The following is a 144,179-nucleotide window of genomic DNA, read 5'->3' as shown; positions in this document are numbered from 1 at the left end:
CAAGAAAACCCTCTTTTAAAATATGGTCCCTTCTTTTAAAAGCTCTTTATCTTAAACTTACATGGGAGCTCCCCCATCTTTTCCAATTTTGTCCCCCACTGCTTGAAGAAGGTAGGCTGATTTATCCGGCTCGAGTTTACATAAATTTCTAATTGAAAGAAAATGATTCGCATATTGGAATTTATTGCACATTGTACTTGATGGAAATATAATTTTGAAAACCGATCAATAGCGTGAATCGGGACAGTTTTTTGAGTATATTCCTGATTTTCTGTATTATGAGCACTTCCTGCCCCTGATTAGCTTTAGATGATGTAATTTTTAAGTTAAAAAAAATAAGATATCGAAATTTGAAAAAAAAAACGATGAAAAGGATTTTTCATAAACATTATCAAACAGCTTTTTTCACCAACCTCGCCCTTCGAAGCAGTTTAAATATCTATCCTTTTGCGTCAAAATTATGTTAAAAAAATGTATCGCCATATGCCAAACTCGTGCACATGAGACATTATAGCTTGAAGTTTTCCCAAAAAACACTTATCATGGTATGAAAATTATCGATTTCATACAGTGTAATTTTTTTCTTTTTAGTTAATTTATTAAAGCAAAAAATATCAGTTGCATCACTAAATAAATTCTCCGCGGTTTTTTTATTTTCTCTTTGAAAGTCAAATATACAAAAAAAATTGGCAAAAACAAATTTCTAAGTTAACGTTGTCCCGTATATTGGGGCAAGTGTAGATGCAAAGCTTATTTTCAGATGCGTCAGAGTAATGGCTTTAAAATGGATTGATTACGTTTATCTGTTTGATTGTTTAATCAAGTTTCATTTATATATCTGCAGTATTCTAGCAGTATAAATTTATGTTTGTTATTCCACTTTTAACGAATGCTGTTCAAAGAAAATGACTTTCATTTACAAAGACATTTAAGAATTTTAAATATCCGCTTCAGTTTCAACTTTCGGAATACCCCTTCTGGTCTTTTCAACATATTGAATCATTTTAAAGATGAATTTCTTAAAAGTTCGACGTTTGCCCTTGCCCCATCGTGTAAGTTGACAGGAGGGGATATTGTTTTGAACACTTTCAAAGTATACTTAAAATTTCTCATAAAAAATTTGCTTCCAGTTGAATATGAGTTTTAAAGTCTCACTTTTCAAAAAAGAAGCGGACCAAAAGTCTCTTTTATGCAGCCATGTAACACAAAAACACTTTTCATGTTAAGTACGTACTTAAATTGGTATGTAAGCAAAAAGTACGAACAGAGAAAATTTGAACCTTTGAAAATGCTCTAGTGCTACTTTAATGAAAATTCTTTCGAAAAATGAATTCCTTCACTTTTGGTCAATAAAAATCAGTTTATTTCACTGATACCTTTCACTTATGAACACGTCAGTCCTATCTTATCTGATTTTAAGAAAAGGCTCTTGATCAGTTCATGTGTCGGATCAGATTTTTTTTATCTTATTTTTCAGTTAAGTACATTTTTACATGATCAACAAAATGTTTCCGATCTACCTATGTAGACAGCTTATTCATATTTCTGTTTTCAATTTGATTCAAAAATAACCTTGGGTTAAAAAATTGTATGTAAATTCTTTTAATTCAGTGTTTTTTTTTTTTTTCAATTGTCCGCAAAGTGTCATACCATTATTTCATTAGCATCAGAACTAAATATATATTTTTTATTTCCACGTGCTGTGTACAATTAGGCAAGAAAAGCACATCTAGGTTGCATATCGCCCCCACGTGCATAAGAAATATAGATTTGGTTGAGAAACAGGCGCCTAATTGTTCAATTTTTCCAGCGATCAACGAACAGCTTTGGTTACTTTCCACTTGCGACGACATTTTGCTTGACCATAGAGACGAAAAACAAACCCTTCAAAGAAAAGAAAATCTCTAAAAATGGATGCCATGACTTTTCAATTTCAGATTTTGGCAAAAAAATGTGTATGTTTTATTCGATCGGCAAAATGTCAATCAGGATAACGTCTAGGCGTCATTCATAATCATGTGCTGTACAAATGAGCTAGGAATCAAGTAGAAAAAAAATCACATCAAGGCTTCATATCGCCACCCCTTGCATTGAAAAAATGCTTGGTTGAGAAATACGCGCCAAAATATTCCCACTGATCAGTATGCTATGCCATGGTTACTATCCTCTCGCGACGTTGGATCGCGACGCCTCGACCATGGAGACGAAAAACAAACCGCCCAAAGGAAAAAAAAAGCCTTGAGAAAATGGATGTCATGACTTTAATTTGTTTCGAAAAACTACATGTTTTGTATGGAAGCCCCCTCTCCCTTAAGTCGGAGCGGTTTGTAACTATCATAGAAACCATCCCCGGCATCAAAAACCCTTAGATGCCAAGTTTCACGATGATCGGTTCAGTAGTTTCCGAGTCTATAGGTAACAGATAGACAGACAAACATTCATTTTTATATATATAGATAACGAAATATTTTGCAAGTCTTTCTATAATTCCTTGAAAAAAATTGAACCGTTTTCTGAAAAAATGTTTTTTTATTTGAACCGATGCAATGTTATTTTGTCATCACATCCATTTTTAAGTTTAATGAAGCTTAACCATGGAATTTTTTTTCTGTGTCCATTTTCGAAAGAAAACTCGTGAAACTTCAATTTTTCTTCTATACACGGTTGTGGACACCACTGCAATAGAGCTGGGCTCGTTTTGTTATGTGGTGGGCCTAAATTGGCGGATATTCGAAAAATATGTCAAAACAAAAATATTAACGGATGATAGTATAGAACAAAATAGTAAAAATCAAAATCAAGCGGAAACGCACAACGTGTTCTACCTAGTTAACTGAACAGTATCTAAAATTTGTAAATTAAGAGCCCATATTTAATAATTTCTATTGAAGTTTGTGAAAATCGGGAAACGTAAGCATCTGAAATAATAATTGAATTGTTGATAGATAAAACTAGAAATTTCTTACAGAAAAAAGTGGAAGTTAAGGGAAACAAATTTGAAGCTAAAAGGTGAAAAGTTAAAATTGATTGAGCCCAACGGGAATATTTATTATTTATTTAAGAGCTATTGAAAAAATGTAAGATATTATTATTGTTAAAATCCCGATGAAGTTACAACACGAGTTTATTACAGAGAATAATTTACACAAGGTTGTGAACCAAGCAGAAATAAGCAGATAGTTCAGGATCGTATTTGACTGGAACTACTAATGTAAGTCTACCGATACAAATTTGAAACACATAATAATTTAAAATAAAATTTACAGTTTTGAGCTGCATTGTAAGAATCTGCTACAAAAGGTGGTTTCTTGATTCGATCCGAACATACTCAAAAATTAGTATGGCTCAACCTAACCTCACTCTCGGAGTTGGAAATAAGTCCAACTATGTATGTGCATCTTGTGACAATGAAGAACCTAACGAATCGAAAATTATATTTTGTGACCACTGCCAACAATGGTTCCACCTTTCCTGCCAACAAGAAACAGAAAATGCGAAAGAACAAGCGGATTGGATGTGCAAGGATTGTCACAAAGGAAATCGAACTTCCGTAACTTTTGTTGACCCAGTGGATCTAGAGCTGGAAAAGGCAGAAAAGGCAATTATCAAGGAAAGAGAACGTTACCAAGATCGGCTTAAAAAACAAATGCTTATCACTAAAGCTAAATTGCAATTGGAAAAGGAAAGGCGTGAAATGCAATGGGCGTTAGATAAAAATGAAATGGAAATGCGGATCGCCGCAGAAGAGGAATTTAACGTGAGAATGCAAACTGAAAAAAGGGAGCTTCAACTCAGGCTGGAGGCTTTGATGATCGAACGAACAAAAATTGAAATGAAACCTGTTGATGAAAAACAATTGAAAAGTTCTCAGTTGATTCCATCAACTGCGTCGAGCTCTAAAGATTCACCTAGTTGCACTTTTCCCGCGGAATTTGAAAAGGGATTCACCAGCAGCTCCACGCCTACTTGTACCAAAGCGGTCCAAGGTACTTCCAAGACTGTTCAAGGTGTTTCCGACAGAAGGCATAAGTCGCGTCTACACGACAAGGTAACAGAAATCTACGAAGAAGAGTCCGAAGATTCGGCAGATGAGTTACCTAAATCAGAAGAATTCGATATCACTCCTACAAGAGCTCAGCTATCTGCTCGACAATTTCTCGCTACCCGTCTTCCAGTATTTTCAGGAAAGCCGGAGGAATGGATCATTTTCATCAGTACATATGAAACGACCACTCGAGCTTGTGGTTTTTCCAATTTGGAAAACTTAGCTCGTTTACAGGAATGCCTCAAAGGTCCCGCTCGAGAAATGGTTTACACTCATCTCTTCTTGCCAAAATCCGTGCCTAAAATTATTGAGGAATTACGTGAACAGTTTGGTCAACCGGAACAAATTTTGGACACAATTATGGTGAAAATTAATGAATTAGAATCACCAAAGCAAGACAGACCAGCAACGTTCATTAAATTCGGTCGTCTCATACAACAAATGTGTGATCATATAGAGGCTACAAATTTAGAGGATCATCTTCAAAACCCTATCCTTCTTAGAGAGCTGGCTAAAAAACTTCCTTATAATACTAAGACCGATTGGATTCGATTTATGAGACAGCAAAAAGAAAAAAACTGCCAAATCAACCTTCGAACTATGTCTAATTTTTTATCGGATGTAGTTTCGGTAGCGAACGAAGCTATTAAAATCGACGGGTTAAGAGATTCAAGTTCAAGGAACAGAAGAACAAATGAACAGGATGGGTTCATTCATGCTCACATGATAGATGACAGTGTAGTGCAAAACAATTCAACACAAACGGGAACTACACAGCTGCTAAAAAAAACATGTTTGATGTGTTCAGAAACAAATCACAGGCTTCGTAACTGCCCAAAGTTTCTAGAATTAGATATCGATCAGCGCGCAAAGGCAGTGGATGAATGGGAATTATGTAGAATGTGTCTTAATGCTCATGGAAATGCAAGATGTAGATTGAATATTCGTTGTAGAGTCGAAAATTGTAGAGGTAGACACAACACGGTTTTGCACGATCATCGACTTAATGCAAACTGTCACATTCATCGAGACTCAGACGAACAACCGATTTTATTCCGGATTGTGCCAGTAATGCTGCACAATGGTCCGAAATCTATTCGTGTTTCCGCATTTTTAGATGAAGGATCGTCCTATACCTTTATTGAAGATTCGCTGGCTCGGGTTTTGAAATGTTCTGGTGTTTTCCAACCATTAAAAATAACTTGGACTGCTGGAATGTCACGATCAGAAAACGATTCTCGGAAAATAAATCTTTCGATTTCTGATACGCACTTGACGGAAATTTTTCCTTTAGCTGAAGTGCACACAGTTGATGACTTGATGCTGCCTATCCAAAGACTAGAAACAAACGAGATGTCGAAACGCTACCCACATTTGATCGGATTGCCGATCATGAGTTACCCAAACGATCCCCCGAGAATTCTCATCGGTCTTCAGCACCTACACCTGTTCGCGCCACTCGAATCCAAAATTGGGAACCCAGGTGAACCCATTGCTGTAAAGTGTAAATTAGGCTGGACTGTGTATGGGCCCAGGAAAGGCTCCAAAACAGGTCAAGGGTTCATGGGATACCACAACCACAGCAACGTATCCAACGAAGATATTTACGAACTGATACGATCGCAGTACACTATTGAAGAGTCCGGAGTTGCTGTTGACGTTCTGTCAGAATCACGAGAGGAAAAAAGAGCTCGCGAAATATTGGAAACAACAACAGTTCGAGTTGGCCTCCGATACCAAACTGGCCTATTATGGAAGGAAGATGATGTTATCCTACCGGATAGTTTTCCTATGGCTGTTCGACGAGAAAAGGCGTTAGAAAAACGGTTAATTAAAAATCCTAAATTATTCCAATCTGTAAAAATGCAAATTGAGGATTACTTGCATAAAGGGTATTGCCATAAAGCATCAAACGACGACTTAAACCAAACAGAGCAACGCAATGTTTGGTACTTGCCTCTCAATGTGGTACTCAACCCTAGGAAACCCAACAAAATTCGGCTGGTTTGGGATGCGGCTGCGGCGGTAAACGGGGTCTCGCTGAACTCAGTGCTCTTAAAAGGGCCCGATCTGCTTTCTTCGTTACCATCGGTCATTTGCAAGTTCAGAGAGCACAAAATTGCCTACGGCGGTGACATCAAAGAGATGTTTCACCAACTTCTCATCCGTCCCGAGGATCGCCAAGCTCAGCGATTTCTTTTTGCCGGAGAAACATACGTCATGGATTGTGCTATTTTCGGAGCCACTTGCTCTCCAAGCCAGGCTCAGTTTGTAAAGAACTTGAACGCTGAACAATTCCATGAGAAGTTTCCCGATGCCTCCGATGCGGTCATCAACAAACACTACGTTGATGACTACTTCGATAGTACATCGACAGTGGAACAAGCAGTTAAACGCGCAAAGGAAGTGATTGAAATTCACAAACATGCTGGGTTTGAAATCCGAAATTGGGTTTCAAATTCCTCTGAATTCCTTTCCCAACTCGGCGAAGCCAAAAATTCCGACTCCTTCCATCTTTTTCCTGACAAAGAATCCGGCAATCAACGCGTATTAGGTGTTGTTTGGAACACAGAAAAGGACATATTCATGTTTTCCATTCATGTCCGAGATGATCAACGGCCGTTCCTATTTCAAGGAAAAAGACCAACAAAAAGAGCCGTTTTGAGCTGTGTAATGAGCCTTTTCGACCCTTTAGGCTTGATTTCGTCGTACACAATTTATGGCAGGATATTGGTTCAAGATTTATGGCGTTCTGGTTGCAACTGGGACGATTTAATCGACGACAAAGCCTTTGAAAAATGGACAAATTGGACAAAATATTTGCCGCAAATTGAAGCTGTTGAAATCCCGAGGTTCTATTTTTCTGGAGGTGCTCAAGTGGATATCGATTCACTTCAGCTGCACATATTCAATGACGCAAGTGAAATAGCGTATGGATGCGTTGCCTATTTCCGTATTTTGATTGATGGCAATCCGAGGTGTTCGTTAATACAATCCAAGACCAAAGTGGCACCATTGAAACATCAGTCTGTCCCTAGACTTGAACTGATGGCAGCGTTACTGGGTGCACAAATGAAAGACAACATTCTTCACAACCACAGTTTGGCAATCACAAGTGTAACGCTTTGGACAGATTCAAGAACTGTTCACTCTTGGATTACTTCAGATCAACGCAAGTACAAACAATTTGTAGCCCACCGTGTAACGGAAATATTGAGTCGTACATCAGCAGTAAGCTGGCGATGGATTCCAACAAACCAAAATGTGGCGGATCTTGCGACAAAATGGAAAAATGGGCCTCAACTGACAACCGACAGTACGTGGATTAGGGGTCCAAGATTTCTGTACGATTCCGAAGACAAATGGCCAAAGCGGAAGGAGATTACCCAAGATACGGTGGAGGAAATGCGAGCAACTTTTTTGTATCATCGTGTTGATATTCAATCACCGTTAATCGAAGTGTCCAGAATAGCTAGGTGGAATGTTTTAGTGCGTACTCAAGCTTGCGTATTCAGATTTATTTCTAATTTACGAAAGATAAAAAACAAGGAAAATGTGGAGTTGTTGCCCGCTTTACCGTATTCTAGAAGTCGATTCACACTACCAGGTAATTCATCTTTAGTTCCTTTGAACAGAAATGAACTTCAAGAAGCTGAACGAGTATTGTGGAAAATAGCACAGTCGGAAGCCTTCCCGGATGAAATTCACGTATTGCGACGCTATAATCAACAAAAAAATCTTGTTAATGCTGGATTGGATAAAAATAGTGCTTTATACAAACTCTCGCCCATTTTGGATGAATTTAACGTTTTGAGAGTTGATGGAAGAATCCAGAACACAGAGTTTATTCCCTTTGAGATGCGTTTTCCAGTGATACTTCCAAAAAATCACCCAATCACAAAAAAAATATTGCAATACTATCATGAATTGTTCGGACATGCGAATAGAGAAACAGTGGCAAATGAAATAAGACAACGGTATTTCATTACGAATCTGCGGGCACAGATAAAACAGGTAGTTAGAGATTGTGTATGGTGTGGCGTCTACAAGTGCAAACCCTCAGCTCCTAAGATGGCCCCACTTCCTAAGCAAAGGACAACTCCGTTCTTACGACCCTTTAGTTTCGCAGGAGTCGATTTTTTTGGCCCGATTTCGGTAACAGTTGGCAGACGAAGCGAGAAACATTGGTGCGTATTATTCACATGTCTTACTACGAGAGCGATTCATTTGGAGGTAGCAAGAAGTTTATCCACCCCTTCATGTTTGATGGCCATCCGTCGTTTCATTTGTCGTCGTGGTCCACCATTGGAGTTTTTTTCGGACAATGGCACCAATTTTGTTGGTGCGAGTAAAGAGGTCGTATGCAAGATCCAAGCAGATTGTAACGAAGCTTGTACAAGTTCCCGAACTAGATGGAGTTTTAACCCCCCATTAGCTCCACACATGGGAGGAGTGTGGGAGCGGATGGTGCGTTCTGTCAAAATGGCACTGGCAGGATTGAATGATGGAAGGACCTTGAATGATGAAGTTTTAGAAACGGTTTTAGCAGAAGCAGAGGATATGGTAAACACTAGACCGTTGACCTACGTGCCAAACGACGCTGCAAACAAGGAAGCTTTGACGCCAAACCATTTTATTCGAGGCTATCCTTCGACAGGCGGTGAATGTTTTTTACCTGGAACTAATGAAGCCGAATCGTTGCGAAATCAATTCAAAAGGTCGCAATTTCTGGCAGATCAACTGTGGAAACGCTGGATAAAAGAATATCTTCCAACCATCAACTTGCGCTCAAAGTGGCATGAGGAACGTGAACAAATCCAGCTGGGAGAATTGGTCTTCATGGTGGACGAAGAAAACCGGAAACGCTGGGTACGAGGAAAAGTGGAAGATATTATACGAAGTGGTGACGGACGGATCCGCCAGGTGATCATACTGGCAAATGGGAAAAAATATCGACGAGCGGTTACTCAGGTTGCAGTGCCTGAAATAAGGATGAGTAAATCTTAGTCATCAATGGATTCCGGAAGAATTACGGGGAGGACTGTGGACACCACTGCAATAGAGCTGGGCTCGTTTTGTTATGTGGTGGGCCTAAATTGGCGGATATTCGAAAAATATGTCAAAACAAAAATATTAACGGATGATAGTATAGAACAAAATAGTAAAAATCAAAATCAAGCGGAAACGCACAACGTGTTCTACCTAGTTAACTGAACAGTATCTAAAATTTGTAAATTAAGAGCCCATATTTAATAATTTCTATTGAAGTTTGTGAAAATCGGGAAACGTAAGCATCTGAAATAATAATTGAATTGTTGATAGATAAAACTAGAAATTTCTTACAGAAAAAAGTGGAAGTTAAGGGAAACAAATTTGAAGCTAAAAGGTGAAAAGTTAAAATTGATTGAGCCCAACGGGAATATTTATTATTTATTTAAGAGCTATTGAAAAAATGTAAGATATTATTATTGTTAAAATCCCGATGAAGTTACAACACGAGTTTATTACAGAGAATAATTTACACAAGGTTGTGAACCAAGCAGAAATAAGCAGATAGTTCAGGATCGTATTTGACTGGAACTACTAATGTAAGTCTACCGATACAAATTTGAAACACATAATAATTTAAAATAAAATTTACAGTTTTGAGCTGCATTGTAAGAATCTGCTACAAAAGGTGGTTTCTTGATTCGATCCGAACAACGGTGTTTTTTTATATTTAAAGTTCCGTATGAAATCATTGCATTGAGATGTTGAGCATGGTGAAAAATTCATAATTTCATAGATTTTTAACCAGATTTGTCAAAGTAACAATTTACATTTTTGATTTTGGAAAATTTTTACAGATTTTATAAATTTTATCAACTTAATTAATATGATAAGCTTTCTACGGATTGATCATGAAAATCTTATTATTTTGATAAAGAAGATTGCTAATTTTGAAGTGAAATTATTCAATTTAATCAATGTTTTGCATAATTTGCCTATGCAATTTCTGAAAATAGCATCATACATAACACAAGGAAACAAAATTTACATTTTTACATGGTGCAAGGAATCATCACTGATTTTGACTTATTCAGAGGCGATGAGTCCTAATATTCAATTAGTTTTTTGTTCGCCCAAGTTCTCGAGATAACTTTTAGAAATAGGTCATTCAATTTGTGTACTTTTTGACAACAGTATAAAACACAAATATTTATTGACTCAATGATCAACTTTTCCTAAGACTGCAAGTTATATTGAATTCTTAGAAAAAAGTTATGGAAGTTTTCTTTTTGTAATTTTTTTTCAAACCTGCAATAAAAAACGGCAATTTTGACGAAATTTAAAAGAAAAATGAAACTAAGTTGAATCTTTGATATTTGAAAAAACCGAACGTAAAATCATTTCGCAGTCTTCAACAAAGTTTTTAAATGAGTTAAAATCTTTAGATCCAATATTCAATTCTTTGATGATGTCAGAAGTTCAGAAGAAGTTTAATATTTTTTAGAATTTATATTGATTGTAGAATTCAATTTTTTGAATGCTTTGTATATCTGATACAACAATATCTTGGTTATATCTGAGTCCTTGGTTGAATGAAAAGAAGTTAACTGATTGAAAATCAGCTTTCGGTTTTTATGTTGGTTTATTGGTTGATCAGTTATAAAAGATCGATTGTACCAAAACTGATCAATTTAATAATATCCACCCGCCATATCACCGAAACTTGAAGTGATAGACTAACTCTGTGAAATGTTTGGAAATTTACAAAATCAGATATTGAAACATAGGCATCGAAAATGCTGTTACCCTGTGTAATCTTTACAAACTTTTTTGGTTGAACTACAGAATTACAGATGTTGTTTTCGTCGAGAGATCAGAATTTCGCTGAGTCATGCCGATAAGAAATCTATAATCGTTTACCCAGTCTTTAATATAAAACTTTCCTTATTTCCAGCATTAATCAAGAGCAAACATATTTTACTTCATCATACAATTTTATCTTAGCTTAAAATGAAAAATAACAGAATATTCCTTTTTTTTTTTCAATGAATATTATTGCATCTGTGCCTTTAAAGGAACTCATTGAAAAGTTTATATTCTACAGAAAAGTTAACAATCTGGATAATTATGGGACAAATGCAAATGCAAACAAGTAACGTGCAGATCAAGTTATTGGTATATCATTTTCGGTTTTGTAGGGATTGCTATTTTATGATAATCAACAATCTAGCGTAGAGAAAAATCATCACATGAATTTAATTTCAGATAAGCTTCGCGAGTTGCACAAACATGTCTCGAGGGCCGCGGGTCGCTCATCCCTAGTCCAGAGTATTTGTTTCATTTTAAGATTCGAAGGGCTTGAACTTAATTCTTATGCGAAATTCAGGTATAGCTAAGCTTCAAAATGGCAATCCAGATCTGAAAACTCCGAACCAGATCTTCATTCGAAACTCAAATCTAAATTCAGATTCACAAGTCGGTTGAAAAAAAAAAAAAGAAATATTGATCGAAACCTTAACTTGAAAATTTTAATTGTAGATCTTTGATCGAGTGCTCTGAAACATATTTCACTAACATTTTTGTTCCTTTTTAAATTCTGATTTGGAATAGAGATTGAGCAAACGAATTGGAATTTTGAAACATATTCAAAATTCAATTTTTCAGAATTCAGAATTCAAGTTTAATATGAATAAAAAACTGATTTCTTATTATGAAGAATGCATCCACAGGATTGAAATTTTGAAAATGATTTAATATGAAGAATGTTTGCCGATTAAGAAACATGTAATCTTCACGTAAAAAAATCTGCTGTTTTGGATAGTAAAATTTCGAACTAAAATTTTGAATATCGATTTGCAAGAAACAGACTTGAAAAGCTAAATTCTGATAGTTTGCTTTCACTTATGATAATTTGATCCATCGATGGTTGAAATTTTTTAAATAAGCTCAAGAGTTAAGTTGGTTCAGCCTATTTGATTTGAGAATAGGTTTAATTTTTTTAGAAATATTTCCCTAAAAAAACTCATTTCATGTTCAAATAAAAAATTGCCAAATCTGCTAGCATATTGAGTGAATCAAAGATTTTGAACATCGTTGAAAGTTATTTCGGTAATATGCTACCAACTTATACAAATTTTTACAATAAAAGTTTTAATGATTATAAGACGTTTTAAAAAAGAAAAGTTAAAATTCAAAACGAAAAACTTCTTGAGTAGAAGAACTAAGCAATAATCAAAACGAACAAAAAATCTATATTTTATTTTTTCCATAAATTTTTCGGTAAAAATATCTAAGAAAAAAAAAACAGTTATGAAATAAAATAAAAAAACAGTAACTGTTAAAAATTTTAAAACTTGGCTTCAAAAACTGCTATTAAGCCAATTGGTCCTTTCCGCTTGCTCCTACAGAGCATGCAATTTTAAAATTCTTTTTTTGAACAATGAAAATTGTGAGTTAGATCACAAGACTCAAGACTCAACTATTTCTTTAACACGATTTCAAAAATATTTTGATCAAATATAATGTTAGCACAGTCAACTGAAGAGCCGCAGCTTTAAATCAAAAGAGCCGCAGGTTGCCAACCCATGCCATAGAGAATTTGAAATATTTCTCTTATGAAACTATTTCCGAACTCTATGCGAACATTCAATGTTCTAACAGGAAGTTATAAACACTTGAAATTTTCATAAGCTTCTGTCAAATTGGAAGTTAGCTTCATCCAAAGAAACAATTATTCAGCTTTCAAGTTCCGTACTACATCAATTGGAAACTTTATTGCACCTTGGGCGATGCAAATGCTGCTTTTGAATTTTGACAATTTTTTTGTGTTTATTTTTTGGAACTGAAGAATAGAATGGAATAAGTACACATAAATTTTCGGAGCCTAAACATTAAAAAATCTGAATGAGAGAGTGACTTCGTTGCAGCAGTGTTTAACTTTCAATTTGAAGGAGCGTGTTTCCAATATTCAAGTAAGTTGACCACTGGTCATGTGAATGGTTTTTCGTAAAGTGTGTGTCTTCTCGATACTGTAAAAAATTGACGTTATAGAAATCCAAATTCAACAAATCAGTGTAAAAAAGTTTTGAATTTGTATTTTGTTCATAAGTTCATTGAAGAGCCGAAATGGTGTCTAAGGTAACCAGTATTTTAGCACAACAATTTCTCATGAGTTGAAACAATATATTAACAGTTGATATGTGCAAAAAGGTGTACTTGGCATCTTAAAACGAACATTTGTAGAAATAATAAAAGCCGAGATAACCCAAGCATACATTTTTGTAGCTATATTCTTATGATGATTTGATAAACGTTCCATAAACATTACAGAATGATCGTATGAAAGCTGAAAAATCTGCATTTACCTCCCAAAGGGGAGTCAATACACATACATAAATTTCATTTCCTTCTAAACGACGAAAATAACACCAATTGGGCATTATCCGACATCTTATTCGAACCTATCGGAAGAATGCAAGAAAGCGCAAGATTTTGCTCTCATAGCCTTCAAATCGTTGCCAGCGACAATATTTTCGAGTTCTCTCATTGGCCAATATCATTCAATTCTCATCTGATTTTAAGCCATCAGGATGCACTGCTGGCTGCAGAGATTACATGACTATGATTCTCTTACTTGAAGCCCGCCGGGAGCAAAATCATTTCAAAATTTACAAACATTGTGGACTTTCTATAATTTCCGATTTAAACTGACATTAGACGACATTGTATACGAATTTTTCACTAAACAGTTGGAATTGCGATTCTTAACATCACTTAAGTTATCATTTCCGATACGATTTCATGTTTGCTGGGACTTCATGAAAGTCTCATCTAGTCAATGCTTCGTTCATGTCGTGATTTTACGAATCTCAATTCAGAGATTCACTCAGACACGTCACTCGCTCTCAAAATTTGATCAACTACCAACCTTGTTTTGTTTGTATGCCTAGTGTTGTCAACATAACAAACGTTGCCAAAGGAATTTATTTTGTTTTGTTTATCTTCAGTGTTGCCGAATACAACTATTAGATACTTAATTTTATTTTTATTCAATTTCATTTATTTTCTGCCTAAATATCCTTCATCTCATCTCTACACATCCAACGCATGATGATCGCGTCCGGTGGTTCTAAAAATCTGCTTATATAAAAAGGCATGTACTTTTTGAAAATCAAATCTGAATCAATTTGATTAACACGTTCGTCGCCACGCTCATTTTGGTAGTTTTACTAACCGTGCTCAAAGACATTTTCGAAGAGAGAAAGCAAAGAGGGAGAACTCCCATATTTGAAACGTGTGGCGAAGCTGAGCGGTAAACTCAAGTAAGAGAGCGTCACACGCTTTTTGATGTGACGGGGCCCCCCAGGAAAAACACCCGTCATCCGAATATGGATGTCGTGGCGACGAACGTGTTAAACGTTTCAAGACTATTAAATCAGAATTCTGAAAGTTTTCTAGAAAAGCGTATATATTGAAACTTAATTGAAAGCAGCGCATGGAAAGAGAACATCCAAAAAAGATATTTTTCGGTAGCTGAACATCACTACAAATTTCCACCACAAAGCTCAACCAGAAGGGAAACTATAGGGTGTGGACAATTTGCCCAGCAAACATTCAAGAGGGTATATCGCAGGAACAACAGAATTAATCAAACCAATATACCAGATGAAAAGATTGTATAAAACTTACCAAAATAGCATATAGCTATAAAAGTGGAGGCGATATATCTACAATGACAAGATTTTAACGATTCGATTTCCCCACAAAATGTAAAATATACGATTTGCAGTAATTTGAGTAAAACTAAAAAAAAAAATATTCCCGACCGAGATTTGAACTCCAGCCTCCGAGTTGTCTGTCCGGTATCTTACCACTAAGCCAACTCATAAGATGAAATGATTTGCGCTATAGCTCTATATGTGAGATTTTCTGTTCACGAACCGGTCAAAGGAAGAAAGAAGGAAGGATCGCCTATTTATCGTAAATCAGTTTACTCAAATCGTAAATGTTGAATTAGCGTATTCTCAACTATTTGGTGACATATTTACGAATTGACTAAACTGCTATCCGATTCAACTTTTTTTGGGCAAAGCTTCTCGTAAATGAATGATAGAAAATCACTCAATACCAGCTTGTTTACGATGGTTATTGAAAATGTCTTAATATTCGATTTGGATTATCGTTTCTATTACGATTTCATGTTAGCTGGGTGTGGTTTTGGACCACCATCTCGCGCACACACTTCTCAGTATCGCGTATCTTAATAATAATTCAAAGTTGTAGGTACGCGCAGCTGTTTTGTAAATCGTTGTCGATTGGAGTTCCAAGACGATGGACGGACGGACGGACGAAAGAAGTTGTGTGGAGAGTTCTTATTCGGCGGGGAGTTTGGGGGGCTCACAGGACTGGCGTGTGATGAGAATGAATGGTAATTTATGTGCCTTCACCCCCTCTCTTGCTACATCCGAGGATCACCTCCTTCACATACACGTACTTACTTAGAAAAGAACGACGGCGCGTATGGATCCGTATGGACGTCATTCATGTGCAGTGCAACGGCGAAGGCACTTGTAATGGGTAATAATGGTGCCCCATAGACTTATCGGCGAAGCCGATCACGAATTGGATTTGTGGTGTGTTGCGGGCGCGCATTTACGACGACTCCTTTAGCACACGTTACGTAAGCCGGAGTGCCACAAGTGTAAATATTTTATTATTATAATTACGAGCCCTCCCGCCGGTTCTAGCTCTATGTAGATGGGACATTTAGCAACCTGGCCACAGCTGCGCGAATCTACGCTAGAATGATTGAAAAACTTCTAAGGGACGTGTTATCTAACTCCGTGAAGCAGGACTATCCGTGTTTAAGCCTCTTATAGGTCGTCTCTCATCGCCGGACCATTCACGATTATTATTTGACTTAACAAATCCCCTTCGACCTACGGTGCTGATCCGTTAAAAGCTAAGCTGACCTGTCGTTAAGCTCATCAGCTCGTTTGTTGTTGTTTTCATCGTTGTTAACCAATGTTTGTCCCTTTCCTTTGGGGAGGGGATCACGACTTGGATGTGACGATCGATTGGTCTGTAGAATGTTTTCGTTCGTTACATTTGACATTGCTTTGTTGCGGATGGATAGGCATTGGGCACTGATCAGAGTTAGCGCAGGAAGGATTAAACCCCGGAAGCCCGGATGGTGCCTGACGATTGACACATCTCCGTTTGTCAGCCCCTGATTTTTTGATTTTATCGGCTCATGATCGACACGATTTTGACTTAACCATGGATGGTTGTAGCATACGGGAGCAAAGGACAGTATTTTTATAACAATTTCGTTATAAGAGAAGAGCAAAAGGAGGATAAAGGTTTGTCCTTGTTGACTGGAAACAAATCTGTACTGATTTTGTCATGTCTATTTTTATTAACACTAGGTTTACGGAGCCCGATTAGATGAAAAAAAAACTAAAATATATCAAAATGAGATACTTTGATATTCAATTTTTTCATATCAAAATGAGATATAATTTAGAACTCCTAGGATGTTAAAATATCTCAAATTATATCACAAAATCCATGCAAGAATAACACAATTATATCACCCTGTGATGGCATTAAAACAAGTTTATTACTCAATCAGGAGGATATCGACCTCCAAAAAAGACAAAAAATTTAGTTTTTTTTATACAAGCAATGCTTGTTTGGACTCAAGTACTTCTATATATGGTTGCATTGGCTCCTGCCTTAGACTCAAACATTTATGTATTGTTTCATAGTACGAACTTGAATAACTCTTGAAAAGTTTGGGTATAAGCCAGGAGATTCGAACCTTGACCTGCCGATTTATTCATTTATTCAGATCATCTTTGGTCGGAATACCGTACCGACTATAAATTAACTTTAACCAAAAAAAAAGTAAGAAATATTACTTAATCCTAATTTGAATCTTCGTTTACACGTATCAAAATTAATATGATGGTATGTACACTGAGTTGAAACGTTCACAACATTTATCTATGGGATGGTTTCGGCCATATGCAGTACGGTGAAAAGGTATCCAGAGGAACTGACTTAATCGTAGTATCCTCGTTGGTATGTAAAGGTTGACGCGTTCCAGTACATAAACAGAGTCACTACGATTAGTTAAGACATCAAAAATAAATGCTTGTTGTAGCTCGGAACGACGTTTTGCGAGAGAAGCAATGCTTATCAGAGCACACCTTCGCTCGTACGGTGGAAGTCGAAGTGGATCGTTCCAAGGAAGGCGCCGGAGAGCGTATCGAACGAAGCTTCGCTGGACACGTTCAAGTCGGTAGCAGTGTGTACTCTGAACAGGGAATCCAAAAATCGTTATCTTCCGATAGAATGTGCCGATCATAACACCCGTGAGAGAGATTTTCATCCGCAAGAACACTATACCAGCGCATATCAATTTCAAATTTGCTCTCAATAAGTTGTGCATTGCGATCAGAGATGCCAATATGACTGATTTTTCAGGATTTGCCTGATTTTTCGAGACTCTGCCTGATAACCTGATAAGCCAAAATACGCCTGATTTTGCCTGATTTTTGAAAATTTGATGAAAAATGGGTAGTAAGGAACTGGATTAGATACCATTGCTGAAGTTAAAAAGTGAAAATGTGGTTGAAACTAAGAAATTGAAAGATATCCCGTAATTCTAATTTAAAAAAGGGAATTTTTCGATTACTTTGATTCAGTACAATTATTCACCAAGTAGGTTCACAACATATATGTAAAAATATGGAATGGTGACCAAAAAAAAAAGGTCATCACTCTGAGCGAAATTTCTGTTATTTTAACGCAGCCTGATTTTGCCTGATTTTGCCTGATTTTTATCTCACCAATTCCCTGATTTTTGAAAAATAATATCGGTAACCCTGATTGCGATTCAAATTTATCGTCTCTTATAACTTTAAGGATAAATTCTCGCTGCCGGCCGAGAGAAAATTCTCTTTGCATGAAGCTAAGCGCGCGGAGAGTCAGAATGGACGCAAGTAGATGGAAAAGCACTCTCTGTACGTTTGTTCTCTTGCTCGCTTCTAGTTTTATCGGAGAAAATTCTCAGAACTAGAACTGACTGAGAAAAAATATTTTCGGACGAGCTATATTGATCGTCAATGAAAACGGATGAGAAGTCATCGTGTTCTCAAATTTATCGCTAAGTGTTACACAAGTGATATACGGGGATTTTTTTTTATTATCTGACAATTTGCGCCGGGGGTCTTCAGATTTTCCCCAAAATTGAAAATTTGGTTCATTTTTGCGACTTAAAAACACATGTATTTTTTCAGATTTCTAACATTTTTATTTTTTGAGTTAGCTTCGGTTATATTTTTTTGTAAATAAAAAATAACCATTTTTCAAAGCTACATAACTCTGTTGTTTCTCAACGGAAATTATAAAATAGCACATCAAAATGCATTGAAATTTTATCAGCTTTCCAAATAAAATAGTTGAAAAAAATTTAATAATGACCTTCAACATGAAAAGTTGTAAATAAACTTTAAATGGCGTCTAAAAGTACCGTCTGCACCACCGAATATTTGGCAAAAAATACCATTGTATAGCTCAATTTATGATGCAACTTTCATCTGAAGACACCAAAGTGGGCCATCAACTCCTTGAAGAGTTATGAAATAAATAATGACAATAAATCTCTTTTTTTGCATCGAAAACAAACAATGGTGGAACAACTGCACTCACATATGGAGATAGCAAGCACTTTTAACAACATGGAAACAAAAGTACTTACCAAATCAGGTAAAAAACACTACTTTTTCGTGCTTTGTAGAGTGTTTGCAGCAAAACTGACTTTAAATTTTAACCAAAATTCTGAGTATCGTATTGTTTAAGTGATATAACTAATAATGGGAATGTTGCTTTTACAACCTGGTCATATACTATATAGCTTATTAATTTTTCGATCAAAGATCATTGTGAAGCATAATCAATGCCAATAGTAGAAGGTTCAGTCCCTGTTTTTGGGATCACAAAAATGTGATTAAAAAAATGAAATATATACGTGCTTTACATAGTTTTTATATCGGGAGCTAAGCACTGGACACCAGTGGGAAATCATTTCCCATTGATCAAAAATAAACTGAGAAAGTGGCACAAATGTTGTAGAATTAATCAAAGAGCTCAGTATGGCCAGGCCAGACTGTAAAATGATGAAAATATGATATTTTTACCGTATTCGTTTTCTACATTCGCCAAGTTTTGAGGTTTAACATACTAGAACGAACATAATTCGTCGTCAGTGTTTTGCTACCTCGATCGCTCACACACGAATCTTCAGTGTTCCACCGTCCATTTCAAATCAAATCTGGGGAATTACGGATGCAAAACTTAGCGCATAAACTTCTACAAATGACAGTAAAATGTGCATAACTTGTTGTGACCTGGTGCAAAACTGGGTATATACGAATACGTTATTAGATTTTTGGATATAACATGAAGTCAGTTAAGCTGCAACAATCTACCGCCCCTTCTTTCATAACAGTCGCATATACAAAAATAAGCAAGCGAGACAATCAGCTTTTTCTGTTTTGGAATATATTTTTGAATTGTGACCACCACTTTCAGCATAAACGAAAATCGTTTCTAGGTTATCATAATAAATCGTTAGGCCTGAAATGTTCGAAATTGGGTTATTGGTAAGGTCGAGAGCACTATTTTTATTCATTATGGGACCGTTAATCGACCATATTTGAAACCTTTTTCGAATCTACTAGCATAACAGTCCCATACAAAATATATTTTTCTCACCAAGCTACTTTCTAAGACTTAAATTTGATCATTTTTGAACTTCTAAATGCAATTGTCAGAAAAAGAAACATACTTTTGCAAAAAAATATATCATGAATTCCACATTGTAAGTTGAATCTTTTTACGATTTTTGATTGCATCCGATAGTTTTTCGCTCAGGAAGTCATTCCTTAGAAAGTCAGACCTGCCTTCGAAAACTAGTGTGCATCATTCGACATCAAGTGAGTTAAAAAAATGTTTAAATGATTCAAAGCAATCAACCAAAGACTATTTCGCCGAAAGAAACATTGAAAAGTAACCAAATCCGTGGTATTTCACATATGGGACTGTTATTCAGGTATATTTCATATAGGACAGCCACGAATTGATATTTTTTTCGAAATTTCTAAAACAAAACCTCTTTTTTTAGTCTTTTATGCGTGTAAGGGCAGCCTGAAAAGGAAAAATAGTGTTTTTTAACAGCTTTGATAAGTTCTTTTGTTCCCATGTTGTTAGAAGTGCTTGCTATCTCCATATGTGAGTGCAGTTGTTCGACCATTGTTTGTTTTCGATGCAAAAAAAGAGATTTATTGTCATTATTTATTTCATAACTCTTCAAGGTGTTAATGGCCCACTTTGGTGTCTTCAGATGAAAGTTGCATCATGAATCGAGCTATACAATGGTATTTTTTGCAAAATATTCGGTGGTGCAGACGGTACTTTTAGACGCCATTTAAAGATCATTTACAACTTTTCATGTTGAAGGTCATTACTAAATTTTTTTCAACTATTCTGTTTGGAAAGCTGATAAAATTTCAATGCATTTTGATGTGCTATTTTATAATTTCCGTTGAGAAACAACAGAGTTATGTAGCTTTGAAAAATGGTTATTTTTTATTTACAAAAAAATCTAACCGAAGCTAACTCAATAAATAGAAATGTTAGAAATCTGAAAAAATACATGTGTTTTTAAGTCGCAAAAATGAACCGAATTTTCAATTTTGGGGAAAATCTGAAGACCCCCGGCGCAAACCCGTCAGATAATAAAAAAAAATCCCCATACCAGTTATCATTATCAGTTCTGCTCGATTTACTTCCCTGACTCTGAGTAGGAGCCCATACTTGAGCGGCGTAGGGGAAAGGTTTCCTAAATGGGCCTATCGGGTTAAATGACCCTACGGCTGTTCGATGAAATGGCTGACTAGACAGCTTATCTGACCAATGCATTTTGAGGGTGATACGCTTAGAACATAAGGCAAGAAAGAATTTAATGAATTTACAAACTCAAAAAAATGTAAAAAATCGTACAAGGTTTTGAAACATTTTGATGTAATATTTCGACTTTTAAAAATTATACGTAAAAAAGTTTAAAACAAAAACTAGGATGGTTTTTGTTTCTTACTCAAATGAACATAAGAAATTAAACATATTTCAGCTTTTGTGGAAGTTTAATAATGATTATATAGTGGAATAATAGAGTGTTTTTGTATGCCCCAATCCTGTTTGAAAAATGCCTTCATCCTGAAATAACAGGTTAAATAGAATAAATAAATGATTTTTATCATTGAAACTTCAAATCTAAGCTCCGAATAACATCTTAAGAGAGAATTGACGATCTAAAAACAGATTTGATAAAGTTTATCTCATGGATAAACTGCCTCCATAGTATAGCAACCCTAACTTTTGTTTTATTCCATAAAATTATAATATACATAGATTATTGTGAAACTTCAGCTTTGTCGTACGGAAGTTATTACTTTCTAGCAGTTTCTATGAAATTATACGGAAATATTGCCAAAAAAACAGAAATTTTGTCAAAACAAAAATAGGCGCATTTAGCCCGCACGGTTTGTGGTTCGGCATTTTAGACAACACTTATAATAAAATCGATTTCTTGGAAACAGAAGAAAATTTTAACATAAAAATTACTCCATTGTATAGAAAACAGATGCCTGCACACGTGTATATAGTTTTTGTACACATATTCGATGTGATATTTGATTAAATCAGTGTTCTGCTTAATAGGCGCATATAGCCCGCTCCTCCCCTATTCCATAATGCTACGAACCGAAGAGCAGTACACTGCTTGCAGAGCATAGACGTCGTCGGAGTCTTTCGTGATACGATGCAAAATTTCTAATGCAGCAAATCCTTTCGCAGACGTGAACGCGATGTGTTCAGCGAATGTTAGGGGAAAGTGTTCCTAAATGCGCCTAGTGGGTTAAATGCGCCTACGGCCGTTTGACGAAATCACCTTTTGATGTACTATTTTGACTTTTAAAAATAAAAAGTGAAACATATTTAAGCTTTTATGGAGGTTTAAAAATGATTATATAGTGGAAAAAGAGAGTGTTTTCGTATGCCCCTATCATATTTGTAAAATGCCTCCATCCTAAAATAACATTTTATATAGAATAAATGATTGATTTTCATCATCGAAACTTCAAATCTAAGCTCTGATTAACATCATGAGAGAGAATTGAAGATCTGAAAACTGATTTGAAAAAGTTTTTCTTATAGATGAACTGCCAAAACAAAAAAAAGGCTCATTTAGCCCGCACGGTTTGAGGCTCGGCATTTTAGACAACAGTTATTATAAAATCGTTTTTTCGAAAACGGAAGGAAATTTTAACACAAAAATTACTCCAATGTTTTTAAATGTAGATACGGATAGAATTGCATCTACCACCACACATTAGTAGGCCAAGGTGGTTCGCCTCACAAGCGGAAAACTTACAGTGCTAACGAACAAAAAGATTATATGTGATCGCTCAGATAAGCTCCCTTTAACTCAGAAACGTATGTATCTATCGATGTATAGTCTTCTCAGTTTGTTATCATCGCGTTCGTTACAGCCGGGATAGTCTGATCTGATAGTGACCTACCTCCGATGCTATGATGTCGTGTTTTTTTATTTCTTTTAGCCAAAGTTATTTAATTTTATGAAGAGAATAATCAGAGAAAATCTTCCCCGATAAGGCCGATAAATTAAAGTAGCAAACATAAATTACGGTGATTAATCTGTTCATAAAATAATTGAGTTTTTCCAAATGTTTAGTTATTTTATATGAGAGCTTCGTTTACGCCTTGAAATATTTGAGATTATTTTGTATTTTTCTAACAAATTATTTTAGTAACATGGTGTTCCGTCTCACGACACAACCTGATGAACTATATTCCTCCAATTCATTCGGTCCTTGGCAACCTTTCTCCAACTTCTCAGGCATCCCTCATTCGCCAGATTTTTTCAACATAGATGTGATTAAATATAATTAAAAAAAATAATATGGGACCCTCCCTCCTTCCTCCCATTTTAACAATGGCAGAATTTTCAATAAAATAAATCATCTGAATATGTCAAAACTTGTCAATAACCAAACATATTATAATCAACATTGGTAACTCTCAGCTTGCTTCACATACTTCAGCAAAGACATTTATATCAGCACCACCTCCTGGAGAAAGTTCTTACTAGAAGGAAATTTCAAGCATTGAGGTACTGAGGAAACTCTGAACATTCTTTCCATCAACCGTGGGTTCACGTCTTAACTACAAAAGTTCGTGTTTCAACTTGCATTTCTATGACCACGCAGAAAATTTTGTTTATGTTTTATTTTCAACATAGGAATTTCAGCCTACTCCAACTTTTCTTCGTGTAGTGAAGTATGTTGCTATGGTTCTCAATTTGTGCTGTTTTCTGCTGAATGGAAAAAAGGTCCCGACTGACGGAGTATGCTAATAAATCTACAATTTGAGATTCTAATGTCATTTGAATTGGAACAATCATTGATGGAAATTTAACTTTTTATACAATACTGAATATTTCATAAAAGAAATCATAAAAAGGCAACAATTTACTAAGTAAATTGACCTTAAAATGTACTCTACAATATTATTTGAGATTTGTTGATGACCACATCCTCAATATTATTATTATCATTATTATTATCGAGAGCACGTTTTGTAAATGGAAATCAGCATTTCTCTAAAATGAATAAATTGGTGAAGGAAAAAATTCTTCGTGTATTTAGTATAATTGTCAAATCGGGATACAAAGTTTTGGTGATAATGAGCTTAACAGTTTTCGCCAGGAGCTTTCGAAATTTAGTCTAAGGCAACTTAGGTCTTCTCGATAGCATTTATTCATGTTCGAAAGAACTTTCCTCACCGGGAGGCGCGTTTCATGTAGGCTTGCCAGATAATTTCTGAAAAAAGCGGGACATTTCACGACAAAAAAGCGGGAGAGAGCATAAAAAAACGGGACATTTAAGAAATTCTTTAAAAAAAGCTTTATTGTATTGCCATACTTATACGTATACCACCAGCCAAGTTTATTTAAAGAAAGTTCACTAAGATATTTTTGAACACGGATTGATTTTGCTCAGGTTTTCTAACATGACTTCTATTTACAAGGTTTTTTGCCATAAACACGGTTATTTTTCACGGCTCTCGCTTATTAACACCAAGGTTTTCAAAAAAAAAATCTGTGTTTAACTATGGAAAAACCTGACGTTCTAAGATTTTATTCAAAAATACTGTGATGGTTTTCTGTGGCGCTTTTTCAATAATTTCAAAGTCATGTCAATTTGTGTCTTTTTTACATTTTACTTGAAAAGAATCAAAGAACATTACTAATATTATAATATTTTAATGTTCATACATAAAAATTCAAAATGTGTAACGACGTTAAATTTTGAAAAAAAAACGTATGCAATTTAAAAATTTTGTGGAATCTGTGAATATTTAAAATTCTATGTTCTATGGCAAAGATTTTGAATTTTTTTTTTTTAAATTATAGATTTATCTGTGATTTCGGCAACCTATATTAACACGTTATTTGAGAAAAATAGTTCATGTCCTACATGTAAACAGCGAAATTAATATTGTGTAAAAAACCTTTGTGCATTAACAAACATATTTCAAATTTGTTTCAAAAATTTGAGACTCAAGAATATTTCCATCATTGTATACTTGACTAATTAAGTTGAAAAATATGGTGTGTTAACGGCAATTTAACTTAGATTCTGTCGATTAGGTTTAATAATAATTTAGAAGCAACTCAAGTAATATTTCAATCATAAATACAAAAGTTATATCATTGGTTGAACGTGCTCCAAGAACGGATTAATTGATCCGAATGAATTGAATTTTATTGTAACCTCAGGGCTTTTTTAGTATTGCCTTATGTAAACTCTGGAAAAATTGATGCTTATTTTGAGAAAATTTCCTATTTTTTTTTTTTTGTGTTGTGTTGCTTAATTTGAGAAAAAAAAACTAACCCTAAAGATAAACAAGTTTGATTTTTTACAGTGTTAGTTTGTGAATTTTTTAAAAGTTTTCCTTTCAACAAAATGCGGGACATGTCCCGCTTTTGCGGGACGGATGGCAACCCTAGTTTCATGTCCATGAGCTTTACATAAGGTGCGGAGATATTTTGATGCTGTCACAAATATATCAGTATCTTCAGACTGGTGTGCGTGCAATGCGGTCTGATTCGCATCAATGACGTCATAAGAGTTGTTTGGGTTGCAATTACGGAAGAGTTTTTGATTTAGATAACTTTTGTTTAATAAAAAAAATTACCAAGTGCTGCACAAAATCCTGCAAAATTTCGCAGGTCGACGCTAAGAAGCAAAATAGAGCAGTGAGTTTTCTTCAACTACCGAAGGAACCCGCGGTACGCAAAAAAATGACTCGCGTTCTGTGGCCGTAAGGATGGATCCAGCATATACGTGTGCTCCCAGCATTTCGAATTGACGGAGTTTGTCAATGTTTATATGGAAAACGCAAGGAGGGTTCTTATAAAATCTGGCAAGTATTTCTAACTTGGGCCATTGTCGCAATATTCTTTATGTTTCGTTTTTTTCTCTCAGCTTTGCCATCCGTTCGTTGCCCTCCAACTGAGTCTGCTCGATCCATCAGAGCAAAACTGAGGAACCGGAAGCAAGTGGTCGAAGAATTTCTACAGAGAAATGCAAACTAGGGGATCAGTTGAAGTCATCGCCCTCGATTACAATAAAGGATCTACTAAGATGGTTATTCCACGACGACGGAACAATCCACGGTAAAAAAAACGAGTTCTGTAACAACCGAATCACGCTGAAAAAAGCCATTCAATACTCATTTTGAGATGGGAAATTCACTCAACAAGGATATATGTTTCACCTTTTATACGAGCGTTCACTATTTTCAGTATTAAAGTACTTTAATCATGTTAATTTTACCAACTTTTCTAGTAAACTGTATTACGCACTGCAACTCCCATGATGTTATGACGTCACAATGTTTACGTTTTATCGATCACCTATACCACGTCAAACCGAGTTCATCCACACCTCTACATCTAGCTCATGGGTTTCATGAGTCCTTCAAGTTTCTAGGGAGTGAGGAATATTCCTAATATTATTATATTTGCAATAACTCAACATCAATGATGTAGAAATTTGTTTTAGTAGAAGATTTGAAGGAAAGTGCTTCAAAATTTTATGGGTTGGGCCATACTTTGTGTTATTTTTGTATGGGAGCCTTCTTTCTTTTGAGTGGAAACGGTATTCAACTCTGAAGGAAACAGACAGGCAGGCAAACAACATTATATATACATATATTGACAACAAATTTGTGACAAAAGTGTGGGTGCAAATAAAAGTTTCGAAATTATGAAATTTAATTCTGACAGTCTTTTTATTGCAGCTATGGTTGCCTTTATTTTCCTTGACATTGATTTTACACCTCCTCGACACCGTACAAGACTGAACTCCAAGGAAAGTCGTTTCATTTTGGGATCGCCCATAAATTGCATCAGATTCATATTTGAGGTAAATTGTTGCGGTGAGGAAGAGGCCTAGTGTTCAAGCCATTAGCACAGATATAAACCCGACCGCAAAACTATTACTCGTAGATACCACCGTTGAAATCCCTTCGAAATCGAAGATCGCAAACCGGTTCTTCCGAATGCATGGGGCAGAGCATCTGGGGACAAGGGGTTGCCACGATTGATTGTTTGTACTATTCTTGAAGCAGCTCATCAAATCCTCCAACACACACACGTTCCTGGAGCAGCACATCGAAAGGAATATACCTTACAGATCTTCACCCCACGATTCGCGTTTGGCGAGGCCAAATGTGCTGCACCATTTGGCTGCATGCGGAACGGAAACTTTGTTTACAAACATTGCATCCCCCCTTCTCGTTCCAAGTTGAACCTTTGCAGGCAGCAAGTAACACCCGTTTGGACGTTCTAGGGGGGAACTCTAGGAGGAGGTACGAATGGAGTTGAGGACGCCCAGGGGATCACTCTCTTGCGCACACGTTACTGAATCTGTTAGCGTGTGGCGCACGTTCTGCGCGCGTCAAATCGTGAACTTATAGCATTATCGCAGAACTGTTATGATCTAACCCTCGCCTCGGTTAAAGCCTACCAGTATAGGACGTGGGATGCGGGTGGCTAACTGGTTGTTTGGAGTCATTCTGAGGGCAAGTAGCGTTAAACGACGACGGAACAAAGAGCCTCGGGTGTTCCTGCAACCGATCGCTTGATTCTAGCAGAAGCTGGGTATGTACTAGTTGGCCCAAACAGTATATCACTACTGAGTTGGATATTTGAAGGTTCACAGATAATTAACGTACCATTTAAATACTAAGCTAAATCTAGCTCAACCAAAATAAGCATTCTTAATTTTTAATTCAATTTGAAAATTATTCCAATTTTTCAAGTAACACTGCGAGATGGTAGAGCGTGACAACATCTTGACACTAGATTTAACCGCACAGCTGAGCCAACAACAGCCGATTCAAAAATGCATCGGCAAATCGTGACAGCTATCTACAGTTACCATACCACAAACTGTTTCATGCTGCCCGTAATAATCCTCTTTTCGAAATGGACGATTTGACACCTTTTGGTCATGATCAAGGCGTGCTATGAGCATTATGTTGAACTTGAGTCACCTGTGTTGCAAATGAAAAATAAATTAGCTTGGTTGATGCACTTTAAAGACTCTACTTTCAAGGACATGTTTGTGCAACATAACCTGATTTAAAATTTTAAAAAATTTGGACAATTTTGAAAATTTTGATAATTTTGATAATTTTGATAATTTTATCAATTTTTACAATTTTGACAATTTTGATAATTTTGACAATTTTGACAATTTTGACAATATTGACAATTTTGACAATTTTGACGATTTTGTCAATTTTGTCAATTTTGTCAATTGTGTCAATTTTGTCAATTTTGTAAATTTTGCCAATTTTGTCAATTTTGTCAATTTTGCCAATTTTGTCAATTTTGTCAATTTTGTCAATTTTGTCAATTTTGTCAATTTTGTCAATTTTGTCAATTTTGTCAATTTTGTCAATTTTGTCAATTTTGTCAATTTTGTCAATTTTGTCAATTTTGTCCATTTTGTCAATTTTGTCAATTTTGTCAATTTTGTCAATTTTGTCAATTTTGTCAATTTTGTCAATTTTGTCAATTTTGTCAATTTTGTCAATTTTGTCAATTTTGTCAATTTTGTCAATTTTGTCAATTTTGTCAATTTTGTCAATTTTGTCAATTTTGTCAATTTTGTCAATTTTGTCAATTATGTCAATTTTGTCAATTTTGTCAATTTTGTCAATTTTGTCAATTTTGTCAATTTTGTCAATTTTGTCAATTTTGTCAATTTTGTCAATTTTGTCAATTTTGTCAATTTTGTCAATTTTGTCAATTTTGTCAATTTTGTCAATTTTGTCAATTTTGTCAATTTTGTCAATTTTGTCAATTTTGTCAATTTTGTCAATTTTGTCAATTTTGTCAATTTTGTCAATTTTGTCAATTTTGTCAATTTTGTCAATTTTGTCAATTTTGTCAATTTTGTCAATTTTGTCAATTTTGTCAATTTTGTCAATTTTGTCAATTTTGTCAATTTTGTCAATTTTGTCAATTTTGTCAATTTTGTCAATTTGGTCAATTTTGTCAATTTTGTCAATTTTGTCAATTTTGTCAATTTTGTCAATTTTGTCAATTTTGTCAATTTTGTCAATTCGGTCAATTTTGTCAATTTTGTCAATTTCATCAATTTTGTCAATTTTATCAATTTTGTCAATTTTGTCAATTTTGTCAATTTTGTCAATTTTGTCAATTTTTTCAATTTTGTAAATTTTGTCAATTTTGTCAATTTTGTCAATTTTGTCAATTTTGTCAATTTTGTCAATTTTGTCAATTTTGTCAATTTTGTCAATTTTGTCAATTTTGTCAATTTTGTCAATTTTGTCAATTTTGTCAATTTTGTCAATTTTGTCAATTTTGTCAATTTTGTCAATTTTGTCAATTTTGTCAATTTTGTCAATTTTGTCAATTTTGTCAATTTTGTCAATTTTGTCAATTTTGTCAATTTTGTCAATTTTGTCAATTTTGTCAATTTTGTCAATTTTGTCAATTTTGTCAATTTTGTCAATTTTGTCAATTTTGTCAATTTTGTCAATTTTGTCAATTTTGTCAATTTTGTCAATTTTGTCAATTTTGTCAATTTTGTCAATTTTGTCAATTTTGTCAATTTTGTCAATTTTGTCAATTTTGTCAATTTTGTCAATTTTGTCAATTTTGTCAATTTTGTCAATTTTGTCAATTTTGTCAATTTTGTCAATTTTGTCAATTTTGTCAATTTTGTCAATTTTGTCAATTTTGTCAATTTTGTCAATTTTGTCAATTTTGTCAATTTTGTCAATTTTATCAATTTTGTCAATTTTTTCAATTTTGTCAATTTTGTCAATTTTGTCAATTTTGTCAATTTTGTCAATTTTGTCAATTTTGTCAATTTTGTCAATTTTGTCAATTTTGTCAATTTTGTCAATTTTGTCAATTTTGTCGGTTTTGTTCATTTTGTCAATTTTGTCAATTTTGTTCATTTTGTCAATTTTGTCAATTCCGTTAATTTTTTAAATTTTGTCAATTTTGTCAATTTTGTCAATTTTGTCAATTTTGTCAATTTTGTCAATTTTGTCAATTTTGTCAATTTTGTCAATTTTGTCAATTTTGTCAATTTTGTCAATTTTGTCAATTTTGTCAATTTTGTCAATTTTGTCAATTTTGTCAATTTTGTCAATTTTGTCAATTTTGCCAATTTTGTTAATTTTGTCAATTTTATTAATTTTGTCAGTTTTTTCAATTTGGTCAATTTTGTCAATTTTCGTCAATTTTGTCAAATTTTCCAATTTTGTTATTTTTATCAATTTTGTCAATTTTGGCAATTATTTCAAATTTTGCCATTTAGTCAGTTGTGTCAATGTTGTCAATTTTGTCATTTTTTCAATTTTTTTCATTTTGTCTTTCTTTGTTAGTTTGATCAATTCAGTCAATTTTGCCAACTTTGATAAAACTGAAAATATATACAATTCTGAAATTTTTGAAAATTGCAAAAATTGTTAAAATTGTCAAATTTGTCAAAATTGTCAAAATTGCCAAAATTCACAAAATTGTCAAAATTGTCAAAAGTGTCAAAATTGTCAAAAATGTCAAAATTGTCAAAATTGTCAAAATTGTCAAAATTGTCAAAATTGTCAAAATTGTCAAAATTGTCAAAATTGTCAAAATTGTCAAAATTGTCAAAATTGTCAAAATTGTCAAAATTGTCAAAATTGTCAAATTTGTCAAAATTGTCAAAATTGTCAAAATTGTCAAAATTGTCAAAATTATCAAAATTGTCAAAATTTTCAAAATGTCAAAATTGTCAAAATTGTCAAAATTGTAAAAATTGTCAAAATTGTCAAAATTGTCAAAATTTTCAAAATTGTCAAATTTGTCAAAATTGTCAAAATTGTCAAAATTGTCAAAATTGTCAAAATTGTCAAAATTGTCAAAATTGTCAAAATTGTCAAAATTGTCAAAATTGTCAAAATTGTCAAAATTGTCAAAATTGTCAAAATTGTCAAAATTGTCAAAATTGTCAAACTTGTCAAAACTTTCAAAATTGACAAAATTGTCAAAATTGTCAAAATTGTCAAAATTTTAGAAATGGTCAAATTTTCAAAGTTTATTTACAGTAATAATTGTATTTTGAGGGCTTAGTTCACAATATTGTTTTAAATGTGAATCGATTTTTTTTCGATTGCATCATAGAAACTCGCGGATATCACGAAGTGTTGCATTTCTTCGACAGTTCCATACTGGCGGTGCCCCACAAAATCGTAACGAGTTAATCTGGTTGGCCTGAACCCGAAGGCCAAATCAATTATAATCGCTTGTTTAGTTATTAAAACTATAGTAATAACAAAAGCCGCACCAGTAACTTTAGCTTCTCGATTCAAGCGCCTGGTTGACTGGCTGACTAGAATTATTTAAGCATTATGGTCTCTCCAGTTAATGTTCTGTTCTGGTGTAGGAGGAGGGCTGCCCCGGATCACACTCTACAGAATCGTCCCTGAACATTAGGCCCGCCGGAGAACACGTGCGATTTCCTCATCCGGCCTCTTTCTTCCCTAGAACATTTGGTATCAAATCCCTCGATTCTAAAGCCACGACACAACTCTGTTGCAGATGTAAGTATGTGACATGAGCCAGAGCCAGGGCTTCAGAACCAAATGGGGATTTGCAATTCGTTCCCGTTTTTTTTTTCTCGCGTTGCTGATGCAAGTTCTGGGCAGAATCAACGAACGGGTCAGCTCACAAACAGTCGCTCGGTTGCATGTCCAACCTTAAAAACAAAGCTTGGGAGATTAAAATCATGCTGTCCGTGTGCTTTCCTGGTTTGATGGTGACCTCTTGGCACAAACTGTTCTAGCCCTTAAGTCCTCGCCCTATGAAGTTGATAGAACCACTAGCTGGTTATCGGGGTTTGGATCTGTCCAAGACCCTCTCCCGCAATGACTCAGACTCAGACTCAGTTAGTCCCCAGGAACAACCTCACCAGAACATGACCAACCAGGCGTAGACAAGGACCGACTCTAAATAGTCTGAGGCAGCAGCAGTCTTTAGCACTAAGTAATTGGACACTTAGTTCTTTCATTATTCTTCTTAACTGGTAACAATTACTTTCAACTCTCATGCGCAGAGACAATTATTGTAATGGCGTGTGCTCTGCAAAAATTATGGTAGCAAACGGAAAATAACAATAAAGAAGGGAGAACAAATAAAAAAAAATCAAGCTCAGCGCCAGACAACCGGCCAGCAAAGGCGAGTGTGAAAAGTGTTCTCTTTGATTAATTAATCAAGTTTTGCCCCATTCAGCGAACAACATGTCAGTTAGCTTGCTTGTGGGTTTTCTTAATCGTTCCAGTACAACACACTCGTGGCGATTTGCACTATCGAAAGAACCAATCTACTGACTAAGGTTCAAGCCCAAGTGCTGAGCCCTCAACTTGTAAGAAGGTCCTATCGAGGTAGTTTAGTAATTAATCTAATTGTCGGTTTAATTTATAAAGTAATCAGTCGCATATACACCCGTTTATGGTGGGGCTACTTGCTGTAGGATGCAGGAAACTAGTTTGCTACTTTCTTGGAGTTGATAGGCATCGATGGTTTAAGATAATTTCTTATTTTAATTAACAATGTTACGTACCCTACCTGAGGGTCCAGCGCCGATCCTCCGACACATAGAACCGAGATAAATGATCTCGATTGCTAACGATTCGGAGCCAGCGTCTTCACATCACGCCTTCCAAGGTTCTCGTAAACTGTGTGTATTTCTGCCACAAGCTTCTAGACCTGCCCAGATGGATTCCAGTCAAACGCATCTCTGCAAATCTCGTTCCTATCTCTTCGCAGCGTGTGCCCAATTCATCTCCACTTACGCTCCCAAATCTCGATTTATAGCGTCTTTTGATGACACCGGCGATGTAGTTTCATGTTTGAGATCTACCTTAATGTTCCCGCGCCGATCCTCCGGTGCATAGGGCCGTGGTAAAAGACCTCCACTGTTGTCGATCAAGAGCCAGCGTCTTCACTTGTTCCCAGTCAAGATTCTCGCCGACAATTCGGATTTCGGCAGCACGAGTACAGATAAAATGCCACAGGCAGTGATTCACGAATACTAGTACTTTTTGCGTCGTCACCGCATATATGCACCAAGTTTCGCACCCGTAATACGGATTTCACGTTTGAGTTGAAGATTCGGATTTTAGTTCGTAGAGAGATCTGGCGTGACCGCCAGATGTTTCGGAGCCTCACAAACGTAAATCGAGCCTTCCTGATCTGGGTTTTGATGTCTTTCTTGGTACCACCATCAGGCGTTATCTGGCAACCAAGATACTGGAAGAACTCCACTTTCTCTACCTGTAGCCCAGCTACCACGAAATTGGAAGGATTTTCTGTGTTGATTTCCATCGACTTGGTCTTTCCGACATTGACTTTGAGACCTGCTGCCTTGGAGCTCTCGATAAGGTCGTCGAGTTTGCTCTGCATATCCGGTTGTGTTTGGGCGAGCAAAACAATATCGTCTGCCAGGTCAAGGTCGTTCAGTTGCTCCATTGTTGAAGAATTCTACGACCATCCTCGGTTCGGAGCACAGTCGATCGATCCAGTCAGAATCTCATCCATTACGATAAGAAACCGTCGTGCAAGGTCTTGCACGATAATGCATCGTACTGTGCTTCGATGAGACGGATTAGTTTCTCTGGGACTCCTCGTCGCCTTAGAGCCGCCCAGATGTTTTCGTGGTTAAGTCGGTCGAATGCTTTTTCGAAAAAGTAGCGTTGTGATTTGGTCCACACATGATCGTACGGATCGGAATCCAGCTTGTTGCCGTCGGAGTGTAGCGTCGATTTTCTCCTGGATCCTGTTCAGGATCACTTTGAAGAGTTCTTCGAGAGTTGTACAGATCAACGTTATGCCTCACCAGTTACCGCTCTCGGCCAGGTCTCCTTTCTTCGGGACATGTGAAGTTTACCAGCCGGGAATCCTGAGCGTCTACCTCCAATGAAAGCAACGAAGTCACGTGCTCATCAAATTTGTAAATTCTCAGGCTGGAGCAGTGGACAACAGTGTTCAGACTAATCCAACTGCTAATAAAATGTTAATTAATAAAAACAAAAACAATACAATGCTGGGTTTGTTTTACAGTAAAACATTTTTTTATAATGATTCCTAGTTTGCACCAAAAATGTTCATTCTCAACACTAAAAAGGCCCCCAAATTTAATATAGGGGAGATAAGGGCATAATGAGCACCCAGGGCATAATAAGCACTCCTTTTTTTTTTTTTTCAAAAGTACGTATTTTCTTAAACAAATTTTTATGAGGATTTGTTTCATACTTCATACCTATAGTATTAATTTTTCACCTTAAAAGAAATATCTTTATCATCTTTAAAGAAATATTAAATTATAACCAGCTAGTTTCTCAAGTGACGAAAATATTAGAACTTTTATAAGCTTTAATGACCTTTTAATCATCTTTATCTGAAATGTATGCACTGCAACATGATTACACATTATTTCTCAATTTTCATCATTATAAAATTTTTGATTTTCCACTTTAATCAATTTTAAAACGCGTTTTTACTAAACCTGGGGCGAACAGAGCACTATCAATCAGGGCAAGATGAGCGTTTTCTGCCGTATAACCTAGCAGCGAATTAAATTCGATGAAGTCAACTGAATAATAGAGCTACAGCTTGCCTTGTTTCACCTGTCGATTTGGCCTATTGGTAGGGTATCGGAGAGGTAATCAGTAGACTCGAGTTCGATTCCTGTTCGAGGGGATTTTTTTTATACACCATTCATGATTAATTTTTTTTTATTGTTACATTATACGGCTAGTAGCAGCATCCGTCAAACAAAACACCAGAAACATAATGTATGTGCATGTTTTAATTCTTTGAATTTTGTTACTGCTTTGTTTAATGAATCTACGCCTCACCGTTTAGTGCAAAATGCATCGATCATGAGTGATAAATGAAAAAAAAAATCACCTTGACCAGGAATTGAACTCGAGTCTACTGATTACCTCTTCGATACCTTACCAATAGGTCAAATCGACAACCCAGATAACCAGAAATCGTAAAGTAGTGTTCATTATAGATTGTATAAGCATCCAGTTTAGTTTGGAATTGTATAAACATCATGTTGTGGCTAAACCAAGCTATATTTTATCGTTTATGGTTTGTATAGTTCATTATATACGATAACATTTTGTTAATCGTATAGAAAGATCAATAAAGTTGTTGTGAATCGATGTATTTAACCTTCCAAAGCCGTTCGCTAAATATCCGTTTCGGGTAAATTTGAGTTGTGGTTTGATTTCGTTCTCCTGGCTGTAAATGTAAACCGATTTTGATGATATTATATTCATTGTGTAGGCAATTTATTCTAATTACTCAACATTTCAAAATAAGGTTGAAATGTATTACCAGGTTATCAGAAACTGGGTAAGAAAGTAAAAAGTCCGAAAAATCAATTTTATTTTTGAAATACTCATAACTTTTGACAGCTTTTCTGCATTTAAGTGTTTCATTGATGTTTGAAATCGTCTAGAATCCATCTATCCGACAATATATAGATATTTTGGGGTGCAATGAAAGTTTTTACCGCTATCTCAGATCTTCCGGCACAAAAAAAATGTTACTTAAAAAAAACGACATTCAATTTTGGCTTTGCTTAGCTGTATTTCATTTCCCAATGAACCGATTTTCAAATCTCAAATTTTAGTTCTTTGTCGTTAATTTGATCATTATTTTCATAGAACATACTTGGTCTGTCAAAATTCCCAGTTCTTCAGTATATTGGAATGATGATAAAGATGTTTGAAATGTGCGCTTCGGGTCATATTGACCCGAACAGCTTTGGAGGGTTAATGTCGATCGATGTAATATTTAATCCCACAGTACAATCAAGCAATCTTTCATGCTTGCGATCTATGATGACATATTATTTCCATGAAAGGTCGTACAGAAATTGTAAGAACATCGTATAATGGAATTCAAACAATCTATTCGTACTTGTCATTCAAAGTCGCTTATTGAGAAAAACTTAATCGGTAAATAATTGGTCATAATGCAATTCCAATGCTAAGTAATATCGTAATCATCTTATGTCAACAAATGCAAAAATTGGAAATCCTTGACAAATTTTGTTGAAAAAATGAAGGCAGTTTTAATTAAGAAAATAAAAATGAAAAAAGTGGCACATACAGTCAGCGTTTGCAAAAACACAGGCGACGCTTCAAAAAATCCGGTTCAGTTATAAACGATTCCTTAAAATCAGATTCCGCTTCTAAGACATCTCCGACAGAAAAAGATTCACTGTTGTCCCACTAAGTGTCCTATGGCATCTATGTATTGCAGATTGTCGAATCGTTTAACAGTATAGTAAATAGCTAGCTAAGATCGCACAGCACTGAATGCAATTATTGATTGTAATAGAATCGTCTATGAGATAGGTTAAAGTTGTATATCAAAAAACGCCATCTATAAATAGATTTGGAGTCCGAAATTATGCAGTCAGTGGTATTTTATACGATCAACTGATTTTTAAGCGGAACTCTCAACTGTACATGAACAAATTTGCTTGTTTGTATCAACATGAAATGGCGCCGAGGAAGCATCGAAGGACAGGGATTGGAACGTTGTGAGTTCGAGACTGAAGAAAAAGAGACACATAAAGTTGTGTATGGTTCAATTTTTTTTCGCAGTAAACATTAAATTCTATTGTATTTATGTTCACAGCGATTCATAGAAAAATCGTAATAAGGGAAAAATATAATTGCTTTGGGATACAGTAAAAATAAATTGTAGGTATTAAATGGTGAAGAAAGTTGTACAAACCTCAGGCTACCTGCAAAAGGAAATTGTAATCAAATTGTAAGACAGGCAATAGAAAGTTGTAAGTTGTACAATCCTAAGATTTTGTGCTAAGCAAAGTTGCTATCAAATTGTTCAAAACGCAATACAAAGTTTTATATTTTCAAGGTGAGCAAAATTTGGTCGAATTTGATACAATAAATTTAAAATAACTTTCACAAATTTTGATGAAAGTTTACTGAATTTTGATGGAATGTTTGATGGTAGTTGGTCAACATAACAGAATAATACAATTGGGCATTGAGTGCTTGGAGCGCCACACAACGGTAAATCGGAGAACTTTTTTTCACAATCGAATCTTTTCAAAGGAAATCCTTTTCCATTGAGATTCTTATCGTAATCTATTTCAATTAAATCATACATTTCCTTGCATTACGTCATAAATTTTTGTGTTCTCAGCATGATAAGAGTTTGTTTGTGTTTAAGTTTCATTTGTCTTGCTACCAGACGTGCTGAGAACAGTAGCGTCCATTACCTGGAGGGTCAAATGAGTTTTTCAGTGGTGAGCCGCTACAAAAAAAATCTTCATAATTTTGCTTTTCAAATCATTAGATAATTTTATAATGACCAACACACTTCTGCACATCAAAAATCCACTAAAACTCATTGTTTTAAATGTATATTGCAAACAAATCCAAAAGCGAGCGCAAATTTTATATCTTGTTTGAAATATAGAGCTTTGAATTTCACCAGTCATTTTGACTGGTCTCGGTCCGAGTATCCATGGCGAAATTTATTTCGCTTATTAAAAGAGCTAGTGAAATAAAAAAATATATAGATTTGTAGAGATTCAAAATTCAAGAAAAGTCGTATTTTTGTGATTTTTTTAAATGAAGTAAATAAAAGATATCCAACAAACAAAGTGGCAAACCTGTCATTTTGATTGGTGCGGTCTTTCAGTGTTATAATTAAAAACGAAAAAAATTATTATTGTTTGTATAAGAAATGAGCCATGCGAAAGTTGTTCTGAAATCAAAATACGATTAAAATTGCGGAAAAATACTTTTCATGAATCATGTACAGCAAATGTGAATGCCATTTTGATATACATCTTTGAATGTATTTTCGGGGAACACAAATATAAAATATAAATAAAATTAAATTGAACTTCTCTATGAGTATCAGAAATGAAATTTTAATTTCCTAGATATTTTGAAAAATTATCAAAAAAGTCGAGAACTGCTATTAAATTTTTTTGCTTATTTTTTTTCCTTCTAAGTTTTTTGCACGACAAGTTTATAAACGTCCGTTTTTGAAATAGGTGTTCGTAGAAGTTTTTTCCTACAGATTTGTTTGATGGGCTGAAAATATAAAATTTCTGTTAGTGTTCATCAGGAAAAATTCTAGATTTATGGTTCATTTTGTACATATCTTATCTGAATCATCTAGATAAACCTCACGAGGCAAACAATCGTGTTTCGACTTCTTACAAATATGTTTTTCCATAATATTCAGGGTGTTCTGTGTTTAATTGAGCAACACTTTCCCAATTTGGACTTGAGACAGTTATACTCTAAAGACGGACCATTGTTTGGACTTTTTTCTCCGTTAATAAAATCGAACACTGTGAATTAATTTAATATTTGCCGGTTCCATGATACAAGTTATACCATGTCCAATCGCTGTTCTCGACTGTAACTAACAGGTGGGTACTTCTACTCACTGGCAACATAAAATTACCATCCCATTTGCATTTTACACACACATCGGTTAAAGCGCCCAGTACCCATCATGAGAAAAGATGTCCCGGGAACTTGATTCGCATATAAATCGCCTTCATCATCGTCAGCGTCGATCGGTGCCTTACCCGTTCGTCTTTCTTAATCGACTACCCAAATCACATATGCAGCAGTAACTCCTGACTTAGTTCAACTCCAGTGTGGGGTTGGGAGAAGCTCGACTTCTAGTAATAAACACGGCACCTCTCTCAATTTTTCGTTCTTCAATGTGGCCGGTAAGAAGCTTTGAGGCTTTAGCTTAGTACCACAAACAATACGCCCGCCTCAAATTGCTCAAACTAATTGACCGGGTGCTGAGGTTCCTACCGGTGAATAATTGTTTGTTCTAACCTGTAAGATCAGCACACGACAAGACTTGTGGCGTAGCGCTAACGCCAAACAAAACGACGTTCGTTATTAAAATGTCAAAGGGTGCCTGCCTTTATACCATCAATGTGGAGGGAATTAAGCTGGGCTAGGCCAGGGTGATCCATGGCAATCGCGAGATCGTTCCGAGAGGATGTGGATAAAATTCGCGATGGCTGTGGTGAGATTTGCTCCAGGCTGATAAAGTTGTATGTCCAGAATACTTGATGGTACGTCGTTGTGGACCTCTCTTATGACACTGCTTACAGATTACAGATGATTTTCTACTCATTAGATTATGTGGTCAGTACCTGATTAAGAATATTTTTTCATTGTAAGTCCAACTGAAATTTAACGGCTACAATTAAATGCAATATTTCAGTGTCAGAGGAACATACGCGTTCCATTAGCGGGCAACACCCTCCAGAGTCGTTTGATCTTTTCCGCACAGTAAGTGATCCGTAATGCAAAAGACCCATCATACAAGTTGCTAAAGATATCCTGAACATGACGAGCCTATCCTCAGGGGCTGCATCCGTTCAGTTTAATTCTCGTATTGATTCATAAATTCTAGCCTCATAGCCCTACTTGTGAAGGCCAATAAAAGATCTAAGTACCTCCATAATGTCGCATTACCGGGCTGATGTTCTGTGCCGGCTTCTGGCTGCAGGGCTCAGAACGAACTCCTGCACAAAATATGCAAGCACTTAGCTTCATCCGGTGCAGCGACATTCAGGGGAGCATATGTGCGAGGGATCGCCACACGTGCAACTTCTTCATTGATTCAAGTTGTTCATTTAGTGCTGATGCTACCACTGAAATAGTTCTTACCCATTCGATTCGCGGTGGTGCCAGTTTTACTAGAATGCAAATAATGCAACCCTCATCATCATCATCATCACCGTCGTCGTTTTAGATCGATGATACCTCCTCACCTACATGCATATGTGGGATCAAGATCTCACGGTCATGTCCTTAGGTTGTCTGCCAAGTGCCATGTAGGCCAGGTTTGATGTGCCCCATAAAGTAAACATGATGCTGCATCATTTTTTATTTATTTATTTCGTTCTAATAGGATTGACAAGTCGCTTTGTGCTAAAGATACCCGTTGTGAGATAAATACTAATGACATGGAACTGTTCATTAAAATCAGTTGGTTAGAAATTTTCAAACTTATGATTTTTTTTTGTGTTTGCCCGGAGCTATGGTCGTCAATTTGAAATCGAATGCTCGGTTTTTGCAGGTTTTTATATAAAAATTGCCCGGTTTGTCCGGCCCGGATACGTGCTGAAAAAATTCTGGAAACCTTAATTTAAAGGCAATCTTACGGTTGCTTTGGTTCAGTAAAACAAAATAGTTTGATTTTTTTTTCATAGTTTGTAAATAAAATGATCAATCTAAAAAACGTGTCCATTTGGCTTACTAGCAATATCCAACAAACACTAATCAAGATTATCAAAAATATGACGTCATCAATCGAGGTGAGAGTCTTCTACAAAATGACAAAGTTGTCAAAATTGCAATTAAGCACTTTTGTTTTCATTTGGTCTGTATTCCCGTTCAGCTTTTAGCCGGACTGTATTCCAAAATTTGCGGCTGGTGCCCTGTTTCATAATAAAATGAATTGGATTGCATCAAGGAGTATAACCCAAGGTTGCCGAAAAAAAAATTCTGTGTTTTGACGAAAAAAAAATCTGACTTTCTCTAATTTTTCCCAAAAACTCTGTGACGATTTTCTGTGATGCTTTTTCCATTAATTTCATTGAAAAGTCATATCAAATTGCGTCTTGTTTATATTTTACTAAAGGAAAATCGATCAACATTACCAATTTTTTGATACTTCTCCAATTCAAAGATAATTATCTAAAATTAATATTAACATAACAAATTTAGGGACTTAGGAACTTGATTCTCACTTCATATGCTACGATAGCGATTGTTAGTTCTATCCTTCGTTCAGCGTTATAATCGTAAACACAGATTGCTCTGAGAAAGGAAAAACGACACGGGGACGTGGACGATGCACACCATCTTATCTTCTTACATACCGTTCGTGATGCACGTGTTTATTTTGAATAATTATTGAGCAAAATTTTTTTCACTGAGAAGGTGCTTGCAAGATACACCGACCGTAAAATATTTAATTTTTTACAAAATTATATTAAAAATGTGCAACCAGTTCTTACATAAGACCAGGCAACTCAGAAGAGCTTTTTCATAAAAGGAATACGTTACTTGAATAAATTTATAAAAATCAAAATATATTTTAAAATATTTTTCCAGTATAATAAACAGCTCAAACATTCGGTTGATTCCAGACGAAACCATCAAATTTATTGCATTAGTTAACAGAAAACAGGCGTGTTTTAAATGAAAAGAGCCAGTTTTTGAAATTCAATGTACTGCTTAACAGTTTTAAAAAAGTTTTCAATTTTTTTTTAAATTCCAGAAGAAGACCCAAAACTGATTCTACTTGCTTTTTGCGAGATCTCTGGATGAAAAAGCCATAGTTCGATAAAATTTAAATTCATCGAAAATTTTCACATATTTTTTAACAATTTATCGTTAAAACAAAACCTCAACGATTCTTCTAGCATCCCGAATCGAGCATTGCTTGATAATATGTAGGCTAAGGGTGCCAGATTGCCCGGTTTTATCCGGGTTTGCCCGGATATTTAATATAAAATTTAGGAAATGTCCGCCTAGTTGCTCGGATTTCACAGAAAACAGTTCCGATTTGCCCGAATTTATTCACTTTATTTATCAAAACAAACAGAAAATAATCAATTGTATTACTTTTTTTTTTATTTATGCGTCCAAATCGAAATATTCTGAGGATTTGTCAAAGAAATATTTTTGAAAAATTTATTGGAAGCCTTAAATACAATATTGAATGAACTGATAAATTTTGATAAACAATAATTTAATTCAAGTTTTTTTTTCTTGATTTTTGTTGAATAATTCCAAATTTTGAACAAATTTGCCCGGATATTGCCCGGTTTTTTTGTCGACAATTTCGAAAACAAATGTCCGGATATTGCTAGAATTAATCCGGCCCGTGAAGGTGCTGAGAAAATTCTGGCAACCTTAATTTAGGCCCAAGCATGGTTCACTCAATTGTAAAATGTTGGACTGAGAATTAATCACCTCAAAAATTGAAGATATTTTTTCTAACATGAGAGATTTACAAAATTAAGAAAAACGACGACACAGTTGAAAAAAATTACAAAATTGTCAAAAATACCAAATTCACAAAATTGTAAAAACGAAAAAATTACCAAAAACTTTAAAAATCTCAAAAAAAAAAAAACAAAAATAACAAAAATGACAAAAATGAAAAAATGTTAAAAAAAATTAAAAAAATGACAAAACTGACACAATGACAAAAATGACAAAAATGACAAAAATGACAAAAATGACAAAAATGACAAAAATGACAAAAATGAAAAAAATTAAAAAAATGACAAAAATGACTAAAATGACTAAAATGACAAAAATGACAAAAATGACAAAAATGACAAAAATGACAAAAATGACAAAAATGACAAAGTGACAAAAATGACAAAAATGACAAAAATGACAAAAATGACAAAAATGACAAAAATGACAAAAATGACAAAAATGACAAAAATGACAAAAATGACAAAAATGACAAAAATGACAAAAATGACAAAAATGACAAAAATGACAAAAATGACAAAAATGACAAAAATGACAAAAATGACAAAAATGACAAAAATGACAAAAATGACAAAAATGACAAAAATGACAAAAATGACAAAAATGACAAAAATGACAAAAATGACAAAAATGACAAAAATGACAAAAATGACAAAAATGACAAAAATGACAAAAATGACAAAAATGACAAAAATGACAAAAATGACAAAAATGACAAAAATGACAAAAATGACAAAAATGACAAAAATGACAAAAATGACAAAAATGACAAAAATGACAAAAATGACAAAAATGACAAAAATGACAAAAATGACAAAAATGACAAAAATGACAAAAATGACAAAAATGACAAAAATGACAAAAATGACAAAAATGACAAAAATGACAAAATTGACAAAAATGACAAAAATGACAAAAATGACAAAAATGACAAAAATGACAAAAATGACAAAAATGACAAAAATGACAAAAATGACAAAAATGACAAAAATGACAAAAATGACAAAAATGACAAAAATGACAAAAATGACAAAAATGACAAAATTGACAAAAATGACAAAAATGACAAAAATGACAAAAATGACAAAAATGACAAAAATGACAAAAATGACAAAAATGACAAAAATGACAAAAATGACAAAAATGACAAAAATGACAAAAATGACAAAAATGACAAAAATGACAAAAATGACAAAAATGACAAAAATGACAAAAATGACAAAAATGACAAAAATGACAAAAATGACAAAAATGACAAAAATGACAAAAATGACAAAAATGACAAAAATGACAAAAATGACAAAAATGACAAAAATGACAAAAATGACAAAAATGACAAAAATGACAAAAATGACAAAAATTACAAAAATTACAAAAATGACAAAAATGACAAAAATGACAAAAATGACAAAAATGACAAAAATGACAAAAATGACAAAAATGACAAAAATGACAAAAATGACAAAAATGACAAAAATGACAAAAATGACAAAAATGACAAAAATGACAAAAATGACAAAAATGACAAAAATGACAAAAATGACAAAAATGACAAAAATGACAAAAATGACAAAAATGACAAAAATGACAAAAATGACAAAAATGACAAAAATGACAAAAATGGCAAAAATGACAAAAATGACAAAAATGACAAAAATGACAAAAATGACAAAACTGACAAAAATGACAAAAATGACAAAAATGACAAAAATGACAAAAATGACAAAAATGACAAAAATGACAAAAATGACAAAAATGACAAAAATGACAAAAATGACAAAAATGACAAAAATGACAAAAATGACAAAAATGACAAAAATGACAAAAATGACAAAAATGACAAAAATGACAAAAATGACAAAAATGACAAAAATGACAAAAATGACAAAAATGACAAAAATGACAAAAATGACAAAAATGACAAAAACGACAAAAATGACAAAAATGACAAAAATGATAAAAATGACAAAAATGACAAAAATGACAAAAATGACAAAAATGACAAAAATGACAAAAATGACAAAAATGACAAAAATGACAAAAATGACAAAAATGACAAAAATGACAAAAATGACAAAAATGACAAAAATGACAAAAATGACAAAAATGACAAAAATGACAAAAATGACAAAAATGACAAAAATGACAAAAATGACAAAAATGACAAAAATGACAAAAATGACAAAAATGACAAAAATGACAAAAATGACAAAAATGACAAAAATGACAAAAATGACAAAAATGACAAAAATGACAAAAATGACAAAAATGACAAAAATGACGAAAATGACGAAAATGACGAAAATGACGAAAATGACAAAAATGACAAAAATGACAAAAATGTCAAAAATGACAAAAATGACAAAAATGTTGAAAATGACAAAAATGACAAAAATAACAAAAATGACAAAAATGACAAAAATGACAAAAATGACAAAAATGACAAAAATGACAAAAATGACAAAAATGACAAAAATGACAAAAATGACAAAAATGACAAAAATGACAAAAATGACAAAAATGACAAAAATGACAAAAATGACAAAAATGACAAAAATGACAAAAATGACAAAAATGACAAAAATGACAAAAATGACAAAAATGACAAAAATGACAAAAATGACAAAAATGACAAAAATGACAAAAATGACAAAAATGACAAAAATGACAAAAATGACAAAAAATGATGAAAATGACAAAAATGACAAAAATGACAAAAATGACAAAAATGACAAAAATGACAAAAATGACAATAATGACAAAAATGACAAAAATGACAAAAATGACAAAAATGACAAAAATGACAAAAATGACAAAAATGACAAAAATGACAGAAATGACAAAAATGACAAAAATGACAAAAATGACAAAAATGACAAAAATGACAAAAATGACAAAAATGACAAAAATGACAAAAATGACAAAAATGACAAAAATGACAAAAATGACAAAAATGACAAAAATGACAAAAATGACAAAAATGACAAAAATGACAAAAATGACAAAAATGACAAAAATGACAAAAATGACAAAAATGACAAAAATGACAAAAATGACAAAAATGACAAAAATGACAAAAATGACAAAAATGACAAAAATGACAAAAATGACAAAAATGACAAAAATGACAAAAATGACAAAAATGACAAAAATGACAAAAATGACAAAAATGACAAAAATGACAAAAATGACAAAAATGAAGAAGAAATTCAAAAATGATAAAAATGGATTTTGTTAGTTCATTTCTAAGTACTCGTGTGTTAGTTTTTGAAATTAAAGACTTTCGTTTAAGTTTGATTTCTCAGTTTGCCTTAAAGAATTCAGGAGCGTACTGCCCATTCAATATTAAACATATTAAGGGGGGGGTAGGGTCTAACGGGTATAAAAAAACACCATTTTCACGATTTTTTTCTAGAGCTATCGTTCAAACAAATGTATTCAAATTTTTTGCATTATACAAAGCATTGTTAAAAGAACATTTAGTAATTTTTTCGTAGAAAAATATTGAAAAATGAGCCGGTGACGGAGCACTTTCGAGGATGCCTTTTAGAAAACAGGATTTGCGGTGGACACTGTATCTCAGCACAGAATCATCTGAAGTCAAAAAATCGGAGCAAAATATTTTTAATAGATGTTTTTCTGGACCCCAACGTTTTTATTTAACTTAAAAATATTTTTATGAAATTTTTGTGGCTGTTTGAAGTAAAAACTACAATTTTTCACGAAAAAATCCGCCATTTTCACCTGTAAAATCTCTCCAAAGTAAAAAAATCAAAAAAGAAAAACGTTGGGGTCTGGTATTTTATATGTAGAAAATATGTTCCAAATTTGAAAAGAATCGGATAAGTAGTTTTCAAATGACGATGTCCACGGACTTTAAAAATGTGCTTTCGAGAAAAACGCGTTTGAAGTTTCTGCTCTTGCTTTCTTGCAGTATTAGATAGGAGGAGATAAAGGCCTATAACTTCTACAGTTTTGCTTCAATTGACTTGAAAATTTGACACAACATTCTTGAAATGTTTTACAATAAGAAAATAAAAAAATAAAAAAATCGATTTTTTGAAAGTGTTAGACCCTACCCCCCCCTTAAGTGAGACTATGAAAAGATTTTTTCATTCGATGAAATGGTATTAAGGTTTTGACTCACAAAATATTGTAACAAATTTTGGGATTTTTTCATCAAACTCATTTATTAATTATCAGATTAAGTAAAACCCCTATTATAAAGGAAAAACACTTGTTTGAGAATGCTCTTATCTCCACCCAAGGTGTTACAATCAATGTTTCCCGAAATTGATAGTAATCAATGTAGGTATCACTAGATGGAATTCACCGGCCGCAATTGTTTTTTTAGCCTCCTGTACAAATCATATCCTACCGTTTTAATTCAAGCCACGCGAATGCAACCCAGAATGTATCAATAAGCAGCATACAGTCAGAGAGCAAACATTTCGCGTCTTTTTTGTCAACTGCTGCTCTGTTACTCATTCCGATTCCGGAGTAGTGTTTTTGTTGAGCACCGGTTGAGGTGCCGTACTGTCTAGCTCAGTCGTGCCTTAATGCTGATGCTGCTGGGTGGCCGAGTGACTGTCCTATTTGCATTAGTGAATGGCACACGCCCTCTAGAGTCTGAATCACCGGGCCATCTGGATGTCTAAGGGAGCAACAATGCAATAGATCCCTCATATTTGCCTAGTTACAGAACAATGCAACATAGTTGGAATATGTGCAATTATTGCTAGTCGAGGTCCGTATGTTTGCTGAGTAGGTGAGCTAAAAAAAAAGAAATCCCACTCATTCCTGCCACCACTTTTAAGTAATTAGATTTTCTATGCAACTCCAACATGAGTGCAGATTCCAATAATGCACCGACCAGCTGCAGTTCGATTCAACACTTTTGTTTTCCATTGATGACGACTACGTCAAGTGATGCGCCGCGATGATGATACTGCAGTGATAATTGCGCACGCGAGTGAAGTGCGGTTCGAAGCATTTAACATTGTACCTACAGGGTTAGAGATCCCGATCTTATCTGGGGTGTTAAGTTGAATTGCGTTTTGTCATTCTAGAATCGAGATGCAAATACTAGCTATTTAGAATAGGGGAGAGCCTGTCGGGAAGGCCATAAGTCAACTGGTGGAGAAGCATTTCCCTACACCTGATCGGGGGTGGTTGCAGCTTGAGAGAAGTACAATTCCCGATATTCAAATTGATATGGTTTATTGCGATGGTTGTGATTGTTAGTTGTTGTTTGCTGCAAGGGGATTTCAAATGTCAGATCATATAGCCTTGCCTATGATAGCAACGCATATTCTTTCCCGACTTCAGATTGACATGCATCTGCCCTTGCTAATGCAAGGGTAGCTCGCATATTAGTTTATTTAAAATGCAGTTGCAGTTGAATTCTCTTTGTTTCTAAGCGTTCGTTTTGGTTGATTTGTATATTTTTTCAATGCTTTTTTCTAACAAGTTGTTGATAGTTCTATCATTGTGACGATTGTTTCAGCCGAACCACAACCGACCGACTCGAAAAAGTATCCCTGATCGACATCAGGGTTTAATAACATTTGGCCTTGATAGAAACTGAAAAAAGCCGAATGATCTTGATTTCCAGCTAAGATGAATTTTCAAATTATAGGTCTCCAAACGTACTATTTCTCCCAGCTATTAACCCGATTTATTTTTACATTTGACACATACGCCTTTCTGAAAAATCGTTCAAAACGGCACTCAACTCTAGTTTACCATTTTTTCCTATTTCCATTTAATAATCCTGGATCTCATACATTTGCTCTAATAATGAAAAGATTGTTTTTGTGAAAAATCTATGTTTAATTTAGCTTAAGTTTTTACTAAACAAATAAACTCGCTGCCAATCGTGCCCTAAAGAATAACGTTCAAGTCTTCTAAGCCAGCGGTCATGATCGAATTTCACACTTTGGTTATAGCATTTGTAAGTGATGCTAGTCTTTATACCCTTGAAAGATGTTCGCCATAATTTTTAGTTAATTAAATTTCTTCAAAGAAACATGAGGTTTCAAAAGATCCTAAATGTGTGTGATGAACTACATTTGAAGTGGTGTTATTTATTAAAAAGTTTATTCAAAATTTAGAACATCATCAAATTAGGAAAAAGGTTACATTATCATTCACTGAACCTCAAAAATACCTAAACTTGAGATCTTCCCCCACAAACCCGAATGAAACTTCATCCTTTCAGGTTTGGCTATTGACGGCTTAGTCCAAAGGAATGCTCTTTTATGAGAACTCATCCACCAAAATCTGATACTGCAATAAAATGGGAACCAAAACAAAAAAAATCACTGCAGGTACGGGAATCAAACCAAAACCTGCAGTGGCACTGCGATTACCATCTCAGGATGCTAACCGTTCGACCAGTATTTTTGTAAAAATGAAACCATTGGAAGAGTTGTTGGAAGAGGCAGAAACATCATAGTAAATGCGAGACTTTCTGCGAATTAAGCGGGAATAAAAGTTATACCCCAACAAAACAGTTCTCCGCTTCGAACTTACCCCCCAAACCTAAATCTACCACGATGGAGGTAAAAGAATCAGATTTCCTTACCCTCTTAAACTCTCCTAAAAAAAAAAAAACCAAAAGAAAAAAAAAAATCAGTTCTCTGCTTGTAGGTCAAGTTTGGTGTTTTGACAAGCTGTGATTGTTTCACAAACTTGAGTTATCAATATCGAACTCAGGTTTGGAGGGTGGGAGTTCTCAAATTTGGTTACTTCGATTTTCAGTGTTGCGTTTCAGTTTTCTTTGCCTGATTGTAAAAGAAATAACTCAAAAATTAAAAAAAAAAGATCTTTCCTTGTCAAAAATGTTGTTTTTACCGACATTAGTACTGCCGTTGGAAGCATAATTGTCACATGTTACAAAAAGGCAAAGCGAGAAAAACGCAATTAAAGTTTTACCAAAACATGTTGCTGTTATCGCACAGTTTCGCAACTTTTGTTGACTTCAATGACGTAAATCTCTAAAGTACATTCCTATCATATGAGCCTCGATCAAATTTTTCGAAAATGAACTGTTTTTACAATGAAAATCCTTGTGTGACATTTATGCCGCGAAATTCTATGAATAGTCGAAAAATGGACGCATATTTGTCACACCACGAACATTTTCTCAGTAGTTGTTTGGTTTGGTATTTCGTGCGTGGCTCTTGTGTTTTATTCGTAGATGGAAGCTTAAATTGAAAAAATCAGGTCTGAGTCAGATTATTCGAAAGCGTACATTATTTGGTGACAAACATGAAGTGTTTAACGGATTCGATCAATAAAACGGCACGGGGAGCCATTTGCGGCAGCTCACTTACTGTACAGGAAGCAACATTTCTTCAACAAACTGTCAGCTGCCGTGCTGAAAATGCCGCAACCGCGAGAGAAGCGATACCAGAAGAGGACAATCAATCCGTTTGAAGTGAATACGGTCCTGGAACAAGTTCCGGATGAAGTAACTCTGGCGGCATATTTCGTAAACATTAAAAAAACAGACATCTCCGGTATTTTGCGAGGTGCGCCAAAATAAAAACACAAAGCAAAACCAAAGAAGAAATGGTCTGCTAAAACCACCGACAATCACTTATGGCCATCCTGGACAATTTTGGATTACAGTTCCACGGCGCCGGAAGAGTAATATTTGACTAATGTTGTGAAAAGGGTTTCGTTTGCATTCACTCTTCCAAGCGCCAGCAACGAACCCGAAGCAGTTTGCAGAGTTTTTATGGCACATACTGGGATGTCGCGAAAACAGTGACCCTTCCCCCTTTTTATATTTCCATGATCCCCTCGCGACTATCAAGAACACGTATGCCAAGTTTGGTGAAAATTTATTTAGACGTTCCGAAGTTATAATACATTCATTTATTAGTTGTGACAAATATGCGTCCAATCGTCTCAGTGTGACAGTTATGCGTCCATTTTTCCCAGTGTGACAAATTGGCTTTGAATTTTTCTCGAAATTTCTAGAATAAGCTTTATGTTTCGACAAAGAATTTCAATAATACGTATCAAATTATCACGATTGGCATCAAAAAGTCAAAAACGTCGAAATGTCACATGTGACAATTATGCGTCCAACGGCAGAGTTGGACTGTCAAATTTTCAATTTCCAAAATGCCCGGTTCTAATAGTAGAAAAACCTGTATTTTCAATGATTTTTTTCGTTATCCTGAAAACTTAGTAACAGTTTAAATGATTACATATCAGAGAGATATGAAAAACAAGAACTTTTTCATATAGAAATTGACATATTCCTTTTTTCCAAGATTAAACCTTAAGATCAGTTCAAATAGTAAGTCATGTGCTCAGTGTTCAAACTATGTTGGATTTCTCATTTATCGATTGATTTAATTAACCAGAGCAAAGATGATTTCGCATTATAATTGAAGTTTATTTTATAAAATTCACAAAAACATATCACGTTCCGGGTGCGCCATCAGGAGGAATTCGATTTGAAAGTCGAAAAACTACGACATTTTTCAGACGAATCCGACTTATAAACACAATATTGAAACATCATCTAGTGCCATTTTAGCTATTAGTCGATACAGACCAAAAGAACGCACTGAAATTGTAGCACAGAGAACAGACGTACAAGCTAGGCCACGAAAGTTGTGTAAAATTTCCAACCATCATTTTGAACCAATTTTTGTTTTTTTGGCTGGACCACCAGATGTTTCCAAATACACCAAAAAGAACCAAACTAAGAAAAAACTGGGTCAGTTTTGAATGTCGTAAGAGTTTTTTGGCATGATTCGAGAAAATTCCTGTTAAAGTTTCGTAACACTTTCGCCCGGTTGCATAATGGAAAAATATCATTTAAACTACAAGTGCTTAATCAGTTCTGATGGGTAAAACTGATCGTCAATAATGTTCTTCAATGAGTGGATATAGCCGTTTCGTCCTCTGACGATAACCGTTAAAAAAGTGCAAAAGTTGTTTCACTTACCGAAAAAATTCAATATGTAAAAATCGTATAAAAAACGGAAGTGAAATTCTGTCCAGTCAAAAGAAACTCTTAATGCAATTATCTAGCAACTAGCAGATCCCATACGAACTCCGTTTTGCTTTCAATTTAGTAAATGTCATGAACAGTTTGAATGAATGTTATTTGCCAGGCATTTTCCAGATGCATTTCTGAATGCATTGTTAAGCAATAATTGCAAAAATGTGGAACACTTCATTTTTTTGATAACTTTTTCTGTAGTTTGCTACTAAATTTGAAATCAGGCCAACCCTTGACCCAAAATTAGATAATTGGAAACAATTGTTCGTCCCTTATAATTCCTATGTACATATTTTCATCTCAATCCGATGTATAATAACGTCAATATCACAAAAAATTGAAAATGTTATATGGGTGACCCCTTTTCCGGTCCCTTACACTGAATTTGAAACCTGAAATCGATTACACGTCATTCAAAATTCTCGTGTACCAATTGAATATGTACGAACGTATATGTACGTGTATGAACAGTGAATATGGACGACCCCTAGGCTGGCCTCTTACAAAAATTTTGACAGCGGCAATCTATTGCACATTCCTAAAACATTCGAGCTCAAACTTTCATCTCAATCTGATGTACACTAACGTCAATATCACAAAAATATAGAAAATTTAATATGGACGACCCCTTTTGCCAACCCCTGACCCAAAATCCAATACCTGAAATCGTTTTCTCATCTTTCAAAACACCCATTTTCAAATTTTCAACACGATCCGACGAAAAATAACGTTAACAACGTGAAAACAATATTTGTCTTGTATGGACGACCCCCTTCAGAAGAACTCATCCGAAATTCTGAAAACATTTTTCATTATTCCTGGGTAACCATGCCAAATTTCAGCTCTCTAGCTCTCAAGACGGCTGAGCCTATATAGGAAAAACAAACAAACAAACAAACCCACAGAAATTGCTATTTATACGGCTAGCAGTATTATTGGTATGATTTGCAATTAAATCGGAAGTTGAGATGAGTAGGAATTTTTGGCGGTTGTACATTTTTGTGCTGGTGATTATTTTTCAAATCCGGAAAAGCATTCTGCAATGTGAACTTCCACAAAACCGTGATGGGAAAATACCTCAAAATGATAAATATGGGCCTAAATAAACCTGGAAAATCAATATTGAGACTAAATTTGGTTTTAACTGCGAGATAGTGCTGCCGTCTACCACTTGAAACTGGAAAAAGTGTGGTTTACTGAACAAAATCAAAGTTGTTGATCTCCAACCTATTTTTTTCTGATTCAAAGTGATTCCCGAATGTTTGTTTCATCATTTCACGTCATTTTAATGAAGACAGTAAGTAGTTTGGTAAAGAATTACAGTTCAAATATCAAATTCCTTTAAGCTAGAGGAGCATATCTTAAAACCCCCTTTTAAAACCTTTGAAAACCTTTGGAATTCTGGAAAATTCCTAAAAGGCATTTATCTATTCAAATAATTCGTAGAAGTTATTCATTTTTACACAGTAAATTTTTTAAAATAATCTTGTTTTTGTTGAAAAACTCAAGTGATGCTATTCTTATTTCGCACCCCTTTTTTCACATTTTTGGTCCTCAACGCCAATTACTTTGTCGAAAAAAGTAAACTTATGCTTGATTTATCAGTTAAGCAATTCAGAACAAACAGTGGAAGAGAATTTTCGTAATTTTCAATCATTCATATTTAACAAGCAAAACACGTAGTGGTGCAATTCTTATTTCGCTCACTGTATATATGGATAAATTGAACCAGTCTATTTTAGAGCAGTACTTGTTTAATTATTGGTGAGTTCATATACGACCACGCCTCTTCGAAGTTTGGCCTTACTTACTTTACTTAATGATCCCGCGCCGATCCTCCGGTGCATAGGGCCGTGGTAAAAGACCTCCACTGTTGACGATCCGGAGCCAGCGACTTCACCTGGTCCCAGTCAAGATTCTCGTCGACAGTTCGGATTTCAGCGGCTAGGCTTCGCCGCCACGAGTTTCTGGGCCTGCCTCTTCTTCGATGACCTTCTGGATTCCAGTCAAGCGCCTCTCTGCAAATCTCGTTTTCATCTCTTCGCAGCGTGTGCCCAATCCATCTCCACTTACGTTCCCGAATCTCGATTTCTAGCGCCCTTTGATGACACCGGCGATGTAGTTCCTCATTCGAGATCCAGTTGCCAGGCCACCAAGCGCGGATGATGTTCCGCAGGCAGCGGTTTACAAATACTTGCAGTTTTCGCGTCGTCACCGCATATGTGCACCAAGTTTCGCACCCGTACAGCAATACGGATTTGACGTTTGAGTTGAAATTCGGATTTTTGTTCGTAGAGAGATCTGGTGTGACCGCCAGATGTTTCGGAGACTCGCAAACGCAAATGCTTTCAACCGACGCCGTCATCTTGCTTGACGACCGTCATTTGAAAAATAACATGCGTCACGTGAACAGAAATCCATGACGATAGTCAAGCTTTTCCAGTCCCTTGAAGCATGACTGGCAGCCAAATGAGGTCTAAAACGTGATGGTGAAGGAAAATCAGCAACCACGTCAACTATGATGTTTGAAAAATTGATGCTCTGTTTTCATGATTAAGTCGGTCGAATGCTTTTTCGAAATCAACGAACACCAGCAGAAGAGAGTCCTGGAATTCGTTGATTTGTTCCAGTATGATTCGTAGCGTTGTGATGTGGTCCACACATGATCGTCGAGATCGGAATCCAGCTTGTTGCCGTCGGAGTGTAGCGTCGATTTTCTCCTGGATCCTGTTCAGGTTCACTTTGCAGAGTACTTTGAGAGATGTACAGATCAACGTTATGCCTCGCCAGTTACCGCACTCTGTCAGGTCTCCTTTCTTCGGGACCTTTACGAGGATACCCTGCATCCAGTCGGCCGGGAATGTTGCAGTATCCCAGATGTCAGCGAAAAGACGGTGCAACATTTGTGCTGACAGGGCAGGGTCGGCTTTCAGCATTTCAGCAGGGATGCAATCGATCCCAGGTGCTTTGTTGGATTTCATGTTTTTGATTGCCGCTTCTATTTCAGCCAGCGAGGGCGCTTCCGAGTTGACGCCATTTATGCGACTTACTGTTGGCGCTTCAAGCTGCGGGTTCTGTTGGCCATCGCTATTCGTGACTCGTAAGAGTTGTTCGAAGTGCTCAGTCCATCGTTTGAGCTGATCTGTTCGATCGGTCAATAACTGACCTGCTCGGTCTTTCAGCGGCATTCTTGCATTAGTCCTTGCACCACTGAGGCGGCGAGAAATGTCATAAAGTAATCGGATATCTCCATTGGCGGCGGCTCTTTCCCCCTCTTCGGCTAGGGAGTTTGTCCAGGCTCTCTTGTCTCGTCTACAAGCTCGTTTAACTGCCTTTTCCAGCTCCGCATATCGTAAGCGGGCGGCTGCTTTGGCTGACCCGGTACATGCCTGCTCAATTCCGACTTTCGCCTTTCTCCGATCATCGACCATCCTCCAAGTTTCATCCGACATCCATTCACTTCTTCTTCCACAAACTTTACCGAGAGTACCATGGCTCGTCGTGATAAAGGCATTCTTGATTCCACACCACTGTTCTTCGACTGTTCCGTCTGTCGGCAGCTCCGAGGCTCGGGATTCTAGCTGTTCAACGTATGCCCTTTTCACCTCTGGATTCTCCAACCGGTGGACGTCGTATCGACACCCGACTTTCTCCTCGCGCCGTTGGACACGCGCAACTCTCAGTCGTATCTCGCCGAGGACGAGGTGATGGTCAGATGCAATGTCTGCGCTTCGCTTGTTGCGGACATCAAAAAGGCTCCTTCTCCATTTTCGGCTGATGCAGATGTGGTCAATTTGATTTTCTGTTCGGCCATCTCGGGATACCCAAGTGACCTTATGTGCTGGTCGATGGGGGAAGAGCGATCCGCCGATCACCATGTTGTTGTTGCCACAAAATTCTACAAACAGCTCTCCGTTTTCGCTCATCTGTCCTAGGCCATGGCGCCCCATGATGCGCTCAAGGTCCTGATTGTCGGAGCCAATCTTTGCGTTGAAGTCGCCCAAATGGATTTGAATGTCACCCTTCGGAATTCTCTCAACCACGCTGTTCAGTTGACTGTAAAACTGCTCTTTCTCCTGCAAGTCGGCAACGTCAGTTGGCGCATAACACTGGACCATTGTAAGGTTTCTAACCCGTGTTCTAAATCTGGCTACGATTATTCTTTCGTTTATCGGTTCCCATCTAATGAGGGCCGCGTAGGCCTGCGGGCTTAACAGGAAACCAACTCCTCGTTCCCGAGTAGCATGTTCTCCTCGTATGCCAGAGTAAAGCAGGACTTGCCCGGATTGTGTCTTGTGTTCTCCAGTATTAGGCCAACGGACTTCGCTCAGTCCCAGAATTTCAAGCTTGAGGCGGCTAGCCTCTCTAGCAAGTTGTTCCAGTTTGCCTTGTTGGGCAAGGGTTAAAACATTCCAAGTTCCAATTCGTGTCCTTGTTTTCATGCTAAAAGTCGTCGCCAAAGTTCCAGGTCGGTCATTTCTTTCGGATTCCGTAACAAGTTATGAATCGGGAGCAGTAGGTTGTTAGCCTAAAGTCCCTATCCCGCGATGGAGATGCCAAAGTTTGGCCGAAGTTTGGCCACTTGAAAATTTTATTTGTAACTTTTGAACAGTGCAATACATAGCACTGTTTCAAGTCAATTTTCAACGTATTTTTTTAAATGTCAACATTTGAAATTTTACAAACTTTTTTGAAGATTTTCTGTTCGAGCTTGTACGTCTGTTCTCTGTGATCTACATCGAAAACAATCGTTCAGTTGTAAAAGAACTGTGCGTGTGTACCGTAAAAATCTTTTTTTTTTTTTCAAAAATGATGATTTGAACTGTCTTCCTCGTTGTTAGAATTTCAAGGTACCACTCTTTGTTTCTTAAAGATCATATTTCTAAAAAAAATTAATGCCAGCAAATAAGCATTATACAGTCCGAAATTATGGCCAATTGTATGTAGAGTTTTTTTTTTTCGATTATAGTCGTTTTACCATATTTATGGCATCCGCGACTTTATCAGCGTTGCAGTTGGCGAATAGTTATTGATAAACTTATCCGGTACAACTGTGTTCGATGTTTACTCTTGAGCTCGAACTCGCGGACATCGGCTCAGGAGGCAAAAGACTTGCCAACTGAGGTATATCACAAGTCCAATTGTATGTAGAGTGCTGGCAAGCGAACTGCTTTTTGCTTTTCAATTGAGGTGATCATTCCTAATTTTTAATATAAAAGATTTTCATTTTAATACTGATATTTTATCGAACGGAGAAAAATTTACCCTAACGGAAGACTTTTGTTACTTTTTTCTTAGCAGTAAACATTATTCGTGGTCTTCGAAAAAGTTGATTATTGTTTGAAAACCTTCGATTGATTATCAGAGTAGCCTGCTATATTCCTGTCAAAAAGTAAACATATTTTTTAAATAGATTTTTTCCTATTTTCTCCAAGTTATCCCTCAAATTAAAAAAAACTAGACCTGAGAGTAAAATAAACTACAAATTCATCAACATCAGCAACATTTTTTAGGTTAGATTTTTTTTTTATTTTATTTATTTACATAGTATTCCGTCTCACGACATAACTTGACGAACATAATTCCTTAAATTCACTCGGTCCATGGCAACCGTTCTCCAATTTTAGGTTAGATGTAAACATTAACTCCGGTTTTGTTAGTTCATTCCTATATTGAAGTCTTTAAAGGAAAGATTTTTCACTCGTAAATACTGAAATTGAACTTGAAGTAAGAAATGTTTTAGTTAGAAAAATTATTTTTATTTCCAACCCCTATAATTTTCGACTTCATACATATTTTGACACAACGGATTTTGTTTAAAGGTTTAGTTAAAAGCTACCAGAAATTTATTTAAAATGTGCTTTATTTCAAGCTACATTTATTAGTATAAAACAAATAGTACCAATGTAGATGTTTTTGTTAATTTCTGACTATCGAAGGAACAAGCAATTCGGACATAAATTATTTTTCCACCAATACTAGTAACTACTAGCACACTAGCATCGATTTTTGTCATGTAAAAGTAACCCTTTTTTACGCAAGGGTTGCATTCATTATTTTTTGTACCGTATCGGTGGTAGGTCTAAAAATGATGATTGCTATACCTTTACAAAAACTGCTGTTATTTTTAAGCTCAACCATCTCAAATATCAACTACTTTCGACAAAGTAGAAACTTGCAATATTTTTGTTACGTGCAAAATTAAATAGTCCGTAGTTCATTTAATTAAAAAGTCACAATATAAAATTTTGAAAAAAAAATTTTCAAATCAAAAATTTTGTTTGAAAAAAAACATGAAGACGCACAAACAAATATATTGGATTTCATGTTTGATTAAAAAACTGAGTGAATTTCATATACATACCCATATATTAGAATGGCAATGGATATATGGGAAAATTTCATAATCGAATTTTGAAATCAGACCCTACAAATTTTGTGGTTTGACACAAAAATCAGACTTGTGCAAAAATTTAGCTGAATTGAACTTGATTAATGGGTGCTTCAAAACGCTTTATGTTTCGGATTTGTGACCCCCAATAATCACCAAAGGGAGGAGGTCAAAAAATGCATAAAATAATAAAATCTGGTGTTATTTCTAAAGAGTTTGTTGTAAATAATCGAATTTAGAATTTCAAAATCACGTAAGGGGGTGCCAAAGGAAATCCGGATGATTGAAATTTTAATTTTAAGGCCAAATGACTTATAAAGGCATGAAACGGAGTTGTCTCAAAAAAACAATTTTGGCCAAAAACCGACTTTCTGGGATGGCCGGTTTTCCGAAAAACGTCCCAAGAAGTTGATTTTCCACCAATTATTTATTTCCAAATAACACCTGATCCCGACTTTCCATGCAATTTAAAGTCATTTAGCATGAAAATCAAATGTTCAATTTTTCCGATTTTCTTTGGTCCCTTCTGTGGTGATTTTTACGGGTCAAAGAACCGGAAACTATGAGCGCTTTGAGGCACCCTTTAATTTTTCAATGGTCAATTTTTTTGGGCCAATTTTCAAAATGTATGTGGTAGTTTTGCGAATTTTGACATGACAGTAACAATTCTATGTTTGTTAATATTCATATATCTGAAACTTCATGAACCATGCAATGATCGCTTTTAGTTGCTGTAATATTGTAATATTGTAAATTTCATTTTTGAATCACTGTGCAATGAGCAAAAATAACAACAAAAGATCCATAATCCATTGAACATTTGAAAATATCATGAAAATTATTTCAAAATTTGGGAACTCAGTTGTTTGTGATTGAATGCAATAAACTGATTTTGAGCCTATATACTTAGTATAATACTTTGTTATATTTCGAGCGATCTAGTTTTTTCAATCCTGTTATTGACATTAATTTGTTATTGTTGTTTCAATGACAGTCGTTTTACCATCTTTGTGGCATTCGCTACTTTATATAAACATAACAGTTGGCATAGAGTTATTGAAAGATTTAGCCAGTACAACTGTGTTCGATGTTTACTCTGTGGTTCGAACTCACTGACATCGAATACTTTGTTCTAAATTTTAACTTAGATTCGTTGAAATTGAAAAAGAAACGTTTGTACGTTTCAAATTCAGCAAAACACTGTGTTCAATAAGTTGTTCCATTTCATTAGCTTTCCGATTGCAGCTCGCTCAACTCAACCCACTCGCCACGATTTTTACAAACTTTTGTTTTGATTCGATTTTACTGCATGCTGAGCTGAATTCCCTATTTACAACTTCACAACTGGAAAGCAATCGACTGCTGCAAGCTTCTTTTACTTTTTTTCACCCTACATTTTATTCCCTGAGTCCTTATTCTTATTTTCTCGCCAATCATCATCTTCTCCTTCCCATTGAATACATAAAAGGTTCCTTTCAGCTGGATGGCTGGCTGACTGGCTCAAGTTGTTGTGTTGTAAAGAGTTCTACACAGAAGGTCTTCTCTCTTTTCAATTTTCCTCGTTTCTTCGTTTTCGTGTTCTTCGTGTTCCTATCGATTCTCGTCTTCGTCCCTTCACCCACTCACTTACTATACAAAACAACAACAATAACAGCCCCGAACCGAACATACGACGAGCGCTCGATGGATCGGTTCGTCGATGTTTACGTTTTCCATTTGCGTGCTGCACGAACGAATGGCACAAGTGTCTGGCTGGCTTGAGTAGTATTCTTCCCTTTTTTTGTTTTCTTCCTTTTTTACAATTTCTTCCCAGCTTTTAGGACCTACTCTTTACGGGTAAGATGAAAAAAAGAAGTTTCTGTGTTTTTTTTTCTCTCTACTTTCCCTGGTTCCACTCCCGATAAGTTAGACGATGATAATGACAGTTGATGATGCTTATTCTTTTAATGATTGCTTCTACTGATGACGATGACTACGGATGAAAACAAGTTTCTCGTTTTCTGGCTCCCTTTTGGAATAAGACTTGTCTGGTCTTCGATCGTGCATCTTTTGAGGCTCTCCAGTTCGGGCCCTTCAGAACGTAGAAAGTGATGGGGCTTTCAAGAAGGCTCTTGGATAGTTAGATGATGGTCTGACTGAGCCGTGGAAAGTACAACGAACTTGCACGTGTGTTTCGCTCGCTCGGCTGTCTGTTATTATACATATTTTTTTCCTTTTTTCGACTGCCCATAATCCTCCGGGAGAAATGGATAACCGTAATCCACACACAGCCGTGTAGAAGCTGAGCTCATCCATTAGGGAACAGAAAAGCATAACACAATAAAAAATTTTAATTTACCATATTGGTTTTTCTTATTGAAAATTTTATGGAAGTTACAAACTACGAACTAAGCAATGTGTAGAAGAGTTTAAGATGAAGACCAACTAGCAAATATTATTACCTAAGGATTTATTTTTTGAATTTTCGCTTAACATTTATCAGTTTTCGTCTTCTGTAGAATTGGGTCATAAAGTATTTCTTGACTGTAAAATATTTTTGACTTTATCGACTGTCTTGATTTATTGATTTTCTAGACTTTCTAGATTTTGTTGAATTTGTTGACTTTTTGAACTTTCTTGACTTTCTTGACTTTCTTGACTTTCTCTTGACTTTCTTGACTTTCTTGACTTTCTTGACTTTCTTGCGTTTCTAAACTTTCTTGACTTTCTTGACTTTCTTGACTTTCTTGCATTTCTAAACTTTCTTGACTTTCTTGAATTTCTTGACTTTCTTGACTTTCTTGACTTTCTTGACTTTCTTGACTTTCTTGACTTTCTTGACTTTCTTGACTTTCTTGACTTTCTTGACTTTCTTGACTTTCTTGACTTTCTTGACTTTCTTGACTTTCTTGACTTTCTTGACTTTCTTGACTTTCTTAACATTCTTGACTTTCTTGAATTTCTTGACTTTCTTGACTTTCTCGACTTTTTTTTTACTTTCTTGACTTTCTTGACTTTCTTGACATTCTTGACATTCTTGACATTCTTGACTTTCTTGACTTTCTTGACTTTCTTGACTTTCTTGACTTTCTTGACATTCATGACTTCCTTGACTTCCTTGATTTTCTTGACTTTCTTAACTTTCTTGATTTTCTTGATTTTCTTGACTTTTTTGACTTTCTTGACTTTCTTGACTTTCTCGACTTTCTTGATTTTTTTGACTTTCTTGACTTTCTTGACTTTCTTGACTTTATTGACTTTCTTGTCTTTCTTGACTTTCTTGACTTTCTTGACTTTCTTGACTTTCTTGACTTTCTTGACTTTCTTGACTTTCGTGACTTTCTTGTCTTTCTTGACTTTCTTGATTTTCTTGACTTTCTTGACTTTCTTGACTTTCTTGACTTTCTTGACTTTCTTGACTTTCTTGACTTTCTTGACTTTCTTGACTTTCTTGACTTTCTTGACTTTCTTGACTTTCATGACCTTTTTGGCTTTCTTGGCTTTCTTGACTTTCTTGACTTTCTTGACTTTCTTGACTTTCTTGACTTTCTCGACTTTTTTTTACTTTCTTGACTTTCTTGACTTTCTTGACTTTCTTGACTTTCTTGACTTTCTTGACTTTCTTGACTTTCTAGACTTTCTTGACTTTCTTGACTTTCTTGACTTTCTTGTCTTTCTTGACGTTCATGACTTCCTTGACTTCCTTGATTTTCTTGACTTTCTTTACTTTCTTGATTTTCTTGATTTTCTTGACTTTCTTGACTTTCTTGACTTTCTTGACTTTCTTAACTTTCTTGACTTTCTTGACTTTCTTGACTTTCTTGACTTTCTTGACTTTCTTGACTTTCTTTACTTTCTTGATTTTCTTGATTTTATTGACTTTTTATTGTAAGATTTTCTTGACTTTTTTTTTATTTTTTGACTTTCTTGACTTTTTTGACTTTCTTGACTTTCCTGACTTTCTTTACATTTGTCACTTTCTTGAGTTCTTTGACTTTTTTGACATTCTTCACTTTCTACATTTTAGACTTTCATGACTTTCTTGATTCCCTTTACTTTCTTGACTTTCTTGACTATCTTTACTTTTTGACTGTCTTGACTTCCTCGACTCTCTTGATTTTTGTCATATTTCTTGACGTTTGACTTTGTCAATTTTTTTACTTTATTGGTTTTTTCGACTTACTTTATACCGTAATGAGTCTTTTATTCACTTTAGATGTACTTGTACGGTAAAACAAATCCCTTATATCTTTTTGAAAAATGACTTATTTTTTACTGTCACCCAGTCCCTGTTAACACGACTGTTGCACCTAAAGAGCTCACGCGAGAACTTTTACGATCTTCTCCCCTCCTCATCTTCCGCCTAAGAAGTAAGGGCAGAAGCTTATGCTTCATCTCTCCAACTAAGGGTTCTGTGGTTTTTGTGTAAGACTGGTTTTGGCGGGAAAGTGGTCACTTCTGCCGCTGTGTTGGTAGGAAGGCTTGAGGTCCCGGGTTGTGGCCGTCCATCCATGTCACGCGAGTTCAAGCTTCTGGAAGATGCGGGTCAAAGCCCATCAACCGGGTTCCGAACTTGATGCTGCACCAAGCAAACAAATCTCCTCCAGCCTGGCATAAGCTGAGGATTGAGCAGATTCAACTCGGTAGCATTTGCCTGGGTGTTAAATTCGTTAGTGTATAGTACTTTTTCTAATATTCAATCACGTAGGATGATGACAGGCTGGTTTTTTTTTTTCTTCAATCTTCAGCAGCGGTCAACCCGAGATGGATAAGTAGAAGAACAACGAAGAAGCGTTATCAAACGTTGGAGACTTTTGTACGGGTTCTCCTGAAGTTTCTCGGTTGGGTCCTCCTGCAAGGGAAAAGTGGGCCAATCGAAACAGGTTTTTGGGCTGTTTATTTGCTTTTATTTTGGTTTTCTTTATTTTGATTATTCTTCCTGCCCTCAAGAACTGTTGGCGGGAAAAGGCGTTGAACCCGATGGTGGGTTTATAGGGGCTTAAAGTTTCTCGAATCGAAGCTTTCGTCTTCACTTACTTCACTTATTATCGAATCAATCAACCTGGGTTGGGCGCAGAATTGCGTCTTTAAACCTTGTATTAATTTCTTCGTTTGTTTAAAATCCTTTTAAAATCGCAGTTTTTTTAACTTACATACATTAACATACAACTTCTGTTAACAATCTTCCTCGACTTTATCCTGAAACTCTACATCAACAAATAGTAAATCCTTTTTTTCGCTTATTTACAATAAGTCAGAACCGTCCTCAATCAACTAGTGGCAGTTCACTTTTAGTGATTGATTGAGCTCACGTTAGCTGCTGCAACAGAGCGCACAAGGCATTGCAACAAACGACTCGTATAAATGCAATTAAAATTCTCATCTGTCAATCCTGGAAACGACATCAGCTCAATTGGCCGCCGATGCATGCTGATTTGTTAGAGCTGTCAAGTGGGCAGTGAAATTTCTCTATGAGATATGTTGTTATTGTTGTCTGAAACAAATTTTTTTAGCTTTTCAAGATTTTATGAAATAAAAATGAATTCATTAATTATGTTCTTTAGGGTGAAATTCTTACCTTTTATTCAATACTTAGTTCAAAATTCTAGAAAAAAAGAAATCGAAAATATATCTCCAAACTAAGTATTGGAGCAATAAGCAGAAAAGAGAATAGAGAATAGAGAAAAGAGAATAGAGAATAGAGAATACAGAATAGAGAATAGAGAATAGAGAATAGAGAATAGAGAATAGAGAATATAGAATAGGGAATAGAGAATAGAGAATAGAGAATAGAGAATAGAGGATAGAGAATAGAGAATAGAGAATAGAGAATAGAGAATAGAGAATAGAGAATAGAGAATAGAGAATAGAGAATAGAGAATAGAGAATAGAGAATAGAGAATAGAGAATAGAGAATAGAGAATAGAGAATAGAGAATAGAGAATAGAGAATAGAGAATAGAGAAAAGAGAATAGAGAATAGAGAATACAGAATAGAGAATAAAGAATAGAGAATAGAGAATAGAGAATAGAGAATAGAGAATAGAGAATAGAGAATAGAGAATAGAGAATAGAGAATAGAGAATAGAGAATAGAGAATAGAGAATAATAGAATTCAGTGTAGCCAATTTAGGCTTACAGACTGAATAAAAGTGTACAACTAAAGGTTAACATTTATCAGATATATTTTACAGATAAACTCAGTACACGCCCTTAAATTGTTAATAAAAAAAATGAATTCTTTGAATAGAATTTGAGAGTTCATCAATTTTTTTAAAGAAAAGTGTTTACTGTTCTTTTTTTAAATAAAAATAAAGATTGATAATTCTGATCCTGAACAATATCAAATAGTTCTTTTCCTAATGTTGACAGTTATGCACATTCTATTTGAATCTGAGTTGACATTTGACGATCTGAAACATTCAGAATCCTTGCTTTTTGAAATTTAGAATCGGATTCAAAAAGTTTCTTATATTACAAAATACCATGTACCTGACTTTAAACCGAAACCTTGTTAAAATAAATTTATTTTTTAAACTTAGAAAGTTGAACAATTTTTGTTGTGTGTAATTTCGTTTCTTCTATTTTCTTATGCCAATATTTTTATTCTTTCAAAAGTATTTTCTGGCTGAAATTTGTTCTAGTACATATTTTATAACTGTGTTGGATAAGATTTTGTTTTTTTTCAATATTTTGTTAAATTGATACAATATTTCTTACAAAGAATTGCAAAGTAAAAAAAAAATTCCTTAAAATTATCCATAAATACTTTGAAAATTATGAATATTTTTCATGCTTAAATAAAAAAAACAAATTTTCTAACATTCATAAATTTTTTGGAACTTTTTTTAAAACCTTTATGAAATTTTGGAACTTTTTTATGAAAACTTATTTGATGGTATTTTTCTAATTTTTTTTAATTATTAAAACTGGATTTATCTGACTTGGATTTTGAAAACTGATTTTTATAAAAGATAATAACAATGATAAAAAAAATTGAGTTGTGTTGAGTTGGAACAAAAAAAACATCAATTAAAAATAATTTTTCATCAGAACTTTCAAATTTGTTTAGTATTGCCTGAATGATATATTTATACATTTAAGAACAAATCTCCAATAGCAAAAAATTTAAATCGGAATTATTCAAAAATAGAACAAATCGTCATAAAAATTACAATAGAAATCAAGATTAAAAAAAAGTATTTTTCTTAACAAAATCTAATAATTCGAAGTTTTTGAAAATAATACAAACCCGATTTAATATTCTTTAATAGGATTATTAAAAGGATAAAAGTTTTTTTTTAATTATTATAATTTTACGAAAATTTGAAAACAGTTAAAAATTCTCGAATGGCTAGCTCCTAGAATTTCCTATTTGATCCCGTTTTTATGTTTTTTTTTCGAAAACTTGTATAATATTTATGTTTTTTTTTAACTACTGCATATGGTTACTTAAAAATTAAAGAAATATAAAAATCCATAAAACAATATTAAAAAACCTGATCATGTTTTCAAATAATTCAGCGAAAAAACCGAGGATATTGAAAAAATAATTACGCAAAATTACAATCGCTTTAGTAAAATTCGATGCGGTATTGTAGGGTTCAAAATCAGTCGAATAAACGATTGATTTAGTTAATTATGCAAATTTAAACATTTTTTGACAGTATTTTCGAAATTTTCTTTCTGTCTTTTTTGTCATTTTTGTCAGTTTTATTTACATTTATATTTTGTAATTTTCATCAATTTTGCCAATGTTATCAATAAATATTTCAATTTTATAAAATGCATCAATCATTTGTTAAAATTGACAAAATTGACAAAATTTCAAACAATAAGAACAATACGAAGTGGAGAAGTTTTAATAATAAACCAACAAAATAGATGGAAAATGGATAAAATTTAAAAAAACATCCAAATTGACCGAATAAGCTCGAAGACAAAATTGACTTTTCAATTCAGTCAAATAAACATAAATTAAAAAAAACTAATGAAATCGACCAAAATTACAAAAGGATCAAAATTACCAAAGTGGACAAAAATTGTGCTAATTATGAAAAAAAAAAAACACAACATACAAATTTTACAAAATGAACAAAACAAACAAAAATTTAAAATAATCCAAAATGATAAATCGACTAAAAATGATGAAAATTTTAAAGGAAAAGGACAAAGTTGAAAAACTTGTCGAAAATAATCAAATAAGCAAACATGTCAAAAATAACAAAATTTCAAAAAAAAAATTAAATGCTATTATATTTATAAAATTAACATGTCTTGAAATTGACAAAACAAAACAAACTGACGAAATCGACAAAAGTGACGAAACTGTCTCAAGATTTGGAATTATTATCAATTTTGTGAATTCTGTCAATTTATTCAATTTTGGAAATTTTGGAAATTTTGTCAATTTTGTCAATTTTGTAAATTTAGTGAATTTTGTAAATTTTGGAAATTTTGTAAATTTTGTAAATTTTGTAAATTTTGTAAATTTTGTAAATTTTGTAAATTTTGTAAATTTTGTAAATTTTGTAAATTTTGTAAATTTTGTATATTTTGTAAATTTTGTAAATTCTGAAAATTTTGTAAATTTTGTAAATTTTGTAAATTTTGTAAATTTTGTTAATTTTGTAAATCATGTTAATTTTGTAAATTTTGTAAACTTTGTATATTTTGTAAATTTTGTAAATTTTGTAAATTTTGTCAATTTTGTAAATTTTTTAAATTTTGTAAATTTTGTAAATTTTGTGAATTATGTAAATTTTGTAATTTTTTTTAATTTTGAAAATTTTGTAAATTTTGCAAATTTTGTAAATATTGTAAATTTTGTTAATTTTGTAAATTTTGTTAATTTTGTCAATTTTGTAAATTTTGTAAATTTTGTAAATTTTGTAAATTTTGTAAATTTTGTAAATTTTGTAAATTTTGTAAATTTTGTCAATTTTTTCAATTTTTTAAATTTTTAAATTTTTTCAATTTTGTCAATTTTATCAATTTTGTCAATTTCGTCAATTTTGTCAATTTTGTCAATTTTGTCAATTTTGTCTATTTTGTCAATTTTGTCAATTTTGTCAATTTTGTCAATTTTGTCAATTTTGTCAATTTTGTCAATTTTGTCAATTTTGTCAATTTTGTCAATTTTGTCAATTTTGTCAATTTTGTCAATTTTGTCAATTTTGTCAATTTTGTCAATTTTGTCAATTTTGTCAATTTTGTCAATTTTGTCAATTTTGTCAATTTTGTCAATTTTGTCAATTTTGTCAATTTTGTCAATTTTGTCAATTTTGTCAATTTTGTCAATTTTGTCAATTTTGTCAATTTTGTCAATTTTGTCAATTTTGTCAATTTTGTCAATTTTGTCAATTTTGTCAATTTTGTCAATTTTGTCAATTTTGTCAATTTTGTAAATTTTGTCAATTTAGTCAATTTTGTCAATTTGTCAATGTTGTAAATTTTGTCAATTTTGTAAATTTTGTCAATTTTGTCAATTTTGTCAATTTTGTCAATTTTGTCATTTTTGTCAATTTTGTCAATTTTGTCAATTTTGTCAATTTTGTCAATTTTGTCAATTTTGTCAATTTTGTCAATTTTGTCAATTTTGTCAATTTTGTCAATTTTGTCAATTTTGTCAATTTTGTCAATTTTGCCAATTTTGTCAATTTTGTCAATTTTGTCTATTTTGACAATTTTGTCAATTTTGTCAATTTCGTCAATTTTGTCAATTTTGTCAATTTTGTCAATTTTGTCAATTTTGTCAATTTTGTCAATTTTGTCAATTTTGTCAATTTTGTCAATTTTGTCAATTTTGTCAATTTTGTCAATTTTGTCAATTTTGTCAATTTTGTCAATTTTGTCAATTTTGTCAATTTTGTCAATTTTGTCAATTTTGTCAATTTTGTCAATTTTGTCAATTTTGTCAATTTTGTCAATTTTGTCAATTTTGTCAATTTTGTCAATTTTGTCAATTTTGTCAATTTTGTCAATTTTGTCAATTTTGTCAATTTTGTCAATTTTGTCAATTTTGTCAATTTTGTCAATTTTGTCAATTTTGTAAACTTTGTCAATTTTGTCAATTTTGTCAATTTGTCAATTTTGTAAATTTAGTCAATTTTGTCAATTTTGTCAATTTTGTAAATTTTGTCAATTTTGTCAATTTTGTCCATTTTGTCAATTTTGTCAATTTTGTCAATTTTTTCAATTTTGCCAATTTTGTCAATTTTGTCAATTTTGTCAATTTTGTCAATTTTGTCAATTTTGTCAATTTTGTCAATTTTGTCAATTTTGTCAATTTTGTCAATTTTGTCAATTTTGTCAATTTTGTCAATTTTGTCAATTTTGTCAATTTTGTCAATTTTGTCAATTTTGTCAATTTTGTCAATTTTGTCAATTTTGTCAATTTTGTCAATTTTGTCAATTTTGTCAATTTTGTCAATTTTGTCAATTTTGTCAATTTTGTCAATTTTGTCAATTTTGTCAATTTTGTCAATTTTGTCAATTTTGTCAATTTTGTCAATTTTGTCAATTTTGTCAATTTTGTCAATTTTGTCAATTTTGTCAATTTTGTCAATTTTGTCATTTTGTCAATTTTGTCAATTTTGTTAATTTTGTCAATTTTGTCAATTTTGTCAATTTTGTCAATTTTGTCAATTTTGTAATTTTTGTAATTTTTGTCATTTTTGTCATTTTTGTCATTTTTTGTCATTTTTTGTCATTTTTTGTCATTTTTTGTCATTTTTTGTCATTTTTGTAGTTTTTGTCAATTTTGTCATTTTTGTCATTTTTGTCATTTTTGTCATTTTTGTCATTTTTGTCATTTTTGTCATTTTTGTCATTTTTGTCATTTTTGTCATTTTTGTCATTTTTGTCATTTTTGTCATTTTTGTCATTTTTGTCATTTTTGTCATTTTTGTCATTTTTGTCATTTTTGTCATTTTTGTCATTTTTGTCATTTTTGTCATTTTTGTCATTTTTGTCATTTTTGTCATTTTTGTCATTTTTGTCATTTTTGTCATTTTTGTCATTTTTGTCATTTTGGTCATTTTTGTCATTTTTGTCATTTTTGTCATTTTTGTCATTTTTGTCATTTTTGTCATTTTTGTCATTATTGTCATTTTTGTCATTTTTGTCATTTTTGTCATTTTTGTCATTTTTGTCATTTTTGTCATTTTTGTCATTTTTGTCATTTTTGTCATTTTTGTCATTTTTGTCATTTTTGTCATTTTTGTCATTTTTGTCATTTTTGTGATTTTTGTCATTTTTGTCTTTTTTGTCATTTTTGTAATTTTTGTCATTTTTGTCATTTTTGTCATTTTTGTCATTTTTGTCATTTGTGCATTTTTGTCAATTTTGTCATTTTTGTCATTTTTGTCATTTTTATCGTTTTTGTCATTTTTGTCATTTTTGACATTTTTGTGGTTTTTGTCATTTTTGTCATTTTGTCTTTTTAACAAAATTTTGTAATTTTTACCTACTTTTTCATTTGAAGAAAAAATACATTTTTTCAATTAAGTCTATTTTGTTTGTTTTGTCAATTTTACCAATATTTTTAATTTTCTTTTTTGTCATTTTTTGTCATTTTTATCACTCTGTCAGAACTCGATTGATACATATAAAGGTATGTCTAAGACTTGTTTTTATCTTTTATGAATTCTTTCTGTAAGAAAGGCAGAAGTTTATATACATTTCTTTTCTTAATTTAAAAATTCTACACCGTTAAATAATATTGATGGGACTTTTGATTCGATGTTTACAACAAATCAATCAAATTTGTTGGTTGGCTCTTTCATCATTCAAAGTCATATAACTTGATGCACATGAATGAAAATACACAATACATTTGATTTCCACTTATTTTAATTTATTTTTTTACTGAACACCAATATACTAAAACACTCTGGAGCTGACCTTGGAGAAAAGCATTCTCGTAAGCAACGATACATTTATCACAGGAAAGTGAATAACACTCATCAAAGCCATATTGACCGCATGCCGCTAATGGTTATCTCGTGATAATCAAAGGTATTACAAGCAAGATTGGCTGGATCCTCCCAGTTCAACGGCTGTAAAATCATTGATTAAGTAAATAGTAAGCAAGAAGATAATAAAACACATCTCTAGCTAGTGGAATATTACACAGCCTCCGGGACCATACCATTAGTATTCGATTAGAGCGCTGACGACGATGACGATGATATGTGTTTCAAGGATATTTGCTTCGATACTTCACCGATTGAGTGTAATGTAGGGTAGGTGGCCGTAGAGTAGATTATCTCGAGCCCTCCGACGGTGATTATGATGATGTTCCCTCCTGGTATTGCTCCAGTAGCCTTGTAGCTGTGTAATCACTTTATGGCACCTGGTGGCTGCAAGCTCTAGCGCGATTGTTTTGCACCATTCATGCGCCATACAGGGTACTGCTAATATTCTCACTCGTGCGATCCCAACGTTATAATTATTATCAACATCGAGGTACCTTTGAGAGGAGCGAAGGAATTGGATTATTCGCTTCTACTAGACCCACTTGTGGTTTGCTACTAGAATCTTTGACATTTCGAAATTATAGATCGACATTGATTAGCACCCCAGCTATGACGTGAGCTGCAGTCAGAAATGACGTGAAGAATCATCGAGTACAGGTGATTATACAAAATCGGTTTCCCTGTTAACAGCCTCATGTGGTTTCTGGAACAAAAAACTGACAACGACATTTGCCCTAGGAATTCAGTCCTCACAGGCATTACCCAACAGCTGTGACGAAATTCCTCACAGGATTCCTGTCAACTCCTTGTACGTAGTCTACGGAGACTGATCTCCGATTGGACCACCTGAACATCTCGTTAGCCCATACGGAATGTTGCACTTATTAACGGATGATGACAAAGCCGATCTCGGGGGCGAACTTTTTTCCTCGGATCTGGACTGTCGTTGCGATCCCTCAGAGAACAAAAAGACTTCTAACCCAACTACACATATGTGACCGAATGACTCACCTACGAAGTTCTAACCTTTTGTCTTCTCTCTCTTTCTCGTTTCTTTACAGATACTCCCTCGACACCGATCTCTCAGTCGCCGCAAAGTTCGTCCTGTAGTCCATTCACCACCGGCTACTACAATGGTGCAGGAATTTCGGGATCAGCTCCACCAATCAGCAGCAGCCAGGGGCAAGTGTTTTTTCCGCAGACTCCTACCGGATTGGGTCCTCCGACGACTCCACTCGGTGTGGGTGGCGGAAACTATCGAGGTCGAGTGTTCTTCGGCCAACCTACGCCCAGTCCCTCGGGAAGTAGCAGCTACAGCAGCCAGCACAGTGGCAACAGTCCCGCAGATTCGAACCCGTCCTGCTCCTCGGCGGCACCGATTTAGTGAGTAGTTTTTTTCTCGATTCGTAGTTACTGTCCCATGAAGGTTTTCATTGACCACCATTTTTTTTGGCATAATCTGAAAAATAAAGCTAGTTCATTTAGAAATTGGACACTTTCTTTTGCTGATTACTATTTTCCTAGATTTCGGACATACAAAATTTTTCAGGATTTTTCTGCCTAGATCTCTCAATCTGGCGTATATAAACAAGTTAATTTAATTAAATAAACAGCAATTTTTGCTTAATTTGACATAAAATACGTAAAATTGAAAATAAATATATTCAAATCATTATTTCAAAGGCCAAGCCGTTCACTCTAACTCACGTATTTTAGAACTTTTGTTTTTGTTTTTTATTAGCTGTAGACTTAAAAAAGAGTAACTTTTATTGAACTGTAGGGGAGGAGCGGGCTATATGCGCCTATTAAGCAGAACACTGATTTAATCAAATATCACATCGAATATGTGTACAAAAACTATATACACGTGTGCAGGCATCTGTTTACTATACATTTAAGTAATTTTTATGTTAAAATTTTCTTCTGTTTCCAAGAAAACGATTTTATTATAAGTGTTGTCTAAAATGCCGAACCTCAAACCGTGCGGGCTAAATGCGCCTATTTATATTTTGAACAAAATTTTTGTTTTATGGGCAATATTTCCGTATAATTTCATTGATAATGCTAGAAATTAATAATTTCCGTACGACAAAGCTGAAGTTTTATAAAAATCTATGTATATTATATTTTTATGGAATAAAACAAAAGTTAGGGTTGCCATACTATGGAGGCAGTTCAGCCATGAGAAAAACTTTATCAAATCTGTTTTTATATCTTCAATTCTCTCTTAAGATGTTATTCAGAGCTTAGATTTGAAGCTTCATGCTTATATATATATGCTTATGATACATACACAGCCAGATCTTGTCAGCATCCCGGTGAGTAGTAAAAATACATTTACTACCCATCTTAACTTGGCCGGGCCCACTGTGCAGTATTGGACGCAGAGACAACTGGAACACAGGGAGGAAGAAACGTGGACAACAGTACCATACGTTTCCATGATTATAAGTGAGATTTTAACGTTGGGAGCATATATGCTAAATGTCTATGCTCCTTGATGGTGGTCCGTGTGATTTCGTCCTTCTGTGGATGGAAATGATATTTTTCTGTACAGAAATCCAAAACCCTATGGTATAATTAATGATCTTACGAATTTTCTTATTTCCATTATTTAATAATGTACGATTTCAGATATCAGATTGCATTTTTTTAATGTTAATAAAAATTAAGAGTTTCGGATTTCGATGCACTATCATTTCTGGTCTTTGACCTTGGATATAGCGCCTTTGCTCGCTCTTGAAAAGAAACATTGAAAGAACAAAAAATATAATTAGTGTAAGCATCCCCCCCTCCCCTCTAAAAAAAAAAAAAAAAAAAAAAAAAAAAAAAAAAAAAAAAAAAAAAAAAAAAAAAAAAAAAAAATAAAAAAAAAGGACACCATGTGTCTCAATAGTTCAGGATGAAAAAATTAACACAGCTCCTGTCCCACAATGAAGAAGGTTTAACTTAAAACTCCCTGATAGCTGGCTAAATATGAATATGATTCAAAACGTTGCTTCTTGATCTTATGATTTGAAGTAAAAAAAACATTTTTTTTAACAATTTTCGTATCTCGATCAAAAACCAACTACGCTATTACCAAATACCTGAATAAAACGCTCCTTCCGACCAAGCGCAACAGAGGTAAGCAATCCATCCAAGTACTCATTGAATAATTTCGCAGTAAACTCGAGCACGCACCCACACTTACAAGAATTTTCTACATGAACACCACACTTTCCTGTGCTTTCCTCCCGCTTGACAATGCAACCGTTCTGGCAAATTCATACCTTAAGCGTCACTAGACTATGCCAAAAAAAATTCCAAATTATGTTTTAATTTTTTTAAGTTTAACCAATATCTAAAAGATAGTTGTGCTGTGAGATTATGCACCCAGAGTTTTTATGATAACAACTGAAAACTTCCATCTGTTGTTAATAGAATTAAAGTAATAGTTTTCAGTACATTTCCGCTACAGTGAAAAATGTAAATATCAAAAATAATACTTAGCTGTGATTTGTATGCTGCAGATATACGTGCTAGTACTTCCTCCATTTGATGATGATGATTGTCATAGAGGGTCTAGTTAAGCTTCCTTCGTGTGTATTTTCACTTGCATAGATATCATCTCACACTCACACAAACACACTCGATCTAACCACTGCCCGTTTTCTCTCAGCCCCCAGCACCAACAATTGAATTATTTGAACAGATAATTTAACACATTATTTCACGGGCTGGTTGCTCAATCCAAAGGTATTATAAAGGATTCACATTCGATCAACGTTAACATTCATAAGGCTAGCCGAAACACGTCAATTTTACCCCGTACCCCGGAGAAATCAAATCTTCAAAACTCTGACTGCCATATGTAAAATTTCAATTTTTATAATATTTTCGATCAATTAGACATTTTGCACTCTTAACTTCTCGTTTTTTCTCAATCTCATTTACACAGTTTTTGTATCCGTTTGATCGTATAGTTTTTCTCACAAAACACAACAAGCACCGAGGGGAAAAATGAACGAGTCACGATTAAAACCGACCGCACACGACCACTTCTCGGTCGCTTCTCGCAACTGGATTCAACTTTCTTCTTTGAATTGTTGACAAGCACAACTTGTCCCCGAATACTTGAAACATTGTTTTTGGACAATTTAATATAATTTTCACTTGAAAAAACATTATTTTTCCGAAATTTTTATTCAGCGCAGAAAAAACACGTGCGTTCGAAACGAGTCGTCGCCTACTCCTCTCTCAGAGCTTAGATTTGAAGCTTCAATGATAAAAATCATTTATTTATTCTAATTAACCTGTTATTTTAGGAAGGAGGCATTTTACAAACACTATGGGGGCATACAAAAACACTGTATTATTCCACTATATAATCATTATTGAACCTCCACAAAAGCTGAAATATGTTTTATTTCTTAATTTCATTTGAGTAAGAAACAAAAACATCCTTGTTTTTGTTTTAAGCTTCTTTACGTATAATTTTTAAAAGTCGAAATATTACTTCAAAATGTATCGAAACCTTGTATGATTTTTTAAATTTTTTTGAGTTTGAAAATTCATAAAATTCTTTCTTGCCTCATGTTCTAAGCATATAACCCTCAAAATGCACTGGTCAGATAAGCTGTCTAGTCAGCCATTTCATCAAACAGCCGTAGGGTCATTTAACCCGATAGGCCCATTTAGGAAACCTTTCCCCTAAGTATTATAATCACAGCTTTGAAATATCAAATGCCATTTTCGTTTTTTAGAGCAGGATGTGAACAAGTGAAGAATCTTATAACAATCGGGAGAATTTGGGACCGAAACATTCTCGCGATGTGCGAGCAAAATTTTGATACGCTGCTCTTCTTCCTTGGACGGCATTTTGCCAAGTGAAGAGTGAATTCCAAAATCAAAATAGGAGCAACATTTCACACACACATACACACACACACACACACACACACACACACACACACACACACACCTTTAACAATCGGCAGAATTTGGAACCGAAACATTCTATACGCCTGAGTAAGCCCTGCTGAAGATCCGTAACAACCGAAGAACGAAACATTCTCCAAAACAAATCTTTGAACTTCCCATTTTCATCTAGACCACTATAGAATGGTCAATAAGGGAGGAAATGATCAATTTACTGTCCTTATTGGTCGACTGCTAGGAAGAAAGGGTAGATCATAATAAAAAAATGTGTAAAAAAGGAAACAGTTTACAAAAAAAAACGTGATTTGACAATTACTTTTATATTTTGAACGAAATAGTAGGTCTATCTCGATTCCCAATCAGACAAAGTTATTACTTTCGTTTTCTCTTTTCAATGATTTTTTTTTTCAAACCTTCTTAAATTGCGGGGAATAGAAAAATGATTTCATCGGATATTTGTTATTGACTGACAAAATTCTCCACTTCAGAGATGTCCAACAGAGAATGCCCGTCGTCCCGCCAGTCGAGATAACATTTGAAAATTATGTGTGTCAACGTAAACCAAACGCTTCTTTCGTTCTATTGAAAAATCAATAAAATGCTTCAAAAATTGGAATTATTTTTTTCAAACTTCAATTTAAAAAAAATAAATAAACTGTTTGAAGTGTGTAGTTTCCGTGTGTAGCTGTTTCCGCTTGAAAGGGAAAATTTGGTAATCTCTTTATTTAATTTTATTAGGTGAATAAACCCTCTTCACATGTTTTCGATTTCAGCCGGCTACAAAAGCTGGGAAGCCAGGCCATTGGAATGGTTTATTAATTGGCTGTAAACTTTTTTTTGAATTTCAAATGGAAGAAATTTCTTCATATAACTTAACTTTTTTTTTGGGAATTATTTTCCTTCCAACAAGTTTCTAAGTACTCAAAGCAATCAAACAACTATTAAGATTTTGATAATTTGTTTTCAAGTTTTCTGTTTTATCAACCTAATGAGATTTCGTAACCTTGAGTGAAGCACATGATCGGCAACTACGGTTTAAGTTTATCTGGGAAGTCATGGCTCATACCAGAATTTTTCATTTTTAATAAGCGAAAAACTAAGTGTAGATTGCTGAAGAGTTGCCTAGCTACATATGACCGTTTCAACCTATTCTCAAACAACAAATCTTTACTTGTTCCAGAGCTTGTAAGCTGTATAGGCTATACCGAGGCAATGAGATAGATTTTTTCTGATGGACTACAAAACTTATGAAAAACCGTATTTCAAACTAAATCTAGCGGTCTAACCTGTAACATGTCTGATTGTAAAATATACAATGATTTGACACAAGACAACACAAGACGACACAAGACTTTGTTCCTGTGAAAAAACAACAATTTCCAAAATAAAAACTTTGTTATTCTCAGTTTCTAAAAGCTTAAAAATAATACTCTTGAATTTGAATTTTGCTACATGCGATCTTAACTAACCAATTTTATTTTAAGTTCAATCTCATGATGGTATTGCTTCGTTTTTGTCAGATTTTACCAGCTGACATTCTAGTAAAAACGTTGATTAGAGGCACAAAAATATTCAAGTTTTGTTAACTTCGACACAGCTGAATCCACCAAATTGCCCTCAGCGAGAAGTAATGGACGAAAAAGTTGAGGAAATTGAAGGAGGAGGATGCAGCCACCTAAAATACAGATTTGACGAAGTATAAATGGGAAAATCTGATCAATATCATGACTGAAAAAAGTGTACCCCGATCGAATGGGAGATACCAGAAATAACGTAGAAATTTTTCTCACAAACAACGATTGATAACACTAGTCTACAAAATTTCAAAAAAAATCGTGAACTTGATTGACTGACCAATATTTTTAATGTGAAATCCTGCGCTGAATCCGAAAATGAAATTTAAAAAAATCCCAGCAGAACCGTTTTCTAGTTATGCTCCAAATATGAAATTTCGGAAAAATAAAAAAAAGTGTTTGTACTTAGATTAAAATATCTCGGACGGCATAACAGTAGTTTGAAATCCCTCTTTTGAATATTGAAGGTGAATGAATTTTCTATCGATCATCGATCATTGTTTTTGCGTATGATCAACAGTATTGTTGATTGCAGTTGCAGTTTTGTTGCAATTTTCGGGTGAAATATTTGTCTCAACTTAGGCTTTATGAAAACCAACCATAAAAAACAATCGGCTGGTGATGAAAAAAGTTATTAATGAAAAACCAGTATTTTTGTTTCTCCCGGGCAGAATACCTTAAAATTTTATTTACGTTTAAGACTCAAGCTACCCCTCCCTATGGTCAGATCTTACTGAAATTTGACATGTGATCTTCTGGTTAGCTAATGAATAATTTTGACTTGGAGTGAGTGAGATTTATCATGTTTCATTCTTCCTATACTATGATAGATAAGTGTAGGGGAAAAGTTCATATAACGCCCCATGTGGCTAATACGCGCCTACCTTGTTTTGAAGAATCAGAAACATTTAAAGCCTGCAAAATATTACCAATTTGTTTTAAATGCTGTGATTGGTCATGGCAAGTATGAATTTATCCTTAAAATGCCCCTGTGTCGTGATAATTTCACAATTTAGGTTTTTCTTCATTTCGATCTAAATTTTAAAACACTTTCAATAAGGTGTCACCAAGCAAAGAAAAACGAATAAGACAATATTTTCTGAAACGTCGATAGAGGAGAATCTAAACTATGATTTTATGCTAAAAATCATTATGAATTCGCTAAGGTATGCTTTTTATGGGTATGTTCTATCACGGCCCATGTGCTCGTTATAACGCGCCAATCGTAGTAGGCTGAAAATAGCATTAATTTTTCAAAAAGGCCAATTTTCATTGAAAATTAACAAAAAGTCGAAAACCATATTTTGATCGTTAATTGAGCCCAAAAAATCTACTTATAATTTTTTTCAAATTTTGATTTGTCCATTTTGATTTTCTTTTCAGTCAAAGTGTCTGTAAGTATTGGTGTGTTTTCGGTCTTCGGCTGCTTTCGGGTGGGTTCGGCTGCTAGGCGCATATTGAATACACAGCGGCGCGGATTTGCAACACAGTTTTGTTCTGCGGCTTTGAATGTGGTTTTTAAAAATCAAGTTTTTGAAGCAATTATAGCAATTTGAGTAATAAAAAATCATAGGCATTTGTAGAAAACACTTTTCTTCAATAATTACACCCATTTTTAACACAATTTGTAAGTGGAATACATAGAAAATCAGCGATTCGCTTAGGTGGCGCATAATAGGGCATGTTCCCCTACTGCGGTTCGTAAAATTATTAAAAACTACAAATAAACTGTTACGGTAAAGTAGCCATAACTTCTTCAATTTTCAACCGATTTTGATAAATAACCACTTGAAATCTTTGTTTCAAACTGAGATTTAAGCACAGAGAATCAGATTTTTAAATGTTTCCAACGAGTCTAAAACTTTCGCTGAAACAAAATTTTCTCTAAGAAAATCCGATTTTATAATTTTTTCTGTCATAAAGTCACTAACATCAACAATACTGTTGATCATACGCAAAAACAATGTTCAGATGATCGATAGAAAATTCATTCATCTTCAATATGCAAGAGAGGGATTTCAAATTACTGTTATGCTGTCCGAGATATTTTACTCTAATTACAAGAACTTTTTTTATTTATCGAAAATTTTATATTTGGAGCATAACTCAAAAACGGTTCTACTGAGATTTTTTTAAATTTCATTTTCAGATTCAGCGCCCAATTTCACATGAAAAATGACCTTCAGTTTACTAAGTTCAAAAATGCTGTAAACTAGTGTAATTTTTTCCCCATTTTTTCATGAATTATTATAAAATAACTATTAGTAGCCACAATTTTTCCGGCGCGTATCCGGATCAAACAAATCTGGGCGTTTTTATCTAAAATCATGGCAAAATCCGGCATTTGATTTTTAAATCTATGCAATATCTAGGCAAATTTGGTCAAAACCACAGAACTATTCAATGAAAATCAAGAAGAAAACACTCACGATATTTTATTTTTCATCACAACACATTCATGATTATTTAGTCAAAACTAGCTCGAGCTAATTCGTTCGCGGACGCAAAAAGAAAATTAGTAATAACTCAATTTTAGTTTTTTTTTGTCAACTTTTGTAAATAATTCTGAGCAAAATCCAGGCTTTTTTACAAAATCCGGAGGCCCGGCAGTCTGGACTTTTCCAAAATTTTATGTCAAATATCCAGCAAGCCCGGATGAGTTCAGGCGATCTGGCAAGCTTACTTTATTTGCTTCGTATAAAGTATTTTCAAAAATTATTCAAAAATTATTTCCTGTAAAATTACGCAAATGTCCTGTAACAAAAAGGAGCAGGTCATTTGCCATAATTTTACAGGTCGAAAACATGTCATGTGACATTTTATTTTTGGTGTACATCTTTTTTACAGGACATTTACTGTAATAATAAGGCCGGAACAAATATCATTTTCTTCTTTTGTCACACCCCCCCCCCCCCTTGAAATTCCCAAAAATTCCGAAGGGGGGAATAAATAAAGTTTTTAAATATAATATGGAAATTTCGTAAAAAAAATCAAATAACCGAAAGATTACAAGAGCAAAAAACAAATTGTGGCTGATGGTAGTTTTATAACCATTTGTTTTCTTGATTTTATTGAATTTTTCGTTGAAAAATTACTTGATTAATAGGTTTTATGCAATTATATAGTATGCAATTTTGTTGCATACAAGATTTCGTGCAATTTATTCCAATTTATCAGTTTTTTGCCTTATATTTTAATGTCCCCCCCCTCACAATGTTCCAACTCCGCGTGACAAAAGAAGGATTTGAAATTTGTTCCGGCCTAAATGAATTTTCGTTAACTTTCATGGAAAACAATTTAAAATTACAGGTTTTGTTAATTACAGGTCATTTATTTTAAAGGTTGCAGTTTTCAGTGATACGTAATTGTCAAAAAAAATTTCTGTATAGGTGTTACCTACAACCAATTCGCAAAACGGTTCAAAGTACACCACAAAAGCCTTAAGAATATCATCGACAAATATGGCAACGAGTCGATGAGTAATCGTGTAATCTGGCTAAAAAGTTCAAAACAAGCAATGTGATGATTCAGAGAATCAAGGCCAGGAACTGCTTAGTGACTTACAAGAAGCGGAAGGTACCTAAAAAATCAGTAGAGCGACAATTTCGAGCAAAAACAAGGGCACGAAAACTTTGAGAACGGATTCTGGACAACAGCAAAAGATCTGAATGGACGACGAAACCTACGTCAAACAGGATTCAGGAACGCTTCCCGGGCCACAACACAAAAAATTTGTGCCGAAGTTTCTGGTATGGCAAGCTATTTGTACTTGTGGTCTGCGTAGTATTTTATTCCCAAAAGGTACAATAATTGCTCAAGTTTACAAAGATGAAAGCTTATTATTAGCTGTCCAGAAGGGCCAGCTACAACAGCCCTCGAATCCCTGGTCAAGCCACGGGGACTCTGGTGAGGGTGTGCCTCATGCGGCCTCTTTTGGTTGGCTCAGCGGAGCAGAGGTTGCGAAGAACCTCGGGTCGGCTTTGACAAGGTGGTGACACTAGTCAAGAATTCCAAAACACCGGTCTTTAGTCTTTTAACGTTTTATTTGTCCTACTTACAGTTTTGTTGCTCTGTGTTTAGTGTAGTGTGTTCTCGATGATGTGGCCGGCCAACGGGAACTGCTGCTGCGGGATGTCTTGGGTTTCGGGGATCGCACGTGGTGAAACGGGCGGCAATGACGGTACCGAACCTTCGGTTCCGGACCTCGTGAAACATTGACGGGTACCAAATGCTGGTGAGCGTTTGCTATGGCTCGCAAGGAGGGTGTTGTTGGTTGCTAGCTGTTGTCGCAAACCCTTTCACGCGCCAGTCAACCCCCGGTAAGTGATAGAGAAGTGGTTGTGGCAACTTACGGAATTGTTGGCTGCAGGTTGACGGTGACGGTCGGGTTTATTGCGCGACGCAGATTATCCAGGCTAGCTTCGGACCTTGGCAAAACTGCCTAATAATAAAAATAATGGGTCCTAATAGACCAAGGGAAACGTCAGGGTGATGATCGAACTACCGGGAATACGATTCTAGGTTACCTGATCTCGTGTTGCAGAAGATACACGGCTCTTTTCCACTAACGGGCTCCGATGTGTATCGTACGGAAGTCGGATGGAAAAGACCTTAGGCTTCCCGGTAGTCGATTTCCTTCGTTCCCTTTTTAACGATATTTTCCCTTTTGCCGTTTATCGTTAGCGATTTTCCCTTTAGCGTGCTGTCTTTTTCTTTCTTCATCCCTTTTTCCCGTTAAGTGTTATGTGTGGTAAGTGTTTTGTGGAGCATGTGTTCAATGTGACCGTTAGGAGTTCCCTATCTTATCTTTTTATTTATTTATTATACAATATTATTTAAAGTTTTAATCTAGATTTTTATTAATGTTTATTTATTCTACTTTACTGTACGGGACATGCAACATAAAACAAATAAACATTCAGGCGTTTAAATAGGAAAATGAGTACTCTTCGTGAGTGGCATAGGGTAACTGACTCGAATGGTAACACTACCCTATCTCCCCGGAGAAAAATAAATATGATAAATATTTATTTTTCAAATACATAACACAAAACAATAAAAACTAATCTTTTTGCTACCCAGGGTTGAGTTGCATCTTTCATGCTCTCGAAATTCACAAGAACAAGTTTCTAAGCGTAAATATCCTCAATGAATCATATCATTAGTCAATGTTAGACCATTTATCTACGCATTTACTCTACTTTGAGCGATTTGATGAGCCTTTTATCTCCTTCCTGAATCTCAACAAATTCTGAGTTGAGAGAAAGAGTTCCAACTCTTCTTCAAATGACTTTGTGAACTCTACTCGATGAAGTTGCCTCCCAATGGCAATCCGATTGTCTGTCGGTGCAGTAAGGTGTGCTTATAGTGGCTCAACGACACTTCCTTCAATTTCGCGTGGGATTTTTTTTTAACTCCAATTACAGATATTAATAGGATAGCGGTGGCCTGGATAAACGATGTGGTCGCGTGTAATGTCGAAAAGATCTTTAAGAAACCGAACTTCGCTCAATTCGAAAATGTGTACTACCGGTGTCTTTGTCATTTGTCAGTGATATTTCGAAAAGGCTATTACCGCGGCGCACAATTGTTGATTCAAAGACCTCAGACATGTTGGACTAATTTGACCTTGGACAGCTATTAACACTTGGACTTACACTGGGACTTACATCGAATTCACGAATGCTTTGACGATTTTTATTAAATAACGTAGATGACGAAGATTTTACTAACGTGAGGACAAATATTTCTGTGACTTTGACTGTTTTAACTTGACTGGAACAAAATTTCTTAAATTTTAACAAATTAAAACTACGCATGCAAAAATAGAATAATTTAAAATGAAGTTTTACAATCAGCTGTTTCCATCGATTCCTGGTTTGAGATCGGCAGCTGAGAAAATGCCTAAGTTTTTTCCATGCTCATCCTGTAGTTCGTAAGAGTTTGTGCCACGTCTCGCAATTACCATGCATGGCACGTAAGCAGGACCTAATTTTGCATTGAAATAAGCAGGAGCGGACGATAATGTGAAATTTCGTTTGTAAACTTTTTGTCCTATTTCATACACAGGGGATTCTTTACGTCCTCGAAGATTGTAATTATGTGCACTTTTCTCATGTGCCTTTTTGAGATTTTTCACAACTATATCGTGAATGACTTTGTCAACGCGAATTTTCTCGTTCTGCCTATCGACGTACGATTGATCTTTTGTAACGCGGTCTAATCTGTGTTGCTCTCCTGACGAAACTATGTCGTGTCCAAATAGCACACGATATGGCGAAAAACCTGTTGAAGCGTGGGTGGTAGTATTTATGGTACTTTCTATCTGGGATATTTTGGTATCCCATGCCCGTTGATCCTGTTTGACATAGGTTCTTATGCATGCATTTATGCTTCTGTTAAGGCGCTCCACTGGGTTGGCCTGGCTGTGATGCCGAGCATTTGTCCAGTGAGCAACCTTGTAGCTATCTAGGAAATTTTTAAAATTTTTACTCAGAAAAACCGAAGCATTATCGCTAATCAAAATTTCAGGAACGGAGTAGCGACGGTACCAAAGCTCTTCAATAGCCTTGATCACTAGATCCGTAGAAATTTTCTTCATGGGCACTAATACAGTCCATTTCGAAAAAACATCTAATAAAACAAGAAGATGGCAGTTTCCTGCTCGACTTCGGGGCAATGACTGTATGAAGTCTAGGGCAAGCATCTGAAATGGACGGGTAGTAACTCGCTGTTTACCCATAGCTGGGTGTTGAGAGGTGTATGCTGGCTTACACTCTTTACACACTGTACATTGGCCGACAATTTTGCGTACCGTATTCATCATTTTCGGCCAATGGTAGTGCTGCTTAAGTTTAGCCAACAACTTCTCACATCCAATATGGAGCGACGATTCGTGTTCTGTTTTAGTTAGTTTTTCTCGGGCACTTTCAGGGACACAGATTTTCCACTCGAATCTGTAGTCAAGCGTTTCGCATTTCGAAGGAATAAATTTGTATAAATTATTGTTTTCTATCTTATAATCGACGAAATTTTCAGGTGATTCAGAGACGGACTGAAACAGGGACGTATACCATAGATCTTGATCTACATCTATCGACTCCACCGCGCGGGACAATGCATCCGGCACTATATTGTCGCGGCCCCGTCGGTGTCGAATGTCGAAATCGTAGCTTTGGAGCTCAATGCTCCAACGGCTGAGCCTGGATGAGGTACGCCACTTACCCTTCATGATATAGGTGAGTGCCGAGGCGTCGGTGGTCACAAGAAAATGGGTACCTTCAATGTATGGGCGGAATCGATTAATAGCTGACAATACCGCGAGACCCTCTTTCTCTGTGGCTGCATATGCCTGTTGGGCGGGAGAGAGCTTTTGGGAAAAGTACGCCACAACTTTTTCCCCCTCTGGGTGCTCTTGAGTCAGGACTGCAGCAATCGCAGTATCGCTGGCATCGGACTGTATATTAAAAGGCAATTCAAAGTTAGGGTTAGACAATACCGGTGCTGAAATGAGACGTTCTTTAATTTTTTTAAAAGAAATTTCTGCTTGCTCTGACCATTTGATGTATTTTGGCTTCTTTTTCAGTAAATTTGAAAGTGGCGCGGTTATTTCGCTAAACTTGGGGATGAAGCGCCTGTAATAGTTCGCCATCCCCAAAAAGCGGCGTAGCGAACGAATCGATTTGGGTCTTTCGAAATTTACTATCGGCTCAACTCTTTCAGGGTTTGGTCTTAGACCTTCTTGAGAAATAATATAGCCTAGGTACGGCACTGACTGAACGCAAAATTTGGATTTGCTGAGATTTATCGAGAGGTTGGCTAGTTGTAGTCGTCTTGCGACTTCACGGAGATATTGGATATGGGAGTCGAATGTATCGCTCACCACAACGATATCGTCTAGGTAGACGAATACATTCGGCTCCAATTCCCCGTATCCGAGAACGATATCCATTGTTCTTGAAAGAACTCCCGGGCTATTTACCAGACCATATGGCAACCTACAAAACCAAAAAAGTCCACGTCCCAACACCGAGAAGGCCGTATACTTGCGAGATTCGGGATCGAGCGGGATTTGTAGAAATGCCTTAGAAAGATCTATTGTCGACAAATACCTGCTCGGCCCTAATCTGCTCAATATACGGTCTTGGTGTGGGAGCGGATAGGCATCTCTCTTTATTCGGACATTAAGCCGGCGTGCATCTAAGCACAGCCTGACTTCACCATTTGGTTTTAGAATCGGAACAGTTGCAAGTGACCAATCAGTTTGGCAAGGTTCGATTACTTGTTGGGCTAGCATATTATCAATTTCCGTGTTAATTTTCCTCTGCATGACCGGTGATGTCGGATAAGGGTTTAGCCTGATTGGTGGCGCGTTTTTGAACTCATCGGCTAGTTCAATTTTGTGCGAGAACAACGAAGTGGTTCCGAGCACTTCACCCTCCCCCATGACTTTAAATAACCCCTTCACCTCTTCTAGAATCGACGCTTGTTCTGGACTAAGTTGTTCATCTGATTGCATTAATGCATTTTCTTCATTTGTAACTATTTCGAAGACTTCATTTGAATTTTGCAAATTTGGGCATATATTGAAAACTTTCCAGAAATCTTCAAATCCGAGGATTAGTGTTCTGTTAAGTTTTGGAGCAACTAGTGTAGTGATGATGTGAGTTTCCTGATTAAAAGTGATGGGGAGGTTTACACAACCAATTATCGGAATCGATGCACCTGATGCTGTTTTTGCTTTGGTACTGGACGGAAACAGTTTCAATTTTAAATCTTTAATTAATTTTTCAGACCCCAGCCCAAGCATAGTTCTTTGCGCTCCACTGTCTAGCAATCCCACAAGTTTTCTCCCAAGTACATCGACACTCACAAAAGGCCGTGCATCCCCCTCAATTTTAATCAGGAGTTCCTCCACCTCTTCACTCCCCTCTGTGTCATAAGCGTTACTTTCTACTTCCTCAAATCCATTTTCTGAGAACGAATCGAAATCATTAAGAGGGTTTTTGATATTCAGTTCAACTTCCCTCCTTGAGCTGAACTGTTGCCGTTTTTTCGACACCAAGGGCAAATTTTCGACAAAGTGTTCTGAAAGCTACACATTCTACAAAATTTGACTAAAATGTCTGGACATTCTTTGTAGTGATGGCCTCGATTCCTGCAGTTGTAGCAAACACCTATGGGCGGTCTTTTATATTGTTCAACTAATTTGTTCAAAGTGCTATTTGTAGATCCTTCCATTGGTTCTTGTGCATTGAGTGTATAGTGTTTTTCGTTATTTGTAAATCCACGTCTTGCTTCTTCTTGTTTCCCATTCCCAATCCTCTTCATGTTATTTGCATTTACTTTGTCTGGTTTTTTGTAATATTTGTGAAACGTTTCGTCTGCATAAATTTCACTGACCTGATTGAAACTAGGTTTACCGAAACTATTGGTGGGTTTGGTAAAACTACAGCCCATATTCTCATCAATAGTTCGACCATATCGTTTCAATCGGGACAGTGTTCTTATGTTTGCTCCCGTAAGCGCATTTTTGTAGTCGTATCTCAAATTTCGCCAAATAATATGGAATTTTCTTTTTTCAGGTATTGGGTGTTTCATCGATTGAAACAACTTCAGCATGTCATGAAAATAATCGCTGAATTTTTCTCCTCTAGCATGACGACGGTTTGATGCTTGAATTTCAAGTTGATAATCAAGATCTGGGGGGAGAAATTCGCGCTTCAATTCAGATTTTAACTCACGCCAAGAACGAAAATCTTTGTTTTCTAAACCTTCCATCAGCCAATCTTTGGCCCTGCCAGAAAATAGATGTATGGCACTTCGAAACAGCTCTTTATCGTCGATATCCTCAGCATGACTTCGAATTTTAACCTCTTTCAAAAATTCTGCAAGTTTTCTACCATTATCTTTTCCTTCGTATTTCAGTTTCCAATCTGCCACTGGAATACGTCGAATATTTCTAATTTTCTTGTATTTGCGTTTTTTGTGTTTTTCATCGTTGTTCTCGGAAGAAGAGTCAGTTGAGCTACCCGAACACGAGTTTTCATTCGAGCTCGAGAATTCATCTGAAAATTCTTCCGAAACTTCTGATGAGAAACTAATTTTTCTGTTGCGTTTATTTTTATTCTTATTGTGTTCCTGTTTCTTTACTTTTTTCATTTGTTTTTTCTTCTCAGAATTGTATTTGTCCGACGAAATATCTGAATCACTGTTTGATTCTGATTCATAATAATTATTTTTTGATTTTTCGTGCTTTTTTGTTGTATGTTTCATTTCTTTTCTATTTCCTTGTTTCTCTAGTTTTTCCTTTTTCAACTTTTCTAAAATCATTCTTTTTGTTATTTCTTCTTCACTTCCACTGTCTGTTTCAAAATTTTCCACCTCTTCTGTTTTCTCCAAGGTGGGAAGGTTAGAAGCGCCTTCTGGTTCCGTAATTTCGTTCTTCAAATATTTCTTTAAATTTTCATTCAAATTAATTAAAACTTTTTCCATTCTTTTCTTTCTTTCCAAATTTTCCTTGGCTTCTTCCATTCTTAGCCTTTCCTCTTTAATTTTCTTTTCTCTCATTTCTTTTCGCTGTAAAAAAGTAGATATTACGAATTGTTTAAGAGCTGGAATTAGGTCTCTGATATTATTATCATCCCCTTTCTCAAGATCTGACAATTTATTGACTATTTCCTCTGATACTTGAATGGACAATTTCATTTCTTCTTCATTAAACCCAATTGCCTCATCTTCTAATTCTTCAACATTTTCTACTAAACCTTGAGTGGTTTCATTCAAAATTTCTATTTCAGATCGAACATTTTCCAATACTTCGTTCAAGTCACTTTTAAGCATTCTGTTTTCCTGAGCTCTTAGAATATGAACCGAAAAATCTTTGAAGTGTTTTTGGAACAAAAGTGTAACCTGATCGCCAAGTTCCATGATTTCGTCCAAGTGTTTTCTAGCATCTATCATTTTAGAAAGCGAGACTATTCTCATGCGATAATGTATTAAACGAGTTTTAAGTTTTTCCTTTTCATTTGTATGAATTTTCAAGTTTTTTAAAGTTTCGCTGATTAACGCGATTCGAAATTTAATCGTCGAAATTTCCTCGGTTATCAATTTCCACGGCATGGCGTAAACAACGTTTTCTTTTTCTCTCTCGTCTTTCATCACGATTTTAAGATTTCTCCTCTTTTTGCTCTCGTGATCTTCCGGATCATATAAAATGTTGCGAATTAGCAATTCATGCTCTACTTCATCAACGGCGAGATGAGCTACATTCATGTATCGGTACAATGAAAGAAGATCCATTGTGAAAAAATTAATTGAATGAAAACTAAATAAAAAATTGGAAAAACTAGATAGCCTAATTAAAATCGAAATAAATAACAAAAAAGACGATGAACTACGCGAAAATAAATATTTGCACGCTGACAAAATAAATAATTAAAATAAGCCAATAAATAAATTAAGTTAAAATAAGCACAGAAATATCCACAGAAAATTATGTTCACAATGATTTTACAAAAATTTTCAACGAGAATCAAGACCCATTAAACCAATCACAATTTGTCCCTCCTTTTTTTTTTGGAACAGTACTTAAAAAGAAAACCCGAATTTATTGAAGATATTTAAATCAGAGAAAGCTGCTTTTGTGAGCGTACGCGCACTAGTAGATAGCAAGAAGATGAGCTATGGGATACTAGATCCAATTTTTAAATTTACACTTTCCCCAATTAGTATTACCACTTTTGCCAATTACTCTATAACCAAACTCTAGAGTACTTCGCCTTTTGGAAAACCCTAAATTTCCCTATCTTTGACACTCCTGTGATTAAAGTTTTGGATCCTTGACCAGCTTTGTCTTATTAAGTTGGGCGCCAATTATTATTAGCTGTCCAGAAGGGCCAGCTACAACAGCCCTCGAATCCCTGGTCAAGCCACGGGGACTCTGGTGAGGGTGTGCCTCATGCGGCCTCTTTTGGTTGGCTCAGCGGAGCAGAGGTTGCGAAGAACCTCGGGTCGGCTTTGACAAGGTGGTGACACTAGTCAAGAATTCCAAAACACCGGTCTTTAGTCTTTTAACGTTTTATTTGTCCTACTTACAGTTTTGTTGCTCTGTGTTTAGTGTAGTGTGTTCTCGATGATGTGGCCGGCCAACGGGAACTGCTGCTGCGGGATGTCTTGGGTTTCGGGGATCGCACGTGGTGAAACGGGCGGCAATGACGGTACCGAACCTTCGGTTCCGGACCTCGTGAAACATTGACGGGTACCAAATGCTGGTGAGCGTTTGCTATGGCTCGCAAGGAGGGTGTTGTTGGTTGCTAGCTGTTGTCGCAAACCCTTTCACGCGCCAGTCAACCCCCGGTAAGTGATAGAGAAGTGGTTGTGGCAACTTACGGAATTGTTGGCTGCAGGTTGACGGTGACGGTCGGGTTTATTGCGCGACGCAGATTATCCAGGCTAGCTTCGGACCTTGGCAAAACTGCCTAATAATAAAAATAATGGGTCCTAATAGACCAAGGGAAACGTCAGGGTGATGATCGAACTACCGGGAATACGATTCTAGGTTACCTGATCTCGTGTTGCAGAAGATACACGGCTCTTTTCCACTAACGGGCTCCGATGTGTATCGTACGGAAGTCGGATGGAAAAGACCTTAGGCTTCCCGGTAGTCGATTTCCTTCGTTCCCTTTTTAACGATATTTTCCCTTTTGCCGTTTATCGTTAGCGATTTTCCCTTTAGCGTGCTGTCTTTTTCTTTCTTCATCCCTTTTTCCCGTTAAGTGTTATGTGTGGTAAGTGTTTTGTGGAGCATGTGTTCAATGTGACCGTTAGGAGTTCCCTATCTTATCTTTTTATTTATTTATTATACAATATTATTTAAAGTTTTAATCTAGATTTTTATTAATGTTTATTTATTCTACTTTACTGTACGGGACATGCAACATAAAACAAATAAACATTCAGGCGTTTAAATAGGAAAATGAGTACTCTTCGTGAGTGGCATAGGGTAACTGACTCGAATGGTAACAAGCTTGAAAAAAGATTGCTTTCCCTCTATGAAAAGCATCAGTATCCCCGTCTCTACTGACCGGATTTGGCATTTGCCCATTACGCCAAGCCTTTACTGCAGTGGCTTTCAGACAATAACATCCAACTCGTCGAGAAAAACATCAATTTACCAAATTGTCTAAATCTCCGACCAATTGAGCGATACTGAGCGATTGTGAAGAGGATCTTTAGGAAGGAGGGGCCAGTTGCTGAAAGCATGGAAGAATTCGAGAAAAATTTGAAGGCTGCATCCAGGAAATGCACAAAAGCTACTGTGCATAACCTGGTGGAAGTCATTTCATCAAAAGTGCGATCATTCTTAACAACATAATTGATTGACTAGCTAACTGCTGACTAACCATGATATTGATTCTAATCAAAGTGATCTTCAATCAAACTGAATAGGAAAGATTAAAACAATATACTAATTTAATTTTCATTCACAGAAAAATGTTGCTTAAGATCATTCGATACAGCCCTTACAACGATGCTCATTATAATAATGCATTCATGGTTAATTTTAACTAATAAAAGATATTCGAGTAAAATACGCACACATTTGAATTCCAGCAGTAAAAGTTTTAGTAAAATTAGGATATTTTACATTTTCTAAGGTGATACAAAGTATTAGAAAAACATGAGATATCAAAGAAAGAAAGAACATGAGCCCATCGTGAAAGAGTTTTCAAAAGTTTCTGATTCTAATAAAAACATTTAAAAAATGGAGCAATAAATGTAGAAATTTTTACATTTTTTGATGCCGTAAAAAACTTTACCCAGTATGACGGATTGGCTTAATGATATCATTTACAAACTTTATATTGCTTTCATTATCTTTTACCAACACTGTTGGTGTAAACATATTTTCCGGACAATCACCAATTTTTTTTAAATAAATATTTTTATAATTCACTTACCTGTCTGGGGCGAAATGCAACAAAATGAAAATCAGAACTAAACTTCATAAATTTCGTTTCCATAAGCTGGGAAATGATTGTTTTGTATAATGCGTTTGTTAACATTCAAATTTCATCCATCCTATGATTCATTTTCATGATTTAAGCTAATAGAATATTTAAAGTATTTTTTTACCCGTAAATGTATGCAGCACATTTACACTTTTTCCTAAAACACATGTTTGATAGAAAAATGTAGAATTTAATTCGAACAAAACTAAAAATTACTGCAATTGGTGCTTTATGCGTTATGTCATCACAAATGTATCAAAAACTATATATTTTCAAATATTTTCGTTGGATTTTTCATTAATAACAGAGTATGTTTCAACTTACCCCTTTTTAAACGTAGGGTGAAAATCGCATGTTTCTGACAATTTAAAAATAACTGGTAAAACCAATAATTTTTCTGACTACGTCAATTTGGTGTCCCATCAACCTCAAAACGTTTGATGTACACGAGGTATGATTATATGTAGGCATTAAGATTTTAGAAGCCATTGAAGTTGAAAAGTGTTGCATGTTGCCCCAGTTCACGGTACTTAAATATCTTATACTTATCTTATACTTAAAATTTCAAAAGAACTGCCAGTCCAAAGATCCATGATTATTACCACACACTTTCACGTGTAGACTATAGCATGAAATAGTCGCTTAAGATGCAGAGTAACAACCTATCTACCTTGACGTTAAACTGTATAGGTACACCTATTTTGTTTGATTTTATATTTTTAACTTTTATGGGTTTATCGGTCTTGAATTTATTATTACTTTCTTTTAAATTGGAGATCTGAACATGCTTAATATTAATTTTGAATATCTACCAGAAAATTTGCACAAAAAAGCTTAATAATTGTTCTAAAAAATCTAAAAATTTAATTTGTTTTCATTTTTAGTCACCATTTCCCAACGACGTTCTCATCTCCGGCCAGTGGAACAAACAGCAGCAGCAGCAACAGCAACAACATCACAACGACATCCCCAAGTATGACAACAACCATCGGAGCGGTAGCAGGAACCTCCGGAGGCACCGTTGTAACCTGGAGCAGTGGAGACGATGGCAACGAGTCGAGCAGCAGCAGTAGCAGCAGCAGTGATTCCTCTTCCGCTGGAGGAGCAACCGGAGGCTGCAGTCCCCTCTGCCTTGGACATCAAGTGATGCACAACCACCACATGCAGCATCTGCAGCACCCTCAGCAACACCTGGACAGTATAGGTGGCTCACTGATGGGTGCGGCCGGGGGAGGAGTAGGAACAGTAGGAGTAGGATCAAGCGGCTCAGGGTTCATTCCACCTCATTTGGACTACATGGCCGGTCGTGAACAGCTCCAGGAGTTCACCGGCAAGATTCCGCAGCGAAAGAAGAAATCCAAACCGAACAAATCCAAGAAAACGAGAGTAAGTACACTTACAATGTAGGTCCTACATACAGTGAGGGGCAAAATAAAGTGTCCAAATTATTTTTTTTCAATTTCTTTTATTTTTCTGGTTAAAATTCAACGAAAACACATCGTAATCATTTTTAAAATATTGTTGATTATGTTCTTTTCAATTTTTGTTAATGTTGCGCTGGAAAAAAAAGAAAGTTTTTCTGATAGATAAAAAACAGTTAATATTCCAAAAAAAAACAGGGGCAAAATAAAGTGTCCAGATCAGTACAGCTTCAAATAATTCAAACTGAAGGCAAACAAGAACGATTTAATAATGGGTATGGCCTCCTTCAGCCTTCAACACCTCCTGCAAGCGCTTCGGCACACTTTCAACAAGGTTGTGCAAGTGTTGTTGGTCGAGTTCCTCCCACGCATGCTCCAGGGCATCAAAATAAGTACTTTTATTTGTCACACCAGTCTTATCAATCAGAGGTTCGAGGATGGCCAACAGATTTTCGATGGGGTTCAGATCAGGACTTTGTGAAGGCCATTCAAGGGGTTTGATGTGGCAGGAACGGGAAAATGACGTCATCAGATTGGCCGTATGCTTCGGATCGTTATTCTGCTGTAAAACGAAGCGCTCTCCGAGGCCCGTCTTGATGAGGGATACCTCGAGGTTTTCCGGCAGGACATTGCAATATGACTCAGCTGTCATGATTCCATCAATTTTTACCAAATTTTTACCACCCCACCCCAAGAAAAGCACCCCCACACCATCACGTTACTTCCTCCGTGCTTGACTGTTCCTTGGATATGGCGGTCTTGGAGCTCCTCACCCGACTTGCGCCACATATGATCCCGCTTCTTCCGGTTGAATAGCTCAAATTTGGATTCGTCGGCCCACAACAATGTTTTCCTCTGAATCAAAGCAATCGAAAGATTCCTTTTAATTTAACCACGGTAAATGAAAAGTTCAGATACCGATATTTCGATAGCAACTTACTATCTTCTTCAGTAAGCGTTTTCGATTGGTATCGAGCACGGAGCAACGGAGGAAGTAACGTGATGGTGTGGGGGTGCTTTTCTTGGGGTGGGGTGAGCAATTTGGTAAAAATTGACGGAATCATGACAGCTGAGTCATATTGCAATATCCTGCCGGAAAACCTCGAGGTATCCCTCATCAAGACGGGCCTCGGAGAGCGCTTCGTTTTACAGCAGAATAACGATCCGAAGCATACGGCCAATCTGATGACGTCATTTTCCCGTTCCTGCCACATCAAACCCCTTGAATGGCCTTCACAAAGTCCTGATCTGAACCCCATCGAAAATCTGTGGGCCATCCTCGATGCTCTGATTGATAAGACTGGTGTGACAAATTAAAAATACTTATTTTGATGCCATGGAGCATGCGTGGGAGGAACTCGACCCACAACACTTGCACAACCTTGTTGAAAGTGTGCCGAAGCGCTTGCAGGAGGTGTTGAAGGCTGAAGGAGGCCATACCCATTATTAAATCGTTCTTGTTGCCTTCAGTTTGAATTATTTGAAGCTGTACTGATCTGGACACTTTATTTTGCCCCTGTTTTTATTTGGAATATTTACTGTTTTTTATCTATCAGAAAAACTTTCTTTTTTTTCAGCACAACATTAACAAAAATTGAAAAGAACATAATAAACAATATTTTAAAAATGATTACGATGTGTTTTCGTTGAATTTTAACCAGAAAAATAAAAGAAATTGAAAAAAAATAATTTGGACACTTTATTTTGCCCCTCACTGTAGATATAAAGTCGTTATACTTTTCCTACCTTTGTAGGTATCTGAAAGCGCCGGAAGCAATTGACCAATCATTATGGTAGCTAAAGATAAGCAAACAAATCTTTAAGTAATTTAACTCGCCATACATGTACTCACGATTTGAACTCAAGGCGAGCTTGGAGTAGATTTTGTGGAAAGGGTTTCTTTTTTCGGTAATCTAGAATCGTGAAAACGATTGTATTGAAATGATCTTACTATTGGTGCAACTCCGAAGCAATTTGCCAAACTCATTCTAAAGCGTGCTGAGCATTAATAAAAATGTAATAAAAATAAAAATATAATTACATAACCCCAAGAGGAAAGTTCTAGCTCGCCAAGAACCCCCTATCAGTTTATATCCCAATTGCAAAAACAAAATAATCACTAGGCAAATACATACCCTCATTACCCTACTTCGGCCAAGCTTTGGAGCAGCAGAGCAACGAATATAAGTGCTCTAGAGGCCCATTTTGACTCGCAGAAAATGGTGACTAACGTCTATAATTATTTTCTGCGGCGCTTTCGTATGTTCTTATTAAATCGGGCCACGACGTTGCTACTGGATCGTTGGTGCGCACAGTGTCCTCTTATTTATTTTCAATCCTGCAAAAGAGAAAGAAGGTGCTGACTGCTGCTGAAGTGTATCTTAATCTGTTTGCTCGGCTGTACTTACCTAGCTACTTAGCTGTAAAAAGTCTAGCAAGGCTCGAGGGAGAGATGCAGAGCAGGGCAAATCGCGAGATAAACATATTTCTTCACACCACCAGCATCAGAATTGCATTTCATGGTATGGTTTACGCGAAAAAACGTCGGCTCCCTAAGTCAGTTGCATTTATTATTGCTCTACTGGGAGGTGTCGATTTTTGCGGAAATGAATAATTTATTCTTCGCATCACCGAAAATGAAACTTGAGGGGGATGTGGGGTATCGTGGGCCTCCTACATATAAGTGTTTTTATACACATTCATGGCTTAAAATAAATTTTTTTTGTCTATGAATTTTTCGGATGCCAAATGAATATTTATGAATAATATTCTTTCATTTTCCAGAGACAATGCTAATGGCTAAGGTTGCCAGATTGTCCGGTCTTATCCGGTTTTCCCGGATATTCAATACAAAACTTGGGAACAGTCCGGCTCGGCCTGGTTGCCCGAATTTAATCAAAAAATGTCTGGATTTTTCACGGATTTATTCTTTTTATTTGGCTCATAAAAAAAATGAAAGTAATTGTGTTAGAAGAAAGGTTTTTTGAAAACCTTAAATATGATTTCAAATCTGTCGATAAGTTTTGATGAAAAAAATATTTTTTCAATGTTTTTACTTGATTTTTGTTGAGTAATTTCTAGGATTTGAGAAAATTCCCCCGGATATTGCCCGGATTTTTTGTCGCCAATTTTAAAATAAAATGCCCGGGTTTTGCCAGGATTTAAAATAAAATTGCTTGGATTTGTCCGGCCATGATATACGTGCTGAAAAAATTTTGGCAACCTTATCCATGGCTCACAATATCTCACTCTCCCCTACCAATATGCTGAATCAGTGGTTTCCCAAAAGATCCCCAGCGCTCCCTGAGGTCATTAAGAACTCTCAGGAGGGGGCGTCGAACGCAGTTTTCAATTTTAATAACTAACTTCTTCTGTGTTTAACCTCTTCGCTTATCAACTTAAAAGTAGCATCCCATGTTGATTTCTAAACAACCATCAATTTCATTCTTAAGATCTTCAAAAAAAAAAAATGAATTAAGTCATATTCCGCATATGATTGAATCATATTGCTGTTTGCCAATCAAATTTTCAAAGTTAAAAGTTTTAAAGTAGAACAATTATTCAATGAATATGTTCGGTTTTTTATTTTCACTTATTTCGTGTGGAGCCCCGTTTTTTCAGTAAAAATAGAGAATTTTACGAATCATTTAATCTGAATTGAGATTCATGTGAATCGTAAAATCATGACAATAGCGTGGTTGGTAGAATAAGCACAAGAAGCGCAGATTTCTAGGCTGCTGCAAAGATTGTTTGTTTGTGATTTGGCCACCGGTAAAAAGACGGTTTGGCAAAGGGAGCGCCGATTTGCAAGGCTGCTGCTACGATTGTTACACAATGTAACGATGCTACGATTGTTTACGCAAAAACGGAGCGTTTCTTCATGACATTTTACCTACATGTTAAGTTCTTTAAAATGCGCTTTTGATAAAAATGATTCAATTACCCCAATTGCAGTGAATGGCAATGGCATAGATTTTTTTTTTCAATTTTGATTTCAGATTAATTATGTCTTTGACAAGTTTTTAGATTGTAAAAAAATGTTAGAATTTTGTTGAAGACCTCAACATCGTAGAAGCTCACCCAAAAAAGAGTTTTGAGTCACTCAAAATGGAATAGTTTTGTGGAGCACATTTAATAAGAATACTCAGACTGAACTCATCCGAACTAGAAAGATACATGTGTTCGAAAACAGCTCTTTTTTCATAGTTTTCCAAATATATCTCGTATTTTTATTAAGTGTAATCCACAAAACTATTCCATTTTAAGTGACTCAAACAAAACTCTTTCAAACATACTGTGCTTGAATAAGCTCGGCCTGAACAGATATCGTTAAAATAACTGAAACTTTTGAGTGAAAATATTTTTTTTTTTATTTTGAACCCCTCTAACTTTTTTTGGGTAAGCTTCTACGATGTTGATGTCTTCAACAAAATTGCTACATTTTTTACAATCTAAAAACTTGTCAAAGACATAAATGCTCTAAAATGAAAATTGGAAAAAAATAATTTTTCTATCTCACTGCTAGGTGATTGAAACATTTGAATCAAATCATAGGAATCATTATGAGAACAGAGGTGAGAAGGAATGTGGGGTGGAAAATATAAGAATATAAAAGTGGAATTCGGCAACACTGAAGAAAAGAAATAAAATAAAATTCTATGGCAATATATAATTTTTTCGCAACACTAGGCAAAACAAACAACACAAAGTCAGTCATTGATCAATTATTGTAAGCGACAGAGTGAATATCTAAAATATCTTGAACTGATATTCGTGAGAATAGTTAAATCACGACAATCGGCTTGTGAGTCAAATTTGACAAAAAATCTTTTGAATATGGTTCATGTTATTTTGAATTTCATATCGCTTTACATGGAAAGCTCTCTTTTTTAACAGAAATCCGCCTAATCAAATGAATTATCATGTTTTGTCATGTTTTTCTTTTTCTCAGTTTTTAATTGAACATAACTTGAAAATTACTCGAGACGTGTCGAGTTTTATTAACCTACATTTTATTTATATATAAAAAATGAGAAGTCTTCCTTATATCATGCACACACAACACATGAAAATTGTATGAGTTCTGTCATTTTTTCTTTGAATATTGTATAGGAGTCCCCAATTCTAAAAGCGAGAGAAATCGTTTGGCATATTCAATAAACTTCTAGCATCAATTCGAGATTGTAAATAAATGTCTATGGAAACTATTATTCTAGTTGTATCATATTTTAAAATAGTTCAGTGGCTTGTTTCACTACCTCCCCCCCACCCCCGGGTTTTTTTTTCAAACTGATGAACAAACCATCCTTGGCCCAAAAAACTCTTCCAAATTGTACTCATGTTCACCGGTTTAAAGAGTCAAAATGAAACAGCTTCCATTTTATAAATAAGGGGCCGTTCAAACATTACTTAACACAATTTTTGATAATTTCTACTCTCACTCCTTTCTACGTAATTTATTCTTATCAGATTCTCTATCCAAAATTCACAAAGCGTAACTAGCTGCTACACCCCCTCCACCGCCTAAACACGTTACGTAATATTTGAATGATCCCTAAAAATAAGAATGTGTATGGAACTCCCACAACCCTCCCCCTTTCCTAAAAAAATGGTTTCAAATAATCTGAAATTATAGCTTTCTCAATAAAGTTGTTTCTTTTTTTTCATAAAAATTTATAATGATGGCCATTTTCGAACCGTTATAAGATTATTTCTAAACGGAATGACTAGATAAGACTAGAACTTATAAACTCTTCGTTCAATGATTTTTAAACCTTTTGGAAGAACTAGGAAGAAATACATGGCTTTTTTAGTAAAAGAAGGGAACATTGTGATTACCTCACAAAACTAGCTGTTATTTTATCAAATTTTGGGTATTCATCTTAACATTTGGTGAGATAATGTATAAAAGTACATTAAAATTTGTGGCCAAATTTGATTGAAATCGAGCTACGCGATCAATAGTTTCAGTAGTTTGAATATGAGGTTGGTTTCGGGGTAACAGGCGATTTCATTCCTATGTACGGATGTATAATTGCATACATCCATAGATACAATCTTTAGGAAAAAATACACAAGTCCATCAATATCATCTTAGATCATTGTAAAATTCAAATTTTCTTAAATTTCAAGGTGCTTAATTATTCGGGAAAGTCGGGTAATGTGTGAAAAGGTTGGGATCAGAAATCTATTGGAAAAAATCGAGAAAAAGTCGGGAATTTCTTCAAGAATTCGGGAATTTATGGCTCAGCTGCACAGTTAATATATTTTAGTGCCTCCAATGCTCCAGATTACTTAAAAATTGGGAAATTTACACTCAAACCACACTATTTAAAAAATGAAATTCGAAACTTCGCAACTCAAAAATGATAAAATTGTAAGCTTCAGTCCAGTTGTTACCGAGAACTACCTTGTAGAATTATAAGACTTTTCCGTTTATATTTCTTTGCAGCCTTTAATATTTAAACTTCCGTTTAATTTTCATCTTCATTCTTGTTTCAGTAAGGTTTAAGTCTTAGCGAAAAGATCGAATATCAACTAACTAAGCATATCATTTAATTTGTTAGTGACACATATTAAATTAAATCTGGAACTCCGATTACGGGTCGATTCCAATTTTAATTAATTGGAGAGATTTCTTAAATCGAATAATCTTTAAATATTGAAAAGATTCAGTTAAAAAAAGAATTTTCTGGTTACTGGTAGAAAAAATGTTGCTCGTCTAAATGTTATAAATAAATTATAGTTTCGTAAGGAGCTAGGAAGTTGATTCCAGATATTCATGCCCTTGACAAATATGATTCGACTTTGAGATTCCGTTTGGTGATGAGGGAAAATAAAATCACAGATAACATAAAATTACCGACCCGAGAGCTTCCAGATCTAGTAAGTTGTTCATAAAGATAAGAAAGCTTTCCCGTTAGTACAATTTGGGCAAGAACCTATAAACACAATATTTGTTTAAAAAATACTTTAAAAAGGCAACCCAGCAGCTGTTGTTGATGATGGCTATAAAACCGGTTCAAATTTAAAATACAACATTCGCAACACTTCAAAGCTATACGAAGACGACTCATTTAAACCTGGAAATGCGTTACGAGTTTTGGGGCTTATCTTCTTATTTATGCTAGAATTTAATAAATCAAACCTTTAGTGAACTTTTTATCGAATTATTGGTTCGGTTTGTCCAGACCAAACTTAGGGCCATCTGTCTGAGAAAATTTTAAAATAACATAATTTGAATCTCATAGACAAAACCAAAAAAGGGAATATGATTGACGAAAATTACTGATTCTGGTCCATACAATACAATACGCTTTTAGGAATGATTTGCACATTCAACTGAAGTTTCTCGAACAAATATTGATGATGTTTAGTTTGGTCTGATCAAATTCCGACAATTCGTCCTCAGGTTAAAAAAATAAAAGCTAGGAAAATATATTCAGATGATGAAATATTAAGGAGTAATAAATGTAAATTTCGATATTATTATTGGAAAAAATTAACGAGAAACCATCAGATGATTTCGGACCTAAACTCACACAGTGAAATCAACTCAGTTTTTAAACTAAAAAAAATCTTAAAAATCATTATATTTTCTTGAAAAGCATAGGGTTTTACAAAGTTTATATAATGCATTCAACGAGGCTTTGAAAAATATTATGATTGCTCACCAGATTCAAATATTTACTTTGTTCAGACTAGAGATGTACCGAATAGTGGTATTCGGCGAACGGCGAACCGAATATTGACCTTTTGAACTATTCGGCCAAACGAATATTCGGTCGAATATTCTATGAGTTTTGAATGAAAAAACAAAAGCAATTATTTCAATTTCCTGTTATTCCTTTCATTTTAATGCCCCTCATGTTTTTGAATTCATTATTTTCAACCGGATGATATACCTATTAAAATCTTTTTCAAGTAGGGGTCTCTCTGATTTTTTAAATGTCTTTGTTTATCATCAAAGAGATTGGGTTCCTGTGAAATCTGGGACAAAACATGTAGAAACAGGTGCTAAGCAATTTGGAATTGCTTGTTTGATTTCGAATTAAATGAAGATCGGATTTGAGCAAGGTATCTTCAACAAGTTTGTTAATAACAACAATGAACTTTCACCTTAAATATCTCATGCTTTCTATCAAACGTAACCAAAAAGCAAATCTGAACAAAATCTGAGCATTATTGTAAAATATATAAGAGAAAAATGAGAGAAAAGTACTTGAAATATTAGGTTCTCGTTAAATCACAGCAGCAGTGTAAAAATTGTATCTAAGAAACAAATAAAAATAAGTGTTAATTTTTAAATTGTTCAAAAGTTGTTTTTGAAAACAATATCTAAAAATTATCAAAGAGGATTTTAAGTTTATTATTTAATATTTTTAAACTGTGACCCAGAGGGTCTTGACTCAAACATTCAGTCAGCGAAACTTTTTTGTACGGAAATGAATCCAACTGTCAGTCGAAATTGCAGGGACTAGACTAGATGAAAATTAATGTTGAAAAACATACGAAAAAAATTCGCCTTGTCTCCCGGTAGGACTTGAACCCATCCGGCGAAAGATGTTGGTTCAAGATGTGGGTTCAAGTCCTACCGGGAGACAAGGCGAATTTTTTCGCATGCTTTTCAACATTAATTTTCATCTAGTCTAGTCCCTGAAATTTCGACTTACAGTTGGATTCATTTCTTACAAAAAAAAATTATTATTTAATTTAGTTAATAGTCTGAATACCCCTGGGCAAAATCCGGGAACTTTAAGACAATACATAGGCATCCCAGCCAGATTTGACTTACCTTGAATTCTTTATTGGATTAACTGAAAAGCCCGTATCAACAAAATCTGGAAAACCGATAATCAATGTATAAAGCGATACTTGTTAGAATTCTTCTGTACGATCTACAATGAAAGATACACGGATACACCTTAGATATTATACTAAAACCATAAGTTTTTGATGATTGTGTAGATTTTACAACATTATTTTATAAATTATCCATAATCATTTGAAAAATTTGACAAGTTTGTTAAAGTTTGTTGAATATTCGGCCTATTTGGCCTATTTGGCCGAATACTTAGCTCAATTATTCGGTGGGCCGAATATTCGGCTTAACGGTTTTTTGGCGGTATTCGGCGACGAATATTCGGCCGACCGAATATTCGGTACATCTCTAGTTCAGACTTAAATTTTTATTTGCGACTATTTTGAATCATTTTTACGAAATGTGCCATTTGTTAGAAATGAGTTTTACTTCAATACGCAAATGTTTATCATATTCTTACTCTAAGTACAGAATATGAATTAAAATCTTTCCCTTTTGTTTTTAATACCTCTATTCTTCAAAAAGCAATAAGTTTCAGATGGCAAGTTAGTTATTTCATCTAACATCATCCCGTCTTTCAAAAAACTTCATAAATTACTCAAATCGGTGCGATATTTGTTTAGTTCCAAACTATGCGCACTTTCTCATTGAGCTTAGGTTTTTTTCTAAAAGTTATTGTTGATTTTACAATTGGTTTCTTGATAGCTATATCGATATAGAAAAATGCGCAGAGTTAGGACTGGTTACAATAAAAATTGAAATCTTCCTAAAAATGTAATTATTTTTAGGGTTTTGTAAAAAAAAGGATTAAATCACTTCAAAAGTAAAAAAAAAACTTATGAGATGGATTTTTCCGTTATTGAGAATCGGAAATTCTTGCGACCATGCGAGAAAAAATCGGGAAAAATGCGGGAAACGAAAAAATTATGTTGAGTAGCCACCCTGGAATTTAAAGCTACCTACGAATCCATTCCCTTGAACGTCTCATCCAGCAGTTATTAACCGGATATATGGTAACTTACGGTGACTTGTTGATGAAGCCTAAGCCACAACTGCGGTACAACCGTGCACCCAAAGTGGCTACCATACATACATACAAACATAGTAGCCACCCTGGAATTTAAAGCATTTTGAAAATAAAATAACTCTAACTGCGAAAAAGAGAACACAAAAACATCCAATAAGCATCAATTTTTGATCGCATTGGTCGATTTTGATTAAAATTGACCACATACTAGAATGTTCTCCAAAATGCAATTCAAAAGTATGGAGAGGAAAGCAGCGTCGTGGACAACATCAAATATGGGCGAAAACCGAATCCGGTGGACAAAATTTAGGACCAGAAATTCATACGTGCTTGCGCCAGTAAGAAGAATGCCTCAGTTCGGAATGGGGCCAAAAAAGAAAGAAGCAAAAAAGCCAGAGCGGAGTCAAAAATAAGCTGCTTTTTCCAAACCAAGAGCTCGTAAATTATATGATCAATTGCTATGTGGGAAATCCACGATGTGCGAAATTCAAAACCTTTGAAATGGTATGCGCTGCAGGCTAAAATTGATCCTAGGCCTAGTGCACGATCTCATGCCAAATTTGGGCCGGATCAGATCGCGGAAAAGGTACGCTCAATGAGCCTCAGTTTGAATGGGATTTTAAGACATGTTCGGGAGAAACATGAAAAAACTTTTGTTCCCTTTGGTTGATTTCTTTTGAATATGGTTTTTGTTCAAGCCCAAATTAAAACAAATATTTCATCCGAAGACTGGATTTCGATTAGAGTTAAGATAAAGAAGTTATCAGGCTTCATAAATTTGCTAACATTGTGAGGGTGATGTTCTCTCTGATCGACCGCTCGACTCATTAATAGAGATGAATAAGGCTATGATCATTTAGTATCCGGGCAGTTACAAACATGTGTATTTTTAAAACTATTCATTTGATCGAAAAATTTTCTATGGAGGAAATGAAGGTGTTAATATGACATTTAATGTAAAAATATTTAAAAAAATATTTATCAATGATTTCAAGAAAAACACTTACTTTTTCATAAAATCTCTTTTTTATTATTGCACATTTTTTTAAGTCATGTATTGATCTATTATTTTCCCCACAGAAGCAAAACCTTTGCAAAATCATCATATTTTACACACACTCACCTGGAAAAAAGCAATTGGAATCTGGCTGGAACCTTTTCATGAGTAGGCATCTCGAAGAATTTGATCTATAAAATCCGGTTTTAACAAAAATGTCTTCGTCCATCAGAACACATCTGTCATATTGCGCAAAAATCGATTGCACAGATTGCGATCAATTGAACTGCTCACTATTAGTTATTTACACGGTGTCTTCTATAGTAGACTAAAGTCAGGCATCACTTTTAGCCTGCCAAAAATGGATTAATTGCATTATTTAAGGGGTCTACATTCAGTTATCCCCAATAACCATAGTTTTCTTACCCATATTTGAGATCAAGGGTCTCACTCCGATGCTTAGTTTGAGTTCCGTGAGCATCCTAGAGTGGCTCCTTATACTTCTTAACCATTTGATCAAAAAAAAAATTAGAAAAAATCAACAGTTCATGAGTTTTCAAGTCAACAATGAAGAATTTTCGAGGCCCAAAATGCGCAAAAGGCGCAAATTTGTGCAAAATTATTTTTACCATATCTTTTTGCATCGTTAATATCTCAAACACACGTTAACTTAAAAATCAGGCAAAATAGACAAGATAGTCCTTTTCATAACCAACTCAACGCTGCTAAAGTTTTGCATATTCTATATCTCGTAATGTAGCTCTCACCGAAACAAAGTTCCCGGATACTAAATGATCATAGCTTTATCACCCTTAAAAATGTTAGCCCATTTTTGTTAGCAATTTTTTCTCGACCAAATCGTATTTGAACATTTAAAAAAGTCTTGTTTCGACGAAAACAACAAAGCTTTACATAACGGAACCTGAGTATTTTTTTTTAATTTGCAATTAATGTAAATTTACTCGAACAATTATCGTCGACACGTTCCATTTTGGCACACGCCAAATCGGCCGTTCGATTTGCAACTCTTTTCCTAGCATAAAACCAAACCGAAACCTCATTGCCTCCAGCCTCAGGCTGATATTATATGCTTCCACACTTTGCACGTCACTTGTTGTTTTGGTTTGCAAGTGTAGTGTGGTGTGCTGAGGTGTTTTTTGTTTTGCTTTTCTTCGTCGTTCTTCGAATGTTTTCATTTAACGCGCTCTTTCCCCCTTTTCATGTTTAATGTTTCCGTAAATAAACGCACCGTTTTCCTTCTGGGCATTTTCCAGCCTCCTGTTGCCTCTTCTCTCTGGCTTCTTTTCTGCCCATCTGGTTGGGTTTGGGATTTGATTTTCCAGCTAATCCTAATGGGGAATAATTTTCCTCATCTCATGAAAATGGGGGGTTTTCTTTATTTCACTTTTTATTACACAGCAAAAAAAGTGTTGCGATATTACATCAAAAACGTGCACATAACTCGAGTCGCTAAAGGTATCTAATATTACATTGTTTTGATGTACCAAGTAACTGCACGTTTTGGATGTAGAAAAATACACTGAATATATGTAACGCAGTAGACATGATCAAGCACAGAGATAAAATACATCTCGTGATAAAATCACTAACCATCATCATTTTTAAAATTTGAATAATTTCTGATATGTTAAAATAATTCGACAATTCAAATTGAAGATTCATAATTTAGGCCTCTACTTATGTATGTATGTAGGATGGGTTCAGAAAATTTTATCAGAGTAAATCAAACCATTAAAAACTAAAGAGATAATTTTATTCCATGAATAATATGACAAACTAACAAATGAAGGATGGAAGCATTAAAATGGATTCAATCACTTGTGCGTCGGTGGACCTTTGGTAATCCTGTTGAAATCATATCCTTACTTTAAAAGGAAACTGTAAAGGGGGCATTCGACCTTCAGCCAGACATTTACACGCGAAAAAAACACTGATTGGCAAGGTTCCGTATCCGTTTTATCTGTCCCTTTGAAGGCAATTTGTCATACACTTTCGCGTTTCCAAACGTTAACAATCCATTTCTGTAAACATTGAATGAAAAAGTTTACAGGGAGTATAAAAAATTGTACGCAGAATACTCACCTCAAATACAACTGTTTTTATTTTCTTTTCACCGGAACTCTTTTGTATCACTGATTAACGATGGCCAAAACTCCTAAAAGAGCGAATTTATGTTAAGAAATTATTACCAATAGTTTTGCTTAGATGTATTATCAAAATTGATATGACTTACCAACAGAACAAATCCTCCTGAGCTCCACAATCCGTTTCGAACTTTCCGACACGAAAACAATTGAAAATGTCAATTGGAATAAACACTGACTACTTGATGTAATACTACATAGCAAGTTGGAATATTACACAACATGACGCGTTCGGATTGTGTACATCATTCAGATGTAATATTTCAACCGAAATCAATAAAAATACATAGGTTTGCTAACATCATCATAAATTACATCGTCCAACGTTACAATTTTTTTTGCTGTGTACGTATTATTACCCGAGAAGTACTTTGACTTTTCATGGATTCATAGGAGCGTACAAGTTTGCCACGTAAAAGGGAGGGAATATTGGTGTTGGATTTATTATTCTTGTCATTCTTGGGTTGAGCAAATTGAATGTTGATTTAACAAATAAAATCTGACATTTCTAATGTTCAAAACGGTAAAAAATCTGGAAAAAACTTTATCAATCTCAATAAATTGTGATCAACAGTGTTTTATATGTGTAAAATAAGCCGAAAGTTTAAATATGTGAAAAATTATATGTTAACTAATATTCAAAATTGCTAAACCTCAGTGAAGAACCGTTGGTTCAAGACCTTTGACAGTGACAGACAGATGTAGTTCAACGTTCCAACGTCAATCACAGCTAAACCAAAACAAAGTCGCTCAACACGTGCTTCCCGCTAGCGCCCCCTTGAATAAAAAAAAACAGAATAACATTCACACATCATCATCATCACCATCATAATCCCAATTGTAGGGACCGGACCCAGATTTTCCAAAACATTCATAGATGGTCGCCGGCAGCAGCATCAATTGCACACATGTTTTGTTGCATCTGCATCATTTGTTATTGTATAAAATCTCATCAACACTGGCCTCAGTAGGTGGGGGCAATCACACAAATGATATATTTAAACATCACAAGTATCGGTAAACAAATCTCATTGAGCACAAACATTCATCAACATCGTCATCACCATGTTTAGGTTTTCGGGCGAGACGGCTTCAATCGAATGAAGGTGGGAAACTGGGGCGGGTAATATCTGTGATACAAATAAACAAAGTTTGGTTCACCGAGTTTTTAATTTGGCTTCAATGTGGATTAAAATCAAAATAAATTGTACGCATTTTTATTCGAAGAGCGACTATGTTGCCCTAAGGCTGGACAATGTTGAAATACAGACTTTAAAAGTTTTGTACAATGGGATGAGTGTTAACAAGAAGTACTCTTTTTGTTAATATAAATTGATTTCCACAACATCATATAAACAGCAAAATTTCATGTCATAATTTTGTGTTAAGTGAGTATGCAAAAGAAACCTATTCTTGAATTGATCAGTTCTGTGATCCCAGAGACGAATTTATTATCAAATCATCTAAAGTATGACCCATACAAAATGGGAAAAACTGTCATCAAGGTTCGATTTATCCAATTTCGTTCTTAACTATTCGCTCCAGGAGAGATCTGAATCGAGAGCATATCTTTGCAATATAAGCCTGTGACATTTGAGCCCATTCCTCACACGCTAGAAACTATTAAACCATTTATTATTCAAAAATAACCATTTTTGATCTTTTCCCGGGAAATGTCATTTTATGAGTTCTCCATGAGAACCCATAAAATGACTTTTCGGGGAGAAGTAGAAATATGGTTGTTTTTTAACCGCATGGGAGATTACCGTAGAAATTCAAAAATGGTTATTTTTCAACCGTAAGGGCTGTTTTGTGTGATTAGATTACAATTGTTGAAGGAATTGATAAAATAAGAGTTATCAGAACATTAATTTTATTGTTTTTGTACTTAAAACTTATAAACTATGCCCCATTATAGTAATTTGAAAGCCTGTTTGTATATTATGACTGCCACCTTATAGCTTTAAGCAAACGCCAACAGCAGCCGAATAACCTGGTAGCAGGAGTAAAATTCCCCCACGAGCGCTACCGAAACCAGATAAGAAAGCCAGCTCTTGCGGGATGGCCAATACCATTATCCCTAGTTTGCTATCTTTAACGGGGTGAGGGTGGAGGAGGCGGGTCTGGTCAATAATCTTTGACTCGCTGGTGATGTTTTTCAAACATTTTGGCCTCCTTCCGGGTGGTGCTCCAGCTCCTTCCCGGCGGTGTGAAAAACAATTCCTGTATTCCATTAGCAGTGGCTGGTAACGATGGACCGGTGAGTGAGTCCTCGTCCTATTGAATGTTGTTGGTTTATGAAACGGAATCGAATCGGCATCATCCAATCGGCACCCTGAAATTTTTTTTTGTTCATGATGGGATCGACAAATAATAAATCACTTACCTTTCTCCATCTTCGACAAATCCGAAGTTTGTACGATTTCCAGAACCGATTTTTCAGGAAACTGGATGCTGTTCCGCGGAAGAAAAAATTTGCTTGGGCGTCCGGCTGCAGTTTGAACCGCTTTCAAAATGGCGATATCAAATAATTCAACCATTTTATGGTTTATACTCGAAAACTACCAAAATGGTTGAAATTCTTGCTAGAAAAATTATTGAAAAATAACCATATTGGCGATTTTGAAGTAAACATCATAAAATGGTTATTTAAGAACTATAAATGGTTATAAGAAAATGAGCGTGCAGAGATGGCAGCCTCCAGAGAATCGACACCTGGTCGAGAGGATCCACAGGCCTTCGCTTGAACATACGCCCATATCAAATAGTCGGTGGGTTTCTAATCCGGACTGCTAGAAGGCCAAAGATCCTTCAGCCAAAACTTCATTTTTTCTTCCAGCCAGGTTTGAGTCCGTTTCTAGATATGGCATGGGCTCAATCTAGTTAGAAAACAACATTCCATTCTTCAATGAAATCCGGGCAACCGGGCCGGACCGGACTTTTCCCAAATTTTTCCATTAAATATCCGGACACACCCGGATAAAACCGGGTAATCTAGCAAGCTCAATCTAGCTTTACATGAATTGGACACTGAATCAATCAAAAAAAGTTTGTCGTCTGAGAACACGTTGATCAACTCCTTCTACTGCAACTTAGGTAGAAATCACTTCAAGCGCTCAAGTCGCAATGCTTTAATTCGTTCTGTTATAAAATTGCGCTTTGCTTTTTCCTTTGATGATGCATTCAAGCCATTTTTGACATATCGATTCAAGGAAAAATTTAAGATATTCCCTTCTTTAGTCAGCCCCCGGATTGATCTTATTGGATTTCGCTTCACTTTCGTCTTGAAAAATTTTAACAGTGAGTACAGATCGGGGCTTTCCACTATTCAACTTGCGTGGACATGGTCCTTTAAGAAGAGAACGTTTCAGGTGGTAAACAATCGCCAGATAGCATTCAACAGTAGACTGAGTCGATTTGGGGTTATTTTTGAATTTTCTCAAACCCTGGGGTCTGAAAAGCTTCGTCTTTGTCCAAAACTCATCTATGATTTTTTGCAGAATTTTTTAGTTACGTTTATTGACATGAGTATATTTAACTTTAAGGTTTGTATAGGAAAATTGAATATTTTGTACGGAAAAATCAAGATCATTTTTGTTTCTTCTGTGAAACCGAGCCAGCTGATGGTTTATGTGCCAATTGATAAATTCTGTAAATTTTCTGTAAAAACTTTGACCGTAACTTCTTATTTTATAGACGAAAAAGTTATTAGGTGTTGAATGTGGGCATGTCTTTGGCATTGTTATAAAATAAATTCAACTGACATCACTTCTGGGTGCCTAGTGAAGTGTTGCATGACTTCTTTTCATGCAATACTTCGCAAGGATCCAGCAATGATGTCAATTGAATTTATTGTTTATCAATGCGAAAAGACATACGTCTGTTAAACAACTAATAACTTTATTGCCTAATAATCTACGAAGTTACAATCTTCGACAAAGTTGTTCAGTGAAAAATTTCCTTAAGTGAATTCATAAAGCACATCGTGAATTTATCGAGCACAGAAACCATCAGCTGGCTCGATTCTATGGAAGAAACAAAAATAATACTGATATTTCAGCACAAAATATTCAATTTTCCCATTCAAACGTAAAAGTTCAAATTGACTCATTTAAACGTTACTCAAAAATTCTGCAAAAAATCATGGATGAGTTTTGGACCAAGACAAAGTTTTTTAGATCCAATGGTTTGAGAAAATTCTAAAATGACCCCAAATCGACTCAGTCTAATGCAACAGCCCTTCGCAGTTTGCTTGAGAGATTTTGGGGCGGAAAGAAAACAGGCCACTATTTCCTTTTTGTACATCTGGCTGATATAGCGTCATTTGCTGCTCATGTCATTTGACAGATGAAGGTTCGTGCTTATACTTACTTACTTACTTAATGATCCCGCGCCGATCCTCCGGTGCATAGGGCCGTGGTAAAAGACCTCCACTGTTGACGATCCGGAGCCAGCGTCTTCACTTGGTCCCAGTCAAGATTCTCGTCGACAGTTCGGATTTCAGCGGCTAGGCTTCGCCGCCACGAGTTTCTGGGTCTGCCTCTTCTTCGATGACCTTCTGGATTCCAATCTAGCGCCTCTCTGCAAATCTCGTTTTCATCTCTTCGCAGCGTGTGCTCAATCCATCTCCACTTACGTTCCCGAATCTCGATTTCTAACGCCCTTTGATGACACCGGCGATGCAGTTCCTCATTCGAGATCCAGTTGCCAGGCCACCAAGCGCGGATGATATTCCGCAGGCAGCGATTTACAAATACTTGCAGTTTTCGCGTCGTTACCGCATATGTGCACCAAGTTTCGCACCCGTACAGCAATACGGATTTGACGTTTGAGTTGAAGATTCGGATTTTAGTTCGTAGAGAGATCTGGCGTGACCGTCAGATGTTTCGGAGACTCGCAAATGCAAATCGGGCCTTTCTGATCCGGGTTTCGATGTCTTTTCTGGTACCACCATCAGGCATTATCTGGCTACCAAGATACTGGAAGCACTCCACTTTCTCAACTTGTTGCCCAGCTACCATGAAACTGGAGGGATTTTCTGTGTTGATCTCCATCGACTTGGTCTTTCCGACATTGACTTTGAGACCTGCTGCCTTGGAACTTTCGGTGAGGTCGTCGAGTTTGCTCTGCATATCTGGTTGTGTTTGGGCGAGCAAAACAATATCGTCAGCCAGGTCAAGGTCGTTCAGTTGCTCCATTGTTGAAGGATTCCACGGCAATTCTCGTTTCGGTGCACAGTCAATCGATCCAATCAGAATCTCATCCATTACGATTAGAAAAAGTAGCGGTGATAGAATACATCCTTGTCTCACTCCAGCAGTTACCGGGATTTCCAAGAATTTTTCCAATGGTTCACATATTGAATGAATTTGATACTTTGCTATAAAAATAAGTTCTTCAACGGGATAATTTTTTGGTACACAAATCTTTAAACAATTCACTTTAATGATTAACTCGTTATGATTGTCTCACTCCAGCAGTTACCGGGATTGGTTCGGACAAGACACCGTCGTGCAAGACCTTGCACGAAAATGCCTCGTATTGTGCTTCGATGAGATGGACTAGTTTCTCTGGTACTCCTCTTCGCCTTAGAGCCGCCCAGTTGTTTTCATGGTTAAGTCGGTCGAATGCTTTTTCGAAATCAACGAACACCAGCAGAAGAGAGTCCTGGAATTCGTTAATTTGTTCCAGTATGATTCGTAGCGTTGTGATGTGGTCCACACATGATCGTCCGGATCGGAATCCAGCTTGTTGCCGTCGGAGTGTAGCGTCGATTTTCTCCTGGATCCTGTTCAGAATCACCTTGCAGAGTACTTTGAGGGTTGTACAGATCAACGTTATGCCTCGCCAGTTACCGCACTCTGTCAGGTCTCCTTTCTTCGGGACCTTTACGAGGATACCCTGCATCCAGTCGGCCGGGAATGTTGCAGTATCCCAGATGTCAGCGAAAAGACGGTGCAACATTTGTGCTGATAGGGCAGGGTCGGTTCTGTTGGCCATCGCTATTCGTGACTCGGAAGAGTTGTTCGAAGTGCTCAGTCCATCGTTTGAGCTGATCTGTTCGATCGGTCAATAACTGACCTGCTCGGTCTTTCAGCGGCATTCTTGCATTAGTCCTTGCACCACTGAGGCGGCGAGAAATGTCATATAGTAATCGGATATCTCCATTGGCGGCGGCTCTTTCTCCCTCTTCGGCTAGGGAGTTTGTCCAGGCTCTCTTGTCTCGTCTACAAGCTCGTTTAACTGCCTCTTCCAGCTCCGCATATCGTAAGCGGGCGGCTGCTTTGGCTGACCCGGTACATGCCTGCTCAATTCCGACTTTCGCCTTTCTCCGATCATCGACCATCCTCCAAGTTTCATCCGACATCCATTCACTCCTTCTTCCACAAACTTTACCGAGAGTACCATGGCTCGTCGTGATAAAGGCATTCTTGATTTCACACCACTGTTCTTCGACTGTTCCGTCTGTCAGCAGCTCCGAGGCTCGGGATTCTAGCTGTTCAACGTATGCCCTTTTCACCCCTGGATTCTCCAACCGGCGGACGTCGTATCGACACCCGACTTTCTCCTCGCGCCGTTGGACACGCGCAACTCTCAGTCGTATCTCGCCAAGGACGAGGTGATGGTCAGATGCAATGTCTGCGCTTCGTTTGTTGCGGACATCAAGAAGGCTCCTTCTCCATTTTCGGCTGATGCAGATGTGGTCAATTTGATTTTCTGTTCGGCCATCTCGGGATACCCAAGTGACCTTATGTGCTGGTCGATGGGGTAAGAGCGATCCACCGATCACCATGTTGTTGTTGCCACAAAATTCTACAAACAGCTCTCCGTTTTCGCTCATCTGTCCTAGACCATGGCGCCCCATGATGCACTCAAGGTCCTGATTGTCGGAGCCAATCTTTGCGTTGAAGTCGCCCAAATGGATTTGAATGTCACCCTTCGGAATTTTCTCTACCACGCTGTTCAGTTGACTGTAAAACTGCTCTTTCTCCTGCAAGTCGGCAACGTCAGTTGGCGCATAACACTGGACCATTGTAAGGTTTCTAACCCGTGTTCTAAATCTCGCTACGATTATTCTTTCGTTTATCGGTTCCCATCTAATGAGGGCCGCGTAGGCCTGCGGGCTTAATAGGAAACCAACTCCTCGTTCCCGAGTAGCATGTTCTCCTCGTATGCCAGAGTAAAGCAGGACTTGCCCGGATTGTGTCTTGTGTTCTCCAGTATTAGGCCAACGGACTTCGCTCAGTCCCAGAATTTCAAGTTTGAGGCGGCTAGCCTCTCTAGCCAGTTGTTCCAGTTTGCCTTGTTGGGCAAGGGTTAAAACGTTCCAAGTTCCAATTCGTGTCCGTGTTTTCATGCTAAAAGTCGTCGCCAAAGTTCCAGGTGCTTATACACCCAAAAAAAATCCTCAAACTCAACCCAAAACAGACAGCTTAAAATTTTCGAAATTTGTTTATGGGTTCTGTCATATTGTTTTACTGACTCAGAATTTTTCCAATGGTTCACATATTGAATGAATTTGATACTTTGCTATAAAAATAAGTTCTTCAACGGGATAATTTTTTGGTACACAAATCTTTAAACAATTCACTTTAATGATTAACTCGTTATGATTGATTTTTTTTTAGTCTTTTTGGCTTGAAAACAAGAATCTGTTAAATTTAATAAGCGTTCAGTACAGAAGAAACAATGATTAGATCACATTAAAAATTGAAAGATTCAAAAAGATAATTTTCATTAATCAGATTCAAGTGCTTTGAAAATCTGATAAAACGAAAAAAAGGCACTCAACTAAGTTTAAATTTAGAGTGGTGTATCCAGAAAATATTAAATTTGTTCTATTTTTAAATAAAGAAGCAAGGCCACAGGAAGAACTGCCTTAATAAAGGTGGAGAGGGGAGAGGGGGGTTTTTGACAAAATTGTTACATTTTTGCTTGAAAAATGCATACATGAAGAAAAGTTTAGAAGTGATAACACAGACAAACAGACAGGACAATTCGTTTTCATTCTTCGCAAACTTTTAACGAGAAGCCAGAGAGCTAGGCAATGTCCCCACCAGAGGATGGCGCTAGTTCACATCTCACTTTTCCATCACGGTAGCCATTTGTTATTGTTGATTTCTTCATGACAACCAAAACACTATTATAAATAAAATCTATTTTAAAAGCTGACGATTTTGATAAAGAAGTAGCTTAAACCAGCATAACTCCCAAGTCACAAAACGTAAGTAGATTGTTATTTATTGCTTTTAAAGATAATTTATGGATTTTTATAAGTGCTTAGAAATAACTTTGCAATTTCGATTTTGTACTTTTAGACGCCCTTACCATAAAAAAATGGAATGAAAGTCTTATCCTCTTAAACCGCTAGATTGTCTATCGATGTTGATCAGAGCACATATACATATTTGATGGAATTCCAGTGCTGATTTTTCAATAAATAAAGCCAACATCTTTCCGGTACATGAATAATGAATAATAAATTATGTTATTCTAAAATGTGTTTATTTCACCATCCAAAAAATGTCCTATCGTGAAAAACCTAACAACACAAAAATTCGGCATTCTTTGTCTCAGAAAACTCATTTTTTTGTTTCGACTATAGTCGTTTTACCATTTTTATGGCATTCGCGACTTTATCAACGTTGCAGTTGGCGGATCGTTATTGAAAAACTTATCCGGTACAACTGTATTCGATGTTTACTCTTGGGCTCGAACTTGCGGACATCGGCTCAGGAGTCAATAGACTTGCCAACTGAACTATATCACAAGCCTCTATGCTCAGAAAACTCATGACAAAATTCTTTAGCATTTTTGAGTTACGCCAAATGTTGTGTTCAATTTTGTCGCATAGAGTTTAAAAATTAAATACAGTCCATCCGAGTTGTCCATTCAAAGGGAAGCACACTGCTGGCGAGCGAAACAAAGAGATATCTCGTAGTTGGTCCACAATGTGTCAAAGTTATTCTTTAAAAATCATTGTTTCCGAAAATAAGTCAATTTGGTCAATTTTTTTAAGCCTGAAAACATAAATAGGGGATCTGGATGGCATCATTTGAAAGAAAGACTTGACAAATCAGATTTATTTTCACCTCTTTTTATCTCTATGTATTCAGATTTTAGTTCAAATTTTTGTGTTTGATGTATCTACAATATTAATAATGTTAAACAGCAAACCAATAAAATATATTTCCAGCTGAATTTTCCTGAACCTGAAGACTAAGACTACGTGTTATTTTATCAACAATAAATGACATATAATTAAAAATTTATTTTATCATTAAAATCCTGTGAAATAAAAATAAAATTAAAATTTAGATTTTTTAATGAACGCAATTTTGAAAATGAGTTCAGATCTTACTTTATAAATAAAAATCTGTTTTGTGTTTTGTTTTGGGTAATTTTGAATTTTAAGTAAGTTAAAGTAACAATTTCAAATCCAAATCTTAAAAATGGTTTGTAATTTTAAATATTTTCTTTTAATATTTCAGGATGATGAGTTTCGAACATGGAAAATAAATGATTTTTGTTTTAAATGCAAAATCAACACTTGAATCAGGATTTTGTTCCAATGAATAATCGTACTAAAAATCAAGAATAATAAGCTGGATATAGATTTCACAATTAGGTCACAGGAAACCAATTTTGTTTTCATAAAAAAAAATAGGAACCAGAACATCGGAAATTATTCAAACCTTAGCTCACCAAATATTTTTCCGCTCCTAACTGGGCAAAGCAAAACCAGGCTATTTTATTTAAAACCCCTGCAGTATCCGGGCATTCGATCTCAAAGTTCATAACCCAAAATCTAAGCAATATCCAGGCAAATTTAAGAATTCTTTTATTTAAATCAAAAGAAAAAAAACTCGAAAATTTGTTTTTTTTTTCATTAAAAAACTCATCAGGCATTTTTTTTATTACCTTTGTTAAAAGAATTTCATTTCTATTTGATTTTGTGAATTTAGTTAAAATATTCTGGCAAAATCCGGGCAATCGGGCAACCTTAGTGAGTCTTATGTTACTGAAAATTCGATATTGGAGACTAAGGCCTGTTCCCAAAATTCATGCACAAAGTTCTTTTTTAAATAACTTTTAAAAGCGTTTTTCTTGTACAGCCTATGAATGTCTATCAACAAGATTTGGAGTTGCCAAATAAATGCTAAGAAAGGTTTGATTTTTTTTAATTTCGTAAAGATTTGATTACATTAATAGACGAATAGATATCAGAATTTTTAATTTATTTTACTTTGCAATAATTTGTATATTTTTGTTCGACATATTTTACACCTTATTCAAAAAAAATTGGGTTTTGAGATGAATTTGAACATTTTAGTATAGAATCACGATTTTTTTAAGTTTTTTCTTTCTTTCTTTACTTCAACTAAAAGTTGAAAACAAAACTCCTCTCAATTTCTTTCTTATTTTATGTAGAATAGATTCTCATTATTCTGGACTACAAGGTATTATAAATTGTACTTATTTGCCATTTTTATATAAAGATTTCATAAAGTTGAACCACTATATTCTTCGTTTTTGACTTCTTGACAAATAACCTTCCTGATCACGAGCTAAACTGATATTTGCTAGAATCTTCAGGTTTTGTTTCTCAAAAATCCATTCATAGTACACCTGTACCATATTTTGAAGCTTTTTCAATATGAATGACTGTGTAATTTTATTTAATATTTTCCACTACTCCCAAAACATAAATAAATAACAGTTTCTCAAATATTCTTCTGAATCATGACCAAATCATAGATCCTATAAGCTTATCAAATTTCATGAGAATCAATGGAAATTCAAAATATAGTTAGATAAAGGTTGCTAGAATTTTTTTAATACGTATCCGGACCGGACAAGTCCGGGAAATTTACATAAAACCTGGCAAAATCTAGGCATTTCATAAAAAAATGGACAACCAAAAATCCAGCTATATCCGGTTAAATTTGGTCCAAACCCATAAATTACTCTCCATAAATTAATTTAAAAAAATTGAAAAATATGAGTTATTTGTGATACAATAAACATTTTGAAAATGTGAGTCATTTTGCAGCTTCTAGAAAATTAGAAAATTCGAAAATTTGAAAATAATAAAAATTTAAGACAGGGTACTACTTAGTGAAATCCTATCTCAACTTCAAAATTGGTTTTTATTAAGAAGTAAAACTAACAAGTTCATCCATCAGTTAAATACTAATCACTTTGAAAATAAAAAATAATTGTTTATTTCATTTCTAATTTTATACTGATATGAAATATTCAATAAAACATTATCAGACTTAATTTTAATTTGTGTTGTCTTGTTCTCAAAAATGCTTAACTTTTCATTCAAAAGGGCTTTGATAAATTACACAAGGCCACAAAATAAACCTTTTTCGAAATGAAAAGAATTAAAGAGCTAATTTTAATAAATAAGGGTGCCTTGAAACTTTTGAAAATAAATTAAAAAAATATGTATAAGAAAACTGGGCACATTTCTGACAAAACTTTAAAACATTTTAAAAAAATTAAAAAAAAGGTTTTTATCAACTTTCCCCAAGATCGCAGGTTATTGGATTTCTGCGAAAAAAGTTATTGAAGTTTTCCATTTGTTTACTTTTCCTCATTCTGTAAAATAACAGATTTGCACATTTTTTAAAAGAAGTATTAAATAAGTTGAAGTTTAAATATTTCAGATGCAAAGATCAAAAAGTTTTGCAGATTTCAACTAATTTATTTAGAAAAATAAAACCGTTTTCACCTTTCTTTATTAATTTAAAATATTAGTTTTTCTAATTTTTAAAAACTTTAAAATTAAAGAAACTGTTTTAGATCTTCCTCAAAATATAATTTTTGACTTGAAATAAGCATAATATACAAACTCATTTAAAAAAAAATAAACATCATATCACCAAAACGGAAGGTGATCTGAAAACAAAATCTGACCTAAAATTCCGACATAAAGCAACAAGATTCTGAATTTTGAATTCTTATTCAAATTCATTGAATAGGTTTTTAAAATTGTAAGACGTTTTTATTGTAAGTACTTCTTTCTTGAATGATGAAAGCTTATCTCTCTCATCTTTATTTGTTTTATATTTTTGTGGAGAGTTTAATCACCGTTAGTTTTGATTGTCAATTAAATATAGAGACTATATTGGTGAAAGTTATTTTCTTTTTGTAACAACATTTAAAGATTATAAAAATTAAAGGCGGATAGGAAGTTAGAAGGAATGAGAAGATATTGAAATAAGCGAGTAGAATTTGATAAAAAGCATTTTCATCACACATCATTAATTTGTTCCTCATGGAACCTCTGGAATTTCATAATCGTGAAATGTTTTTACTGAAGAACATAACTTTTACCGACAATGCTGATGAAATGAATGAACATTTTATTTTTTTTTCCTTTTTTCAAATAGCTTTACCAATTTTTCTTACATATTTTTAAAAAATTCCAAAAAAAATCATCGAAACTCTTATTTAAACTAATAACTTTTTTTTAAATATTTTAAAAATTTTAAATCGGCACTGTAGTCTATTTTTGAACTGATGATTATTTCATTTCATCCATCGTTTTGAGACTGGGTTAGTGTGGGTTAGTTTCATCCACAGGAAAAAAAATAGTGTTATTTATTTTGCTTTTCAGTAGACAGATGTCTGGCTCTGTTGTAGATTTTCCTGATCGTACAATAATAAAAATTAATGATAAATTTAAAACTATATCACTGAACTTTGCAACGATGATTTTGAAAGACTTTGAACAAACGGCTTCTGCTGTTTTTGAAGTCATTTTTGAAAATTATTTCAATTTTCATTTTTTCACGTTTTTCTATTTGTTTAAAAATTGTCTTTTTTTTAAATAACACAGCATCATATTAAGGCGGAAACAATTTTAAGAATTCTCGAAAAATAAAGAAGATATTTTTAAAAGCATCTTCGGGTAGTCATAAGCGTTCAATTTCTGGTAGTGGTAGACCGAACAAAAATCTTCTAAACATAACAAACATGGCGACCGTAAATCCTATATTAAGTTGACAATATAATTTTTTATTATTAATTTTGATTGGGCTACTTTAACTTCAACCTGCCTACAGCATTTAAATGATTTTTGAACTTTTTACAGTTCTAAAAGTCTGCTGAGCTTGATGACTATGCTCATATTTAGAAGTTATAAGTCATCAAACTATTAAAATATTTAATCTTAATCACCTTAAAAAACTGCTTAATAGTTGAAAGGTTTTCTGTTATTTTAAAACATAAATAACGTTGCTATAAAAATGGAAGGATTTGTCATTAAAAATTCAAAAGATTTGGTTCATCAAGAGCAAAAATTCTGCTTTGAAATGAGTCGATTATAAACAAAACATTGTAGTTCAATATTAACAAACATGAGATATCACTGACCCAGCATCCATTGAAAATGTGCCACAATTAATCAATATTTATTTGTTTTCACCTTCGCTTTCCCGGCTGCGGTGCTCAATATACTCATTAAACCTAGAGCAAAAAAAGTGTTGACTCTCCCCTAATTGTGCACTGTAAGCAACACCAATATTGATTAGCCTTTTATGAGGCATAAAACCATCAACTAAATCATCACCCCAGTCAGCAAACATCAACATCTACAGTAGCGAAGACCGTTATCTATCCAATCCAAGCCAATACAGTGTGGATAAAAGTTGTACCCATAACATAAAACAACTCCTTGGCACATTAGACACCGATCGATGATGGACTCGCTTCAGTAGCATATCATCGATCGATCAATTGCCCGGTGCCTCAAAACCGGGTGCTATCCAATAATTATTTCAGCAGTAAAACTTATCCCTAAGAGTGAGTGGCAGAACTGAGGAAAAAACGCGAGCCCCTGATTCGGAAAGGAAAAGATCAGCGTCTCTATTGACTGGTCTCTTTAATGTATGGATGCTTCTTTCATCCCCCCATTCTTGCAATCCATCTTTAAGGCTTTCAGTATCCCAGCCAGTCGAGGGAGCATATTATTTAAAACTCATTATTCCTGGACCCCTCGGCACGGAGGGAAAATTGACTCTTCTATGCGACCAATCGATGCCGATATCAGAGTTCTTATTTTTGCATTATCATCCCTTCCATCATCGCCGTGTCATCATCATCATCATCAATGGCTTCACTTCTACTCTTAGTAAGTAGGTAGGTGGTAATAATCGCTTGTATGAATAACTGAATTTGAGAGCTCAGGCACAAAGATGCCCTAGGGTACTCTCCCAAATCTTTTCCGTAAAGATTGCCCTTTTTATTTTATATTGTTATATTTTGAAGGCACTTTTCCAATCGATTCGATCCTCGTCGTTGCTCCCCCAGAAAGTTGTAGCAGGTTCGTTTCCTTTGCTAGTGTCATTGTTGCCGTTATGATGAGGTTTACGATTGCAGGATACTGAAAATGGGTTTTAATAGTAAGTATTGAGTAAAACTGAATATAATAAACAAAACAGAGCTTTTTGGAGCACAAAGTTTTCCATGACTGCCAAAACTAGAGTGACCAGCATTCAGCTAGACTGAAGTCATGGGACAAGAACAAATTTAATTGACTGTTTTTTTTTATTAAAATAAATCTCATCTTATATCATACATCAACTAACATAGGGGTGGCCCCTATTTTCTAACTTTTTTGAAACCTAGCTTCCTCTCTCCACTCTTGATCCAATCAATGATAAAACAATAATTGCAAAGTTTTAGGTCAAAAACCTTCAAATTTATATGAAATGTTCTAAATTTCTTTTTTTTTGTCATTTTCTAAAAAAATCGTTGTGTAACATATTTTGAAAAAAAATTACAAGGATTTATGAGGTTGTGTTTCTACTTTTTCGTATATTTTCATACAAAATCAATAGAAATGTAACAGCATAATCAGAATCCCGGTAACTTTTTTTTTTAGTTAGTATTTCTAGATTTTTTTTTAAATATTTATAATGTTAGTAAACTTTAAACTTAAAAACTACAGTTCTACAGTGCTGCCAGTTTTAAAATATTACTGTTTAAGTTACACATTTGAAATGTTGAAATTTACATTAAAACATATTGTTTTTGTTATGACCAACTGTCATAACATAACATTTTATAGTTCGAACCACTATAAATAATTTGGAAACTGACAACCTTGGTGATTCTTGGCTTCTGATATCAGATGCTAATCAGAGTGCACCAAAAATTACAATCATGCTGCTCTTGGAGCGTTTTCAGACCACATCTGGTATTTGGCTCCTGACTCTCCTTACAATGTTATTGGATGACAATGTTCCAGGCACAAATACATTTATAATTAAAGGCAACATTATGATTCAAAAGCTACAAATAAGTAATGCTGAGAGCAAAATCAATGTGATATGAATCATCGATAAGTCAGATTTCACATCACTTTTAATGCTACAACATTTCTTTTTATATATTGTCTTTCGGATCTGATTCTTAAAAATAAAAATTCTTAAATTTGGAATAAACGAAAACGGATATATAATGACAACACGATAATACAGAATAATTATCAAATACATAACAGAAATATGTTTTTTATTCATTCCTATGCCTATAATCAGATAAAAAAAATCATTCAGGAAAAATCTATAATCAGATAAAAAAAATCATTCAGGAAAAATCTATAAAACTCCTACCAAAGATGCACAAAAAATAGCCGCAGATTGTGTCTGAAAATAGAAGAAAAAAATAACAGAGCAGAGCCAATCAACTGAACTGCTTAGTAATAAATTTACAAGAAACTCAGTGATTTTTCTTACCAAAATCATTTTCAAATTCTTGGAAAATCAAGCATAAATTAATTTTTTTTTTTCAAATTCAGGAGTAGGTTTTTTGAAGAAGAAAAAAAATTATAATAGCCCAAAAATTGCAGATATTTTTTTTAAGTTTATGATTTTTCATCTATGTATTCCCATACATAATGTTAAAAACTAAAGGGTCCATAACTTTTTTCACTCTCTCAAGAACTACTTGATGTCTTATAGAAAATTGTTCCTTGGCTTCAAATCTTCACTTCAATTAAGTTTTTTGATTCTTACAATGTTGTCAGAATTAAAAATGATTTTGTAATGGAAATTTATATGTTTTTTTTTTTTTAACTTTCTGAAGAACCGCATTATCAGCTGTGTAAAGTGGCGTAATCTCAACCGCGCTACTAGTGAACGTTTAAGCTTACATTTCTTTTTTCATTAACTTCCATTACATTTACTTGGCACCAGAACATGGGCTTATCGAGATCCTGCTGCAGTGACAAACAGTCTGAATATTTTGATATTGAGCGGTAAATTTTTAGATCGTCAGCGTTCAACACTTATTCAGAATCAATTTTATCACAAAGGTCGTTTATAAACAAGTTAAACAGAAGTGGACTCAAATGACTCCCTTGTAAAAACTCTAGAAGTGAAGTTTTGGAATTTGACCCTGTTGAAACGAATTCCGTGATTGATCGAGGCTATCAGTTTTGCCCAAAGGTCAAAAGAATGGTGCTTGGGATTAGAAACTCTTTCTCAACGCACATAACAGATACTCTCTTTTTGATCATCGATAACGGTGCCAGCCACGTCCTAGTAGTCAATGGATAGGTAGAAATATTAAAAAAAGGATTGAGGGAAAGAAATTTATGCTTAATGACCGAGGTCACCTCTGCATCCTAGCAAATAATTGTATTTTGGTGTGTTGGCATACGCAGAGTGATCTCCCGCCCTATCCCCCCCATGCGTCAAAAATCTGTCAAAAAAATACCCTCAGATGCAAGAATTTCTAAAAAAAAAAACTCGAAACTTTTTTTAGTTGTCACAACATCAGAATTTTATTTATTTTCAAAATATTTCACTCCAATGGAAGTAATTCTTTTTATGAAAAGTTATTAATAACCTAAAGGTTAAAAGTTGAAAAAAAAAGTCGGCCCACATATTTGAACAGATATAACTTGCAGTTTCCTGGACTGAATTTCACCAAATAACTTTTGTTGAGTTACTCAAAGATTTAAGTTTGAATTTACTGACCATTTATTTACTGTACTTTTTAGCTACATTACGAAATAAAAAAAATTATCTTATTTGTCCTCATATACCTAAATTGACTCAAGCAAATGGTTATGAATTTAGTATTTGCTCCACTTTCAGGGCTTCTGAATTCTTCATTTTTTTTTTTAATTTTAATGAAATGACAAATTTGAAAAAGTCATATATTTAAGTGAGTGTGGTTTTTTGTTCTTGCGGCGTACGTTAAAATGATGTTGAGTGGTAGATTGCCTTTATGGAGGGAAATTAATTCAGTCGAATTTTATATTGAAGGGATCATTTTCCAGTAGGCTCTTCAGAAGCGTATGCCTTCAACTGGTAGTCTAACTTATTTTTCTTTTAAAAATTATATCCATTTATAAATGTTTATAAAATTTTAATAAATTTTGTTTCGTTAAATAAAAAAAATTAAGAACAGTTATGTGGAACGTAGAAAAGGCATTTTTTGTTTATTTTTTTTTTCGTTGTTGTATATTATTTTCTGTTGAAAGTGATTTAAACAGAAGTGTTAAAACATGAAGTTGAAGGATTGAAATAAGTTGATTTCTTATTGAAAGTTCCGATACAGAATAAAACCAAATCCTGACTAGAATATTTCATTCAAGAAGATACATTCCAGAATATCAAAAAATAGCACAGCTCGAACGAGTACTGCTTTACAATGAGAAATAAGTATTGATACATAACAAATGTTGATGCCGCATTGAAGTTTTTTGGAACCAATGATCCTTAAATATAAGGATTTTTATTTTAGAATTTCGAAGATATTTTCTATATGAAGAAGAAAAAACTTTGATTTCAGCTTTAATACCAATACTATTTTCACTTGCGTTTACAATTAATTCATGATAAGATTTCCAAATAAGAAGCTAGAAAAAGAGTAATCTTGCATTAATTTACTGAACCGTCCAATTTACCATCATTCAAAAATGAGTTATAAAACTCGAAATGAAAAACGTTAACAAAATCTTAAAATCACAATTTAAATTTTGGATTTCCATTTTAAATCCATCAATTTTAAGTATTCATATTATGAACGGCCGTGAAAAATACAGTTACTGCAAAACAGTTATGGGATATGAAATATTGCGGAATAAAGTTTAAAACATTCTTCTACTGATTTCTAAATTCGAGTTAGAGCGTTAAAAACATAATAGATTCCATCAACAATAAATTAGAAGAGAGGATTTTGTGTCACTACTATTGCGTTTATTAAGAATGTTCAAATAGACTGATTCGATTATGGGGCATTTTTAAATTTTTCAAACCCTGGGGTACAAACAGCTTTGTTTTTGGTTCTTAACTTACTCATGATTTTTTGCAGAATTTGAAGGTAATATAGACATCAGTAAATTTAAACTTTTAGATTTATTTAGAAAAAAATTAATATTTTTGTACTGAAAAATCAATATCATTTTTCTTATTTCTGTGGAACGGAAACTGACTATGGTTTCTGTTCTAATTTTAAAATTTTCTCAAAGAAATTTTCCGCTGAACAATTTTGTCGAGGCTGGAACTTCGTATCTTATAAGGCAAAAATAATTTAAGCTATTTTGTTTGTTTGTTTTGTTTATTTTGTAGACTTTAAATTTAGAATTCATTCGCCTCTTAATAATTTTTTTGAGCTATTTAAGTGAGGTATGTCCTTTGGCATTGAAAAACAATAAATTCAATTGACATCGCTGATTGTGTCTCGCGAAGTATTGCTCGAAAAGTAGTCTTGCAATACCTCGATAGTCACCCAGCAGCAAGGCTGCCAAAAAAAAAATCTGTGTTTTTGACAAACAAAATTCTCGAAGTCTGTGATTTGAACCTAAAATTCTTTGTGTTTGGTTTTCTGTGACGCATTTTCTATGGAGTTCATAGAGAAATCATGTCAAAAATCAACAAATTGGAAATTTCTTACAGTTTTAATTGAAAAAAAAAATCAATTTACATTACCTTGTTTTCATATCTTAAGTCAGAAATAAAAAATATAAAATGGCACAAAAAATTATAACTTTAGAAATCTGTACAAAGGTTTGAAAATCTGTGAATTTTGTGAAAATTTTAAAAATTCTTTGATTATGTAGATTTTCTGTAATTTCTGCAACTTTGTTCAGCAGTGCACTATGGGGCAGTTCCATACAATGAGGTGGCAAAAAGTATAATTAGGTGTTTTGAACTTTTATGTAATTTTTGAAATTTTTTTTCACGAAAATTACTATTTTAAATGTCCAAAAATAAATTCATACCAAAATTTTTAAGAACAACTACTGAAGTAGGATGGCTGGGGTTATTTTTGACCCTACTTTTAATTTCTTTCGAAAACTGGGTTTTAGACTAATTGATCATGAAATGATAAATATCATAAAGGCATTTCATGAAACTCAAAGGAAAAAGGTGTGAAATGAATAATCAATCATGATAAACATTTTTGTTGACAAACCGACATCAACTTTGTTGAATTTATACTCATTAATGGGTAAAAATTACCCATTTTCATGATATTTTCAGCTTTATTTGACTATAACTCAAAAACGATACTTTAAGGTACCTCGAATCTCTTCCGTTGTATTTTTAGGACCTTGAACTAGATCTTGATAGTGAAAAGAGTATGGGGAAATACAAGGATTTTTTTTTTGCAAGGCTTTAAAGTTTTTGATTTTTGAAAAAAAATTATTTACTCATTTTTTATCATAGACAAAATTAGTGAGTAAAAATTTTGAATGGTTCAAATGATAGCTTTTTAAAATAAGCTTTCATATGGTGTACTTTAAATTTAAGAAAAAAAATGTTTTACATAGAAATATATGTGATTTAAATTTTGCTTCTTCATCATATTAATTTTTCAATTTTTAAAAGTCTGATGTTTGTGGTGCGTTCAGTATCCAAGATAATGAATCGAAAAATTGGAAATATCTTAGTTAATTATTAAGTTATTAAGAAGCAAAAATATAAAAGGGATCCGATAAAGTTCAGTTTTTTGACTTTTTGCCGCCTGAAACCCCATAGTGCAGTGATGTCAAATCGATTTTTTTCCCGATCATTTTCAACATCTTAGACCTTGTTCTAATCTTCTATCCGTCTATATTCTTGCATTTCTTGAAATTCTCTGTTTAAAAATTATTTTAAAAAAAATGGAAATATGGTGCACGTAAAAAATACGACTATTCACGTTTTTTTTCATAAATCACTTATTGCATATTTGTTACTGATTCCTCCGTTTAAGTTTAAACACAATTAAAAATCGTGTATCAGAGCTTCAGAATCTAATTTCGATAATTTTACTTCACAGATTTAAGAACCGAAACCATAATTGATAAAGATAATACGATATTTTCTGAACCATCAGGAAAATTATAAAAAATATCAGAGTTTTACAATCAGATTTAAATTTATTACAATGATCAACAAAAATTTTCCGCAAATGTTTTTTTTTTTTTTCAAAAGTATAGTTGCAATATGAGAACCATTATAATTTTTTTTTTGTGAGCCTAGCGGTGATATGAACAAGCTCAGGAAAATATTGTAGATATCTTGAAGATTGTTTTCTTTAAAAAGAAATCATTTTTAAGCTACCAGATGTACAAAGTACGAAAGTTTTCTTTTTATCAAATTTTTTTCGCAGTGAATATTAAAGGGTGTATTAGTTGTAAGAAGGATATCGAAATAAGAATATTGAGGAAATAAATTTATAGATTTCACAAATTTTTTCGCTAATTTCATATTTTCCAAAATATTTCTGATTTTTGATCAATAACATAAAAAGGGGAGGAGACTCATCTGCAATTGCATCCCCACCAACACCCCCTATCCATCTCAAATCAGCTTTCTCAAAATTATTTTTAAACCTTATATTTACGTTCCTATATAGTGAGTGATATCTGAAATTCCGAAAAATCATTACTCTTTGAATTTTAGCTTTGTAAACTAGATAATAAATGATCGCCCGAACCTTCCTACAAGCTTCCTTTCAAAAGCCTTTCCATTTCAAACAAAGTAATTGGTCGAAAGGTTAATACTTAGCTTAAATTCGGTCTTTTAGAAATCGGGTAGCATAGCTGATAAAGGGGACGCACACTATTTATCTCGACAAAGTTGATCGCTTTTTGCGAAATCCGTGCTTACATTCATCAATGATGCGTGACGAAACTGAGATAATTGCGTTGAAATAAGCTTTTAAATTCTTAGTAGTTATGAGTTATCTAAAATCCAATATAATTTCCAAACGGATAAACTTAGGTGAAGATTTGATCTGCAAAGCGGACTTAAAAATGCACACAAGAATGCACCTGAATGAGATACAAATCTGGAATAAATTACCTTTTCTGATTGTTTCAATGTTAAAGTTAGTGATGTATGGACTTTCATCGTAAGATGCAAAAATTTTCTCAACATATTTTCTCCCTAAGCCTCAAGTAAGATTTAAATGAAAGGTATCCGAACATTTTCGTTGTGCTGAACCCTTTATGAAAATAAAAATGAAAAAATAAGTACAGAACATCAGATATCTTATAATTGATATTTTTAATATCAGAATTCCTCAATAAATTTCGCAGTTTACCTAAAATGTTAGCTGTGTCTAAAAATGGATTCCAGATTTTTGGCATTTTTATAGATCACAAAAAATAAGATATTAAAGATATCTAATAATGGTTTCAATAATTTGGTAATAAATGATATGATAAAATCTATTTCTTACCTTTTTCAAGTGACTTTACTGGTTTGTTCCCCAGGTATAAATCAGCCAAAACCTGGTCGCTGGACAGTTCTTCCAATGTCTTCTTATGACCCATGGGCTACCCGAAGTACTCCATCACACTTCATGCCCCTTGAAGTTTAACATTATATAATCAATCATCCTGTTTAAGACTAATTGCTAACAACCACTTTTCTCTTGACTGCTTTATCGTTACAGTTTCTGGAGCAGACACTCGTTTGGCCAACGCTAGCCGTAACTGCCACCCTAATCGCCCTGGGCTGTGGACTGCTGGCCGCGCGGTAGAAGCTAGAAGGAAGCACCTCCAGAGATCCTTGTCCCATCGAGATTGGCAAAAAAAAATTAAGAACAACACAGTCCCCGCAGGTCAGCTTCGATCCCGATACGCGCAACTAGACGCGCAGACGACTGTCCTCTTTTTACGCATCAGGCTGGTCCCGCAAACGCAAACTCGTCTTACGCACGCCACTTAAAGAAAACGCATCAAGGAAACGAGACCACGCGGATGACACACGCACCAAGAGTCGAGGCGTGTATTTCTTGCACCCCGGGAGTGAAGCGCACTTGAACCTGAACCTGTTTCTGTGTTCTGCATGTTTGTGGTTTTGTTTTGATTTGCCAGAAGGGGTGGATCTCACGCTATTAGAGCGAATTTACCCATAATTTTTTTAAAGCTTCTTTCTTATACTCTTTTACCACATGTTATTGTTGATGATGTTGATGCGTAGACGAACGCCTCAAACTCCAGTAGCAGTAGCTCAACATTTTCAGGACCGGATGTTCGAGGGCCCCGGAGGGTCTCCTCACACAGGTTTATTTTTCGCTGCATTTTAAACACAGTTAGGATAATTGCTAGCTAAATGATCCGGTACGAGGCGCGAGTTTCTTCTGAAACAGCCAGTAGAATAAGACCATACATATTTTTAAACGAAATTTTCTACCCAAGTTTTTAATCCCTTCGGCGGATTGTGATCTCCAGTTTTTTTATGTTTTTTTATTCTCTTAAATCAATCCATTGATTAGAAGAAAGTATAATCGACCAAACTCATCGTTAGCTAAAATTTAGCGTAGAATGGAGGAAAAAGATGTTTTTAACCCAAAGTGAATGTGATTAATTTTTTTTTGTTCTTAAAAATATTCTACTCAGCATTGGATTTCTAAGCATTACGTACGAAATTATTCGTAGCTTTCTTTTTATTTTTGCTTTAAGTGTAAATGTCTAAAAGATTTCTCTTACATACATATAAAACTTTAAATAAGGCAAGTGTTTAGCAGAATTTGAAACGTCCAACGAAATTGGAACTGCACGAGAAGCCATAATCTTACATAAGTTCTCTCCATGGAAAGGGTTATTAGTTTAGTGTTTTCTTTTTAAAAAATCTCATTGTTGTTGTCATAAGTGCGGAATAAAATGTTGTTAACTTCAAGAGAACGTTTCTGCCAATCTTATAAAGATGATCATAGAATGGTTTAACAGTGGAACGTAAATATAAAAATAAGAAAAAACAAGTGCCGATATAAACTTTAACCTTTAAGTTAACTCTATTTTATCATGCTAGTAAAGTGAGTTTTAGTCCCAGGAAGCCATCGAAACGTGGATGATTGCAGTATTACATGGTGAGAGTGTAACGTTGATCTTTAAGCATTTAACGTGGGTAATGACCAATATTTCGTTAAATTTTACAAGTAAACTTTTCAACGAATAATTAAAAACAAATCAATTTGAAGCACTCAAATTTGCTTTAATGAACCAATAGGAAGTCAAAGTAAGAAAAACAAAATATTCATATAGGTAATTGATTTGTTTTTATCAAATTGGGATTCGGAATTTTGAATAACACGAAAAGAAGGTACACTTCAAAGTTGAAAACAAATGGAACAAAACTTGAACTGAAAATTGAAAAGAAAATTTCTGAAATAAAAAAAAATCATATTCTTCATTGAAATTCTTCGTCGATAGCAAAATTTTTCGAATTTCTTTATTTAGATTTTATCAAAAAAAAATTAATTTTTAAAATTGACAAAGTGCGTATCTTAGTCTTATCTGATAACAGTTTGCTCTTTGTTTAAATGTTAATTAAATTGTTATGCACATTTTTGTGCATTTGTGCTTTTTTTTATACTTAACTGAAAGAAGAGATAAAGTTGCGAACGGGGGAGGGGTGCTTTTAGGGGATTTACCACCCCCCCCCCTCATGAAAAATCTAAAACGTCATATCCATTACTTTATAGCGAATCACTTTGACTATCAAAAAAATTGTTCATCACAAATTATATGCTGAATCGGAGTGATTTTCAAAGATCCAATTTTTGTCCCAATTAAATATTTTTCTTCTGAATGTTCAACTTTTCATTCATAAGGGTTTTGATAAATTATACAAGGCAACAAAATTGACATATTTCGAGGTGCAAAAAAAAAAAAATGAGCTTTTTAAGGTGAATTTGGGAGCCTCAAATCTAAATATTAAATTGGTTTTTTTTTCTTCTATCATGTTTCGTGATTTGAAATGACGTTTCAAAATAGTTTTAAATTATTCAATAAATTTCAGCACTTTTTTAACAAAATAGTAGAACATTACAAAACATTCGGAAAAAATGGTTTATTGATTTGAAAATGATCAAACGTCAAACGAATCAAACGAAATTTTGACTTCTGCGAAAAAAGTCATAATAATTTACTTTTTGTTTACTTTTTCCCATTCTGTTAAATTCGAATTTCGACAAATGTTTCCATCAAAATTTAAACCAAATTTAATTCAAGAAATTGTTTATAGCAAAAATTAAATCTTTTGCCTCTTCAACAAGTTTGTCAAATGAAAAAAAAAACCTTTTTTTAAATATTTATTGTGTAGTTTCAGACAAACTTGTAATGAAAAACTGTAAAATTTTACTGTTTTAGATCATTGTATTTTTGATGTAAGAATATGTAAGCTAACCGATATTCTTCAATTAAAAAGATTAAAAACAAATTCGTAATCAGGTTTTGTTTCTTATGTAGGTTTTTTATTTCATCAGTTGATTTCATTTGAATCTGATTCATTTTTTAAATTTTAAAAGCTAATCAACAACACTAGAGGTGATAGAAAAAATCCGACAAAAAATTCGAAAGAAAGGATTAAAATTCATCTAAATCGGTCTTTAAAAAATAGGCACCAAAAATGCTGTTCTTTGGAGTTATCAAATTTATTTCATATTTAAGTTTTTAATGAAAAAAATTATATTTTTTATTCTTTATATGTTTAAAAACTTATATTTTTTATCTCCATATTTGATATTAATGTTTTAATTAATTCCTCAAATTGTATGGTCCTTATATTAGGGTTTTTGCTTTTTTTTTTTAAATAGTATGTTTCTGTTCTTAAAATCTAAATTTTTGTGTTCAGAAAACATAATTTTCATTTTTCTTTTTTAATAAGACAAACATGGAACGTTTCGCTCATTTTAACATTTTTGAAACTTCTTTCTCAATCGATCATGATTTTTGATTAATCTTTAAAAAGTTCTAAAACTTTTTTTTTTTGTTTCGATTATAATCGTTTTACCATCTTTATGGCATTCGCGACTTTATCAACGTTGCAGTTGGCGGATCGTTATTGAAAAACTTATCCGGTACAACTGTGTTCGATGTTTGCTCTTAGGCTCGAACTCACGAACATCGGCTCATGAGACAACAGACTTGCTAACTGAGCTATATCACAAGCCCAGATCTTAAACAGATTTGAAGTAGTAACTTCAAAATTTAATTTAAGTGGGCTGTATTAACTAAATTAGTATTTTTTTGTGCTTTCAATATTTACAACAGTTCAATTTGGAATTCTTTATTTTAATTTTGACCAGTTTTTTATTGATCAGTCATCTTTTAATGATAGATTGAACACTCAAATATACAAAACTATTTTTGTGAACTTCTAAAATGAGCTTTGTTAGCCTTTTTTATCATAACTAAAAGAAATTGATATAAAAAAAAAACAAATTATCTCTGACTATGATCACTTTAATTTCTTTGAATTATTTTCTTTTTTTCATCAAAATAAAAAACAAATATCAATATGAAATGGATTTGGATTAATTTCTTTTTTATTATAAATGAAAAAAATATTTTTTTGTCCTTATCGATTTTTTTTTATTCATGTTTTGGCCGTGGAATTTTTTTATCAACATTTCCATTTACATGATGAAAAAAAATAAAAGTCAAGACGATTGAAAATTGACAATTATCTACATATTTACATTTTGCTTACCAACCGCTTTAAATTTCATTTTGATCAAATTCCTGATTCAAAATAAGAAATGTCATTAAGAGTATCGATTCGAATCTTTAATTCTGATATATATAGAACCGTATCAGTATTATTTATTATTTTTTTGAGTTTATGTGATGATCTTTAGTAGGAAAAAAGTTTCGAAAATCAATTTTCGTAATTTTTATGCATTTTTGGTATCGATATTATTTCTAGCTAAATTTGATTTTCGAAAACTTCCCCCATGGCCAGACTCTTCGCTTGGGCCTGTGATCAATCGAAACTTTTAGTTTCCCATGCAATTTGTTGAATGCTCTTGTAAAACATTGGGTCAGAACAAATTTCTAATCCTTCTTTTTTCACTCGGAGTTGGAACATCGCGAGGGGGGTGGGGGTTAATAAAAAATAATTCGAATAACAAATAAATTTAAAAAAAAAATGCACAAAAGCTTGTATGCAACAAAATTGCATACTATATCATTGCACAAAACCTATTTTTTCCGAAAAATTTAATAAAATCAAGAATAAAAAAGATGTTATAACTCCCACCTTCCACAAATTGTTTTTTTTTTTGTCTTGTAATTTTCCGGATATTCGAATTTGTTTTCGAAATTTACATAAAAAACTTTAAATTTTATTTATTCCCCCCTTCGTGTTTTTTGGAAATTTTGAGAAGGGCTGGGGTTAACAAAAGAAGAAATTGATATTTTTTCCAGCCTAATTATTTTATATTTCATCAACTTTCAAAAAAAAAAAATTAAAAAAATTCAAGCATTCACACATCGCTTTTCTAGAAATATGGACAAACATATGAAAATTCGTGAGTGTTAGGAATTTTGAGATTGTTTTGATGAACTTCAAAACTTTATTAAGATACAAATACCACTAATTGCACATTTCGCTATTTTTTTTCGGAACTGAAGTCCTGATTTAAAACTTCGAATCTGGATTTCGAATCTGTATTCTACTTAGGATTTTCAATGTCAATTTCGATATTCTAGATTCAAATGTTTCACAATTTTCTCAAGATAAAAAAAACTTCCTTAATCAACCTCAATTCACAAACTATTTTTGATTGCTAATTAGTTTTGAAAAAAGGATTTAAAATGCCTTCCTTCTTTTTTTGCTTTGTAATTTTCATGGCTTATTTGAATTTCACAAAAAAAAAAATAAAAAAAATCATATCGATGGGGGGGAATGAGGATACTTGATCACTGGAGATACGTAATTACTCAGCTAAATCTTGAAACTGGAATATCTTTCATAGATCAAACTTTCAAGAAAAAATTGCCAAACAGAACATAACAGCAAAACTGTCATCGTGAAAATTTAAAAAAATATTTTTTGAGCTATTGAGTTCTGTTTAAAGAATTTGAATTTTTTTTTCATCACTTTAAAATGTTTCCCTCATGAAAAAATTATAATAAAAATATTTTTTTCAATACGTTAATATTTAAAGTATGATATAATATCTTAATGGCATATTTTATAAGCAATAATAAAATCACCATTTTTTTCTAGAAAAAGCTACCTAAAGTGCATGTTATGGGTTCACTCGATCCCTCGAGTCCAAAAAGATATATTTTTCTTCGGAATGGATGATGTTCATTGCTTAGCACGAAATTATTAATATTTATCCAATGACTAATATTTATCCAATAATTAACTGACAAAAAGGACTCAAAAAAGTACTTTATCTAAAAATAAGAAAATTGCGCCTTAAAGTATGCAATTTATTAAGAGTATCAGACAAACTATTAGCATTCTTTTTGTCCGACACTTATAAACTGTGAAATAAAAACTAATATGGTCAGAAAATTTGACGAAACTTTCATCCTAAGATTTTGCATGATATTTGCCAAAGCTTAGGGCACCCCGATTAAAAGATCGAATCTCCTCTAGTAAAAGATCAAGTCTTCTTTAATTTTCAAAATATCAGAATTTTTTAGACCCACGAGAACGCTTCTAGTTCATCTACGGGTTCATGTATCGATCTTATTTAAGCAGCATGGAAATTTGAAATTACACGCTGTCGGAAAATGAAAAAAACAGCGATCTATTTTTTTTTTTTTTTTTTTTTTTTTTTTTTCAAAAAAGATCAGATGATGCCATCTAGTAGGCTTATGCTGAATTGTCACCACGTGTGCTTTTTTTGCTCCGTAAAAGTTTTGCTAAAAAATAAAGTAAAATAAGTTTTAGCAAGTGAATAATTGCCAAAATTATCGAGAACGAGCCTTTCGTGCCTAGCAGTTCGAACCATCCGGTTATTGGTGCACCGCCAGGACGGCTAGGAAGGAACTGGACATCCGATATATACGGGATTGTTTCCCACGACCGGGGTGACCGAGGAATTTTCTCGAGGCGACTACTGAATAAGGACAACCGAAGCTGGACAACAATTACCAGGACAGGCTAAAAAATCGGCGCATTTTTCCCCTGGAAGGGTTTTTTGCCAAATTCTACCGTGCCAGTTTGCTTACCCCGGGAAGGTCCGAAGGAAGGAAGACGGCCCAGTTACTTTTGCTCTACGAGCCAGTAAAGACTCCGCAAGCCAGTGAGGAGCTACTCATTCGAGACCCCAGCCAATAGAAAAAAGTGAGTCAAAATCAGTTTTCCGGTTGATTTCATTTGAATTAAGAAATACTATTGTACTTTTCCTTTTCTCTCTTAACTTACCATCATTTTCATTTTTAAATTATTATTTATGCACTCTCACTTTCATAGTAAATTATGGACAAAGGGGTTGAGCCAGATCCTTTCAATTGTTTGAATCTCCTGGAACCGTTAAAGTTCCAAATTTACCAGTAGAAAATATGAGTTCTGAAGAGGATCCAGGCCCTTCTGGTTCTTCTTTGCGTAGTTTAGTGCCTCCCCGCATAAAAGTTTATCCGGAAAACACATCTTCTACCGGCCCATGGGTTGTTTTTTTTAGGCCAAAGCCGAACGGCAAATCATTGAATGTCGTTCAGATAACAAAGACTCTCGCCAAATGGACCTCCGTAACCGAAATCACAAAGTGAGGCCCAACAAACTACGTGTCGTTGTGGTAGTCTGAAAGCAGCAAATGAGATTGTTGCTAGCCAGCATTTCACCTTAGAGTATAGGGTGTACGTTCCGTCTCGAGACGTAGAGATAGAGGGCGTTATAACCGAAATGAGTATGACGGCGGAGTATGTCAAGAAACATGGGGTTGGTATGTTTAAGAATTTGGATTCAACGCATGTTAAAATTTTGGACTGTTGCCAGCTTATGACCGCATCTTTGGTGAGTGATGGTAAAAAAACATACTCCCCGTCATCCTCATTTCGCGTTACTTTTGAAGGAACTGCCCTCCCTCACTACGTCTTGATTGACGGAATGTTGAGGCTTCCTGTGCGGCTGTTTGTTCCACGTCCAATGAACTGTTCGAACTGCAAAAAGATGGACACACTACACCTTTTTGCAACAATAAACATCGTTGCACTCACTGCGGAGATAATCATGAGGATGGTGCGTGCCAAGCAATTGAGCAAAAATGTGTGTATTGTGGACGCTCTCCTCATGATATTTCTTTCTGTGAGGCTTTCAAAAGTCAATGGGAAAAACAAAGGCGAACCTTAAAGGAACGATCCAAACGTTCCTATGCCAATATTTTAAAAAGCGCAGCTCCCCCGGTCCAACAACAAAACGAGAACATTTTTTCTGTCCTGCCAGCTGACGATACGGATACGGATACATTTGATGAAGAACGTCCGTTTATAGCATTAGAAAATTCTAGGAAACGTAAAAAAGTGACATCTCCCAAGATTCGCAGAAAAACCTCACCAATAACCTCTTCTCTGAGCCGCGGTAAAATGCAGTCCATTGTTGAAAAACCGATCCCCCCCTGCTTCTTGAGAACATTCAATGCAACTAGCAATCCACCAGTTGAGGGGACATCAAACGCTCCAAATCCTGACAGATCTCCATCAGTTTCAGCTTCTCAAAAAGGATTTTTTAAATTAACCGATGTTTTAAATAGTCTTTGTAAATATTTTAATTTTCCTGACTCAATTAGTAGCATTGTAAATGCTTTGTTACCTGCACTAAAGACACTTTTTCAGCAATTGATGCAAACTTGGCCCCTCCTTTCAGTGTTTATCTCTCTTGATGGCTGATTTAAGCCGAGAGGTCGGAGATATCACTGTTCTACAGTGGAATTGTCGTAGCTTAATCCCTAAATTGGATCAGTTCAAATTCCTTCTTCATAAAATTAATTGCGATATTTTTGCTCTGTCCGAAACATGGCTTTCTTCTCAAATTGATCTCTCATTCCACGACTTTAATATTATTCGTTTAGATCGCGACGACGCATATGGAGGGGTGCTTTTGGGGATCAAAAAGCACCACTCATTTTATAGAATTCACCTTCCTTTATCAGGAGGAATTGAAGCTGTTGCATGTCATACAACTATAAGAGGTAAGGACTTATGCGTTGTCAGTTTGTACTGGCCTCATAGAGTTGCAGTGGATCGAAGTCTACTAGAGGACCTGTGCTCAGTGCTTCCTGAGCCAAGGTTGATCCTGGGTGACTTCAATTCACATGGAACTGTCTGGGGAGAACAAATTGACGATTGTCGTTCTACTCTTATTTATGACATTTGTGACAGTTTCAATTTAACTATTTTGAACACGGGTGAAAAAACACGAGTATCTAAACCTCCTGCAAGACCAAGTGCAATTGACCTCTCACTATGCTCAAATTCACTATCATTGGATTGCCAGTGGAAGGTAATCCCTGATCCCAATGGTAGTGATCATTTGCCTATCGAAATTACAATCACCAATGGGGTCAACTCTTCAAATCCTACAACTTTGACATACGATCTCACAAAACACATTGACTGGAAAAAATATTCAGACGCAATCGTAACAGCCATTAATTCTGTAGATGATCTACCTCCATTAGAGGAATATAATTTTCTGTCAGGGTTGATTTACGATTGTGCTATTCGCTCTCAAACGAAACCCATTCCAACGTCATCCATTAATCGGAGGCCTCCTAACCCTTGGTGGGATAGCCAATGTTCTGAACTGTATGCGGATAAATCCAAAGCGTTCAAAGCATTTCGGATGCATGGAACCATCGGAAATTTTCAGGTGTATGTTTCCCTGGAAAACCAATTTAAAAAATTGATCAAAGGCAAAAAACAGGCTTACTGGCGTAATTTTGTGGGTGGGCTGTCACGCAAAACGTCCATGAATACTTTGTGGAAAGTGGCACGCAGTATGCGCAATAGATCTCGGTCGAACGAAAGCGAAGAGCATTCTCACAAATGGATCTTTAACTTTGCACGTAAAATATGCCCTGATTTAACACCTGTGCAAAAAATTATTCGTGATGTGCCACCACATAGGAGTGATTTGGATTCTAACTTTTCGATAGTTGAATTCTCACTTGCTCTCCTCTCTTGCAACAATTCAGCTCCGGGAGTTGATAAAATAAAATTTAACTTGTTGAAAAACTTCCGGATGCCGCAAAAGTTCGCTTGTTAAATTTATTTAATCAATTCTTGGAGCATAACATTGTTCCCGAAGATTGGAGACAAGTGAGAGTTATAGCTATCCAAAAGCCCGGAAAACCTGCGTCCGATTCAATTCCTATCGTCCTATAGCGATGTTGTCTTGTATACGGAAGTTGATGGAGAAAATGATCCTGTTTCGCTTGGATAAGTGGGTAGAAACAAATGGCCTCCTTTCAGATACTCAGTTTGGATTTCGCAGGGGCAGAGGAACAAACGATTGTCTTGGTTTGCTGTCTTCAGAGATACAAATGGCATATGCAAAACGGGAGCAAATGGCTTCAGTGTTTCTAGACATAAAGGGGGCTTTTGATGCAGTTTCAATCGAGGTGTTGTCAGACAAATTGCATTCCCGTGGTCTGCCTCCTCTGTTAAACAACATCTTATACAGCTTACTTTGTGAGAAACATCTGAACTTTGCTCACGGAGATATTGCGATAAGGAGGATTTCGTATATGGGCCTACCCAGGGTTCATGTTTGAGTCCTCTTTTGTACAATTTTTACGTGAGTGACATCGACAGTTGTCTCTCTGAAGGCTGCACTCTAAGACAACTTGCAGATGACAGCGTAGTATCTGTAACAGGTTCTACAGAGTCTCATCTGCACAGGCCTTTACAAGATACTTTAGACAGATTATCTTCCTGGGCGTTGGGGCTTGGGATTGAGTTCTCTTCAGAGAAATCGGAGCTGGTGGTTTTTTCTAAGAAACATCGACCTGCTCAACCTAAGCTTCAACTCCTAGGTAGAACGATCACTCAATCGAGGTGTTTCAAGTATCTTGGGGTTTGGTTTGATTCCAAGTGCACCTGGAAAGCTCACATTGAGTATCTGAAAGGAAAATGACAAAAAAGGATTAATTTTCTCGGAACAATTACCGGCACCTGGTGGGGAGCCCATCCAGAAGATCTAATTAAGTTGTATCGAACTACTATCCTTTCAGTGATGGAGTATGGTACTTTCTGTTTTAAATCAGCTGCCAAAACACACCTCATCAAACTCGAACGGATTCAATATCGTTGTCTTCGCATCGCTTTGGGTTGTATGCCTTCAACGCATAACATGAGTCTTGAAGTTTTGGCAGGCATACTCCCACTGAAAGATCGATTCAATTTACTATCTCTGCGGTTCCTCATCAGGTGTGAGGTCATGAACCCATTGGTGATTGCAAATTTTGAACAGCTGCTCGAGCAAAATCTTCAAACAAGATATATGACTATATATCATGAATTCATGTCTTTGCAATTAAATCCTTCTCCGTATTCCCCTACTCGTGTTTTTTCCCCTGACTATGACAATTTCTCTGTCCAGTTTGATTTGTCCATGCAGCAGGAAATTCGTGAAATTCCGGATCAACTTCGTCCGATTGTTGTTCCTAGAATTTTCAGTGCTAAGTATGGACACATCAACTCTGAAAAAGTGTACTTTACTGATGGATCATTGATGAATGACTCTACAGGATTTGGAGTGTTCAATGAAATTTCGAAAGCATCTTATAGTCTTCAGTCTCCGTGCTCAGTGTATATTGCGGAATTAGGGGCATTCATTGGGCACTGGAGAACGTCGCTCTACGTTCCATTGAACATTACTATATTGTAACAGATAGCCTCAGTTCTGTTGAAGCCATTCGTTCTTTAAGACCAGGGAAACACTCTCCATTCTTTCTAGGAAAAATACAAAATTGTTTGAGTAATTTATGTAGACGCGGCTTTTACATCACCTTTGTTTGGGTCCCTTCACATTGCTTCATAATTGGAAATGAGAAAAAGCTGACGCTTTGGCGAAGATAGGCGCGCTTGAGGGTGAAGTTTATCAACGTGAAATTGCCTTCGATGAATTTTTCTCTTTAGTCCGCATAAATGTTCTCGCCAACTGGCAGCGCAAATGGAGAGAAGGTGAGTTGGCGTTGGCTCCACTCAATTATCCCACAGGTAAGCCTTAAACCATGGTTCAAGTGTTTGAACTTGAGTCGTGATTTTATACGAATATTTTCACGACTCATGTCCAATCACTGTTCCTTGAACGCTTTACTCTATCGTGTAAATCTGGCTAGCAGCAATCTCTGTAACTGTGGCCAAGGTTACGAAGACATCGAACATGTGGTTTGGTCATGTGAGATTCATATTATTGCCAGAACGAGTTTAATTGATTCCCTTAAGGCCCGGGAAAAACAACCTTATGTACCGGTAAGAGATGTGTTGGCCGCGATGGACTTAGTTTATATGTCTGAACTTTACCTATTCTTTAAAGCTATCGATCTACGTCTTTAATACTTTTACTTGTATATCTGCTATGTACAATAGTATTTACTAGAGAATAACTATAAAACGTAATAAAAACTGATTTTGGCTCCTTTAAACCCAGTGTATGAGCCGTTTGAAATAAATACATTGTAAAAAAAAAAAAAAAAAGATCAGATGATTACAAGAAAAAGGGATCAAGAATCCTCATTCTCTTCTATGAATAAAAATGCATGTTTGTATGTCTCTTTGTCTGTCTTTTCGCTATAAAATCGAAAACTACTGAACTGATCAATTTTAAATCTGGAATGTTAGAGTTTTTTGGGTCGGAGATGGTTCCTAAAATACTTCCAAACCGCTTCGACATAAGGAGGGCGGCAAAATTAATAAAAATATGACACAATTCGAACAATTTTAGGAAACTTAAGATAAGTTAACCACCGTTTTTTGATATTTGTAAATTAACAAAAAATTGTGGAAGCTTCTGAACCGATCAACGTGAAATTTGGTTAGTAGTCGTTTTCAAAACCGGGAATGGTTTCTAAGATCCTTCCGAACTTCTCTAAATCCATAAAGAGGAGGCCCTCATAGAAAATTAACAAAAACTTGACACAATTCAAATAATTTTCGGAAACTACTGAACCGATTTATGTGAAATTTTGAGTGTTGCCATTTTCAAGAACGAGAATGGTTTCTATAAAACTTTCGAACCTCTCCAAATCCAAAAACAGGAGTCTCCCATACAAAATAATAAAAATTTGACACAATTCGAACAATTTTCTAAATTTACAAAATCAATTAATGTAAAATTTGGTGTAACCGATTTCAAGAACGGAAATGGTTTCTATGATACATTGAAGCCGCCTATCTGAATCTAAAAAGAGAAGGCTTCTATACAAAATTAACAAAATTTGACACAATTCGAACAATTTTCTAAATCTACAAAACCGATCGATGTGAAATTTGGTGTGTAGCCGTTTTCAAGAACGAGAGTGGTTTCTAGAAAACTTTCGAACCAAAATCCAAAAAGATGAGGCTTCCATACAAAATATTACAAAAATCTGACAAAATTTTAACAATCATCGGAGGATTTTTGTTAAAAATCGATAAACGTAAGCATTTTAACAAACTGATGTTGAATTTTTATTTAATAGGAAGTTTATTTTAATTATAATAATTTTATCGAACTTAATTGTTTTCATGGAAGGGGAAGCAAAGCAAACCGGGTCAATTAGTGTTGAGTAATTTCTTCAACATTTCAAGATTCAAAATCAATTAAATAAAATATGAATAGTAAAATCAGGTGGAAACAAGAGATTGGATGGTTATTGTTGGGAATATGAGGAAAAGATGAGAAAATACTTTTAAAAAAATTATCACAGTATCTTATTTAGTAGCCCTTTTTTTTACTGGGATTTTCATCCGTAGGGATGATTCCTCCCAAATTTAGTAGCCAATGGTTTTAAAAAATAACTCAAATGTTCAACAGTGTTTTTTTTTAAATAAAATCAGAGAATAAGAAATATGTTAATTTAAAAAAATGCATAAAAATCAAGCCGAGAAGATTGCAGCTGAAAAAGTGATATATTTTTTCCTATTTTTTAACATCCTCTAATAACGGATTCATGCCACTTGGTTAAGTAAAAAAAAATGGTTGTTCTAATTTTTATTGATTTTTGAAGATTTAACGCATTTAAATTAAAAATTTTCATTCTTTATAGTAAAATTATTAGTTTTTTAGAATAAGATTGAAGAAAAAAGTCAAAATACGTATTTTTTTAAATTTTATTCTGATAATCAGAAAAAGGTACGAGTTATAACCTACTTTCTGAGTACATGGAGTAAAAAAACATTGAAAATTTTAAACTACTTTTTCAAATACGTTTGAAAATTTATTTTGTAAAATTAAAGGACAGTACTTTTCAAAAATCTTTTTAACATATGATCTACATCTGATGAAGATCTGATTTGTGATTTTTGCTGTTCAATATTTGGTATATAATTGTTGTAAAACATATCTTAACTTTATAAAGTAAGGAAAATTTCTAAACCTTTCTGTTTTGAAAAACCCTGTGCTTTGCATCTCAACTTTAATTCTTTGACATATCAATTGAAATTTCTAACTTATATGTCCAAGGTTTCAGGTGAGCCCAGTTCAACAACAATTATTAAATTTTAAGGTCTACACATTAGAATTATTTCCTTTTTTATTTTGTTGATTTATTTAAAAAAAAAAACGAACACAAACACTTACAGGATCTCAATGAAACATGATGTTTCCTCGAAGAGATTCCTTTTTTCTTAACTCTAAGCGTAAATCTTTCGATGATATGATGGCTAGCATCTTCCAAATGCTTAAACCACCAACCCACCGAAAGTGTACCATGTATGCCGTGACCGGGAGTCGATCTCATACCCCCTGGCTTAGAAGGCTTGAAGGCTATCCTCTACGCCACGAGCGGCGGCCGGGGGAATTTTAAATATTGATGTTCTATTCTGATTCCATTACGTGAACCAGTAACTAAAATTTTTTGATATTTTAAAATCTGTTAAGAAAAAGACTACATAAACTAGATTTCCATTCATTCGAAAGCTGGTTTCTGATTATGAATTCATTTAATTTATCCTTATATTATTATGATGAGCCTAATTCTGAACTCTAATACCGGTTTTGATTTGAATTCCTAATTTTGTTCAGGATTTTGAGATCTAGTTTAGTTAAAAAAATTGAATCGTTCGTTAAAAAAGACTGAAATTATAATCTGGATAATGGAATCTGAAAGATTTTTTTATTTTGATGCATAATTTCTGATACTATTTTTTCTCGTTTTAAGTTTGTTTGAATTGTTTTTTTTTTAAATTTTATCCTTTTGAATTTAAAAGTAACTGACATTCTTTAAATCAAAAGGGTTTAAGTGCAAAAAATATTCTTTTTAAGTCGTTTATGCCAAATACCATTTTTCACCTAACACTTATGCAAATTTCAGATTATTTGAATGTTTTTTTTTTCATATTTTTTGTATGAATCAAAACAAACACATTTGAAAAAGTGTCTAATATATGGGAAACAGCTTTCAAAAAATGCTCAGGCATCATTTATTAAATTTATACACTAAATAAAATTTATACACTCAAAACAGTTTGGATCTGAAGGCCCAGTTTTTTTTCAATTTTAATCGGCATTTGTGGACAAAAAAAGCCAAATTCAAGGATTAAAATTGTACTTACTCGACGTTTTGTTAATAACTTTTACAAAAAAATTATTAAATGTTAAATAAAGAAATTGTAAATTCAAATGCTGAAATTGGAATTGGTGGATGATTATTAAGATTTTATTTTTTATTTTTTTAATTGAAACAAAAAAAAACAATAAAAAAATTCAAAAAAAAAACCAAAATTTGTTGAGTGAGTTATCGAGAGCTGCTAACTGAAAAACTTGAAAATTTTTTATCAACAAATCAATATGAGCTGATATGCTTTTCAATTAAAAATCAAAAATGAAAAAAATGGATTGTACAAAAAAATGCTATTAATGGTGATTTTTTGGATTTTTTTTTTCATTACGAAAAAATCTCAAAAGAAATTTGGTTACTTTTTTATGTATTTAAATTTTTATTCTGCGCCTCTTCTTCACAACATTTTTATTTTTAATATTTACAGTGGAAAGTAGATTACCAAAAATTCTTGAAAATAATAATAGAATGCCGTAGAAAACATATTAAAGATACTTTCATCAGTATTTTGCCAATCCTGTATTGAGTTTCATGAAAAAAAAAACTTCTGTTCAAACGCCGTTCAAGTTTTAGGAGTTCAAATCAAAATTAGCCAAAAAATGTTCAAAAACTCTACTCAAAATTCGTCAATTAAAAATTCAGTTTTGAATTTTATATTTCTTCTGCAGTTTTCTAACTTTCGATTTAAAAATTTTTCAATTGTAATGTCAAAAAACCTCTAAATTTTGAATAAAAAATTTAAACCAAAAAACGAATGGATTTGAACACAAATACAAATCACCGCACATAGAAACTAGCAGGAAGATGAAAGTGTGGTTTAAAAATAGGATATTAATTCCGAATCCCAAGTGAAGATTTAAAATCAGACAATAGAATTGTAATAAAGTAACACCAAATTCAGGATTTTTTTATATGTCATTGGAAATTTTATTTGAGATAGTAAATTCAGTTTTGCTTAAAAAAAAAAAAGATTCGAGAAGGAACTTGCGAAGAGAAAAAAATTTTTTCTTTAAATTTTTTCGGCTTCATCCAAAAACAGAAAAATAATCAAACGAAACATTTTCTGTTGTTTTTTTTTAAGATTAAAGGAAAAATTCTAATACTTAAACCGTCGTAAACCGTCTTCCGAATTCAAATCGTCTTAAGTACAGTTGTAAGTAAACAATTTAAGTGAATTCCAGGGGCCAAACCAGAATCGTGTACAGGAATACAGAATAGTGAAAATATATATGTAGCAACTTTAAGTTAATGTATCGTGTAGCAAAGTCAACTGGAGCCAAGCAAATCAAACGGAATGAGAAAAACTCAAAAACTTGAAATGAAGTGCCAAAAGCTGTTCACTTCTCCTCATCAAAGGGTTATTTTTAAAATATTTCGTTTCAAATATAATACTTTTGAAAACCTTCCTCCAAAGACCAATTCCAATCAAATTCGGAAACGCATTGATCTCACCGGACATCGGAAAAGGGCTTTCGTTTTTATTGAAGCATTTTTGTTTGTTTTTTTTTTAATCGTCTGATGATGCCTTTTATCTTGTATTCTAAATTTTATATGTGTTCTGGAGAAAGAAGAAAGCGATCAACTGAAACGAGTGAAAAGACAGAAGACATTAACCAGTTGAATTCTCAAAGTATGGAAAAAGTGCTATTGTAAATATCATATTATTTTTGTTAAATTCAGTGCTAATTTAAAAATTAGAGCTTAAGTGGGCAACAGAGAGCTTAACTCTTTTTTTCTGTATAAGATAAGTCAGAATCCAAACCAATCGAATCGGCTGAGAAATCAACTTGTGATGTGCATCAATGATCTCATTTTGAACTGTATCATCTCTCATGTACCATAGAAATAGGACCGAATATTGGCAGGATGGATAAGCGCAAATCGGCAAATCGAATATATATTCAAGAACTAGTTTTTAAGGGAAAATATTTCGTTTAGTCTTAGCAGGGTTAATTTGGTTGTCTTCCAAAGGAAGGAATGGAAACAAAAATACTTCCGACAACAGAAGTTCATTAAGTGCTATAATTAAGCTAGAAGAGAGAAGCGATGTAGAATAATTTTTTAAAGTTAAGGTATAGAAAATGTAGCTGATAATGGAAGATTTCAATATTATTTTGTGTTTTCGATCTTAAGAAGGATAATCGACTTTTTTTACTGTGTAAACATTTCAAAAAGAAATATTTTAATTTTTGCTTCAAAGAAACTTAACAACCACCATTATTAATGAGAGAGCTAAGCTTGTGAGGAAAGAAAAAAGTTTCATTGAAATCATAACTCAAATTAACCTCAAATTGGATTTGTTGCGGTACGACTTTTGTTCGAATAAAAATTTAAATCAGAATGTTTGTTTGTATATTTTGCCTTAAAGTTTATCCGAAAAATCATAACAATTAAATTTCAATTTCAAATTATCTTAGTTTCGTAAATCATTTTTCAACCTTTTCAAATAATTTTTGATTATCAATAAATGTCATTTTTGTCATTTTTGTCATTTTTGTCATTTTTTGTCATTTTCGTCATTTTTGTCATTTTTATCATTTTTATCATTTTTGTCATTTTTGTCATTTTCGTCATTTTTGTCATTTTTGTCATTTTTGTCATTTTTGTCATTTTTGTCATTTTTGTCATTTTTGTCATTTTTGTCATTTTTGTCATTTTTGTCATTTTTGTCATTTTTGTCATTTTTGTCATTTTTGTCATTTTTGTCATTTTTGTCATTTTTGTCATTTTTGTCATTTTTGTCATTTTTGTCATTTTTGTCATTTTTTCATTTTTTGTTTTTGATTTTTTTTACAAAACATCAAAAATTAGATTGTTTTGGTTTTAATTTTTTTGTTGTTTCAATAATGTTTCTCATTTTTTTTATTGCTTGTTATTCATATTTTTTTATTATTTTTGTCTTTTTTTCATTCTATAATTTTTGCTTTTTGCATAATTTAAGTAAATATTTTAGGTCCATTTTCGCTTTGTAGTTTTGTTGGTTGGATAAATTTTCATGTTTCATTCTCAACATTTTGGGTAATTTTATCATGTATTATATTGTTGTAACTTTTTTTCAAGTTTTGTTT

General features: G+C 34.4%; 1 protein-coding gene across 1 annotated transcript; it reads left to right on the top strand.

The window, feature by feature from the left end:
- The first annotated feature begins 49,217 nt into the window (after positions 1-49,217).
- On the top strand, positions 49,218-127,703 carry LOC129753803 (putative lysozyme-like protein). The gene is made up of 4 exons (XM_055749652.1): positions 49,218-49,365; positions 70,267-70,588; positions 90,596-91,097; positions 126,058-127,703. The coding sequence occupies exons 1-4, from the start codon at positions 49,218-49,220 to the stop codon at positions 126,142-126,144; spliced, it is 1,059 nt and encodes a 352-aa protein (XP_055605627.1). The 3' UTR covers positions 126,145-127,703.
- The last annotated feature ends 16,476 nt before the right edge of the window (positions 127,704-144,179 follow it).

The sequence above is a fragment of the Uranotaenia lowii genome, chromosome 3 (assembly GCF_029784155.1).
Source record: "Uranotaenia lowii strain MFRU-FL chromosome 3, ASM2978415v1, whole genome shotgun sequence".
Classification (NCBI taxonomy): domain Eukaryota; kingdom Metazoa; phylum Arthropoda; class Insecta; order Diptera; family Culicidae; genus Uranotaenia; species Uranotaenia lowii.
Note: the sequence above shows the minus strand (reverse complement) of the source record. Positions and strands in the feature narration are given on the sequence as shown.

Coding starts and splice junctions, on each gene's coding strand:
- LOC129753803 (XM_055749652.1), top strand. CDS start 49,218: ATGCCGCAACCGCGAGAGAAGCGATACCAGAAGAGGACAATCAATCCG. Junction 49,366..70,266: donor CATCTCCGGTATTTTGCGAG/GTGCGCCAAAAT, acceptor GTTTCTTTACAG/ATACTCCCTCGACACCGATC. Junction 70,589..90,595: donor TCCTCGGCGGCACCGATTTA/GTGAGTAGTTTT, acceptor TTTCATTTTTAG/TCACCATTTCCCAACGACGT.